General features: G+C 53.3%; 2 protein-coding genes across 3 annotated transcripts; one reads left to right on the top strand and one right to left on the bottom strand.

Annotated features, from left to right (window-relative positions):
• The first annotated feature begins 26714 nt into the window (after positions 1 to 26714).
• Positions 26715 to 49555, top strand: irf7 (interferon regulatory factor 7). 2 transcript variants are annotated; one of them, XM_052029562.1, is made up of 10 exons: positions 26715 to 27160; positions 29245 to 29410; positions 35454 to 35640; positions 36244 to 36359; positions 37448 to 37508; positions 39039 to 39176; positions 40300 to 40449; positions 43142 to 43510; positions 45650 to 45762; positions 49165 to 49555. In XM_052029562.1, the coding sequence occupies exons 1-10, from the start codon at positions 27147 to 27149 to the stop codon at positions 49324 to 49326; spliced, it is 1476 nt and encodes a 491-aa protein (XP_051885522.1). In that variant the 5' UTR covers positions 26715 to 27146; the 3' UTR covers positions 49327 to 49555. The 2 variants fall into 2 exon arrangements, with proteins under 2 accessions (XP_051885522.1, XP_051885521.1); XM_052029561.1 differs by having other exon boundaries at positions 36238 to 36359.
• A 2537-nt stretch (positions 49556 to 52092) lies between these two features.
• On the bottom strand, positions 52093 to 99836 carry LOC127577947 (cadherin-related family member 5-like). The gene is made up of 13 exons (XM_052029655.1): positions 99592 to 99836; positions 95355 to 95581; positions 89707 to 89879; positions 80511 to 80597; positions 80320 to 80430; positions 77908 to 78072; positions 77297 to 77387; positions 76758 to 76852; positions 75910 to 76116; positions 72251 to 72370; positions 71587 to 71659; positions 57314 to 57471; positions 52093 to 53037 (listed from the first exon to the last, which is right to left on the bottom strand). Exons 1-13 carry the CDS (start codon positions 99834 to 99836, stop codon positions 52636 to 52638), a joined length of 2154 nt encoding a protein of 717 aa, XP_051885615.1. The 3' UTR covers positions 52093 to 52635.
• Positions 99837 to 120169: the final 20333 nt, after the last annotated feature.

Raw genomic sequence — 120169 nt, 5'->3', positions numbered from 1 at the left:
AAGGGCATTGGGAGGCACACAAAAAAGCAGAGTGCTGTGGATACTTGAAATCGGAAATAAAACAGATCTGTCCAGGGTCAGGCAGGATCTGTGGAGAAACTGAATGAGATGACTGCTTATCAGAACAAGTTACAAATAGCCGTGGGTTAGCTGGGTTCTTCATGGTTATCCTCTGGAACCCCTGCTCTTTGTGATTTTTGTAAATGATTTGGATGAGGATGTGGAAGGGTGGGTTTGTAAGTTTGCTGATGATACAAAGGTTAGTGGTGTTGTGGATAGTGTAGAAGGTTGCTGTAGGTTACAACAGGACATTGATAGAATGCAGAGCTGGGCTGAGAAGTGGCAGATGGAGTTCAACCCGGCAAAGTGTGAAGTGGTACACTTCGGGAGATTGAATTTGAAGGCAGAATGCAAGGTTAATGGCAGGACAATTAGCAGTGTGGAGGAACAGAGGGATCTTGGGGTCCACGTCCATAGATCCCTCAAGGTTGCCATGCAGGTTGATAGGGTTGTTAAGAAGGCGTATGGTGTGTTGGCCTTCATAAGTCGGGGTATTGAGTTCAAGAGCCACAAGGTAATGTTGCAGCTCCATTGAACTCTGGTCAGACCACACGAAGTATTATGTTCAGTTCTGGTTGTCTCATTATAGGAAGGATGTGGAAGCTTCAGAGAGCGTGCAGAGGAGATTTACCAGGATGTTGCCTGGATTAGAGAGCATGTCTTATGAGGATAGGTTGAGTGAGCTCGGGCTTTTCTCTTTGGAGAGAAGGAGGATGAGAGGTGACTTGATAGAGGTGTACAAGATGATAAGAGGCATAGATCAAGTGGACAGTCAGAGACTTTTTCCCAGGGCGACAATGGCTAACACAAGGGGACATAATTTTAAGGTGATTGGAGGAAGGTATAAGGGGGATGTCAGAGGTAAGTTTTTTACACAGAGAGTGGTGGGTGCATGGAATGCACTGCCGGCAAAGGTTGTGGGGGCAGGTACATTAGGGACATTTAAGAGACTCTGGGTGTAACCACCTGCTCAAAAGTCCTGTCTATGATTCGCTCAGCCTCCCAGATGATCCTCAGTTCATCCAAATCCAGCTCCTTAATCCGGTCTTTCAGGAGCCACAGTGGAACGTTTCCTCCTATCGTGGCCATCGTACTTTACGGACCTTCACATCATTCTGAAACGATGGGGAAAGATTTACCAGAGGAGCTCCGTAGGTGAGGGATTTCAGCCAAAGGCTTAGACTGAAAGAGGTAGGATTTAGCCCACTGAGTCCATGCCTTGTCACCTTCAAGGATCTGTGGACGCTCAGCTCTCTCTGACCCTGCACTCCCTCTAAATCTATGTCATCAGGTCAGTCCCAATCCACCGCACTTTCCCCGCATCCCTGCAAATCATTCTCCCTCGAGTGCCAATCCATTCCCTCTTGGAAGCCCTGATGATTGTGTTTCCACTTACAGGCAGCAAGTTCCAGCTCGTGACTGCTCTCTCTGTTCCTCACATCCCTGTGGCCAGCTTTAAAGCTGTGCCACTGGCCCCTAACCATCAGCTACTGGTACAACCAGTACAGCATCAACTTGCCCTTCCTTGCTCCACGGAGAATGCTGCAGTCGTAGTTCCTCCTGAGTAATGAGGCAGGCAAGTGGGCAAGGTTCAGCATCAGTCATGATCTTACTGAGCAGTGGAGCAGGCTGGGCACGCAGTCCTTCCACCTCCTCCTATTTCATATCCTATGAAATCTTCACATTATAGAACAGAGAACACACAGCACAGTACAGGCCCTTCAGCCCACAATGTTGTGCTGACATTTTATCCTGCTCTGAGATCTATCTAACCCTTCCCTCCCACATAGACACATGAATGATAGAAAAATAGGGGGCTAGGGTCCTGGATGTCTCGGGGCGGTTGCAGAACATTCTTAAGGGGAAGGGTGAGCAGCCAGAGGTGGTCGTGGTGCATATTGGTACCAATGACATAGGCAGGAGAGGTGTAGAGGTCCTGCACAATGAGTATAGGGAGTTAGGAAGGAGGCTGAAGAGCAGGAGCTCCAGGGTAGTGATCTCCGGATTAGTCCTGGTGCCACGGGCTGGTAAAGGAAAGAACAGGAGGATAGCACAGACAATGAGTGGCTGGGGAGATGGCGTAGGGGGCAGGGTTTCAAGTTCTTGGGTCATTGGAACCTTTTCTGGGGAAGGGGTGACCTGTACAAGAGGGAGAGGTTGCACCTGAACTGGAGGGGAACCAATATCCTGGCATGGAGGTTTGCTAATGTTACTGGGGAAGGTTTAAACTAGCTTCGCGGGGGGATGGGAACCTGAACAACAGGTCAGTCAGTGAGGGAACGGGCAGGAGGGCTGATGTCAGGGAATGTAGTATTAGGCAGGTTCTTAACAACAGATGTGATGGGACGAATGGTTTGAAGTGTTTGTACTTCAATGCTCGGAGTATTATGGGCAAGAGTGATGAACTTTGAGCACGGATCAGTACATGAAACTATGATGTTGTGGCCATTACAGAGACTTGGTTGAGGGAGGGACAGGAATGGGTGATTGACGTACCAGGGTTTGGAAGTTTTAGGAAGAATGGGGATGGTGGGGGGGTAAAAGAGGGGGAGGAGTTGCAATGCTAATTAGAGATAATATATCAGCTGCACTCCGGGGAGACATAATGGAGGCTCGGATACAGAGTCTATATGGGTAGAACTCAGGAATAGGAAGGGTGCAATCACTCTCTTGGGGGTGTACTATAGACCTCCCAATAGCCACTGGGACATTGAGGAACAGATATGCAACATATTAGGGAAATGTGTAAAAATTATAGGGCTGTGGTCATGGGAAACTTCAACTTCCCTAATATAAATTGGGACCTTTTCAGTGCAAGGGGGTTAGGTGGGGCAGAATTTGTTAGGAGTATCCAGGAGGGGTTCCTAAATCAATATGTTGACAGTCCAACAAGGGGAGAGGCTATTCTGGACCTGGTGTTAGGTAATGAGCCTGGCCAGGTGACTCACCTATCAGTGGGTGAGCAATTGGGGAACAGTGACCACAGCTCATTCACTTCCTGGATAGCTATAGATAAGGATAGGTATGGGGCTAGCGGGAGGGTTTTAAATTGTTGCAGGGCTAATTATGAAGGCATAAGGTAGGAACTAGGTAGAATAAACTGGGAACACCTTTTTGCTGCCAAGTCCACATCGAACATGTGGGAAGTGTTTAAGGATCAAATACATCGGGTACAGGATAAGTATGTCCTGATTAGAAGGAAGGACACGAATGGCAAAATGTCCAGAGAAGTGATGAACTTAGTCAAGAAGAAAAAGGACAAGTATGTAGAGCTTCGGGAGTTAGGATCAGACAGAGCACGTGAGGAATTAAAAAAGCTAGAAATGAACTCAAAAAAGGAATTAGGAAAGCCAGGAGGAGCCATGAAAAGTTCTTAGCTAGTAGGGTTAAGGAGAATCCAAAGGCATTCTATACCTACGTCAGGAATAAGAGGATAATGAGGGAAAGAGTCAGACCAGTTAAGGATAAAGAAGGGAATCCATGTTTGGATGCAGAGGATGTGGGTGAGGTTCTGAACGAGTATTTCTCTTCGGTATATAGCCAGGAAAGGGACATGCAGGATGCAGAAATTGGAAATGAGGGCAGAGACATGTTAGGGTATTTAGAGGTCAAGGAGGAGGTAGTAGTAGGTCTCCTAATACTAAGGTGGATAAGTCCTCAGAGCCCGATGGGATATACCCCAGGTTACTGAGGGAGGCGAGAAAGGAAATTGCTGGGGCCTTGACCAGTATCTTTGTGTCCTCTTTGACCATGGGTGAGGTCCCGGAGGACTGGCGAGTGGCTAATGTTGTTCCTCTATTTAAGAAAGGAACAAGGGAAAATCTGGGGAACTATAGACCGGTGAGTCTCACGTCAGTGGCAGGGAAATTGCTGGAGAAAATTCTTAGAGATAGGATATACGAGCATCTGGAATCCAATAGCTTGATTAGGGAAAGCCAGCATGGCTTTGTGTGGGGCAAGTCATGTCTTACCAACCTGGTTGGGTTTTTTGACAGGGTGACGAGAGAGATTGATGAAGGTAGAGCTGTGGATGTCATCTCTCCAGACTTCAGTAAGGCATTTGACAATGTCCCACATAATAGGTTAATCAAGAAAGTTCGGATGCATGGGGTCAGTGGAGAATTGGCTGTGTGGATCCAGAAATAGCTTGCCTGTGGAAGACAGAGGGTGGTGGTTGAAGGGACTTATTCGGGCTGGAGGCCTGTGAGTAGTGGTGTTCCGCAGGGATCTGTACTGGGACCTCTGCTGTTTGTGATGTACATAAATGACCTGGATGAGTATGTTGATGGGTGGGTTAGTAAGTTTGCAGATGATACCAAGATTGGTGGAGTTGTGAATAGTGTAGAAGACTGGCGATGGATACAGCATGATAATAGATCAGCTGCAGATGTGGGCAGAGAAATGGCAGATGGAGTTTAACCCAGATAAATGTGAGGGGTTGCACCTTGGTAGGACTAATGTCAAGAGGCAGTACGCTCTTCAGGGCAAGACCCTTAACAGTGTTGAAGTGCAGAGAAACTTTGGGGTGCAAGTCCATGGCTCATTGAAAGTGGCTACACAGGTAAATAGAATGGTTAAGAAGGCTTATGGAATGCTTGCTTTCATTAATCCAGGTATTGAGTTTAGGAGTCAAGAAGTTATGATGCATCTCTATAGAGCTCTGGTTAGGCCACATTTAGAGTATTGCATGCAGTTCTGTTCACCTCACATTCAGAAGGATGTCGAGGCTTTAGAGAGGGTGCAGAAGAGGTTTACTTGGATGCTGCCTGGATTAGAGGGCATGTGCTATCAGGAGAGGCTGGACAAACTTGGGCTCTTTTCTCTGGAGCGGCTGAGGCTGAGGGGTGATCTGTTGGAAGTGTATAAAATTATGAGGGGCATAGATAGGGTGGACAAGCAATATCTTTGTGCCATTATTGAGCGATCCAATACCAGAGGGCATGAATTTAAGGTGACAGGGGGTAGGTTCAGAAGAGACGTGAGGGGTACGTTTTTTACTGAGAGAGTGGTGGATGCCTGAAATGCGTTGCCTGATAGGGTGGTGGAGGCAAATGGAGGGATATGGGATTTCTGCAGATAGAAGGGATTGGCTATGTCGGCACAACATTGTGGGCCGAAGGGCCTGTTCTATGCTGTACTGTTCTATGTTCTATTAAACGGTGATTCTGCAGGATAAACGTAATCTCCCTGCCTGTACGCTCTTGCCTCTGGGATTCCCTCTTCTTTACCAGCCACACTCTCAACACACCCCATGTTTTGGAGGATTTATGGACCAATACAGCCAGCTCCCTCTGTTCCTGCTCTCCCTTCGAAGTTGTGCTGTTTAATCTATGTGGTCTGTCAAATTTCTCTGCATCAAATTGTGTCAGAGATGTATTCAACAACTGAGCCACCACACCTCACTGGCTGGAGAATTACAAAGATTTGCCAGCCTTCAGCCTAAAGACCTCCTCGCTCTGTCCCAGCTGGTGGACCCCTGCTCCTGAGACTGCCCTCCCCAGAGCTAGAGGGAATAGCCTTGTGAAGTCTCACAATCTTGAACATCTCAATGAGGTTGCCTCCCATTCTTAACTGCAGTGACTAAATGTCAGTCGTGCTCAGTCACCATCAGAGTACAGCCTCCTCAGCCCAAACCTGAAATAGTCATTGTAAAGGCCCTTCCTTTGAAGACTATCCTGCTGGGGATCTTCCAATGCCTGTCCAACTGCGCGACACTTCCTTCCTTTTGTACTCCAGTCCTTTGCAGATAAAAATTACACACACTTTGTCTTCCTAAATACCTGCATCTCTCAAACCAGCTCACCCAGATCTCTCGGTAAACCATTGTGTACAGCTTCTCGCCATTTAAAAAATTGTTTCCCTTCTCTTCCTGCTCCAGTAACAACCTCATCTTTCTCCACATTATCCTCCACATGACACCCTCTTTCCCAACTCAGTGATCTGTCCAAACCTCTCCTCCTGTCTCCTCAGCTCAGTTTCCCACCCTGATCTGTCAGCAAAGTAACACTGTTGATCCAGTCAGACTGGAAATAGCCGTGGGTCCGGTGTTGATCTCACTCACAAGTCTGTCAACCTAAAATGCCCTGCTCATTATTATCTTCTGACCATTAACCCCTCTGCCACCTGAGCCCTTTTCTGTGTGAGTGTATCACATGGCCCACGTTCACTGCTTCCCCGGATCATTCCTGCAGTTGTGTCTTCAAAGTCAGGAGATTTTTTAGTCACCATTTTCCACTGATAAATCCAAAATCAAAATAATGCAGACACTGGAAAACTGAAATAAAACAGGAACCACTGGAAACACTCAGCAGTCAGGCAGCATCTGTGGAGAGAGACCAACTCTGCCTAGCCTGCAAAGTACTTTCAGCAGTCCCTGTTTTATTGGTATTGGTTTATTATTGTCACTTGTACCAAGGTACAGTGATAAACTTGTCTTGCATACCAATCGTACAGGTCAATTCATTACACAGTGCAGTTACATTGAGTCAGTACAGAGTGCATTGATGTAGTACAGGTAAAAACAATAACAGTACAGAGTAAAGTGTCACAGCTACAGAGAAAGTGCAGTGTAATAAGGTGCAAGGCCACAACAAGGTAGATTGTGAGGTCAGAGTCCATCTCATTGTATAAAGGAACCGTTCAATAGTCTTATCACAGTGGGGTAGAAGCTGTGGTATGTGTCCACAGGTTCCTGTATCTTCTGCCTGACGGAAGAGGAGAGAAGAGAGAATGACCTGGGTGGGTGGGGTCTTTGATTATGCTGGCTGCTTCGACAAGACAGCGAGAGGTAAAGACAGAGTCCAAGGAGGGGAGGCTGGTGTCTGTGATGCGCTGGGCTGTGCCTGCAACTCTCTGCAGTTTCTTGCAGTCCTGGGCAGAGCAGTTGCCATACCAAGCCATGATGCATCCAGACAGGATGCTTTCTATGGTGCATCGGTAAAAGTTGGTGAGTGTCAAAGGGGACAAACTGAATTTCTTTAGCCTCCTGAGGAAGTAGAGGCGCTGGTAAGCTTTCTTGGCTGTGGCTTCCAAGTGATTTGACCAGGACAGGCTGTTGGTGATGCTCACTCCCAGGAACTTGAAGCTCTCAACCCTCCCGTTTTCCTTTCACAAACCACATTGACTTCCTATTATATGATTTCCTTGGTGTATTTGACAGATCCCAACACATTCCGGACCGCTGTGCATTGGCTGAATGTGGTTCTCCTGGTTCTTCCTGTTTGTGGAACAGCGGTGTTACACTTACTGCTGACGCATGGTGTCATCCCAAAACATCGCCCACCCCCCACGGGTGCTGCCTGACCCACTGAGTTTCTCCAGCAGTTTGTTTTTGGCTGCAGATTCCAGCATCCACTGCCCTGTGTCTCCTGACATTTGCTGCCATCCAGTTTTCTGGGATTTTATCAGCGTTCTCTTCCTCTGCAGTCAGCTCACTTCAAACTCTGGTACAGAGCCCATCCCGTTCAAGCTATTTGTTGGCTGTAGCCCCAGTGTTTTCAGTACAACAGGTTCCTGATCTGTCAAACCTACTCCTCTCCCTTCACCACCACCTTTCATCAGCTCAATTCTGCAGTCTTGCTGGAGATTTCAGCCAGGTGTTCTGAGTTCCTCTCTCACTGCAGAGAGAGTGGTTAGTACCTCAAACTCGTACAGCGTAGAAACAGGCCATTCGGCCCAACTTGTCCATGCCAACTAAGCTGCCGTTCTGAGCTAGTCCCATTTGCCTGGGTTTGGCCCATTGTCCTCTAAACCTTCCTTATCCCTGTACCTGTCCAAATGTCTTTTAAATGTCTTTTAATTTTAGCTGCCTCAACCACTTCCTCTGGTAGCTCGTTCCATATACCCACCACCCTCTGTGTGAAACAGTTGCCCTTCAAATCTTTCCTCTCTCACCTTAAGCCTGTGCCCTCTAGTTTTAAAGTCCCCTACCCTGGGGAAAAGACAGTGACCATAGCGTGCCCACAACTTCCTAACCCGTACGTCTTTGGAATGCGGGAGGAAACCAGAGCACCCGGAGGAAACCCACGCAGACACGGGGAGAACGTACAAACTCCTTACAGACAGTGGCTGGATTTGAACCCAGGTCGCTGGTGCTGTAAAGCGTTACGCTAACCACTACACTACCGTGCCTGTCCTACTACACTTTGGAAGATTGAATTTGAAGGCAGAATACAAGGTTAATGGCAGGACTCTTAGCAGTGTGGAGGAACAGTGGGATCTTGGGGTCCACATCCATAGATCCCTCAAGGTTGCCGCGCAGGTCGATAGAGTTCTTAAGAAGGCGTGTGGTGTGGTGGCCTTCATTAATCGGGATATTGAGTTCAAGAGCCGTGAGGTAATGTTGCAGCTCTATAGAACTCTGGTCAGACCACACTTGGAGTATTGTGTTCAGTTCTGGTCGCCTCATCATAGGAAGGATGTGGGAGCTTTGGAGAGGGTGCAGAGGAGATTTACCAGAATGCTGCCTGGATTGGAGAGCATGTCTTATGAGGATAGGTTGTGAGCTGGGGCTTTTCTCTTTGGAGAGAAGGAGGATGAGAGGTGACTTGATAGAGGTGTACAAGATGATAAGAGGCATAGATCGAGTGGACAGTCAGAGACTTCTTCCCAGGGCGACAATGGCTAACACGAGGGGACATAATTTTAAGGTGATTGGAGGAAGGTATAAGGGGGATGTCAGGGGTAAGCTTTTTTACACGGAGAGTGGTGGGTACGTGGGACGCACTGCCGGCAGAGGTTGTGGGGGCAGATACATCAGGGACATTTAAGAGACTCTTAGATAGACACATGAATGATAGAGAAGTGGAGGGCTGTGTGGGAGGGGTTAGATATTAGAGCAGGATAAAATGTTGGCACAACATTGTGGGCTGAAGGGCCTGTACTGTGCTATAATATTCTATGTTCTAATATCATTGTGAATATTTTCTGCACCCTTCCCAACTTAATGACATCCCATAGTTGGGTGACCAGAACTGCACATAGTATTCCAAGTATGGTCTCACCAATGCCTTGTACAGTTGGATCATGACATCCCAACTCTCGATGCCCTGCCTGATGAACCCACTGCCAGAGGAGGTGCTGGAATCAGATACAATAACTGAAGAGGCATTTAAATGGGCAAAAATCAGAATGCTGGAGGAACTCAGTGGGTCAGGCAGCATCTGTGAAGGCAGAGGGATGGTCGATGTTTTGGGTTGAGACCCGGGGTTGACTTGCACCTTTTGCCTCCACCGTTGTTGCTTGACCAGCTGAGTTCCTCCAGTTCTACTTTTTGTTCTAGATTCCAGCAACTGTAGCCTCCGTTGTCTCCTTTCCTAAACAGGCATGGCAGAAAGGGACGTGGTCTTGTGTAGATGGGTCAACAAATCAGCATGGACGTGGTGGGCTGAAGGGCCTGCTTCTGACGATTGCCCAGCTTCGGAAGGGCTGACTCGCCCTTCCACACTCAAGGTTCTCTTCTGAAGCAAACATTTATCCACCCGCACTAAAGTCCGTCAAGCACCATCGACTTCCTAGTGCTTGGAAAAAGAGCCCTTTATTCTCCTTGAGAATTTAGGAACTGATTAACTGTTATGGCACACCTGTAAGTCTTTTTCGATTACTTGCTTCCTGACCTAAGAAGCAATCTACATTTTTAAACGATTGCTCAGTTATGGGTTGTTTATTTCAGAAGGTCCCATTTGGAGAGCTCGTGTGGAAATGGAGAAGAGGTGATCCTGCCTGAACTCAATCTGCGGTGTTCTGCTGGGCTTGCCCACTGAGAGACTTCCCACACCGTGTTACACTGGGCATTATCAGTGCAACATTAATCCCATTTTTGAGAATTTTTCAGCTTCCATTCCAAACAGTTTAAATTCTGGAGTAGTTGAAATGTTCTGATTTGTGAAGGAGAATTCGATGCTGTGAGACACACTGGCCATGTGTCTACTGGATGACCTGTGAGACAGCACCAGAGGTGTTACTTTCTGAGTAGTTGGCCCAGATCACTGGGAACTCAGCTGTTTACACATTTATCATCTCTCAGTGTTGAGATTTTACTACCTTGAGATTTTTGTAAGCACTCAGAAGCAAGTGGAAGGGCTTGGAACGGAGGACGGTAAGGGGAGGGGGTGCCCGATAGAGTTATACAAGTTATGAGGCACAGATAAGGTAGATAATAGGAAACTTTTCCTCTCAGCAGAGATGGCCGTCACCTTCGGGCAAAGGTTTATGCAAGGCACGGGATGGTGACGGCAAACACCCTCACAACATTTAAGTGTTAGTCACCTCTTGAAACTCCAAAGCTACAGGCTGAGAACTGGGGAATGGGATGAGTACAGATAGCTGATGGCCAGCACGGACAAGGGGGGTGGGGGGGCCGAAGGGCCTGTTTCCATACTGTATGATGCTGACTCTCAAACTATTCTTCATGAGTTTGTATAATTTTGCTTCAGCAGGAACACGCAGTGTCAGCTCGGGCCAAGGAACTTCAACCTGTGTTGGTAAATTGATTTATTGTTCTGCATGCCATCCACACAGGTCATTTCATCACATCAGTGCATTGAGGCAGTACAGGGTAAAACAGTAACAGAATGCAGGATAAAGTGTCACAGTTACAGAGAAAGTGCAGTGCAGGCAGACAATAAGGTGTAAGGTCATAACGAGGTAGATTGTGAGGTCAAGAGTCCATTTTATTGTACTCGGGATGCGTTCAATTGTTTTATCACAGTGGGATAGAAGCTGTCCTTGATCCTGGTGGTATGTGTTTTCAGGCTTTTGTATCTTCTGCCCAACAGGAGGGGGGAGAAGAGAGAATGTCCAACGTGGGAGGGGTCTCTAATTATGTCGGCTGCTTTACCGAGGCAGCGAGAAGTGTAGACTGAGTCCACAGAGGGGAGGCTGTTTTCCTTGATGTGCTGGGCTGTGTCCACAACTCTCTGCAGTTTCTTGCAGTCCTGGGCAGAGCAGTTGCCGTACCAAGCTGTGATGCGTCTGGATAGGATGCTTTCTATGGTGCATCAATAAAAGTTGGTGAGTGTCGAAGGGGACATGCTAAATTTCTTTAGCCTCCTGAGGAAGTCAAGGTGCTGGTGAGCTTTCTTGGCCGTGGTGTCTATGTGGTTGGACCAGGACAGGCTATTGGTGATGTTCAGTCCTAGGAACTTGAAGCTCTCAACTCTCTCGACCTCAGCACCATTGATGTAGACAGGTGCATGTACACCGCCCCCCTTCCTGAAACCAATGACCAGCTCATTTGTTTTGCTGACATTGAGGGAAAGGTTGTTGTCATGACTCTCTATCACTAGGCTCTCTATCTCCTTCCTGTACTTCAAATCATTATTTGCCCACTACAGTGGTATCATCTGCAAACTTGTAAATGGAGTTAGAGCAGAATCTGGCCACACAGTCATGAGTGTATAGGGAGTAGAGGACTGAGGACGCAGCCTTGTGGGGCACCAGTGTTGAGAATAATCGTGCCAGAGGTATTGCTGACTATCCTCACTAATTGCGGTCTGTTGGTAAGGAAGTCAAGGATCCAGTTACAGAGGGAGGTGTTGAGTCCCAGGTCTCGGAGTTTGGTGACGAGTTTGCTTGGAATTACAGTTTTGAAGGCGGAGCTCTAGTCAATAAACAACAGTCTAACGTAGGTGTCTTTACTCTCCAGGTGCTCCAGAGCTGAGTGTTCACTAAATAGTCCTGACAGAAGTTGTAATTCTATTGGTTGAGAGAACATCACATCATCGGTTTGGAATGACCTGTTCATGTTCTCAGTGTAGGCGTTTGAAGCAGCAGTTACACAAGAGCGCAGTGATCACCTGGGGCTCAATAAGTGAGGCTCATTGTGTGTGCGACCAGACGTTGGCAGAAGGTGAACATTGACTGATTCATTGTGTGGATCTGAGCTGCTGGTGTGGCAGGTGCTATGTGTGGTGACCAGTGAAGGAACGAGCTGTAGGGACAACGGCCACTGTGTGGGCCCACACACCATCCGCATTAACGCTGAGGACATCAGCGGTTACAGGGCGAGAGCAGAAATGTGGGATCGAGGGAGAAGATCAGCCATGATGGTACAGGATGGTGGAGCAGGCTCGAAGGGCCAAATGGCCTCCTATTTTTCTATGATTTTAAGACGTACACCTCAGCCATGATTTGGCACAGCTGCAGCACTGGTGAAATCCCCAGGTTAAGTCCATGAAAAGCAGAGTCTGAAAATCATAAGGTTCCTCTCAATCAGTAAACTGACAGAACATAGAACAGTACAACACAGGAACAGGCCCTTCAGCCCACAATGTCGTGCTGAATGAATTAAAGTAGTAATTAAATGCCCAACTAAACTAATCCCTTCTGCCTACACAATGTCCACATCCCTCCATTCTCTGCACATCCATGTGCCTGTCCAAGAGCCTTTTAAACACACCGATCGTATCTGCCTCCACCCCCACCCCTGGCAGCACATTCCAGGCACCCATCGCTCTGTGTAAAAATGTTGCCCGGTCATCTCCTTTGAACTTTCCCCCTCTCACCTTAAATGCATGCCCTCTGGTATTAGACATTTCAACCCTGGGAAAACTATAGCAGCTGTCTATCTATGCCTCTCATAATCATAAACCTCTATCAGGTCTCCCCTCAGCCTCCACTGCTCCAGAGAAAACAACCCAAGTTTGTCCACCCTCTCCTTATAGCTCATGCCCTCTAATCCAGACAGCATCCTGGTGAACCTCTTCTGCACCCTCTCCAAAGCCTCCACATCTTTCCTGTAATGGGGTGACCAGACCTGAATGTAATACTCCAGATGCGGCCGAACCAGAGTTTTATAAAGCTGCAATTTCCCTAAGCTGTGAGTTCCCCACATATTTGTTCCTCTAATTTCCATTGAATATTGGGGTCCTTTAGTACAAACCCATCAAAGTGATCACCCCTTTTTTTTATTTCTAAGTTCTTCCCAAATGGCCTCACAGGACATTCCCCCCAGAATATCCTCTCCAAGTATTGTCGTGTTCCCCTTAATGTCAGAATTCCCCCTCCTCTCTTACCTTCACCTCGGATACACCAGAAGCATTTAATTCTTGATCTACGCACACAACGGGTCACTGAAGGAGTGGGGGCCGACTAGTTTTTGTCTTAACTCAGCCTGGGTGTGTGGAATGGCTCAGTGGGAGACAGTTTGCACCACCCCAACCTCACGTAACTGCTGACCACTTTGACAGGATGTCTGGGGTAGACAGTGGTGAACAGCAGATGGTTTGTGCTTCTGTCACAGTCCCAACACAAGGAGCGGTGCTGTTGTTTGTCTATAATTAGTGCACACTTCTTTCCCACGAAAGCAGAACTGATCTTTTCCAGAGCCTGAAACTCAGGAAGACATTTGTAAGGTGAAGCTTACAACTGCAAGGGAACGAGGTGATAATCTTGGCAGTTTCGGTGGCAAGTGGTTTGGTTTCTCTTCCCTTCTGCACAATGTGAGTGAGTGTTGGGGAACAGAACAAGTCTGCTTGTGCCCAGCCCTCTCCCTCACACCTCTGGGCTGGTTAGGTGGTGGGAGCAGACAGGACAGGGGTGTTTATGAGGCACTTACACAGATACATGGACATCAGGGAAAGAGACCCTGTGCAGTTGTACAGCACAGAAACAGGCCCTGCCTTCCTGTGACCGGGGACCTGAGGGGTAGGGGGAGAATCACAGAATCATTCCTGCCCAGAGGGAGGACGTTCGGCCATCTTGTCTGCAGCAGAACAGTGCACTGATCCCACCACCCAGACCCTCTCGCCATACACGTCTCCAGCTGCCTCCTGGAGGTGACTGCGGAACTGCCTTCACCATATCCCCAGGCAGTCCACACGCAATGGGCAAATGTTGCTCCTCTCCTCCCTCTTCGTGTCTTCCCCTTTAACCTGTCACTCCTGGTCCCTGACCCCTCCATGGCAACAGCCTCTCACTGTCCACTGTCTAGACCCCTCAAGGTTTTACAGACATTTCTCACGTCTCCCCTCACCCTTCTCCACAGAAAACGGTGCCTGCCTCCCGTCTTTCCCCAGGACCGTGGTCCCTGATCCCAGGAACGGTCCCTGGACATTCCTGCACGGCCTCCCTCGTGTCCTCACCTTCTTCCGATAACGAGGTGACCAGAACTGGACATGGGGTTGCTCCAGCGGAGGCCGGCTAGCCTTCATAAAGGATCACACCCTCTGCCTGTCGGTAAAGCCCAGAGCTGTGTTCTCCTTTTGACTGTTTCCTCAACCTGCCCTGCTGCTTTCTGTCAGCTGAAGGGTCTCGACCCAAGACATTGACTCTCCATCTCCCTCCACAGACACTGCCTGACCCGCTGAGTACCTCCAGCTTGTGGTTTTGTGCACCCACACCCCCAGGTCCCAATGCTCTCCGGTCTTTGTCAGACAGGATCCTTTATATCGTCTCTTGTTCTTCCTGCCACACAGTGCCTCCTCCTGCACTAAACTTCACCTGCTACATACGGAGTCCTGGAGCAATACAGCACGGACACAGGTCCTTCGGCCCAACCAGTCCATGCTGACCACAGTGCCCACCCAGCGAATCCCAATTTCCTGCATTCGACCCATATCCCTCCAAGTCCCGCCCCTCCATGTACCTATCCAAGTGCTTCTTCAATGATCCTGTTGTACTTGCCTCACCCACTTCCTCTGGCAGCTCGTTCCACACACTCACCACCCTCTGCGTGAAAAAGTTGCCCCTCAGATCCCTTTTAAATCTTTCCCCTCTCACCCTAAACCTATGCCCCCTGGTTTTGGACTCCCCTACCCTGGGGAAAAGATTGTTACCGTCCACCTTGTCTATGCCTCTCATAATTTTAAACACTTCTATAAGGTCACCCCTCATTCTCCTACGTTCCAAGGAATAAAGACCCAGCCTGGCCAACCTCTCCCTGTGACTCAGGCCCTCAAGTCCTGGCAACATCCTCGTAAATCTTCTCTGCACTATTTCCAGTTTAACCACATCTTTCCTATAACAGGGTGGTGACCAAACCGTACACAGTGCTCCAAGTGCGACCTCACCAATGACTTGTACAACTGCAACATAACGTCCCAACTCCTGTACTCAGTGCCCTGACTGATGAAGGCCAGTGTGCCAAACACCTTCACCACCCTGTCTACCTGTGATGCCGCTTTCAACAAACTTATGCACTTGTGTTCCTGGGTCCCTCTGTTCCATTACTGCCCAGTGCCCCACCATTCACAGTAACTGCCTATTCCAGCAACTGGAATCTGCTGCACTATCTTCTCCATAGTTCACAACTATGCCAAGTTGTGCATCACCTGCAGATTTACAGGTGGTGGCTCGATCATTAATGGAGCTCAAAAGTAATGGCCCCGGGGAACAGTCCACTTCATGTACCTCCTCCGCTAAAGGCTCGTTCACCACAACCCTCTGTTGTGTATAACTCAGCCAGCTTCCTCTGTGTGCTGCCTTGGATATCACCTGCTTTAGTTCTGTTGATAGACCGGTTATGGGGCACCTTATCAATGGCCTTCTGGAAATCCCTGTGAAGTACATAAGCTGTATCAAAAGGTAGTCGCAGATTGGTTCACCAAGACCTACCCTTTATGGATCCATGCTGCCTTGTAATTAATCACAGTGGGACAGTACAGGAACAGGCCCTTTGGCCCATCATGTCCATGCCCATCTGTTCTCCCATCAACACTGACCCCACATTAGTCCTGTATCCGTCTAACCGTTGCTCATTTAGTGTCCGTCTAACTGCGTAAACACAGCGATTCCACCCCCTCCCTCGGCAGCGAGTTCCAGATCTCACCCTCTGTGTGGAAAAACTTACCCCTCAGGTCCCAGTAAACCCCATCCTCTCACCTTAAACCTCTGCCCTACATCACTGAGGGAGCAGCTGTAGATGGTTGGGCCGAGGAAACTGTCCTGGGAAACTCCTCCCGTGCACCCTCCCCCCGCGCACCCTCCCCCCGCACACCCTCCCCCAGTGCACCCTCCTGCGGTTGGATACCAGGAACCTATCTCCCTCTGTCTTAGATTGTCCCACGAGATGAAATATCCTCCCCACTTCCACCCTGTCACAAAGCCACGGGGACTTTCCTGTTTCAATCTCCCTCCTGAACCCGCGCAGCAACAAGCCCGGCTTCTAGTCTGTGAACCCTTCCTTGAACTGCTGCCAAGACTTTACCATCCTTCCCTGACAGTTCGGAACCAGTGCTCCAGCTGTGGGTTCCCCAGTGCCCCGGAGCTGGCGATAACTAACAACATTTCAGAGAGCTTGGCCAATGCACACCAACCTCCAGCACCAAGACCCCATCTCAGAGCAGAGGGATCTGGGGGTCATAGAGTCATACAGCACGGAAACAGGCCCTTCAGCCCAACCAGTCCATGCAGACCAAAGTACCCACTGAGCTAGTCCCATTTGCCCACATTTGGACCCATCCATATTTTTCTCCATTGCAGCACTCTGTCAAAAACCCTCTGGAAATCTAAGCACAGAACATCTCCCAGATCTTCCTGATCCACATCATCTGATGCTTCATCAAAAGACCCAATAAATCAGTCCAGCATGATTTCCTGTTCACAAGGCCATATTGACTTGGCCTCATTACCCTCAGTTTTTATAATTGTCCGGCTGCAACATCTTTAACATTTTACATGTGACAGATGCTTCTCACCCAGTTTCCCGCTCTCCCCACAGCCCTGTGTCAGTCCCCACACTGATCCCGCTGTCCCGCTCCCTCCCCACAGCCCTGTGTCAGTCCCCACACCGATCCCGCTGTCCCGCTCCCTCCCCACAGCCCTGTGTCAGTCCCCACACTGATCCCACTGCCCTGCTCTCCCTCTGGTTTCTGCGTTGACTGAACTGTTGTAACCAAGCTGTCATCTGCTGTTAAACCCAGTTTTTGATGTCCGGGGAGGAGCAGAGTTTAGATCCTGTGTAATGCCGAGCGAGGTGTTGTCCAGACAAGTCCCGACAGGTGTGTGTGCTCAGTCCTGGAGCAGCTCAGCCACCCTGCCAGGGTTTACTGGCATTAACCCACACTGCCTGCAGCCCAGGAAGTTCCTGACATCAGCGTCTGACTCACTTCAGTGGATCCGGTCGCTCTGACTGAGGTGGAGTGGGGAGTGTGCAGCAGGCAATCCGCTGGTGACATCGTCCCTCACCCAGGGCCCTCAGAACGTCCCCTCTCCCTCCAACAGTCCAACCCTTCAGGTGGGTGGCTCCTCGCAGAGGGACACAAGTGGAGCAGAGACTTCTCTGCCCAAGAATCCTGAGCCCCACAACGTTGGTGGTGAACGGTCAGAGACTGAAGGCAGACTCGGAACGTGTTTAAGTCAGTAAACACCTGATAAGCAAGGGGGTCAAAGGTTACCATTAAATCAGATCAGCCACTATCTCAGTGAAAGAGGGGCAGGTTCGAGGGGCCAAGTGGCCTCAGTGAGACATCGGCCCCTGGGACCTGCTGCTGACCTAGGGCTGCACGTCTCAGGTCCATTGACTCCATCCACGTTCAACTCTCGGTTCCAGGGACCCGGTGACTGTCGCCCAAAGGTTCACGCCCTCTGACTGAAGGACTTTCTCCCTGTCTCTGTCTCGGACCAACCACCCCTTATTCTGAGACTGGACCCCTGGTCCCAGAGTCCTCAGCTGTGGGAAACAACCCGGCAAATCCTCTTATTCCAATGAAGTTTCCTCTCCTGCTACTAAACTCAAATGAAGCCAACGCTTGTCAGCATCTCCTCTTCAACACCTTTACTCTTCTCTTTATATCCTCTTGCAATGGCGGCCAGCATACTACTTGCCTTCCTATTCACTCACAGGCTGTTGGCTCTCGGTGGCTGGTGCACAGGGACACCGGCTCCCTCTGATCACTAACACGTCCCAGTCTCACCATTTCAAACATTCTCAGCCCTCCTGCTTATCCCATGGAAGAGGATGACCTGATATTTGTCCACACTGTGCTTCACTTGCTGTCTTGTAGCCCACACACTCAGCTAGTCCACACCCCCTTGAGTTCTCCCCAAATCCTCACCACCAGCAGACTGGCGTGGGTGTGTCATCAGCACACATGGGGACACCACTGTTGGTCCCCAAACCTCGCTGGGCCCGGTAGGTTGGGAATAGTTGGGCCCAGGCGCCAACCCCTGGGTCTCCACAGCTGTCAACTCAAGAAGGACAGGCCTATTCTGACTCTTTGTTCTCATCTGTTCGCCAGCTCTCTCCAGAGTATTCCCACCATCATGGTCTCCAGATGTTCTTGTATGGGAAGATTCACTGGGTAGATTCCTGGAATGAAGGGCTTGACACACGAGGAGAGGTTGGGACAAAACTCATTCCAGTTTAGAAAAATGAGGTGTGTACTTTATTGAGGATCTTATGAGGTGAATTGGTGGAACTCCCCAGCGAGAGGGGAGATCCGTGAATGTCCGGGACAGGGTTTGGATTCTGCGGATATGGAGAGCATGGATCTACTGTGGTCAATGGGCCTCCAGGGATCAGGTCACCAACTTCTGCTTCAGTTCCGTAACCTCCAGCTGAAGAATAAACGTTGTCCAGAGGTCGGAGTAACTGACCCAGAGTAACTAACCCGGGGTAACTGACCTGGGGTAACTGACCCAGGTAATCAACCTGGGGTAACTGACCCAGGTAACCAACCCGAGGCAACTGACCTAGGGTAACTGACCTGGAGTAACTAAGCAGGGGCAACTAACATGGGGTAAGTAACCTGGGGCAACTAACCCAGAGCAACTAACCTGGACAACTAACACGGGACAACTAACCTGCTCCTCATGGATCCCTCAGTACTGCCCCTTTTTTTTAATAATAAACGTCTATTCACTAAAAGTACTACAAAAGACAACCAGTGTCAATACACGACATCTAATACAGAAAAGAAGAAACTACGCAACGACATACTACGGTAGAGAATGCAAACTAATACTAACAAACCACACACGTGACGCTACACCCGTCAACACGACACGCGACACTTCAAATAAGAATCGCGTTCGTACCGTCCACGACACACGCGACCCCCTGAGGGGCCCACCGAGCGCGGAACTCGGCTAGGGTGCCCGCGGAAACCGCGTGCTCCCTCTCTAAACACACCCGCGCGCGCACGTAAGCACGGAAGACGGGTCAATACTGCCCCTCCCACAGTGTGACCTCCCTCAGTACTGCCCCTCCCACAGTACTCCTTGGATTGTTATGCCAGAGTCTCTGACATGGACCCTTTGGCCTTGGATTCGGGAGCGAGACTCTCACAGTTAATCATTAATCTCTCTATAAATCCGTGGCCCCGTGTTCAATGTGATACTCCCTCTGTGAGCTCCCCCTTCAGATGTGGACCATTAGGAGATGCGACCCCACTGCGAGTTCACCTCGGAGACACATCCCTTCACTCCCTGTCCCATTGTTTTACCCGCACAGAAGCTGCAGCATGTTGTCCGAGGAGGGGGGTGTGGAGGGCGGTGGGGGGGAGTGAACCGGTCCCAAACGTGAATGTGGGAGTTGTGAAATGCAGAGCAGGAGGACAGGTCTGGCAGGGCACAGCCGGCTCTCCCAGAGAGAGGAAGGGAACAAGACCAGCGAGGGGTACCAACGTCACAGCTGGGTGTCCGGTACGGGTGGACATCGTTACTTTAAGTCCGGAAGGTGGAAACGTATCGAGACAGAAGAGGAGGTTTGTTCACAGAGACGGACAGCACAGAAACAGGCCCTTCAGCCCATCATGTCTGTGCCAACCTTTGTGCCCATCTCTACCAATCCCATTGCCCACATTAGGACTGTATCCTAAGCCTTGCGTCTTCAGCCCTCTGTCTGAGTGTGGTAAACGTATCTAATTCCGCCACCTCCTCTGGCAGCGAGTTCCAGATACCACCCACTCTCTGGGTGAGAAACTCTCCGCTCAGACCGCCTCTAAATCTCCTTCCTCCCAACTGAAAGCTATGCCCCAGCCTCCCCGATCTCTCTCCATAACTAAATCCTCCAATCCAGGTGCAACATCCGTCTGCACTCTCTCCAGTACAACCACATCCTTCCCACAGTGTGGTGACCAGAACTGCACACAGTGCTCCAAGCCAGGTCCAACCAGTGTTTTGTAAATGTCCCAACATTTATATTGTATGTGGCAACCCATGAAGACAAGCGTGTCAAACGCCTCCTTCACCACCCTATTGACCTGTGTTACTGCCGAGGAACGATGGACTTGGACCCCTGAGCCTGTATGTCAACATTCCGCAGTGCCCTACCCTCACCTGACTTCCTTAAATAGATTATCTTTCACTTGCTGGGACTAAACTCCACCTGCTGACTCTCTGCCAAACTTTCCATCTGATCCATATCCTGCTGTGGGCTTAGACGCCCTTCCTCAATGTCCACAACTCCTGCAACGTGTGTGTCATCTGCAAACTTACCAAACGTACCTCCTGCATTCACATCCTGGTCGTTAACAACAAGGGTCCCAGCGCCGATCCCTGAGTCACACCACTGGTCACAGGCTCCACCACTCGCCTCTGCACCCACTGCCGAGCCCATTTTGGATTCAATTAGCTAGTCATCTCGGATCCCGTGTTCCTCGAGCTTATGTTGGGTCTGGCTGTAACAGTGCAGGGGGTCACAAACCGACAGATCAGGGTGGGAGTGGGATGGGGAAGTAAACCGACAGGGAAGGGTAAGTTCCACAGAGTGGTCACGCGATCTGTGTTTGGTTTCTCTGGTATCGAGGAGGCCACGCTGCGAACACTGAATCACTGCTTCAGCAAGAGGGACCAGTAGGGTCCTGGGGTGGTGGGAAGGGAAGGGGTGAAGGGACTGATGCGGTAAAAAGAAGAGTATGGATTATGAGGAGAGACTGAGGGAGCTGGGGCTTTACTCATTGGAGAGAAGGAGGATGAGGGGAGACATGATAGAGGTGTACAAAATATTGAGAGGAATAGATATAGTGGACAGTCAGCGGCTCTTTCCCAGGGCACAAGAGGGCATGGCTTTAAAGTAATGGGTGGGAAGTTCAAGGGAGATATCAGAGGGAGGTTTTTTACCCAGAGAGTGGTTGGGGCATGGAATGCGCTGCCTGGGGTGGTGGTGGAGGCAGGTACATTGGTCAAGTTCAAGAGATTGCTAGATAAGCATATGGAGGAATTTATAATAGAGGGATATGTGGGAGGTAGGGGTTAGATAGTCTTAGGTGTAGTTTAAAGGTCGGCACAACATTGTGGGCTGAAGGGCCTGCATTGTGCTGTACCGTTCTATGATTCTATGATCTGCAGCTGAGCTATATCACACTCTATCTGTCGCCAGTCTTCTACACTATTCACAACTCCACCAATCTTGGTATCATCTGCAAACTTACTAACCCACCCATCAACATACTCATCCAGGTCATTTATGTACATCACAAACAGCAGAGGTCCCAGTACAGATCCCTGCGGAGCACCACTACTCACAGGCCTCCAGGCCGAATAAGTCCCTTCAACCACCACCCTCTGTCTTCCACAGGCAAGCCATTTCTGGATCCACACAGCCAATTCCCCACTGACCCCATGCATCCGAACTTTCTTGATTAACCTATTATGTGGGACCTTGTCAAATTCCTTACTGAAGTCCATATAGATGACATCCACAGCTCTACCTTCATCAATCTCTCTCATCACCCTGTCAAAAACTCAACCAGGTTGGTAAGACACGACTTGCCCCACACAAAGCCATGCTGGCTTTCCCTAATCAAGCCATTGGATTCCAGATGCTCATATATTCTATCTAAGATAAGACAAGACAAGATTTCTTCATTAGTCACATGTACATTGAAACACACAGTGAAATGCATCTTCTGCGCAGAGTGTTCTGGGGGAAGCCCACAAGTGTCGCCACGCTTCCGGCGCCAACATAGCACGCCCACAACTTCCTAACCCGTACGTTTTTGGAATGTGGGAGGGAACCGGAGCACCCGGAGGAAACCCACGCAGACACGGGGAGAACGTACAAACTCCCTACAGACAGCGGCCGGGATTGACCCGGGTCGCTGGCGCTGTGATAGCGTTATGATAACCACTACACTATCACGCCTGCTTCTAAGAATTTTCTCCAGCAATTTCCCTACAACTGACGTGAGACTCACCAGTCTATAGTTCCCTTTCCTAAATAGAGGAACAACGTTAGCCACTCGCCAGTCCTCAGGGACATCACCCGTGGTCAAGGAGGACACAAAGATACTGGTCAAGGCCCCAGCAATTTCCTTCCTTGCCCCCTCAGTAACCTGGGGTTAGGGTCTTGTGCCCCACGTGTGAAGCCTGGGGTCTCTGTTGCTTTGTTAACCACTTCCTCAACCTGCCTTACAACTTTCAACAAGTTATGCACATATATCCTCAGACCTCCCTGTTCTTACACTCCTTTTAGAATTGTTCCTGTTTATAACACCTCTTCTCATTCTATCTACCAGAATGTAACGCCTCTCATTTCTCGGTATTAAATTTCATCTGCCACCTGCTCACCCACTGCAGCAGCCTGACAGTATCTGCTCGGTCTACCTCCATCTGCCTCACAGTGCACTGCACTCAAGTTTTGTATCATCTGCGAATTTGGAAACTCTGCCCTACACATCTCAGTACAACTCATTAGTATAAATTATTGCCCCCGGCACCAACCCCCAGGAACCGCACGGTACACCTCCCTCCAGTTGGAAGACTTCACTTCCAGTTAAGTAAAAACAGAATAAGATCAGAAGCACTCAGCAGCTTAGTCGGTGTCTGTGGAGCGAGAAACAGTTAATGTTTTAAGTTGGATTAACTGTGAAGCAGCCGGCATAATCAAAGACCCCACCCACCCGGACATTCTCTCTTCTCCCCCCTCCCATCGGGTAGAAGATATAAAAGCCTGAAAGCACGTACCACCAGGCTCAAGGACAGCTTCTATCCCACTGTTATAAGACTATTGAACGGTCCCCTAGTACGATGAGATGGACTCTTGACCTCACAATGTACCTCATTATGACCTTGCACCCTATTGTCTGCCTGCACTGCACTTTCTCTGTAACTGTAGCACTTTATTCTGCATTCGGTTATTGTTTTACCCTGGAGCAGGCCCACTGGCACTGTGTTCATTCACTGGGATCGGTGCTTGGCTCTGGACCAGGGCTCAGGGCCTGGGGTCTGCTGAACCGGCCCAAGGAGTTAGGGATGGGCCTTGGAGCTGGGGATTGGGCCTAGGGACTGGGCCTAGAGGTTTACTGGGCCTTGGGAGCTGGGGACAGGGCCCTGGGGTTAGAGACAGGGCCTAGGAGTTAGGGACTGGTCCTAGGGGTTAGGGACAGGACCTAGGGGTTAGGGACAGAGCCTTAGGGTTAGGGACTGGGCCTAGTGACAGGGTCTTGGGGTTAGGGAATAGACCTCGGGGTCAGGGACAGGGCCTTGGAGCCAGGGATTGGATTGGGGCCTGCAGACCAGTGCAAGGTTCAGGCTCTCGGGGACTGAGTTGCAGGTGTGGTCTCAGCAGGGTCCTGTGTTGTTGCAGAAAACCATCCTCCCTCTTCTACTCAAATCCTCTTGCAATTCAGACCAACCCTTTGCCTTTCTCTTTGCTTGCAGTAGCTGCCTTTCAGCAGTACAGGTACATGTCCCACACCTTGATGGAGAGGGATTGGATAGGTTGAGTTTGGAGTGGAGGAGACCTGCTAGAGCTGTACAATATAGAGGTGTACAAATCATGTCACAGAGTCACACGGCACGGAAACAGGTCTTTGGCCAAACTCGTCCATGCCCACCAAGTTGCCTCTCTGAGCCAGTCCCATTTGCCAATGTTTGACCCACATCCCTCTGAATCTTTCCTGTCCATAAACCTGTGTGAATGCCTTTTAAATGACACTGTACCACCTCCAACACCTCTGGCAGCTCGTTCCACACACCCCCCACCCCATGTGTGAAAGATCTTTCCCCTCTCAGCTTAAACCTGTGCCCTCTAGTTTGGACTCCCCTACCCTGGGGAAAAGACTGTGGCCATTCACCTTATCTCTGCCCCTCATGATTTTTTACGCCTCTGAGGGGTAGGGATGGGGTAGACAGTGAGAGGGCACAGATAGACCACAGATCAAGTGCTGGCAAACGAGATGATTATAGGACCGGTACCTGATGGTCGGCATGGAATCAGTGAGCGGAAGGGCCTGTGCTTGATGCCGTGATGTTCATTCTCTGGCCCGTCAAAAGCACTGAGTTCGATATTTTCCCACTGAAGTGGGTGACCTCAGTATTTTCCATGTTACACACAGAGGTCAAGAGCAGACTGAAACTGCTGGGGTCATTGCAGAAACCATCAGACCTGCTTCCTCAACGTCAGCTAGCGGGAAGTGAAAGTAATTGTCAGTATTGCCTCTGTGGATGTGCAGACACCACTTCACCCAGGGGGTGGTGGGTGTTTGGAACGAGCTGCCGCAGGGAGTGGCAGGGGGTACAGTTACAATGCTTTAAAGGCATTTGAACAGGTACACAGACAGGAAAGGTGCAGAGGAATTTGGGCCAAACGTGGGCAATGGGACGTGTAGGTGGTCATCACACTCAGTGTGGACAAGGCGGGCCAATGCTGGACACAGAGCGGAGCACACAGCAGCCCCACGCCACAGGCGTTTAAACTGGTCCACAGGCTCCCAGACCACCTGGTATGTCTGGTGGTCTCTGATCCATGTCCACACGTGGTGTGCTGGGAACTGTCAGGGCTGCAGAGCATCCTGGACAAGGATGACAATTTTAAGATGATATAAATTTTGTAAATACTGAAATGAAAATGATGTAAATATTTTAAATGTGTAGGTTTGGACACTACACCGTCCCATCACACACTCCCGGGGTCAGACACAGGGTGAAGCTCCCTCCGCACCATCCTGTCACACACTCCCGGGGTCAGACACAGGGTGAAGCTCCCTCCGCACCGTCCCGTCACACACTCCCGGGGTAGAAACAGCTCCAATAGCCTCAATACCATCAGCTACCTTTGCTGTATGAATGGAATTTGTTTGCCTGCAATGTTCCTCATTTTTGAAGTGACAATTTGAGACTTAAAATAGATGGTGTCATAGAAAGTGAAGGTTATCGGAAATTACAGGGGAATCTTGATCAGCTGGGTAAGTGGGCTGTGGAATGGCAAATGGTGTCCAATCCAGGTAAGTGTGATGTGAAGAAGGTGCTTGGCACGCTGGCCATCAGTCGGTGTTAAATGCAGAAGTTGGGACGTTATGTTGCAGTTGTACAAGTCGTTGGTGAGGTAACATCAGGCACACTGTGTTCAGTTTTGGTCACCCTGTTATAGGAAAGACATCATCTGGATCTGGAAAGAGTGCAGAGGAGATTTATGACAATGTTGCCGGGACTCGAGGGCCCGTTATTGGGAGAGGTTGGGCAAGCTCGGACTTAATTCCTTGGAATGTAGGGGACTGAGGGGTGATCTTATGGAGGTGTATAAAATCACGAGGGGTGTAGATATTGTGAATACACACAGTCTTTTTCCCAGGGAAAGAAAGTCAAAAACTAGAGGGCAGAGGTTTAAGGTGAGAGGGGAAACATGATTGTATGGAACGAGCTGCCAGAGGAAGTGGTTGAGGCAGGTACATTAACAATGTTTAAAAGATATTTGGATAAGTGCATGGATAGGAAAAGTTTAGAGGGATATGGGTCAAACGTGGGCAAATGGGACCGGCTTAGATGGAAATCTTGGTTGGCATGGACCAGTTGGGCCGAAGGGCCTGTTTCCATGCTGTATGACTCTATGATTGTGAAAAATGTGTGCTGTGAGGGTGGTAGGAGAGGACAGACATCAACAGTCTGTTAGCCTGTCTCAATGACCTTACCCGAAGATTGAGTTATCTCTCAGTGCACATGGCTGTACCACCCTATCTGCGATCTCAGCACACTGCCTGTGACCTGCCAGTCTGCCTCCTTGTCCCTGTGACATGATGTCATCTCACACAATACCACATCTCTTCACAACCTCCTGGAAACAAATCCCTCCGAGCAGGCGAGAGAGCTTGTCTCCAGGACTCTGGCAGGACACATCAGTCCCGAGTTGTTCAGCCCGCAGCTGCAACAACGTTTACTGTTTCCCAACCAACTAAAGGCAGCTGACCAGCCAGAGGGGTGCACTGCTGGAGCACCGAGAGGTGGCTGCCAGTGTCTCCATCAGGGCTGGCACTTATCACATGCCCAGACACCTCCCACTGCCAACACCACTGCTGCCTTCTGAGGCCAGTGCATAGGTGCCTGTCAGTCTGGAATCCCATAGGACCGGCCGGGTAAAAGGCCTTCCCTGAAGAACATCAGTGAACCAGCCGCATTCTGACCACAGTCTGGTGACTTCAGCTGACTGTGCCATTTGTTGTGGAGGGATGGGTTGGGGGTCGCGTGTGATTGGAGGGATGGGTTGGGGGTCGCGTGTGATTGGAGGGATGGGTTGGGGGTCGCGTGTGATTGGAGGGATGGGTTGAGGGACGCGTGTGATTGGAGGGATGGGTTGAGGGACGCGTGTGATTGGAGGGATGGGTTGGGGGTCGCGTGTGATTGGAGGGATGGGTTGAGGGACGCGTGTGATTGGAGGGATGGGTTGAGGGACGCGTGTGATTGGAGGGATGGGTTGAGGGACGCGTGTGATTGGAGGGATGGGTTGAGGGACGCGTGTGATTGGAGGGATGGGTTGAGGGACGCGTGTGATTGGAGGGATGGGGAAATGGTTTGAAAACTTGCGATGTTATAAAGTGGGGGTCGTTCGACCGGTCGGTTCTGTTCCCCAGGAATCCGCGCTCCCTCTCCTGCGCTCCGCGCTCCCTCTGCTGAGCTCCCTCCCCTGCGCTCCGCGCTCCCTCTGCTGAGCTCCCTCCCCAGGAATCCGCGCTCCCTCTGCTGAGCTCCGCGCCGGCTCCAGGTTCCGGGGGAGGAGGCGCCGGCAGAGGAAACAGAAACTAACGCTTCATGTGATTTCGGGGAAAGGGGCGGGACTGCGGGCCGAGCGGCCGGCGGGAACGCTGCTGCCCTTGGACACCGCCCAACAGCCGGAGCGGTGACGGGGGAGGAATTCCCAGCGCCCGCTGCGGGAGCAATAAAACCCGCCGCCCGGAGCCGGGCTGTGGAGGGAGCTGCGCATAGTCGCTTGGATGGGGAAGCAGAGGTAGGAGGGAGACCGGGGAAGGGAGAGGGGAGAGGGGAGAAGGGGGAGAGGGGGGAGGGGGGAAGGGGGAGAGGGGGGGAGAAGGGGGAGAGGGGGGAGGGGGGAAGGGGGAGAGGGGGGAGGGGGGAGGGAAGGGGGAGAGGGGGGGAGGGGGGAGGGAAGGGGGAGAGGGGGGGAGGGGGGAGGGAAGGGGGAGAGGGGGGGAGGGAAGGGGGAGAGGGGAGGGGGGAGGAGGGAGGAGAGAGGGGGAGGGGGGAAGGGAGGGAAGGGGAGAGAGGGGGGAGGGGGGAGGGAAGGGGGAGGGGGAGGAGAGGGGGGGGGAAGGGGGAGGAGGGGGGAGGGAAGGGGGAGAGGGGGGAGGGAAGGGGGAGAGGGGGAGGGAAGGGGGAGAGGGGGGAGGGGGGGGGGAGAGGGGGGAGGGGGGAGGGAAGGGGGAGAGGGGGGAGGGGGGAGGGAAGGGGGAGAGGGGGGAGGGGGGAGGGAAGGGGGAGAGGGGGGAGGGAAGGGGGAGAGGGGGGAGGGAAGGGGGAGAGGGGGGAGGGGGGAGGGAAGGGGGAGAGGGGGGAGGGAAGGGGGAGAGGGGGGAGGGAAGGGGGAGAGGGGGGAGGGAAGGGGGAGAGGGGGGAGGGGGGGGGAAGGGGGAGGGGGGGGGAAGGGGAGAGGGGGGGAGAGGGGGGAAGGGGAGAGGGGGGGAGGGAAGGGGAGAGGGGGGAAGGGGGGGAGGGGGGAGGGAAGGGGGGAGGAGGGAAGGGGGGGAGGGAAGGGAAGGGAAGGGGGGGAGGAGGGAAGGGAAGGGAAGGGGGGGAGGAGGGAAGGGAAGGGAAGGGGGGGAGGAGGGAAGGGAAGGGGGGGAGGAGGGAAGGGGGGGAGGGGGGGGAGGAGGGAAGGGGGGAGGGGGGGGAGGAGGGAAGGGGGGGAGGAGGGAAGGGGGGGAGGGGGGGGAGGAGGGAGAGGGGGGAGAGGGGGGGAGGGAGGGGGGAGAGGGGGGGAGGGAAGGGGGAGAGGGGGGAGGGGGGGGAGGAGGGGAGGGGGGGAGGAGGGAAGGGGGGGAGGGGGGGAGGAGGGAAGGGGGGGAGGGGGGGAAGGGGGGAGGGGGGGGAGGGGGGGGAGGGAAGGGGGGGGAGGGAAGGGGGAGGAGGGAAGGGGGGGAGGGGGGGAGGAGGGAAGGGGGGGGGAGGAGGGAAGGGGGGGGAGGGGGGGGGGAGGGGGGAGGGAAGGGGGGGGGAGGGGGGAGGGAAGGGGGGGAGGGGGGGAGGAGGGAAGGGGGGAGGGGGGGGAGGGGGAGGGAAGGGGGGAGGGGGGGGAGGGGGAGGGAAGGGGGGAGGGGGGGGAGGGGGAGGGAAGGGGGGAGGGGGGGGAGGGGAGGGAAGGGGGGAGGGGGGGAGGGGGAGGGAAGGGGGGAGGGGGGGAGGGGGAGGGAAGGGGGGAGGGGGGGGAGGGGGGAAGGGGGGGAGGGGGGGAAGGGGGAGGGAAGGGGGAAGGGGGGGAGGGGGGAAGGGGGAGGGAAGGGGGGGAGGGGGGAAGGGGGAGGGAAGGGGGAGAAGGGGGAGGGAAGGGGGAGAGGGGGGAGGGAGGGGAGGTGAGGAAGGAGGAAGAGAGGGAGAGAGGATGTGGAGTGGGGGGGGGGAGAGATCAGATCTTTATGTCACATGTACATCGAAACACACAGTGAAATGCATCTTTTGCATAGAATGTTCTGGGGGCAGCCCGCAAGTGTCACCACACTTCCGGCGCCAACATAACATGCCCACAACTTCCTAACCCGTACGTCTTTGGAATGTGGGAGGAAACCGGAGCACCCGGAGGAAACCCACGCAGACACGGGGAGAACATACAAACTCCTTACAGACAGTGGCTGGGATTGAACCGGGGTCACTGGCGCTGTGATAGTGTCACGCTGACCGCTACACTAGAGAGAGGGGGAGAGGGGGTGTGGGGAGCAGAGACAGCGGGTGAGGAGTGTGTGGATGGAGGGAGGGGGTAGGGTGAGGGGAGGGACTGTGGTGCACATGTGCTGTGGACTCTGAACCTGCGGGTCCTCTTTCTGCTACCCCCCCCCCCCCCCCCCCCCCGACATCCCCCAGGATGAACCCGCACAAACCACAGCTGCGACCGTGGCTGATCGAGCAGATCAACAGCGGCCGCTACCAGGGGCTGCGCTGGATCAACGAGCAGAGGAACGCGTTCCGCATCCCCTGGAAACACGCGTCCCGCCACGACCTGTCCGAGGACGATTACCGCATCTTCAAGGTAGGGAGTGCCTGAGGCACGCAGATTAGGAGTGATCCCCATCCCTCTCCCCCTCTCCCTGCCATCCCTGTCCCCTGTCCCCCGTCCCCCTCTCCCCCCTGGCCCATCCCCCTTTCCCCCCCAGCCCCATCTCCCATCCCCGTCCATCCCCAGCCCCACTCCCCCCCTCCCTCCCAGCCCTGTCCTCCGTCAGGGAAACGGTCTCCTGCGTCCAGTCTGAGGTTACAGTGCTCCCCCCCTCCTGGTGAATGATCCCAGTCTACCCACCCCCTCCCCACTCCCTCTATCCCTGGGACCAGCCCGGTATATTCCCATCCTCTCATCCCAGCCCATCCTTTGGTGGGGAGACTGAAAGGTTTGGTCGGCTGGGGCCTTACTGTGATAACACCTGTAAACCACCCCTCGCAGGCCTGTGTTGTGAATTCCTCCCTCATCACTGCTGCACCTTCGGCCTTCGGTGACTGGGATACAAGCATGCCCAGGTCTGTTTGAACATCAACACAACCCAATCTCTGGCCATTTAACAAACACTTTTTTTCTCCTGTGTACTCAGCTTTTCCAAAACCACCTCCGGACTCTCGATCCCACCCAGATTTGTATCATTGTCAAATGTTGATGTATGACGTTAGTTCCTCAGCCAAATCGTTGATGTGAATTGTGATGGCTGGGGTCCCGCCACTGGCCCCTGTGGGCGCCACCGGTCACAGGCTGGGGTCCCGCCACTGGCCCCTGTGGGCGCCACCGGTCACAGGCTGACAACCGAAGGGTCTGTATAGAACAGTACAGGCCCCTCAGCCCACGATGTTGTGCCCAATTAATTAAGCTAATGGCACCTAATCCCTTCTGCCTACACGTGGCCCACATCCCTCCATTCCCTGCACATCCACGGGCCTAAGAGCCCCTTAAACGCCTCTATCGTATCTGCCTCCACCCCCACCCCAGACAGCACAATCCAGGCACCCACCACTCTGTGCGTAGTAAAAAAAAACTTGTCCTGTACATCTCCTTTGAACTTGCCCCCCTCGCCTTTAATGCATGCCCTCTAGTATTAGACTTTCTGACCCTGGGGAAAAGATACCAGCTGTCTACTCTACCTGTGCCTCTCATAATCTTATGCACCTGTCAGGTCTCCCCTCTGCAATACTCCAGATGTGGCCTAACCAAAGTTTTATAAAGCTGCAACATAACTTCCCGACTCTTGAACTCAATGCCTTGACTCATAAAGGTAAGCATGCCATCCGCCTTCTATACCACCATATCAACGTGTGGCCACTTTCAGGGAGCTGTGGACTTGGACCCCATGATCCCTCTGTACAGCAATGCTGTTAAGGGTCCTGCCATTAAGATAAGATCTCTTTATTAGTCACATGTACATTGAAACACACAGTGAAATGCATCTTTTGTGTAGAGTGTTCTGGGGGGCAGCCCACAAGTGTCACCACGCTTCTGGCGCCAATATAGCATGCCCACAACTTCCTAACCCGTACGTCTTTGGAACGTGGGAAGAAACTGGAGCACCCGAAGGAAACTCACGCAGACACAGGGAGAACATACAAACTCCTTACAGACAGCTGCTAGAATTGAACCCGGGTCGCTGGTGCTGTAATAGCGTCACGCTGACTGCTACACGACTGCGCCTGCGAGACTGTGTGCTGTCTCTTCACGTTTGACCTCACCAAGTGCAACACCTCACATTTGGCCGGGTTAAACTCCATCTGCCATTTCTCCGCCCATATCTGCAGCTGATCTGTATCCTGCTGTATCCTTTGCCAGTCTTCTACACTATCCACAGCACCACCAATCTTTGTATCATAGAACAACACAGAACAGGCCCTTCGGCCCACAATGTTGTGCCGACATAGCTAATCCCTCCTACCTACAGAGTGCCCATGTCCCTCCATTTTCCTCTCATTCATGTGCCCATCCAAGACCCTCTTAAAAGCCCCCAATGAATTTGCCTCCACCACCCTATCAGGCAATGTATTCCAGGCATCCACCACTCTCTCAGTAAAAAAACGTATCCCTCACGTCTGTTCTGAACCTACCCCCTCTCACCTTAAATGCATGCCCTCTGGCATTGGATTGCTCAATAATGGGAAAAAGATATTGCTTGTCCACCCTATCTATGCCCCTCATAATTTTATACACCTCCAACAGATCACCCCTCAGCCTCCGATGCTCCAGAGAAAAGAGCTCAAGTTTGTCCAGCCTCTCCTGATAGCACATGCCCTCTAATTCAGGCAGTATCCTAGTAAACCTCCTCTGCACCTCTCTCTAAAGCCTCGCCATCCTTCCTATAGTGAGGTGACCAGAATTGCACGCAATACTCTAGATGCGGCCTAACCAGAGTTCTATAGAGATTGATAAGCATATGGAGGAATTTAAAATAGAGGGATATGGGGGAGGTAGAGGTTAGATAGTCTTAAGGTTTAAAGGTCGGCACAACATTGTGGGCCGAAGGGCCTGTATTGTGCTGTATGGTTCTATGAGATGCATCATAACTTGACTCCTGTACTCAATACCCCCATTAATAAATGCAAGCATTCCATAAGCCTTCATAACCACCCTGTCTACCTGTGTAGCCCCTTCCAAAGAGCCATGGACTTGCACCCCAAGGTTTCTGCTTTTCAATACTGTTAAGGATCTTGCACACATCCAATTCTCCACTGACCCCATGCATCTGAACTTTCTTGATTAACCTATTATGTGGGACTTTGTCAAATGCCTTACTGAAGTCCGGAGAGATGACATCCACAGCTCTACCTTCATCAATCTCTCTCATCACCCTGTCAAAAAACTCAACCAGGTTAGTAAGTCACGACTTACCCCGCACAAAGCCATGCTGGCTTTCCGCTAGTCATGGATCTCCAGCCAAAATAAGTCCCATTGACCACTACCCTCTGTCTTCTGTGGGCAAGCCAGTTCTGAATGCAAACTACCAAGTCACCATGGATCCCATTGTAGCTTATTCCCTCTTTTTGCTTTCTGTCTAAGGACCAACTCCCAATCGGTGTTGGTCCATTGCCCTAGTTCCATGTGCTCTAACCGTGTTGACCAACCTCCTGTGTGGGGTTTGATTGAAAGTCTGAAGATCCAAATGCACCCCATCTGTTGGTTCCCCCAAATCTGCTGTACTGTCACATCCTCGAGGAACCTCAGTAGATTGGTCAAACATGATCTTATCTTCGTAAATCCATGTTGTGTCTGCTTGATCCTTGTTGTTTTTGCAAGGTGTTCTGTTATTACATCCTTTGTAGATGTCAACACAGAACAGTATAGGTCAGGAACAGGCCCTTCGGCCCACCATGTCTGTGCTGACCATGAAACCAACCAAAACTAATCCCATCTGCCTGCACGTGGTCCACATCCACCCATTTCCCTGCCTGTTCACGTCTCTCTAACTGCTTCCGTGTTGCTATACTTGCTTCCAGCACGTCCGCTGGCACTGCGTTCCAGCACGCATCACTGTATGTTTTTAAAAAACTTGCCCCGTAAATCTCCTTTAAACTTTCCCTCTCTCACCTTAAACCTATGCCCTCTCGTATTGAACATTTCCACCCTGGGAAAAAGATACTGGCTGTCCACTCTTTCTACGCCTCTCATTTCAAAAAACCTCAGTCAGGTCTCCCCTCAACCTCTGCTGCTCCAGAGGAAACAACCCAAGTCTGTCCAACCTCTCCTCATAGCTCATGCCCTCCAATCCAGGCAGTGTCCTAGTGAACCTCCTCTTGTTCCCTGCACCACCTCCATTGTGACTGAAACCTGTTTATTTCTGACTTTTCTCAGTTCTGATGAAGAGACATCAGCCTGAAACACAAACTCTTTCTCTCCCCAGAGACACTCTCTCATCTGTTCAGCATTTGCAGTGTTTTCTCCCTCCCTCTGCACAGATACCATTCATTTCTTGCCAGTGTCATGTGCTGCTCTTCCCCAGGGTGGTTAAGTCCCCAGGTGCCTGGCACTGAGAGCTTGTGTCGGTGCTTCAGGGATGACCAAATTTGTTTCCCAGTTCCCCCAGCACAGCACAACTGTGACATCACCCCTCACCACGACTGGGACTTCTGCACAGCTAGAGTTCGCTGACTGATGCGATATGTTTGCTGTGACACTAAACCGTATCCCGGGATGTGTTGTTCCCACACATTCCATACCCGATCTCTGTCCTATCTACGGCTACTGTAACAGCCCCGCTGTGTATAGAACGAGCTGCCAGAGGAAGTGGGAGAGGCAGGTACAATAGTGTCATTTAAGAAGCACTTGGATAGGTACATGGAGGGGTGGGGCTTGGAGGGATGTGGGCCAACTGCAGGAAGTTGGGACTAGCTGGGTGGGCACTGTGGTCGGCACAGACTGGTTGGGCCGAAGGGCCTGTACCCCTGCTGTGTTGCTCTGGTACCCACCCATCCTGTCATCTCCTCTCATTCTTCTAAACTTCAGCAGATACAAGTCCTGCCCCTCCAAACCTTTCCTCCTGAGGCGACCCACCCATCCCAAGTGTTAGTCCAGGAAACCCCCTCTGAACTGCTTCCAAAGTACTTGCATCCCTTTCTGAAATAAGGAGGCCAGTGTGGAGCAGCTATGGATATAATGAATGGTGGGGCACTGTCCCTCACACTAAACATTGACATACTGTTAACTTGCTGTACCTGCACACCGACCACCTGCAGATCGTGCACTGGGATCCCCAGATCCCTCTGCAGCCTCAGGGCTCTGCAGTCCCCCACCACTCGCACAAAACACTCCTTTTTATTTTGCCTGCCAAAATAGGCAACTTCTTGTGTCTTATGAGGATAGGTTGAGTGATAATTTTAAGGTGATTGGAGGAAGGTATAAGGGGGATGTCAGGGGTAAGTTTTTGTACACAGAGAGTGGTGGGTGTGTGGAACGCACTGCCGGCAGAGTTTGTGGGGGCAGATACATTAGGGACATTTAAGAGACTCTTAGATAGACACATGGATGATAGAGAAATGGGAGGCTGTGTGGGAGGGAAGGGTTAGATAGATCTTGGAGCAGGATAAAATGTCGGCACATCGTGGGCCGAAGGGCCTGTGCTGTACTGTTCTATGGTGCCCAATGGTCAGTGTGGATAATGTGGACTGAAGGGCCTGGTTCATCCTGTGCGACTCTCTCACTGGGAAAGCCTGTCCCAGTCACTGGTCCTTTTCCATGGGTCTGGCCGTGTCTCTGGTTTCAGGTGTGGCCCATGGGGTGCCCTCTGGCAGTGATGATGGCTGATAGCCCGGTTCCCCACCCCGGCCCAACCCCTCTCTACATCACCTCTTCCAACAACTGTCCCCTGTACACTTCAGAGCACCCCTCAGCCCTGCTCCTAGGCCCAGGGTTGACCAACCCATTCCAACCTCCTTCTGGTCAAACCTGCTGTGGCCCCCCCGCCCCCCCCCCCCCCCCCCCCCCCAACCCCACCCCTCAGGTGATGTCTGGGGACCGTCCAGCCCCCGCAGGATGATCCCGCAACCACCCCCTCTCTCTCTATCGGACCACCAGCATCTAACGCTGAGTGAGCAGAAATTCTGGCCCCCACCTCCGTGTTCTGACCAGCGATAGTGCTGGGGTGGGACCAGCTCCTCCTAACTGAACACTCCCCATCCCTGCCCTGTCCAACCTTCCCCCAACCCCCCTACACACCCCACCCCCACCCACCCACCCATGCATCACATCCCACACTGGCTGCTTCCCATGGTTTCCGGCCCACTCCTCGTCCCAAATGCTGCCCTGACCTTTGTCCCAAACTCTGCTCCCATGTCGACCCCGGGACTCACTGTCCCGGGTGGGCAGTAGCACACCACACACTGCCACTGCTTTCTGATCGCTTGTGGAGTGCCGAGGGAGGGGGCACGGAGGGAGCACCGAGGGAGGGACGGTGCTGAGGGAGGGGGTAGTGCTGAGGGAGGCACTGCACCGAGGGAGGGGGGTTGCGGCGGGAAGGGGCGGTGCCATGGGAGTGCCGAGGGAGGGGCAGTGCCGCGGGAGGGGGAGCACCATGCGGTCAGCAGTCCGGCTAAGGGTCTCCGTGTTCTCCCAGGACTGGGCCATCGCCAGCGGCAGGTTCAGTGGGGTGGATGCCAGCGACCCTCCCAGGTGGAAAACCAACTTCCGATGTGCGCTCAACAGCAACGAGTCCTTCCGCAAGCTGGCTGACCACTCAAAGGAGTCCTCGGACCCGCACAAAGTCTACTGCATCGTAGACCACCACCCCGGTGTGGCCCTGGGTACGACCCCCACCCACGGATAGCTCCCCCGCCCCCCCAGGGTACATCCCCCTGCCCCCAGCTGTGGGGGCAGTCCCACACCGGGGCTGCTGTGGCTCAGCTGTGCGGTGTGGAGCTGTGTTCCTGGGACCAGGGGGGTGGTTGGGACCCTGGGGTGGGGGGCCAGGGAGCATGGCTGGGGTGGGAGGGGCAGGGAGACTGGAGAGGCTGATCTGTTCTCCATGGCAACAGGACATGCAATGGAGGGGGTCAGGGTCACCAGGGTTTGGGACGGTTTCCCTGGGCGAGGCTGTCCCTGGGGGGGGGGGGGGGGGGGGGTGGAGGGGGTGGGCGGACGGGCAGGTCGGGGGGGGGGGGGGGGGCGGGTGCGTGAGGGGGTGTGCGGACGGACAGACCCTGGAGGGGAGGGGGTGGGTGGACGGGCAGACCCCGGGGGGGGGGGGGGTGGTCTCCGCAGTGGACTGGGAGCAGATCCAGTGGGAGGGGGGGTTCTCTGCCCTGAGGGGAGGGAGCAGGGAGGGTGACTGAAAGGAGGGCCCTAGGAAGGGCCAGCAGGGGCTGATGGGCTGAATGGTGAGGTGACGAGCGGTGTTGCAGTTTCAGATGGAGGGGCCAGAGCCGTCGACGGGGACGAGGAGCTGGAGTCCATCCTGTACTTCAGCCCTGAGACCGAGCTGTCCCAGCCCAGCTTCACCCCGCTGACTGCCCCCTACCCACAGGTAGGTGCACCCCCTCCCCCTTAACCCCCCTCCACCCCCTTCACCCCCCCCTCACCCTCTCCCCTCACCCAACCCCAACCCCTCACCCTCACCCTCACCCCTACAGGTAGGTGCACATCCACCCCTCCCCACTCAATCCCCACAGGTAGTGCACACTCCTCCCCACGTAGGTAGGTGTGCAGCCCCTCCCCAAATGGGAGCAGTGGTGAAGAGTTGAAGCTGACATGATGTACAGAGCTGCCAGTCCCAGACCACACTTCCTTCCCCACCCCGTTACCCCAGCCCCTCACCAGCCCTACCCTCCCGCCGCCGTATCTGGAGTGGGGACCCCATCTTCTACACCCCTCTCTGTAGGGCGCGGCCTCCCCCACCCCCAACACTCCACCTGTGCAAGGGAGGTTAACCTGACACTCCGCCCCCCCGGGTCTGCCGGGACCCCCTCTGTCTGCCGGCCCTCCCAGTCATGAGGCTTCACCGTGTCTGGGAGCTTGCTGTGCACATGCTGCTCCTCCATCATACTGATTGGCTGTGGAGGACTTGGGGTGTCCAGTTGTTGCCGTGGGCTCTCTAGGCGTTGCCCCTCTACAGGGGTTCTAATGTACAGCAGGACCGGGGTTCACTCTAAAGCTGCGTAACCCCACCCACCACCTACCACCCCCCCCCCCCCCCCCCCCCCCCCCCCCCACCACCAGCTCTCAGCACGAGGGGGGGAGCAGGTGCCCCCTCCCCCCAAAGAGAAATGGAGAGGCACTGGAACCCCCCAGAGGGGCCTTCCCCGTCTCATTAGAAGGTCAGTGGCCCCTCCATCCCTCAGTGCAGCCACTCCCTTGGTGAGGCGCCTCCCACAGTGTGGCTCTCCCTCTCGGTATCACAAACGAGCCCAGGTTTCGTGTCTAATCCGTGCAGTTGGGTCTTGACCCCAGGACCTCTGGATCAGAGTGTGAGTGGAGGTGACTGACAGCTAATGCCCCCTCCCAGCCCACTGTGTGAGGAGCGGGAGCAGGAGCTGGCTGTGTCCCAGTGCGCAGGGTGTTGGGGGAGTGTGCAGCATGGACCGTACGGTGAACATTCTCTGTTCTGTTGAGCAGGAGCCTGTGGAAGATGTGATGCCACACTTTGGGTTGATGAGCTTGTCTGACAGTCCTGGAGGTTGGTGTTGCTTCATCTTACCGAGTGTTTAATGTCTTGCAGTTCCTTCCCTGAAATGCTGAGCGAGAGAAGGCACTGAGCACAAAACTTGCTGGGTGTTTCTCTGTCTGCCTTAAGCCCAGGGGCTGCCCAGTCTCTCCGTGGTCCTTGGGATGGGCAGTGGCTTGGCAGGTAGTGTCTCCTGTATGGATTGAGTGACCGACTGAGTAACAGTAACTGGACCTGCTGATTGTTAGTCACACAGCATGGAAACGGGCCCTTCAGCCCAACTGGTCCATGCTGGCCAAGATGCCCATCTAAGCCAGTCCCACTTGCCTGCATTTGGCCCATATCCCTCTAAACCTTTGCTGTCCACGTACCTTTTAAATGTTATTGTACCTGCCTTTGGCAGCTCGTTCCATATACTGACCACGCTCTGGGTGAAGAAGTTGCCCCTCAGGTTCCTATTAAATCTCTCCCCTCTCATCTTAAACCTGTGCCCTCTAGTTCTTGATTCCCCAACCCTGGGGGGAAAGACTGAGTGCATTCACCCTATCTATGCCCCTCATGGTCTTATACACCTCTATAAGATCACCTCTCATTCTCCTACACTCCAAGGAATAAAGTCCCAACCTGCTCAACCTCTCTGCATAACTCAGTCCCTTGAGTCCTGGCAACATCCTTGTAAATCTCCTCTGCTCCCTTTCCAGTTTAATGGCATCTTCCCTACAGCAGGGCGACCAAAACTGTACACGATACTCCAAATGCAGCCTCACCGACGTCTTGTCCAACTGCAACAACTTCCCACCTCCTGTACTCGGTGCCCTGACTGATGAAGGCCAGCGTGCCAAGAGCCTTCTTCACCACCCCCTCTACCTGTGACTCTACTTTCAGAGAGCCGTGTACATGTAACTCCTAGGTCCCTCTGCTCTACAACACTCCCCAGGGCGCTACCGTTTGCTGTGAAAGTCCTACCCTCATTTGTCTTCCCAAAATGCAACACCTCGCACTTATCTGAATTAAACTCCATTTGCTATTCCTTGGCCCACTGACCCAGCTGATCAAGATCCCCCTGTACATCCTCATAACAATCCTGATGTTTTTGCTCTTCTCAGAAATTTGTGATATCCCATTCCTCTCCCTTGCCCCTCCCCTCCCCTCGCCCAGCTGGTAGTCCTCCCTCAGTCCCCTGTGGTTCAGCTTTACCTTCAGTTATTGAGAGGGTAACATGCAGTCCATGCGCGCACAGTGAAAGTCTCCTCGACAACCTCGGCCAGGTTTGCTCAGGGTGACCCACTCGAGCACAGACGTGGTTGTTGGAGGATTTACGGTGACAAGCGCTGGGGTCACCAAACCCTGTTCTGAAGCAGATGAGTGTACAGGTTCAAACCTGCAGTGTTCTTGAATGGAGCAACTTTAAGTGTTGTAGTTCAGGTAGCTGCAGTGTTGCCAGCAAATGCCCTCAACTGCTCCTCTTGTCTTCACCCTGGTGAGTCCTGGTCTGTGCTCTCCTACCAGATATGTAACCTTTCTACTTTGTTTCTGGTGAAGATCAACTGGCTCCGAGTCCTGGGCACCTGCCCAACCTCTACACCCAGCCGGGAAAGGTGCCTTCCAGCGGCTGCCTGCCCCTGGGAACTGCTCCACAGGAAACTCCGGGCCAGCTCCCTGCTCAGGCAGTGCCTGGAGGTGAGTTCACTTGGTGGGACTGACGGAGAAAAGGTCGGGGCTGAACAGGACAGTGAGACTGGTGGGCCCACTGGTGAAAATAGTGTCTCCCCCTCCGCTCTCTGCTCCTACCCACACCCCCTCTGCCCTCCCCTCACACCCCCTCTGCCCTCCCCTCACACCCCCTCTGCCCTCTGCCCAATACCCACCCCCCTCGCACCCTCTCCGCCTTCCCCTCACATTACCTCACCCACACATGTCCCAATATCGTGTCTCCCCCTCTGCCCTCTGCTCATACTCCCCTCGCACCCCCTCTGCCCCTTCGCCCACACACATCCCATATCGGGTCTCCCCTTCTCCCCACTCTGCTCATACCCCCCTCTGCCCTCCCCTCACACCCCCTCCATCCCTCCACCCACATGTCCCCGTATCGTGTCTCTCAAATTTGATTGAGTTTTTTTGGTGACCAAGAGGATCGATGAGGACAGGGTGGTAGATGTTGTCTACGTGGACTTCAGCAAGGTCCTGCATGAGAGACTGGTCCAGGGGGTTGAATCACCTGGGATCCAGGGTGAGCTGGCCAACTGGATACAAACTTGGCTTGGTGGAAGGAGGCGGAGGGAGGTAGTAGAGGGTTGTTATTCAGACTGGAGACCTGTGACCAGTGGTGTGCCGCAGGGATCGCTGCTGGGTCCGTTGTCACCTATATTAACAATCGGATGACAATATTGTCAACCTGGTCAGCAAGTTTGCGGATGACACCAACACTGGTGGTATAGTGGACAGTGGAGGGGGTTTACAACAGGATCTGGATCAACTGGAAGGTCGGCCAAGGAGCGGCAGAAGGAATTTAACTTGGACAAGTGCAAAGTGAATCATTTTAGGAGGTTAAACCGGGGCAGGACGTACACAGTGACTGACAGGGTGTTGGGAGTGTGGTGGAAATGAGGGACCTCGGGGCACAGGTTCACTGAAAGTGGTGACACAGGTAGACAGGGTGGTGAGAAGGTGTTTGGCACACTGGCCTTCATCAGGCAGGCAACAAGAGTGGGGTTGCCTGTTGCCATGGGAACCGGTGGCTGGAACGGGGAGGATGTTGTCAGCAGGGACACGGAGAACTGAGCCTTGTCTGTCTCACCCCCAGACCAACGATGGGAACCGATGCTGGCCCCTGTACGCGGTGGAGTGCCGAACCTTGGCCAGGAGGGACCTCTGCAGCTGCCTGCTCCGGTCCAGCTGCAGCCCCCAGGCCCAGGAGTGCTGCCTGGGCCAGGAGGGCAGCTGTCTGCTCTGGGTACGTAGAACGTGTTGCAGTGTGGCATGCATCACACGGTAGGGAGTGATACAGCACACAGGCCCTTCAGCCCAACGTCCATGTTGACCAGGGTCGTGCCTTCCTCGGCCAGTCCCACGCCTGCATTTGGCCCATGTCCCTCTCAACCTTTCCTGTCCATGTACCTGTCCAAGTGTCTTTTATATGTTGTAATTGTACCCGTCTCTGGCAGCTCGTTTCACATCCCCACCACCCTCTGTGTGGGAAAACTTGCCCCTCAGGTTCCCCCTTTAGTCTTTCCCCTCTCACAAACCTGTGCCCTCTAGTTTTAGACTCCCCTACCCTGGGGAAAACACTGTGACCATCCACCTTATCTGTGCCCCTCATGAGTTTATAAACCTCTATAAGGTCACCCCTCAGCCTCCTTCACTCCAGGTAAAACAGTCCCGGCCTGTCCCGTCTCTCCTTATAACTCCAGCCCTCCAGTCCCGGTAACATGTTGTGAATCCTTTCTGCCCCCTCTCCAGCTCAATGACATCCTTCCTACAGCTGGGCGACCAGAACTGCACATGATGCTCCAAGCATGGCCTCACTAATATTTTGCAGAATTGTAAAATGACGTCCCAACTCCTGCACTCAGTGCCCTGTCTGATGAAGGCCAGTGTGCCAAGCACCTTCACCACCCTGTCTACCTGTGTCGCCACTTTCAGGGAACCGTGTACCTGTACCCCGGGTCTCTCTGTTCTACCACACTCCCCAGGGCCCTGTCGTTTACTGTGCAAGTCCTGCCCTGGTTTAACTTCCCAACATGCATCACTGTGCACTTGTTTGAGTTGAATTCCATCCCTCTGTTCCTCCTCCCACTTTCCCACCTGATTCCTGTCCCATTTCTAACCTCATACAGCCACCTTCACTGTCCACTGCACCAGCACTTCTGGTGTCTCCTGCAAACTTGCCATGCCACCTACATGCTGAACCTAACTGTTAATATAGATGACGAAGAACAGTGGACCCAGCACCGATCCCTGCGGCACACCGCTAGTCACATACCTCCGATCTGAATAACAACCCTCTACTACCTCCCTCCGCCTCCTTCCACCAAGCCAAGTTTGTATCCAGTTGGCCAGCTCACCCTGGATCCCATGTGATACAACCTGGACCAGCCACCCATGCAGCACCTTGTCAGAGGCCTTACTAGTCCATGTAGACCCCTCATCAATCCTCTTGGTCACCCCTTTAACACGACTTGATCAAATTTATGAGACACGATTCCCACACACAAGGCCACGCTAACCATTTCTAATCCGTCTCTGCCTTTCCAAATGCAGGTAGATCCTGTCTCCGGACCCCCCTCCAGTAACGTTCCCACCACTGACGTCAGGTTGATTGGCCTGTAGTTCCCTGGCTTGTCCTTGCTGCCCTTCCTAAATGAAGGCACAACATTTGCCACCCTCCAGCCTTCTGGTACCTTGCCTATGGCTAAGGAAGATACAAAAATTCTTCCCTTGCTTCCCACAATGTCCTAGGATACATCTGATCTAGCCCTGGGGATTTATCCATCTCTATGCACTTCACAACTGCCAACACTTCCCCCTCCATAATGTCAACATATTTCAGGATATCACTGTTCTCTTCCTTGACCTTACTAGTTTCCGTGTCCTTCTCCATGGTAAATACAGATGAGAAATATTCACTGAAGACTGGCCATGGCTCCACATGTAGATTACCACACACCCCCAAGAGGTCATCCTCCCTCCCCGTTACCCTTTTGCTCACAAAATATAAGTATAAGGAGTCCTTTAGGATTCTCCATTTCTTCTCTGCCTGGGATATCTCATTCCCCCTTTTTACCCTCCTGATTCCCTGTCAAGTGAGCTCCTACATTCGTTGTACTCCTGAAGGGACTTGCTTGATCCCAGGTGCCTGTACCCAACACATGCCTCCTTCTTCCTGACCAGAGCCTCAATATCTCTTGCCAGCCAGGGATTCCCTAATCCTGCCAGCCTCTCCCTTCACTGTAACAGGACCATGCTGGCCCTGAGCTCTCACTGTCTCTCCCTTCACTGTAACAGGACCGTGCTGGCCCTGAACTCTCACTGTCTCTCAGTTAAAATCCTCCCACTCGCCAGATGTCCCTTTACCTGCAGACATCCTCTCCCAATCAGGTTTTGCAACTTCCTGTCCGATGGCCCCAAAATTAGCCTTGGCCCAATGTAGGACTTTAGCTTGTGGACCAGTCTGATGTCTATCCATGGAGACACAGGAGACGCCAGATGCTGGAACCTGCAGCAACACACAACCTGCTGGAGGAACTCTGGGCTCGAGCAGGATCTGTGGGGGAAGGAATTGTCACCGTTGTGGGTCAAAGCCCTGCATCAGGACTTGTCCCACAAAGGGACAGTGGGGTGGTGGTGAGGTTACTCGACAAGCAGCCGGGACATAGTGCAGCCTAAACCTATGCCCCCTAGTTCTGGACTCCCCTACCCTGGGGAAAACACTGTTACCGTCCACCTTATCTCTACCTCTCATAGTTTTAAACACTTCTATAAGGTCGCCCCTCATTTTCCTGGCCTGCCCAACCTCTCCCTGTAACTCAGGCCCTCGAGTCCTGGCAACATCCTCGTAAACATTGTCCACATTGGTCCTGGTTCCCAAACCGCTTGGCATCAGTGGCTGGTTGAGTCTGTCATCTCAACTCTTCCTCTCCCTGCAGTTTCCAGCGATCTGGACATCACCATCTACTACAGAGGCAAGCAGGTCCTCCAGACCACCGTCACCAACACCAATGGCTGCCGGCTCTACTTCCAGCAGGAGGATGAGAGGTTTGTTCATCTCCAGCACATCCAGTTCCCAGGCACGGATGGTATTTCCGATCACAAGCAGAAGGACTTCACGGACCGTCTGCTGGCCAACATGGAGGGCGGGCTGCTGCTGTGGCACACAGCTGGTGATCTGCTGGCACAGCGGCTGGGCAAGTGCCAGGTATTCTGGGCTCGCGCCGAGACCGGCCCTAACGAGGAGTCCCAGAAGCTGCACCGCAACGAGATGACCAAAATCTTCTGCCTGAAGGACTTTATACTGGGTGAGGACAGGTCGTGAAAGGACCTCTGATTCCTCGGGGCTTCCGATGGGGAGGGACGTGGTCATCCCTGGGAGAGAGGGGAATACCACAGTGCCAGGCTCTTGCCTTTCCCCTTTGTGTCAAGTGGTACAGCAGTTAGTGTCGCTGCCTCACAGCTCCAGAGACCCGGGTTCGACCTGGGTTCAATCCTGGCGCTGTCTGTGTGGAGTTTGCACGTTCTCCCTGTGACTGCGGGGTTCTCCCCAGTTTTCTCCCATGTCCCAAAGACGTGTGGGTTGGGTAAGTTGTCCCTTAGCGCAGGCAATGTTGATGGATGCGTGGGGGAAGGGGGGGAAGGGACTGATGGGAATGCACTAACCAGATGAGTTGAATGGCCTCTTATGTTGAAATAAGCAAGGAGGGCTTGCTGGGTAACCCACTGTGGTGGGGGGGACAGGAGGCACCAGTTGGGGCCAGGGCTCCCCAGCAGGTCCGGGATCCCCGCGCTCTCGCCCTGCCTGCAGCGGTGTGAACTGCGGCGGTCTGGAGCCCCCACCACCCTCCCAGCCGGTGGGCTGAGGGAGACCCTGGCCTCTCTCACTGAGAAATGCCCCTCACGAGGATGGTGTTGAAGTTAGATTGGGTGGGCACGGATCTGGAGAAGTTGGAATCTTTTGGAGAGGAGGAGGTTGAGAAGTGACTTGATAGAGGTGTACAAGATGATAAGAGGCATAGATCGAGTGGACAGTCAGACTTTTTCCCAGGGCGACAATGGCTAACATGAGGGGACATAATTTTAAGGTGATTGGAGGAAGGTATAAGGGGGGGTGTCAGGGGTAAGTATTTTACACAGAGTGGTGGGTGCGTGGAACACACTGCCGCCAGAGGTTGTGGGGGCAGATACATTAGGGAGCCTCTTAGCACATGAGTGATAGAGAAATGGAGGGCTATGTGGGAGGGAAGGGTTAGATAGATCTTAGAGCAGGATAAGATGTCGGCACAACATTGTGGGCCGAAGGGCCTGTACTGTGCTGTAGTGTTCTGTTCTATGAATCTCGTCAGCTGAGGAATTCATCAGTGGGTCTGGAATTGGTGGGGGTGGTGGTGGGGAGGGGAGTGGTGGGGGGGTTGGTTTGGGGGTGGTGGGGAGGTGTGTTTGGGGGGGGGGGGCGTGGTGGAAGCTCATTCCTCCAGCGAAGGCGGCGTACAGCAGATGTCTGTAAACATCTGGGTGACCAACATCCCACAGCGAGGGACATCTGCCACCCTGGGGGGGCCTGGCTGGACACAAACTGTGTGGGACCCCCAAGGTTGTAGGGCAGTACTGGTGACTGTTTCCACCCCCCCCCCCTGCAGGACGGGGTGGTGACCCAGCCACAGTCTGCCAAACCCCTCCCCCTGTCTCACTGTGTGGGCTCTGGGTCCAAACCCAGATCATCCAGTCACTCCCCCCCCCCCCCGCCCCCCTTCACCCACCCACTCTGTGTGCCCGGTGAGGGTGGGGCCCCACCCTGCATACCCAGTACACCAGAACACACAAAGGGAGCTGAAGTAGGCCACTCAGCCCCTCAAACATGGCCATGGCTGACCAGCACAGGCCTCCTGCCAGTTTGCTTCAGTTCCCTGATGTTGTCCTCTGTCCCCAGTGATCCAGCACCAACCCTTGCAGGTGGAGAACTCCAGAGGGTCACCCCTGTAAGGATTTCTGTGTTAAATGACTGCCCCTTTGTAACCACACCCTTTGTTTGAGACACTCCCACTGCTGGGCACCCACCCTGTCGGGTACTGCACCCTACCATCAGTGGGAGAGTCCAGGATCTGAGGACACAGCCTCAGAATAAAGGGATGTCCCTTTAAAACTGAGCAATTTCTCCAGCTGGAGGGTGGTGAATCTGTGGAATTCGTTGCCATGGAGGGCTTTGGAGGCTAAGTCATTGGGTGTGTCTAAGGCAGAGGTTGGTAGGTTCTTGATTGAAGGGTTACAGGGAGAAGGCAAGTGAATGGGGGTTGAGAAAATCAGCCGCGATTGAATGGCAAGAGCAGATTTGATGGGCCGAATGGCCTAATTCTGCTCCTGTACTTTGTGGTCTGTCGATGTCAGGGCATTGGGCGACACACTCTCCCTTCTCAGGCACTGAGTAAGGTTGCTTCTTCTTGTAGATATGATTCAGTTCACGGAGCAGAGAGGCAGGGCCCCGCCGTGTGCAACCTTCCTGTGCTTCGGACAACAATTCCTGGTGAGCGACCAGGCTAAGAAACTCATCCTGGTCAAGGTAAGGAAGATTCGACCCATTCCCTGGGAATTCAGGAGGCACAGAAAGACCTGCATTCCCTTAGTGCCTCCACCACCAGACATCCTGGTACACTTCACCAATGAGGGGCCTTGATATTATAAAACAGACACAGCAAGGTCCTAGGGAGCAAAACTAAGGGAGGAAATAGATGGGATGGGAGGAGGCTTATGGAGCTTGAACACAAAATGGAGGTAATGGGCTGAGTGGCCTGCTGGCGATAGCCCCATGTGCTTCAGTGACCCATGTGTTTGTGGTTCTATTGTCCCCAGCTCGGACACGTCAGGCCATCTATCCTGGGATGCTTTGCTAATGCTGGTTTGGTTTTCAGAAAAATAATTTTAAGAACCACTTTTGTCAAACTTTAAAGGTGGGGTAGAGCCAGCGACCTGTGGGCACTTTACCACGCTCCACGTCATCAGATCCGCACCCTCCCCCTCAGCCCAAATGTTGGCTGACTTCTCAGGTGGACAACAGTACCTCCCAAACCCACCACCTCCACCCAGGGTGGGGCAGCAGGTTGAAGGTGAAGGGACCAGAGGGGAAGGTTTTCTACACAGTGGGTGGTGTCTGGAACGTGCTGCCAGAGGAGGTGCCGGAATGGGATTCAGTGATCGTGTTTAGGGGACGTGTAAATAGGCAAGGCATAGAAGGATACCATCCTGTGGCAAATGGGATTACTGTAGATGGTCTACTATCCCATTGTAAAGGTCAGCATGTATGTGATGGGCCAAAGGGCCTGGTTCTGGGCTGTATGACTCTGTGACTCTATTTCCCCATCTAGTCACACATTCCCACTGGGAAATACATCGCAGTGGGCTTTGGGAAGTCCATCGAGTGGACAGTCAGAGACTTTTTCCCAGGGCAACAATGGCTAACACAAGGGGACATAATTTTAAGGTGATTGGAGGAAGGTATAAGGGGGATGTCAGAGGTAAGTTTTTTTACACAGAGAGTGGTGGGTGTGTGGAACACACTGCCGGCAGAAGTTGTGGGGGCAGATACATTCGGGACATTTGAGAGACTCTTAGATAGCCTCCACTTCTCTACCATTCATGTGTCTATGTGGGAGGGAAGGATTAGATAGATCTTAGAGCAGGATAAAACGTCAGCACAATGTTGTGGGCCGAAGGGCCTGTACTGTGCTGTTATGTTCTATGTTAGTCCTTCACTGCCACTGGGTCTAAATCCTGGAACTCCTTCCTCAATGACACTGAGGTATCCGTCACCAGAAGGTGCTGAGGAAGAATCTTTTCCCCCCAGGGCTGCCGGAGGGGAGGGGGAGGCACACAATGTTTGAGAAGCATCTGGAATCACCAAGGCAGAGGAGGTCACGGAAAAGCTGACCTGATAATTTATCTGATGGGTGGGGGTCTTTGAAATTGTTTTGTTTCTCTGCAAGTGTTGCTGCACTGTGGTCTGGAACAGTTCCTGTCGAACTGAAGGCAGCAAATGTGAGGCCATGGTTTGAGGGAGAGAGAATGGGGAGCCACTGACCTGTGGTAGGGAATTGTTGGGATAGTGGGAAATGTGACAACAGCACTGAATAGAGTGGACAGGGAGTCACGGAAGGGACATCACTTTTGACCGATCTGTTGGGATAGATACAGGGAACCAGCTGTGTTTACACCACTTCCTCTGGCAGCTCGTTAATACTTACCACCCTCTGTGAAGAAGTTGCCCCTTGGGTCCCTTTTAAATCTTTCTCCCCTCACCTTAAACCTACGCCTGCTAGTTTTTAATTCCCCTTTCCCTGGGAAGAAGACTGTGCATTCACCCTATCTATACCCTCATAATTTTTTTACACCTCTATAAGGTCATCCCTCAATCTCCTACGTTCCAAGGAATGAAGTCCTCGCCTGCCCAACCTCTCCTGATAACTCAGGCCCTTGAATCCCGACAACATCCTCAGAAATCTTCTCTGCACTCTTTCCAGTTTAATAACATCTTTCCTATGACGGGGTGACCAAAACTGTGCTCAGTACTCCAAGGGTGGTCTCACCAAAGTCAAGGTCAAGTTCATTGTCATATGCACAAGTACATGTCTGCAGAGGTGCAGTGAAAAACTTACTTGCAGCAGCATCACAGGCACACAGCACCTTGTACAGCTGCTACATAACATCCCGACTCCTGTACTCAGTGCCCTGACTGAAGAAGGCCAGCATTTTAAATGCTGTCTTCACCACCCTGTCTACCTGTGACACCACTTTCAGTGAACTATGCACCTGTACTCCTAGGTCCCTCTGTTCCACAACGCTCCCCAGGACCTGACCTTTCACTGTATAGGTCTTACCCTGGTTTGACTTCCCAAAGTGCAACACCTCACACTCATCTGGATTGAAAGCTGTTTGCCGTTCCTCAGCCCACTTACCCAGCTGATCAAGATCCCCCTGTAATCACTGTCAACACCTCCTCCTATTTTAGTGTCATCTACTGCCTTACTAACCGTGCCTCGTACATTCACATCCAAATCGTTTAAATAAATGACAAACAACAAAGGTCCCAGCACCATCCCCTGTGTCACACCACTAGACACAGGCCTCCTGTCTGAGGAACAACCCTCGACCATTGCCCTCTGCTTCCTACCGCTGGGCTAATTATGAATCCAATCCGCTATCTCCCCCGGATCCCATGCGATCTAACCTTCCAGACCATGCGCGACCTTGTCAAAGGCCTTGCTGAAGTCCACATAGACAACATCCACTGCCCCACCCTCATCTTCTCTCTTGATTACGTCTTGGAAAAACTCCAAGAGATTTGTCAGATGCGACTTCTCACACAAAGCCATGCTGACTGTCCCAAATTAGACCCTGTCTCTCCAAATGTTGGTAGATCCTGTCCCTCAGAATCCCCTCCAGTAACTTCCCCACCACTGATGTCAGGCTGACCGGCCTGTAGTTCCCTGGCTTGTCCTCGCTGTCCTTAAATAATGGTACAACATTAGCCACCCTCCAGTCTTCAGGAACTAAAGATGAAGCGAATCTCTCCACAAGCGCCTCTGCAGTTTCTTCCCCAGCTTTGCACAGGGTCCGCTGATGCACTTGGTCAGGCCCTGGGGATTTATCCACCTTACACTGCTTTAAGAGTGTCAATACCTCTCCCTGGCCACCCTTTTACTCTTAATATACCTATAGAACCTCTTGGGATTTCCCTGCCTGCCAGATCCTTCTCGGATGAATCTTTTTGTCCTCCTAATTTCCCTCAGGTGCATTCTTATAGTCATTGGGTTGGGCTGCCTCGAACCAGGGGTTGCTGTCCTGGGATAAGGGGTGGACATTCAGGGCTGAACTGAGAAGTCTTCAGGCAGTTGGAGTTCTCTGAGAACGGGTGCCGAGGGGGAATCAGCCGTGCCTAATGCCTCCCCTCTGCCTGTTGAATCGGCAGGTTGTTCCTAAAGCCTGTGAGGTCCTCACTGAGATCGCCCACCAAGGTGGCGCCTCGTCGCTGGACAGTGAGGACATCAGCCTGCAGATCTCCAGCTCGGCGTCACTGGACAGTCTGCTGGCCCTGCTGAGAGAGATGGAGGACATGGAGGTGGACCTGTAACAGGGCACGGAATGCCTTCAGCGCATGCCTGAAGCCAGCATCTCATTGTTCTGTCTGGCCCCCCGACTCCCGCGGCACCCAAGCTGTGGCGGGGCAGAGGGGCCGGCGTGTGCGGAGCTCCCCCCATCGATGGGGTTTGGGTCCCAACTGTGCCGCGCCCCCCCCCAACAGTTTGTACACTGTTCATCTTCTGGGGCTGGGCAGATCATGCTGGGACGGGGGCAGTGAATGGGAGGGGCCCTGGGGGGTGGGGTGACAAGAGGGGTGGGGAGAGGGAGATGGGGGAGAGGAAGAGAGAGACTTGGGGGGCAGGGGGGAGAGGAGGAAGCCTTGGGGGGGGGGGGGGAGAGGAGGGAGACCTGGGGGGTGGTGGTGGGAGAGAGTGGAGGGAGACAAGGGGGGAGGGAGAGGTGGGGGAGAGGGGAGGGAGATGGGGGGAGAGAGAGAGAGGCGGGGGGGGAGAGAGAGAGAGGCGGGGGAGGGAGACGGGGGGAGAGAGAGAGAGGCGGGGGAGGGAGACGGGGGGAGAGAGAGAGAGGCGGGGGAGGGAGACGGGGGGAGAGAGAGAGAGGCGGGGGAGGGAGACGGGGGGAGAGAGAGTGGCGGGGGAGGGAGACGGGGGGAGAGAGAGTGGCGGGGGAGGGAGACGGGGGGGAGAGAGAGTGGCGGGGGAGGGAGACGGGGGGGAGAGAGAGTGGCGGGGGAGGGAGACGGGGGAGGGAGACGGTGGGGCGGGGGGGGCGCGTGGTTGGAGACAGGTGGAAGGAGGAGACTGAGACGTGCCTCCAGCGGTTCTGGATGAGGTTTGGGCACCGGCCAGATGTTTGCTGCCACTTTGCCTCAGGACCATTGTAGGAAGCTGCTGCAGATATTTTGGGATTGTGGCTGGGCCACTGCAGAACTGAACATTCGGACCCTTCCTGGTGAATGGTTCCTCCTCACAACTGTGCTGCCCACCCCTGGCCAGCTGCAGCTCCAGATGGTGACAACACAAGGTGCATCTCTAAAACAGTGCGGGAGAGCGCGGATGTGCAGACTTTGCCTCTGGCCAGCGGTTACATGGATGTGGCTCTCCTCTGGCAGCTGCAGTGCATATGTTTTGGGGGCAGGTGCTGGGACCACCCCATCTGTTTTCTCCCCTGGTGGCCGCTCTGAGTGGGACCTGGGACCAGTTGATTCTCTGTACCGGGAACCACCGGGGACCAACATTCACCGGTCCCCTCCCTCCCTTTATTACTGTTAAACATTTATTAAAACCCAGGACAAGAATTTGCCCGTGCCCTTGTGATTTCATCACTAACAGCTTGTTTCATTAAACTGTAAGAACCACCGTGACTCCAGGTACCGGGAGACCAGGGCTTACAGGATGGACTCTGGCAGCAAGGAGGGAACCAGAACCTTCTCCCAGGGACCGACTCCCACCAGTGGTCAGTGGATGTGCCGAGGAGCTGCAGCCCACCTCCAAATCCCAAACTCTGCAAATAAACAAGATCCACCTCTGTCCCCACACCTCCTCCCTCACCACCAGCAGGTCCCTGAACAGTCCTTCTAGGTGAGCCTCCTCCGACCCCGTCTCTCACATCTGGTGCTCCTGATGTGGCCTCCTCTGTCGGTGAGACCAGACACAGACTGGGGCTGCTCCTCTGAGCACCTTCTCTCCGTCCGCCGCGGCTGTCTGGAGCTCTCGGTTTCCAGCCGTTTTAATCCCCCTCCCCATTCCCACACTGAACTGTGCGACCTCAGACCCCTCCCCCTCCACTGCCAGGGTGAGGCCAAACGTCAACTAAAACAGCACCTTGTACCATGGCAGGAACATTGAATTCTCCAGTTTCAGAGGAACTTTATCCTTTACACCCCCCTCCACCCTCTTTACCCCCTCCCCCACTCTCTCCCGTCACTCACTTTTACTCCCCTCCCCCCCCCCCCCTGGGGTTCCATCCACCTGCTACACACACTTCACTCTGGATTGTATAGACTGGAGTCTGTGCCAACCGTGACAAGTTACACATCCCGTGCACCCGGACAGGCCCCACATCCCTCCACTCCCCCCCGGTTCCTGCACCTGGCTGAATGCCTCTTAAACCCCACCCCGGCAGCCCGTTCCAGGCACCCACTGCGCTGTGGAAAAACTTGCTTCACACATCTGTAAACTTTCCCCTTTCATTTTAAACCTACCCCTACTCTGAGAAAAAGACTGACTGTCTACTCTATCTGTGCCTCTCATAATTTTATAAACCTCTATCAATCAGGTCTCCCCTCAGCCTCCGCCGCTCCAGAGAAAACAACCCAAGTCTGTCCAACCTCTCCTTGGAGAACATGCCCTCTAGTGCAGGCAGCGTCCTGGTGAACCATCTCTGCCCGTCCCCTCCCTCATCCGATCCCTCCCTCTCAGCTCACCCTGGCTCCCACGTGATCCAACCTTCCAGACCAGCCTGCAATGTGCGGCCTTGCTGAGGTCCATGTAGATAATGTCTACCCTCTGCCCGCGTCAATGCTCTTCCCATTATCACCTTCCTGGCTCACCTTCGATCCCTTGAACCTGATCGCCCCGTTACAGGAAGGGTGTGGAGGCTTTGGAGAGGGTGCAGATATCCGGCCCTCTATCTCTTGTCATCCAGGGTTCTCCGGACCTACTGTCACAACTCCCAGCGACTGCAAGGGACCTGACAAAGTTCCTCCCCCCACACACAAATTTAATCCAATTTCTGTTCCCACGCGGGATGTGAACTTTCACCAACGTCCAGTGTTGAGAGGGTCACTCGCTCATACGTAGGTGTGATGTATGTTTGTGTGTGTGTAGTGGTGTGCATACAGGTTGTGTGTAAAACCCATGTGTGGGGTCTGTGTGAACACAACCCATCCCAGAGGTCAGTTTAACTCAGCTCCAGTGACATGACCAACGATCCAAAAGGTGAACGCGTCTCAGCAGGAAGTTTATTGCAGAAGACAGATTCAGCAAGAGCATGAACGAGCAATGATGTAGCAGAGAGTGACGGACACGGCTGAACAGACTCCCCACGGGGAGAGGGCGGGGCAGTGGGATCAGTGTGGGGACCGACACTGGGCTAAGGTAAGTAAGATAATCTTGAAATATTGAAGCCACCCGAAATCTGTCGGGTCTTTGGGTTTGTAAATTTCAAACTGCCGCTGTTTCTTGCTGGCGGTCGCGGGAGCCGGACATCGGGGGCAGGAGCTGTGACAGGGCGCGGCGCCCAGCATTTCCGTCCTGGCCGAGGTGCAGCACACGGGTGTGTGGTCAGTGGCGGCCGTGTGTCTGGGCTGGACGCTCGCTGGACCACAGCTGCTCCGTTACAGGCTGGAGGAGAGACGGTCTCCACCCTCGGTCCCTCCCTCCTCCTCCTCCTCCTCCTCAGTCACTCGATCCTCGTCGGTCTCCGGCTCGATGTCCTCCTTGAACCAGACCGCCTTGTAGCTGTCCGCGCTCTTCCTCTCCTTGGTGAGTATGGACTTCACGCCGCCGTCAGACGTGGCCTCATCCACCGGGCTGCCCCTGTGGCTCGCTGTCGACTTCACGCTGCTGCCCACGGCCGGTTCCACCACCGAGGCCAACGCTGTGGCGGTGACAATGGGAACACTCTCCTGCACCGGCTCCAGGGACGTCAGGGGTGTTTTCGCCTTGCCGTCCGCCAGCAAACCTTGGTTGGTGAATTGCACGGGTTCATCCCCTGACGAGTGCGACCTTCGGGAAAACTGCGGGAAGTTGCTGGCAGTTAGCCTTGTCCGGGGACAGGTCGCTGCTACCTCCCGTCCCACAACCGGGTGAGCGCAGGCCACCAAAGCACCGGGGCACAGATAAGGTGGACGGACACAGTCTTACCCCAGGGGAGGGGAGGGGAGTTTGGAACCTGGGGGCACGGGGTTCGGGTGAGAGGGAGATTTAAAGGGAACCTGAGGAGCAACTTTTCCACCCAGAGGGTGGTGGGTGTGTGGAAGGAGCTGCCAGAGGAAGGGGTTGAGGCAGGTACATTGACAACGTTTAAACGGCACTTGGACAGGTCCAGGGCTGGGAAAGGTTTAAAGGGATATGGGCCACACGAGGGCCAGCATGGACCAGTTGGGCTGAAGGGCCTGTTTCCGTGCTGTATGACTCCATGACCAAAACTGAAAAGGTGTGGGGTCAGGACCATGGTTACCCACTCTGGAACCTTCCAGGCCAGGACTGTGGAGTGATACACTTTGGAGTGATACACTTTGGAAGATTGAATTTGGAGTAGGAGGTTATTACAGGAAGCGAGGGAAGGGATTGCTGCGCCTTTGGCGACGATCTTTGCATCCTCACTGGTCACAGGAGTAGTGCTGGATGATTGGCAAATGTTGTTCCTTTGTTTAAGAAAGGGAGTAGGGATAACCCTGGGAATTACAGACCAGTGAGTCTTACTTCAGTGGTGGGCAAAATCCTGGGGAAGATTCTTAGAGACAGGATTTATGGGCATTTAGAGAAGCATAGGCTGATTAGGGACAGTCAGCATGGCTTTGTGAGGGGCAGGTCATGCCTCACGAGCCTGATTGAATTCTTTGAGGATGTGACAAAGCACATTGATGAAGGTAGAGCAGTGGATATGGTTTACATGGATTTTAGTAAGGCATTTGATAAGGTTCCTCATGGAAGGCTCATTCAGAAAGTCAGGAGGCATGGGATCCAGGGAAACTTGGCTGTGTGGATTCAGAATTGGCTCACCCATAGAAGACAGAGGGTGGTGGTAGATGGAGCGTATTCTGCCTGGAGGTCGGTGACCAGTGGTGTTCCGCAGGGATCTGTTCTGGGACCCCTGCTCTTTGTGATTTTTATAAATGACTTGGATGAGGATGTGGAAGGGTGGGTTAGTAAGTTTGCCAATAACATGAAGGTTGGTGGTGTTGTAGATAGTGTAGAAGGTTGCTGTAGGTTACAACAGGACATTGATAGGATGCAGAGCTGGGCTGAGAAGTGGCAGATGGAGTTCAACCCGGATAAGTGTGAAGTGAGACACTTTGGAAGATTGAATTTGAAGGCAGAATACAAGGTTAATGGCAGGACTCTTAGCAGTGTGGAGGAAAAGAGGGATCTTGGGGTCCATGTCCACTGATTCCTCAAGGTTGCTGCACAGGTCGATAGGGTTGTTAAGAAGGTGTATGGAGTGTTGCCCTTCATTAGTCGGGGTATTGAGTTCAAGAGCCACGAGATAATATCACAGCTGTATAGAACTCTGGTCAGACCACACTTGGAGTATTGTGTTCAGTTCTGGTCACCTCATTATAGGAAGGATGTGGAAGCTTTAGAGAGGGTGCAGAGGAGATTTACCAGGATGCTGCCTGGATTGGAGAACATGTCTTATAAGGATAGGCTGAATAAATTTTTCTCTTTGGAGAGGAGGAGGATGAGAGGTGATTTGATAGAGGTGTACAAGATGATAAGAGGCATAGATTGAATGGACAGTCAGAGACTTTTTCCCAGGGTGAAAATGGCTAACACGAGGGGACATAATTTTAGGGTGATTGGATGAAGATATAAGGGGGATGTCAGGGTTTTCTTTTTACACAGAGAGTGGTGGGTGTGTGGAACGCACTGCTGGCAGAGGTTGTGGGGGCAGATACATCAGGGACATTTAAGAGACTCAGATAGATACATGAATGATAGAGAAATGGGGAGCTATATGGGAGGGAAGGGTTAAATAGATCTCAGAACAGGATAAAATGTCAGACGAAGGGCCTGTACTGTGCTGTAATGCTCTGTGTTCCATGTTAATTGCAGGATTCTTAGCAGTTTCCCTTCAAGCAGGGAAACAGAGATAATCCTGGTAACTATAGACTGGTGAGTCTCACGTCATTGGTGGGGAAGTTACTGGAGAGGATTCTTAGGGAAAGGATTTATGAGCATTTGGAAAACTATGGCCTAATTAGGGACAGTCAGCATGGCTTTGTGCAGGGCAAGTTGTGCCTTACCAACTTGAGTTTTTTGACGAGGTGACGAGAGTGATTGATGAAGGTAGAGCTGTGGATGTTGTCTACATGGATTTTAGTAAGGTGTTTGACAAGGTCCCTCATGGGAGGCTCATCCAGAAGATTAAGATGCATGGGATCCACTGTGAATTGATTGTTTGGATTCAGAATTGGCTTGCCCATAGAAGACAGAGGGTAGTGGTCGATGGGACTTATTCTGGCTGGAGGTCTGTGACTAGTGGTGTTCCTCAGGGATCCGTACTGGGACCTCTACTGTTTGTGATGTATATAAGTGACCTTGATGAAAATGTAGATGGGTGGGTTAGTAAGTTTGCAGATGATACGAAGATTGGTGGTGCTGTGGATAGTGTAGAAGACTGGCAAAGGATACAGCGGGATACAGATCAGTTGCAGATATGGGCAGAGAAGTGGCAGATGGAGTTTAACCCAGCCAAATGTGAAGTGTTGCACCCTGAGAGATCAAATGTAAAGGGACAGGACACTGTTAATGGCAGGACCCTTAACAGTGTTGATGAGCAGAGGGATCTTGGTCCAAGTTCATAGCTCCCTGAAAGTGGCTGCACAGGTTGATGGGGCGGTAAAGGCGGTGTACGGCAGGCTTGCCTTCATTAGATGAGGAATTGAGTTCAAGAGTCAGGAAGTTATGCTGCAGATTTATAAAACTTTAGTTAGGCTGCAGATACAGTATTGCATTCAGTTCTGGTCGTCCCATTACAGGAAGGATGTGGAGGCTTTGGTGAGCCTCTTCTGCACCCTCTCCATGATGCTGCCTGGATTAGAGGGCATGAGCTATAAGGAGAGGTTGGACAAACTTGGGTTGTTTTCTCTGGAGTGGTGGAGGCTGACGGGAGATCTGAGAAGTTTAAGATTATGAGAGGTATAGATAGAGTGGACAGCCAGAATATTTTCCCTAGGGTTCAAATGTCTAATACCAGAGGGCATGCATTTAAAGTGAGAGGGGCAAGTTCAAAGGAGATGTGCAGGGCAAGTATTTTTTTTAATGCACAGAGAGCGGTGGGTGCCTGGAACGCACTGCCAGGGGTGGTGGTCGAGGCTGATACAACAGGGACATTTGAAGGACTCTTAGATAGGCACATGGATGTAAGGAAAATGGGGGGTTATGGGCTGTGTTGGAAGGAAGGGTTAGATTGATCATGGAGTAGATCAGCACAACATTGTGGGCCAAAGGGCCTGTACTGTTCTATGTTCTACTGTGGACAGTGTTGATCACCCCGTTATAGGAAAGACGTGGTTAAACTGGAAAGAGCGCAGAGAAGATTTACGAGGACGTTGCCAGGACTCGAGGGCCTGAGTTACAGGGAGAGGTTGGCCAGGCTGGGTCTTTATTCCTTGGGACGTAGGAGAATGAGGGGCAACCTTACAGAAGTGTTTAACATTATGAGGGCATAGATAAGGTGGACGGTAACAGTCTTTTCCCCAGGGTAGGGGAGTCCAAAACTAGGGGGCATAGGTTTAGGGTGAGAGGGGAAAGATTTAAAAGGGACCTGAGGGGCAATTTTTTCACGCAGATGGTGGTGAGTGTATGGAACGAGCTGCCAGAGGAAGTGAGTGAGGCAGATACAACAGTGTCATTTAAGAAGCACTTGGATAGGTACATGGAGGGGCGGGGCTTGGAGGGATATGGGCCGAACGCAGGGAATTGGGACTAGCTGGGTGGGCACCGTGGTCGGCGTGGACCGGTTGGGCCGAAGGGCCTGTGTCCGTGTGGTGTTGCTCTGACTCTGTGACCAGTTGCCCATGTGGGACCTTCTTCCCAAACGTTTGGCTGACAGTCCCCTGGTTACCCCTCACCTCTCTGCCTCCAACCCCCCCCCACCAGTGGCCACTGTTCCCTGCCGCATCAGTCCCGACACTGATCCCTGACTCACCAGACCCGGCTCACGCCCCACCCCTTCCCTCTCGCAAAGGTCGCCGACTACCCCCCCCACCCCGACCCCACTGCCAGACCCGCCCCACCCGCTGCCTCCCCCCCCACCCCCAGTTAATGGCCACTTTTATGACTTACCATCTTTAGCTTTGCCACCGACCTCAGCTTCCCCCAGCCCCCCTGCTGCAGGAGGATGTAGATGATGCAGAGACAGACCAGCAGCAGCACAGAGAGAGGCACGCCAACCGCTGCCATGTGTTTGGCTTCGTACATCAACAGCCGGCTGCTCGGGCCACCTGCCGGACAGAGAACATGGAACAGTACAGCACGGGACAGGCCATTCGGCCCATCACATTGTGATCTTGATGCTGATTTATACAAAATGCCCTCCTCCTGTCTATCATCCACATTTCCCCCCCCCCCCCCCCCCCCCCCCCCCCCCCACCATTCCCTTCGTATTGACATCTCTATCTAAATGCCTCAAACTCCACCAGACTGCCTGCTTCCATCACTACCCCGGTGACATTCTGCGTAAACAACTTACCCCTCACCTCTCTAGAGTCAATATGGGGGGAAGTTAGGAACAAGAAAGGAGCAGTTACTCTACTGGGAGTATTCTATAGGCACCCCGGTAGCAGCAGGGATGATGAGGAGCAGATTGGGAGGCAGATTTTAGAAAGATGCAAAAATAACAGGGTTGTCACCATGGGAGACTTCAACTTCCCAAATATTGATTGGCACCTGCTTAGTGCCAAAGGTTTAGACGGGCCAGAGTTTGTTAAGTGTGTCCAGGACGGATTCCTGACACAGTATGTTGACAGGCCGACTAGAGGGAATGCCATATTTGATCTAGTTTTAGGTAATGAACCGGGTCAGGTGACAGATCTATCGGTGGGTGAGCATTTGGGGGACAGAGACCATTGCTCCATAACCTTTAGCATTGTCATGGACAGGGATAGGAGCAAAGAGGATGGGAAGATATTTAATTGGGGAAAGGCCAATTATGAGGCTATAAGGCAAGAACTTGAGAGTGTAAATTGGGGTGACATTTTTGAAGGGAAATGTACTGTGGAGATGTGGTCGATGTTCAGGGATCTCTTGCAGGGTGTTAGGGATAAATTTGTCCCGGTGAGGCGGAGAAGGAGTAGCAGGGTGAAAGAACCATGGGTGACGAGAGAGGTGGAACAACTAGTTAGGAAGGAGAAGGCAGCATACATAAGGTGTAAGCAGCAAGGATCGGACGGGGCTCATGAGGAATATAGAGTAGCAAGGAAGGAACTTAAGAAAGGGCTGAGGAGAGCGAGAAGGGGACATGAAAAGGCTTTGGCGAGTAGGGTTAGGGAGAATCCCAAGGCTTTTTTCTCGTACGTGAAGAGCAGAAGGATGGCTAGAGTAAAGATAGGACCGATTAGAGACAAAGGTGGGAAGATGTGCCTGGAAGCTGTGGAAGTGGGTGAGGTTCTCAATGAATACTTCTCTTCAGTATTCACCAAGGAGAGGGGTCTTGATGATGCTGAGGACAGTGTTGGTAAGGGTAATGTTCCAGAGTATGTATCTTTCAAGAGAGAGGATGTGTTGGAGCTGTTAGAAAATATTAGGACAGATAAGTCCCCGGGGCCTGACAGAATATTCCCCAGGCTGCTTCGTGAGGCAAGGAAGGAGATTGCTGAACCGTTGGTTAGGATCTTTGAGTCCTCGTTGTCCACGGGGATGGTACCGGAGGACTGGAGGGTGGCGAATGTTGTCCCCTTATTCAAAAAAGGTAGTAGGGATAGTCCAGGGAATTACAGACCAGTGAGCCTTACGTCTGTGGTGGGTAAACTACTAGAAAGGGTTTTAAGAGATAGGATCTATGAGCATTTAGAGAATCGTGGACTGATTAGGGACAGCCAGCACGGATTTGTGAAGGGAAGATCTTGCCTCACAAGCCTGATAGGGTTCTTTGAGGTGGTGACCAGGAAGATTGAGGAGGGTTGTGCAGTAGATGTGGCCTACGTGGATTTTAGTAAGGTGTTTGACAAGGTTCCACACGGTAGGCTTCTTCAGAAGGTCAGAGGCCAAGGGATCCAGGGAGGCTTGGCCGTGTGGATTCAGAATTGGCTTGCCTGTAGAAAGCAGAGGGTTGTGGTGGAGGGAGTGCATTCGGATTGGAGGGCTGTGACTAGTGGTGTCCCACAAGGATCAGTTCTGGGACCTCTACTTTTTGTGATATTTATTAATGACTTGGATGAGGGGGTGGAAGGGTGGGTTAGCAAGTTTGCAGACGACACAAAGGTCGATGGTGTTGTGGATAGTGTGGAGGGCTGTTGAAGTTTACAGAGGGATATTGATAGGATGCAGAGCTGGGCTGAGAAGTGGCAGATGGAGTTCAGTCCGGAGAAGTGTGAGGTGGTACACTTTGGAAGGACAATCTCCAAGGTGGAGTACAAGGTAAATGGCAGGATTCTGGGCAGTGTAGAGGAGCAGAGGGATCTGGGGGTTCATATCCACAGATCACTGAAAGTTGCCTCACAGGTGGATAGGGTAGTTAAGAAAGCTTATGGGAAGTTAGCTTTCATAAATCGTGGGATCGAGTTTCAGAGCCGCAAAGTAATGATGCAGCTTTACTAAACTCTGGTTAGGCCACACGGAGTCCAGTGTTGGTCACCTCATTATAGGAAGGATGTGGAGGCATTGGAAAGGGTGCAGAGGAGATTTACCAGGATGCTGCCTGGATTAGAGAGTATGGATTATGAGGAGAGACTAAAGGAGCTAGGGTTTACTCTTTGGAGAGAAGGAGGATGAGGGGAGACATGATAGAGGTATACAAAATATTGAGAGGAATAGAGTGGACAACCAGCACCTCTTTCCCAGGACACCCCAATGCTCAATACAAGAGGGTATGGCTTTAAAGTATTGGGGGGGGGGGATGGAAGGGGGTGGAGTTCAAGGGAGATGTCAGAGGGAGGTTTTTCACCCAGAGAATGGTTGGGGCATGGAATGCGCTGCCTGGGGTGGTGGTGGAGGCTGATACGTTGGTCAAGTTCAAGAGATTGTTAGATAAGCATATGGAGGAATTTAAGATAGAGGGATATGTGGGAGGAAGGGGTTAGATAGTCTTAGGAGTGGTTTGGTTGGCACAACATGGTGGGCCGAAGGGCCTGTATGTGCTGTGTTGTTCTATGGTTCTACGGTCACTTTTAAACTCCCCCCCACCCCCCTAACCTTAAAAGCATGTCCTCTGGTGTTTGACCCTGGGGAACAGCCTCTGACTGTCTACTCTATCTGTGCCTCTCATAATCTTATGTACCTCTATGAGATCTCCCCTCAGCATCCACCGCTCCAGAGAAACCAACCCAAGTTTGTCCAACCTCCTTATAGCTCATGCCCTCTAATCCAGGCAGCAGCCTGGTAAACCTCTCCTGCACCCTCTCCAAAGCCCCCACACCCTTCCTGTAACGGGGTGACCAGAACTGCACACAGTGCTCCAAGTGTGGTCTAACTAAAGTTTTATACAGCTGCAACACGACTTCCTTACTCTGTATAATGAAGGCAAGCGTGCCGTACGCCTTCTTTACCGCCTTATCCACGTGTAACCACTTTCAGTGAACTATGGACCCAGACCCCAAGTTCCCTTTGTACCTCAATGCTATTAAAGAGCCTACCATTAACTGTATACTTTCTCCTTTCATTTGACCTCCCAAAGTGCAACACCTCCCAGTTCCGCAGATTAAACTCCATCTGCCACGTCTCTGCCTCTGCACTGTCCTTTGACAGTCCTTTACACTGTCCACAACTCCACCAGTCTTGGTGGCATCCACAAACCTGAGACAAAGTGGTGTGTGTGAGCCATCGCAGAGACAGACACTGAGCACCCTGTGTGTCTACGAGATGTAACAACTCTCAGCCACCCCCACAGTAATCAACACACATTGGCAGAGCCTCACTGGCTCCCCGGCCTCTGGTTCAGTGAGGATTCCAGTCCCAAGCCCACCCCTCAGTGCACAGTGAGATGCCACCTGCTCCCTCAGGTGGGCGCAGAGGGTTCCCAGTGGGATGTGGAAGGAAGAGGAGGCAAGTTCCTGGGACCCCTGGTTATCCCACACACACTGGGTGATTCAGTCATTGTCACGGGGGGGGGGGGGGTCCACACTGTGGGATGGGCAGTACTGAGGGAGGGTCCCACTGTGGGACAGGCAGTACCGAGGGAGCAACACACCGAGGGAGGGGCGGTACTGAGCGAGTGCCTCACTGAGGGAAGGGCAGTACTGAGGGAGCACTGCATCAATGTTTATCTGGGTTACTTTGGTTCCGTGAGCTGATCTCAGTTCACTGAGCCCGGAGATGTGGGTGAGAGTCGGGATGGGAATTTGGGCTGAGCCAGTGGGAACTGGTGCTCAGGCAGCGCCAGGGAATTGGTGTGGACTTTAGCAGGGCCACGGCGGTGGGCAGTTGGCACAGTGCGATCCCAGCTAGCTTACTTGTTACTCCTGGTCCTGGGCTATTGGACGGCGAGGTCCCAGCTCCTGAGGAGCCCAGGCCTGGTGTGGTCGTGTCCTTGACTGGAGGGTTGGTTGGTGTGGGTCTGGGTCCAGGTCCAGGGGACTGTCCTGCTGTAGATCCGGGGAACCCGGGCGTCACCTGGGGCGGAGTCGATGTCCCATTGAGGGGCAGCACAGTCCCAGCAGAGTGAGTCACAGGTCCCGATGGTGCAGGTCCCCAAGTTGTTGTCGTTATCACTGATGTTGGCGCTGGATTGAAAATGAGCTCACTTTAATAAAGGGAAGGCAGTGGGGAGAGTGATGTGAGGGGGCAGTCATCAGGTATCAGGGAATGGTGGACGTGTGTGGCTGGCCACAGAATGGGCAACTCCTTCCACAGTGGGGCAGCCCGTAATGAGGAGGAGGGGCGGTACTGAGGGAGGGTCACACTGAGGGAGGGGTGGTATTGTGGGGCCCAGGGCCCAGCGTCTCTCGCAGGAGGCGGCTCGGCACAACCTGAACCGCCTGGACGACACGCCAAAGGTGCCGTTCCGCGAGGCGCCGAGGCGGTTCTTGTACGGGCTGCTCCTGCACACCTATCACTTCCTCGCCCTGGTCCGCCGGCCGGACATGCCGTGGCGGTCCGTCTTGCCGGTGGGCGGTGAGGGTGGTCCCCGGTGGAGGTCTCTCTACGCGGAAGTCCTCCCGCTGTACATTGGGGACCTGGGGTGGAGGGTGTTGCACCGGGCCGTGCCGTGCAACCGATTCTTGAGCCGGTTCACCGACACCCCGGCTGCCTGTCACTTCTGCGGCCAGGAGGAGACGGTGTACCATGCGTACGTGGAGTGCGAGAGGTGGCAGCCCCTCTTTGCGTATCTAAAGGGGCTGCTGCTGAAGTTCTGGCTGTACTTCAGCCCGACGCTGTTGGTCTACGTTCACCCGGTGCGGCGCGGGGAGGGGTGTGCGGTGGATCTCCTGGTGGGTCTCCTGCTGGGCCTGGCCAAGCTGGCCATCCACGTGACGTGGTGGCGGCGGGCGGCCGAGGGTACTGGCTGGTCTGCCTGCCTGCCCGTCTTCCGCGCTTACGTGCGCGCGCGGGTGTGTTTAGAGAGGGAGCACGTGGTTTCCGCGGGATCCCTGGCTGAGTTCCGTGCTCGGTGGGCCCCTTGGGATCGCATGTGTCGTGGATGGTACAAACGCGATTCTTATTTGAAGTGTTGTGTTAACAGGTGTAGTGTCGCGTGTGTTTCGTTAGTATTAGTTTGCATTCTCTACCATAGTATGTTGTTGCTTAGTTTCTTCTTTTCTGTATTAGATGTGGTGCTTTTAGTGAATAAATGTTTATATATAATAAAAAGGGGCAGTACTGAGGGAGCACTGCATCAATGTTTATCTGGGTTACTTTGGTTCCGTGATCTGATCTCAGTTCACTGAGCCCGGAGATGTGGGAGTGAGTCGGGATGGGAATTTGGGCTGAGCCAGTGGGAACTGGTGCTCAGGCAGCGCCAGGGAATTGGTGTGGACTTTAGCAGGGCCACGGCGGTGGGCAGTTGGCACAGTGCGATCCCAGCTAGCTTACTTGTTATTCCTGGTCCTGGGCTATTGGACGGCGAGGTCCCAGCTCCTGAGGAGCCCAGGCCTGATGTGGTCGTGTCCTTGACTGGAGGGTTGGTTGGTGTGGGTCTGGGTCCAGGTCCAGGGGACTGTCCTGCTGTAGATCCGGGGAACCCGGGCGTCACCTGGGGCGGAGTCGATGTCCCATTGAGGGGCAGCACAGTCCCGGCAGAGTGAGTCACAGGTCCTGATGGTGCGGGTCCCCAAGTTGTTGTTGTTATCACTGATGTTGGCGCTGGATTGAAAATGAGCTCACTTTAATAAAGGGAAGGCAGTGGGGAGAGTGATGTGAGGGGGTAGTCATCAGTTCACAGGGAATGGTGGACGTCTCCCACATAATCAGTTAATCAAGAAAGTTCGGAAGCATGGGGTCAGTGGGGAATTGGCTGTGTGGATCCAGAACTGGTTTGCCTATGGAGGGTGGTGTTTGAAGGGACTTATTCGGGCTGGAGGCCTGTGAGTAGTGGTGCTCCGCAGGGATCTGTACTGGGACCTCTGCTGTTTGTGATGTACATAAATGACCTGGATGAGTATGTTGATGGGTGGGCTAGTAAGCTTGCAGACGATACCAAGATTGGTGGAGTTGTGAATAGTGTAGAAGACTGGCGACGGATACAGCGTGATAATAGATCAGCTGCAGATGTGGGCAGAGAAATGGCAGATGGAGTTTAACCCGGATAAGTGTGAGGTGTTGCACCTTGGTGGGACTAATGTCAAGAGGCAGTACGCTCTTCAGGGCAAGACCCTTAACAGTGTTGAAGAGCAGAGAGACCTTGGGGTGCAAGTCCATGACTCATTGAAAGTGGCTACACAGGTAGACAAGGTGGTTAAGAAGGCTTATGGAATGCTTGCTTTCATTAATCGGGGTATTGAGTACAGGAGTCAAGAAGTGTTGATGCATCTCTATAGAACTCTGGTTAGACCGCATTTAGAGTATTGCGTGCAATTCTGTTCACCTCACTATAGGAAGGATGTCGAGGCTTTAGAGAGGGTGCAGAGGAGGTTTACTGGGATGCTGCCTGGATTAGAGGGCATGTGCTATCAGGAGAGGCTGGACAAACTTGGGCTCTTTTCTCTGGAGCGTCGGAGGCTGAGGGGTGATCTGTTGGAGGTGTATAAAATTATGAGGGGCAGAGATAGGGTAGACAAGCGATATCTTTTTCCCCCATTACTGAGCGATCCAATACCAGAGGGCATGCATTTAAGGTGAGAGGGGGTAGGTTCAGCACAGACGCGAGGGGTACGTTTTTTACTGAGAGAGTGATGGATGCCTGGAATACGTTGCCTGATAGGGTGGGTGGAGCACATGAATGAGAGGAAAATGGAGGGATATGGGTATTCCATAGGTAGGAGGGATTAGCTATGTCAGCACAACATTGTGGGCCGATGGGCCTGTTCTGTGCTGTACTGTTCTGTGTGTGTCTGGGCACAGAATGGGCACTCCTTCCACAATGGGATAGTCCATAGAACATTACAGCACAGTACAGGCCCTTCGGCCCACAATGTTGTGCTGACATTTTATCCTGCTCTAAAATCTATCTAACCCTTCCCTCCCACATAGCTCCCCATTTCTCCAAGTCTCTCAAATGTCCCTAATGTATCTGCCCCCACAACCTCTGCCGGCACCCACCACTCTGTGGGGAAAAAAAACTTACCCCTGACATCCCCCTTATACCTTCCTCCAATCACCTTAAAATTATGTCCCCTTGTGTTAGCCATTTTTGTCCTGGGAAAAAGTCTCTGTTCACTCGATCGATGCCTCTTATCTTGTACATCTCTGTCAAGTCACCTCATCCTCCTTCTCTCCAAAGAGAAAAGCCCTAGTTCACTCAACCTCTCCTCATGAGACATGCTCTCCAATCCAGGCAACATCCTGGTAAATCTCCTCTGCACCCTCTCTAAATCCTTCCTATAATGAGACAACCAGAACTGAACACAATCCTCCAAGCGTGGCCTGACCAGAGTTCTATAGAGCTGCAACATTACCTCGTGGCTCTTGAACTCAAAACTGCAAATAATGAAGGCCAACACACCATACACCTTCTTAACAACCCTATCGACCTGCATTGATCTATGGACGTGGACCCTGCTAAGAGTCCTGCCATTAACCTTGTATTCTGCCTTCAAATTCGATCATCCAAAGTGCATCAGTTCACACCTCTCTGGGTTCAACTCCATCTGCCACTTCTCAGCCCAGCTCTGCATCCTATCAATATCCTGTTGTAATCTACAGCAACCTTCTACACTATCCACAACACCACCAACCTTTGTATTATCAGTAAACTTACTAACCCACCCTTCCACATCCTCATCCAAGTCATTTATAAACATCACAAAGAGCAGGGGTCCCAGAACAGATCCCTGCAGAACACCACTGATCACTGACCTCCAGTCAGAATACACTCCATCTACCACCACCCTCTGTCTTCTACGGGCGAGCCAATTCTGAATCCCCACAGCCAAGTTTCCCTGGATCCCATGCCTCCTGACTTTCTGAATGAGTCTTCCATGAGGAACTTTATCAAATGCATTACTGAAATCCATGTACATCACATCCACTGCTCTACCTTCATCAATGTGCTTTGTCACATCCTCAAAGAATTCAATCAGGCTCGTGAGGCACGACCTGCCCCTCAAAGCCATGCTGACTATCTCTAATCAGCCTATGCTTCTCTAAATGCCCATAAATCCTGTCTCTAAGAATCTTCTCCAGTAATTTACCCACCACTGAATTAAGACTCACTGGTCTGTAATTCCCAGGGTTTCCCTACTCCCTTTCTTGAACAAAGGAACAACATTTGCCACCCTCCAATCATCTGCCACTACTCCTGTGGCCAGTGAGGATGCAATGATCTTCACCAAATGCACAGCAATCTCTTCCCTTGTTTCCCGTAATAACCTTGGATATATCCCGTCAGGCCCCGGTGACTTATCTATCCTAATGTTTTTCAAAAGTTCCAGCACATCCTCTATCCTCACGTTGACATGCCCCAGCATATCAGCCTGTGTACGCCATCCTCACAAATGTTAAGGTGTCTCTCTCTGGTGAAGCAAAGTGTTCATTATGGACCTCCCCTACCTCTCCAGCTCCAGGAACTGATCAGCCTCATTGTCTAGTACCGTGTTCAGTATGGTCTCTTCTCGTCAGCCTGTCCACATACTGTCCTGATACCCCATTAAAGCAGACACACTTCAGCCCATCCAACTGCCTACAATTTTGCCCTTTCAACTGCCTATCCTTCCTCAGTCTTTCTACACTCTGCATCTACTTGTACACTAAATGCACCAACCTCTGACCTGTCACTCTGGTTCTCATCCCGCTGCCAAACTAGTTCAAACCCTCTGCAACAGCTCTAGCAAACATGCCAGCAAGAATATCGGACCCCCTCCAGTTCAGGTGTAACCTGTCACTTTTGTACAGGTCGTACCTTCCCAGAAGAGATCCCAATGATCAACGTCTGAAACCCTGTCCCCTGCACCAACTCCTCAGCCACGCATTCATCTGCCAAATCATCCTATTCTTACCCTCACTGGCACGTGGCACAGGCAGTAATCCAGAGATTACTACCCTTGAGGTCCTGCTTTTCAGTTTCCTACCTATCTCCCTACATTCCCTCTTCAGGACCTCATCTCTTTTCCTACCTATGTCATTGGTACCAATATGTACCACAGCCTCTGGCTGTTCACCCTCCCCCTTTAGAATGCTGTGGACCCGATCCGAGACATCCCTGACCCTGGCACCCAGGAGGCAACATACCATCCGGGAGTCTCTTTCACGTCCACAGAATCTCCTGTCTGCCCCCCTTACTATCGAATCCCACTCTCCTCTTCTCCCCCCTTCCCTTCTGCACCACACAACCAGGCTCAGTGCCTGAGACCTGGTCACTGCAGCTTTCCTCTGGTAGGTCGTCTCCCCCAACAGTATCCAAAGTGGTATACCTGTTACTGAGGGGAACAGCCACAGGGGTACTCTGCACTACCTGCCTATTCTCCATCCTTCTCCTGACAGTCACCCAGCTACCTGCCTCCTGCAGCTTCAGAGTGACTACCTCCCTGTAGCTCCTGTCTATGTACTCCTCCGTATCCCGTGGGAGCCGAAGGTCATCCAGCTGCAGCTCCAGCTCCCTAACGCGGTTTGTAAGGAGCTGCAGCTGGATGCACCTCGTGCAGATGTAGTTATCAGGGAGAGTGGAGGTCTCCCAGAACTCCCACATCTCACAGCATGAGCACACCACTGACCCTAGAGCCATTGTAACTACTCTGGCCTGGCACTAAAGGAAACACCAAAGCAAGAAAGAAAGAAACTTACCAGAGACTTACCTTTGCCTCTTCTCACCGAAGCCTCTTGAACCAAAGCCTCAGTCCCCCACTCCAACACTGGCCACGCACACAATGGCTGCTCTGCTCATACCTCCTTTCCTTTTATTGGCTGCTGTTAATTAGCCAATCAGCTGTTAACAATTTGCCAATGTGCCTCTTTCAGGCTCCTGCAGGGTGAAGCTCACCAGCTCACGCACAGACTCACCTCTTTGCAATCTCCTGCTCCAACTCTTGATGCTGCAAGGTGAAAATCTCTCTCACACACACACACAGACTCACACACACACACACACAGAGTGGGACGGTCAGTGGAAGAACAGCTCACAGCTTCCTGTGACTGTATCCACACCCCCCTGTCCCCCCACCTCATCTTCCTGCCCCTGCTGGTGGTGCACCTCCCCCCACCCCACCCCCACACATCCCAGGTCCCCCCAGCCCTCAGATGAAGAGAGCTCCAACCCGGGAGTTTCACTTACCTCTGCCTTCAGTGGGTGACCCGTCATTGTTCAATGGTGGTCCGTGGTCAGGGTCGGAGTCATAGAGCAATGCAGCATGGATACAGGTCCTTCGGCCCAACCAGTCCATGCCGACCACGGTGCCCATCCAGCTAGTCCCAATTTCCTGCGTTCAGCCCATATCCCTCCGAGCCCCGCCCCTCCATGTACCTATCCAAGTGCTTCTTAAATGATCCTGTTGTACCTGCCTCACCCACTTCCTCTGGCAGCTCGTTCCATATACTCACCACCCTCTGCGTGAAAAAGTTGCCCCTCAGGTCCCTTTTAAATCTTTCCCCTCTCACCCTAACCCATGTCCCCTAGTCCTGGACTCCCCTACCCCGGGGAAAAGACTGTTACCGTCCGCTTTATCTATGCCTCTCATGATCTTTAAGGTCTTCTCTCATTCTCCTACGTTCCAAGGAGTAAAGACCCAGCCTGGCCAACCTCTCCCTGTAACTCAGGCCCTCGAGTCCTGGCAACATCCTCGTAAATCTTCTCTGCACTCTCTCCAGTTTAATCACGTCTTTCCTATAACAGGGCGACCAAAACTGTGCACAGTGCTCCAAGTGCAGCCTCACCAACAACTTGTACAACTGCGACATAATGTCCCAACTCCTGTGCTCAGTGCCCTGACTGATGAAGGGCAGCGTTTTAAATGTTTTCACCACACTGTCTACTAGTGACATCACTTTGAATGAGTACCACTTGTACTCCTGGGTCCCTCTGTTCTATTACACTCCCTAGTGCCCTACCATTCACAGTACAAGTCCTACACTGGATTGACTTTCAAAGCAGGTCCCCTAGAAGGGGGAACACCCTCTGCAGAGCACAGCGCAGTGATGGAGAGAATGGGGCAGGGGGACAGAACAGAGATTAGTGAAGGGAGGACATGCATTCACAGCGAGGACACTGCCTGCACCGGGAGGTCCCCAAGCTCTGGGGAGGGATGGTGCTGCCATTACCTGGAGGTGCCAATGTTGAAATCAATCCCCCAGTTCCCGGTCCAGTCCCTGGTCCAGTGCCCGGTGGGTTTGTTGGTGCCGATCCTTGGGTGGTTGTCACTGTGCTTTGTGCTGGGATAAAGAACAGTCAACTAAAACAGTCAGGGTCTGGAGAGTAGACAGCAGTTTGTAACAAAGGGCCCATGTAACGGGGAGAGGGGCCGTGTAACTGGGGTCACTGCGTTACGGAGGGCCAGTGTAACAGAGGGCTGCAGCCAATCAGCACTCAGCACGCTTGTACCTAACCAGGTGCTGATGTTGCTGGGACGTTGGTTGAGGAACCAACGTTGGGCTGTGGACAGAGTCCCCTCAACAATCGACCCAACCATATCCCGTCATCAGACGCAGCTGCAACAGGGGTTGGGGTTCAGGTCTCATCAGACAACACCAACAGCTGGGCATGGCTCCCTCACCACCCCTCCCACAGTGTGACCCTCCCTCAGTACCGCCCCTCCAGGACTGAGGCGGACAATGCCTTGCCTGACTGAGCTCCCCCACATCGGCGTGAGCCATTTCTGGGCACTGCTGGAACCCTGTCAGGGATGTGTACGGAAAGGGGAAGCTGCAGGCGGTGGTGTTCTGCTCCAGGTGTGGACGTGGGCAACAGATGGGCTGACAGGAAGTTGGAGCTGTGGGCAACCTTCCCACCCCAATCCCAACTGCCGTAGATTCCCACTGGGGAAAACTATACTGGAAACAGAAACTTCTGGAAACATGGCCATGAAAAGTCCTTGGCAATAGGATTAAAGAGAATCCCAGGGCATTCTGTACGTATGTCAAGAGCAAGAGGATAACTAGGGAGAAGGTAGGACCACTCAAGGATAAAGGAGGGAACAAGTGCTTGGAAGCGCAGGATGTGGGTGAGGTCCTTAATGAGTACTTTGCATCAGTATTTACCAAGCAGAAGGATGTGGAGGATCGGGAGATCAGTGTGGAGCGCGCTAATATGCTGGGGCATTTCGAGATAAATGAGGAGGTAGTGTTAGGTCTCTTAAAGAGTATTAAGGTGGATAAATCCCCAGGGCCTGATGGGATATACCCCAGGTTATTGAGATAGGCAAGAGGTAAGATTGCTGGGGCCTTGACGAATATCTTCATGTCCTCTCTCGCCACAGGCGAGGTCCCGGAGAACTGGCGAGTAGCTAATGTTGTTCCATTATTCAAGAAGGGAAACAGGGATAATCCTGGAAACTATAGACCGGTGAGTCTCATGTCAGTGGTGGGGAAGTTACTGGAGAGGATTCTTCGGGATAGGATTTATAAGCATTTGGAAAACCATGGCCTAATTAGGGACAGTCAGCATGGCTTTGTGCAGGGCAAGATGTGTCTTACTACCTTGATTGAGTTTTTTGACAAGGTGACGAGGGTGATTGATGAAGGTAGAGCTGTGGATGTTGTCTACATGGATTTTAGTAAGGTGTTTGACAAGGTCCCTCATGGGAGGCTCATCCAGAAGATTGAGATGCATGGGATCCACAGCGAATTGGCCATCTGGATTCAGAACTGGCTTGTCCATGGAAGACAGAGGGTAGTGGTCAATGGGACTTATTCTGGCTGGAGGTCTGTGACTAGTGGTCTTTCTCAGGGATCCGTACTGGGACCTTTGCTGTTTGTGATGTATATAAATGACCTGGATGAAAATATAAAGAGAGGTTGGACAAACTTGGTTTGTTCTCTCTGGAGTGGTGGAGCCTGAGGGGAGACATAGAGGTTTATAAAGTTATGAGAAGCACAGATAGAGTAGACAGTTTGAATCTTTTCCCTAGGGTTGAAATGTCTAATACCAGAAGGCATGTATTTAAGGTGACGGGGGGCTGGTTCAGAGGAGATGTGCGGGGCAAGATTTTTTACACAGAGAGCGGTGGGTGCCTGGAACGTGCTGCCAGGGGTGGGGGTGGAGGCAGATACAATAGAGGCATTTAAGAGGCTCTTAGACAGGCAATGGATGTGCAGAGAATGGAGGGGTACGGACATTGAATAAGCAGAAGGGATTCGTTTAGTTAGGCCTGTAATTACTAGTTTAATTAGCCCAGCACAACATTGTGGGCTGAAGGGCCTGTTCCTGTGCTGTACTGTTCCATGTTCATTCAGCCACCACCTGTGGAGACTGGAACAGAGTAACTGGGCAACTCTGGTCTCACCCGATCACAGATAGCTCCTTCCCCTTCTCCATCCCACCCCACCCCGCCCCACCCTCTGCAACTTAACACCAACGTCTGACCAATGGTCCTGCAGCTCAAACGTTGACCCTGTTTCTCCCAGATGCTGCCTGACCCGCTGAGTGTTTCCACCGCTTCCTGATTTTGTTTCGGGTTTCTGGCCTCCGCAGTGTCCCGAGATCTACCACTGCCCCTCCCTGTTGGTCAGTCCCACACTGGTGGGGGCCAGCACAGCCCGCATGCCGAAGCTTCACGGTGACCCTCCGGCCAAGGAGTCAATGAGAGAAAGGTGACTGAATGAGCCAGAGTCCTCCAGTGTGATGCCCCCTGCAGGCTGTGTGAAGACATGAACCCACTCACCGTCAGCGCCCGTCACCAGCACGTTCACCGATGTTAACGCAACCTCTCCGTTAACTTCATCTGTTGCTGTCACCTGTGCAGGTACAACACACGGGGGTCGCTCGGCACCAACGCAGGGTCGCTCGGCAACAGGGTGATGGAGGGGTGGGGGAGGTTTGGTAGTGTGGCGAGGGGGAAGAGGGGTGAGGATGGTGAGGGGGAGGGGTAGGGAGAGGGGAGATTGTGGAGGATGAGGGCGGGAGGAGGAGGGACAGGGGGAGGCGTAGGGAGATGGGGAGGCGGAGGGACGGGGAGGTGCAGCGAGGGGTGTGGAGGTGTAGGGAGGTGCAGTGAGGGGTGCGGAGCCGTAGGGAGGGGGTGGGGAGGCACCGGGACGGGTGGGGAGGTGCAGTGAGGGGTGCAGAGCCGTAGGGAGGGGGTGGGGAGGCACCGGGACGGGTGGGGAGGTGCAGTGAGGGGTGCAGAGCCATAGGGAGGGGGTGGAGAGGCACTGGGACGGGTGGGGAGGTGCAGCGAGGGGTGCAGAGCCGTAGGGAGGGGGTGGAGAGGCACTGGGACGGGTGGGGAGGTGCAGTGAGGGGTGCAGAGCCGTAGGGAGGGGGTGGAGAGGCACTGGGACGGGTGGGGAGGTGCAGCGAGGGGTGCAGAGGGCAGACTGTCTTACCGTTAGGCGATACTGGCTCTGTACAGGCAACAGGTGTGTCCTGGTGAAGATGAGTCCATCTCTGCTAATGGTGAAGTGGTCAGGCGGTGTGAGGGTGTAGCTCAGCACAGGACTGGTCAGCTGCAGAGACAGACACCGGTCAAACCACACAGTCTGGCCAACCGCACCCCGGGGGGTCCGGCCGGCAGCAACCGCACCCCAGGGGTCCAGACAGCAACAGCCCCACCCCTGGACCCACGCCAACAACAACCCCAAAGCTGGGTCACACCGCCCATGTGGTAACTGGAACAGATCCACAATGACAACAACACAGGATCTCCTGTTCCATTAAGAGCACAGCTGATCCAAGCCTGGCCTCAGGACCACCTTCCTGCTCCCTCCCCACACCACTGGACTCTGCGTCAGTCTCCAATGTGGAGATATTCCCCGACTCCCCTCAACTCTTTGGGGGAGGGGATTCCAAAGGGTCACCATCCCCCCTCAGCCGTATCTGACATGGGCAGCCCTGGATCTCCTGGGCATTCCCACTTGGCACCCTCAGTGCCCCTCCGAATCTGAAACCTCTCACCGAGGTCACCTCTCCGTCCTCTAATCTCCAATGAGTTCGGCACAACCTGCTCAACCTCTCTTCAAAGGACAACACCTCCACCGCTGGAATCAGCCCGACGCTTCTCCCCAAAGCAGGTGCATGATTGCAGAGACCACACCTGTACCCGGCACTGCAGGTGCAGTCCCGGACCGTACCTGTACCCGGTACTCCAGGTGTGGTCTCACCAGCGCCCAAGTCTCCACTTGTATATTCCATACCCCTTACAACAAAGGCCAGGTCTCTATTATCCTTCCGTTCCAGCTCTCCCATCCTTTGTGCTTAACAGACAAGGACTCCCGCGTCCCGCTGCACCACCACATCCTGTCTCGCTCCATTGAAACAATCATCCCTTTTCCATTCTTCCTTCGAGGGGAGAATCCCACACTTTCCCCACACGATTCTCCATCTGCCAACTTCCTGCCCACTCGTCCAACGTTATACCCAGGCTTTGTACATCAGCTCCACTTCCTCCGGCAGCGTGTTCCAGAGACCACGTGCAGGCTGACACACAGGTTAAATTGGCATCATTGTCAGCACAGACAAGGTGGGCCGAAGGGCCTGTTCCTGTGCTGTACGGTCCTGTGCCCTGTGTTCGCCCTCCCTCTGCAGGCTTCGCACCTTCTCTCCTCCCACCCTCCCTCAGCACCTCCTCCCCTCCACCCTCCCACCCTCTGCACCTCCTCCCCACCACCCCCTCCCCTCCCTCAGCACCTCCTCCTCTCCACCCTCCCTCCCTCTGCACCTCCTCCCCTCCACTCCCTCCCCTCCCTCAGCACCTCCTCCCCTCCACCCCTCCCCTCCCTCAGCACCTCCTCCCCACCACCCCCTCCCCTCCCTCAGCACCTCCTCCTCTCCACCCTCCCTCCCTCTGCACCTCCTCCCCTCCACCCTCTCACCCATTCTGTATCAGCAGCAAGTTTGGTCCCTTCACCCAGTCTCCAGTGCCGACTGTGAATGACTGAAGCCCCATCACTGATCCCGGTGACACTCCACCTGTACAGACCGCCGACCCCAAAATGGCCCCTTGACCCGCACTCTGTGGGTCAGCCACTCCCCTGTCCGCTCTGACACATTCCCCCAACCCTGGGCTCTGCTCATTTAATGGGCACCTTCTCCAGTGCTTTCTGACAGTCTTGGTACCTTACATCTACTGGTTCCCCTCCACCCACCCTCTTTATTACATCCTCGGACAACTCGAGCAAACTTGTCAAACACGGTTTCCCTTCTGCTGGATGTTGTGTCATTTTATAAATGTTCTCCACTTTACTCCCCAACGAGGGTTCCAGCATCTCCCCCCACCCCCCAGGACAGATGTTGGGTCAACTGGCCATTCGTTCCCCGCTTCTCTCCCTCCTTCCTCGAACAGCAGCATCACATCCACAGTTTTCCGGTTCCCAGGATCCCGGGAATTCTGGTTGATGACAGCCAACACGTGCACCATCTCTGCAGCCACTTCCTCGGAGACCCTCGGATTCAGGCTGGAGGGTCCTGGGAACGTTGGCCTTTAGTCCCATCACCCCGCCTGGTGCTGTGCCCCTGGTGATGGAGGTGTCGGAAACCCCTCCCTCACTCTGGCCCACGGCCATCTACAAGTGGGATGGGTTCGTGCCTCTACCGCCAAGACCAACCCCAAGTCATTATTTCAAATCGCTGCCATTTCTCGGTTTGCCGTCATTAGTTCCCCACTCATCCTCGGCGGGGCCAACGTTTACTTTCACCGCTCCCTTCCTTTATCGAGTCAGGGAGCCAGAGTCATACAGCAGCAAAATTGGGCCCTTTGCCCATCACCTCCATGCTGACCCTTCTGCCCATCGCCTCCATGCTGACCCTTCTGCCCATCTATACCACAGCAACTGTCACAGTGTGGTTTACGTTATTTGGTGGTTTATCCCCGTACTCCACGTTCTCCTGCTTTGTAATTCTTTGCTGGTCTCTGAAATGTTCCCAATCTCTCCCCGACTGACCTTCACATCACTGTTCGCCCTTTCCACCCCAAACTTCCTGACTTCCCCGAGATGGACCATTCTCCTCTCCAAGCCTTTCTTCCTCACTGGACCTCTGCTGAGATTTAGGAAATATCTCCATGAACGTCTGCCCCGGCACACCTCCCGTCTGATTAAATATTTCCCAGTCCACACCAGCCAACTCTGTCCGTGTACCATTGGAACAGACTTTGCTTCAGACCCTCAACCTGAATTTGAAATTCTTCCAAGCTGTGATTCTCTTTCTTCTGGGATCCTTTCTCCTGACATCATTAATTAATCCAGTCCCATCGCACAATTCCGGATGGAAAGCCTCCTGCTCCTCCTTGGTTTCCGAATGTGTTGCTCTGAGAAGCCACTCTGGATACACTCAGCATCCCTGCCAGGTTGATGTCCAGTCCATGTGGTGATTCAACCCACTGGTGACCATCACTGAACCTTCTCTGACACTGTCCTCTCCACTCTTGTTCTGTGTTGGCTGCTGGTCGGGCCCTTGACCCGGCCCCCACAGGGAACTCCCTCCCCCCCCCCCCACCCCACTGGGAATTCACCCTCGTGGGTTCACATCCCCACCCACACTGATTCTACACCTTGTTTCTGAGCCAGGATGGGTCCCCACCTCCGCAGTGACCTTGTCCCTCACTGTGCACCTTCTCCATCTCTATCTTTCTCAGGCTCCGGAATTTTCATGAGCAGGATAATGTGGAATGGAGAATGGGATCAGGGGTAAGATTTGAATTGGGATTAGGATTGGGATTAGGATCAGGACCGAGATCAGCACCAGGAGCAGGAGTGGGAGGACCAGGATGCGGATTGGGATTGGGAGGACCAGGAATGGGAGGACTGGAATTGGGAGAGGGATCGGGATGAGAATCAGGATCAGGAGAGGGCCTGGGACGAGGAGGGGAGGGCCAGGACGGGGATCGTGATGAGGATCAGGATTGGGATGGAAAAGGATTGGGCGAGGGGCCGGGATCCGGAGAGTGGAGGCACTGTTCCTGAAGGGATGGGTGACTGGTGGTCCCAGGACCCACTGGCCGCGCTGTGGACATTAAATAGGCGAGAGCCTGGTCTGTCTGTGGACTCACGTTGGGGTAGTCACCGTCCTGAGCCTGGACTGTGAGGGGCTTGGTGCTGGAATCTGGCTGCAGGATGATACTGCCCGGCGGGGAGTCAGCTCGTATGGACCCATCGTAGACACTCTTCACAAACTGGGGCGGGTACTGACTGACAGGCACCACGGAGAGAGTGACACTGGTAGTGGTGTACTTGTAGTGGTCGTTCTCCTGAGCGGCCTGGGGAACAGAACGGAATGCCCTGGTTAGACCGCAGCCTCCACTCTTCCTCAACCACCTGTGCCGAGTGGCGTTCAACAGCAGCTTCCAGAAGCTTCCCCTCACTGAAAGGGGGATCTTCTGTTTCTCCTCTTCTGGGAGATATGTCCGGGTGGACAGGGAGCGCTGGAAATGAAGTGACGCGAGGTGCTGGTGAGATTGATGCTGGAACCTGGGCCAACACACGATTTGCTGGAGGAACTCAGCATCTGTGGGGGGAGACGGGGAGTCGACGTTTTGGCTGCTTCACGAGTCTGGTGGCCACAGCTGGGGAGATCTGGCCTTCCCTGGAGCTTGGTGGGACGGAGAGGAGAGTTCCCGACTCTGGATGGCCAAAGTCCCTCACTAAACCTCCAGGGTAGTGGTCCCAATCCAAGCCCAACATCATGTCAGAGAGCTCCCCAGCGGCTGGAAATCCCAGGATCATGGCCAGGGTTCCCTGTGTGGGATGGTCTGGAACCTCTCTGGGGAGCCTCCTGAGGGCTCCACACCCATGGACCTTGGAGTGACAGTGAGTGCCCGTCCCAAGCAGGGAACCTTCCGTGGGAGCCGGCCAGATCACCTCCGACCTCCCAGGTTGGCAGAGTGCGGCGCTGACCTACCAGAACGGTGAGTGCGACGGAGTCACTGCAGTTAACGGCTCTGCTCATGGTTAAAGTCCCATCGCTTGTGTTAATCCTGAACGCCTTGTGGTAATCTGTAAAACAAGGTCAGCGGAGTGGGTGACCTCACCGACAGTGGTCCCGGCCACAGGACAGAGCTCTGTCTGCCCAGACATCTGAGCTGGGCACTGACCTGTGGAGACACCCCTGGTCACTCTGCGGTCACCCCTGGTCACCCTGCAGTTACTCCTGGTCATTCCCGCGGTCACCTGTGGTCACTCCTGGTCACCCCGCAGTCACCCGGTTATATGTGGACAGACATGGAAACCTGCGGACAACCTTGGACAGACGCGGGAACGTAGATAGGTGCTGCCACAACCGAGGGTGGGCGTCTCACCAGCTGTTGACGGAGAGACCAGTAAGAGGATCTAATGGTTTCATGGGGTGGCAGAGAGTTAATGGGCTGAAGGGTCTCTGTGTGTGCCATGGCACTGTTGCCCTGGTTATCGCAGCGTTTGTGATCCGTGAGCAGAACCCACCGTTGACAATCTGGTAAACGATGGTTGCGTTGATGCCCGTGTCCCCGTCCACTGCCAGGATGTCCCGAGGCTGCAGCCTCAGGGGTCGGCTCTGCAACGGGGAGGAAAAGCAGGTGAGTTGGGGGGAGTTGGTGGTGGGTGGGGGGGGGGGGGTAGAGTCGGTGGAGGGGAAGGCAGAGTCGGGGGTATTGGTTTATTATTGTCACCGAATGGGAGAGTCGGGTGGGGGGAAGAGAGTTGGGTGGGGTACGGGGGGAGTTGGGGTGGGGCGGCGGAGTTGGGGGGAGTGGGGGAGTCAGGGTCAGAGGAATCTGTCCCCTATACACCGCATTCAGGCAAGACACTGGATCCCGGGGGGGCGGGAGGGGGGAGGGGGGGAATGGGGGAGTGGGGGGGTGGGGACAATGGAGTTGGGGGAACAGAGGGCTGGTTCGCAGTGTCAGTATGACCTCAATCTGGTACTGGGCGATCTGTCCCCTGTACACCGCATTCAGGCAGATGCCAGATCCTGGGGGTGGGGGAGGGGGGGATGGTGATGGGGGAGTTGGGGGCTGGGGACAGCGGAGTCAGAATCGGGGGAACAGAGGGCCGGGAGGCAGCATCAGTACGACCTCGATCTGGTACTGGGTGATCTGTCCCTGGTACACCGCATTCAGGCAGAGGCCGGATCCCGGCAGCTCAGAGCAGGGCTGAAACACTGGGGGCAGGTTATCTTCATCCAGAATGTTGACGGTAATGGTCACAGTGTCACTGATGTTTCTGCTGTTGGCTGCTTCCTGTAATAACCAAAAGAAAGTTAGCTGCATTTATAAAGCGACCTTCAAATCTACATCATGAGCTACATCATGAACTGCTTTTGAACAGGCACTGTAGTGGTTAGTGTAACGCTATTACAGCACCAGCGACCCGGGTTCAATTCCGGCTGCTGTCTGTAAGGAGTTTGTCTGTTCTCCCTGTGTCTGCGTGGGTTTCCTCCGGGTGCTCCGGTCTCCTCCCACGTTCCAGAGACGTACGGGTTAGGAAGTTGTGGGCGTGCTATGTTGGCACCGGAAGCGTGGCGACACTTGTGGGCTGCCCCCAGAACACTCTACGCAAAAGATGTGTTTCACTGTGTTTCGATGTACATGTGACTAATAAAGATCTTATCTTATAAATGCAGCCGTGGATGGAATGTGGACAACCCAAGGTCCCACAGCAGCACTTGACCACCAGCGTCACTCACGTTGCACTGTTCCCCGGAGAGTGACACTGTGGCTCACCAGGAGAGCCACAACTCAGAGGCTCACTCCACAGTATGACACCCCCCTCCCCAGTACCGCCCCTCCCAGGGTGTGCCCCCCCCCCCCCCCGTACCGTGCTGAGACGGCAGCCCGTGGGTAGGACTGACCACCATGCCACCGTCTCTGGTAGACCCACACTCCACTGCCCTCTGGGGAGTCACAGGGTTACAGACCAGGGAAAAAGGCCCTTTGGCCCAAATCGACCATGCTGACCACAGTGACCAGTGGTGTGCTGCAGGGATTGGTGCTGGGTCCACTGTTGTTTGCCGTGTTTATTAATAACTTGGATGAGAATGTAGTTGGCCCGGTCAGCAAGTTTGCAGGGGACACGAAATTTGGTGGTGTTGGCAAATGCAGGCAAATAGGACTAGCTCAGACAGCATGGATGAGTTGGGCCGAATGGCCTGTTTCTATGTTGTATAAATCTATGACTCTAAGATGCCTTCCTGAGTGAGTCCTACTTGCCTGCACTTCGCCCATGTCCCTCGAAACCTTTCCTATCGGTGGACTGTCCAAATGCCCTTTAAAATGCTGTATTGTACCTGCCTCACCCACCTCTTCTGGCAGCTCTTTCCACACACCCACCACCCTCTGCGTGAAAAGGTTGCCCTGCAGGTCCCTTTTAAATATTCCCTCTCTCACCTTAAACCTGCGCCCTACCCTGGGGAAAAGATTCTCACCATCTACCTTATCAATGGCCCTCATAATGTTATACAATATTTTATGTTGTCTCTCAGCCTCCTTCGCTCCAGGGAAAACAGTCCCAGCCTGTCCGGCCTCTCCTTATAACCCAAGCCCTCTGGTCCCGGCAACATCCACGTGAATCATTACTGCCCCCTCTCCAGCTTATCGCATCCTTTGTATAACGAGGTGACCAGAACTGCACACAGTGCTCCGTGTGGTCTCACCAACGTCTTGTACATGACTTCCCAACTCGTGTACACAGTGCTCTGTCCGATGAAGGCCAGTGTGCCAAATGCCTTCTTCACCACCCTGTCTCCCTGTGTCACTGTGTACCTGTACCCCAGGTCTCTCTGTTCTTCCACACTCCCCAGGGCCCTGCCGTTCACGGTGTACGTCCTGCCCTGGTTTAAATTCCCAAAATGCATCACATTGCACTTGTCCGAGTTAAATTGCATCAGCCATTCCTTGACCCACTTTCCCCAGTTGATCACGATCCTGTTGTAATTGTAGGCACCTTTCTTCACTGTCCACCACACCACCAATGTTGGTGCCATCTGCAAATTTACGAACAATGTCAACTGCATTCTAATCCAAAGCATGAATATAGATGATGAACAGAGGACCCAGCACCAATCGCTGTGGTACACCACTGGTCACAGGCCTCCATTATAATAAACAACCCTCACACCCCTACCACCAAGCCAATTTTATATCCAGTTGGCCAGCTCACCCTGGATCCCACGTGATCTGACCTTCTGGACTAACCGCCCGTGAGGGACCTCGTCCTGTCCTTTCGGTCACTTCAAAAAACTCAGTCAAATTCGTGAGATGCAATTTCCCCACACACAAAGCCACACTGACTGTCCCTGATCAGTCCTTGCCTTTCCAAATGCTCACAGACCGTGTCCCTCAGAACCCCTCCAGTAACTCCCACCGCTGATATCAGACTCACCAGCCTGTAGTCCCCTTGTAGCCCTTCCTGAATTAGCCAACATTTGCCACCCTCTAGTCTGCTGGTCACTTGCACCCCAACCCTCAGGTGTAAGCCTCTGCTCTCACCTTGGCGTTCAATAGCAGCATTAAACTCCTCTCCTTCTCATAGTCCAAAGCTTTTGTGAGGTAGAGCTCAGGGGTATTTTCAGTCTTCAGGCTGAAGAAAGGTGCCCCGTCCTGAAGGAGAGAGGGCACCGTGTTAGGCGGACAGTGTGCAGGTCAGGGGTCACCCATGCCTCGGCTGGGACCCCACTCACCGTGTTCTGGTCCAGGCTGTAGTAGACCACGTCCTGGTCAAGGTCGACAGCCATCACAGTGATCCAGAGCTGACCCACAGGGTGCAGCTGCAAGAACAGAAATAGTCAGCATTAGTTCACCCCACTCAGCCTGAACAACCTGAAGCTGCTCCAACCAGGATCAGCCTGGTCCCTGGTCAACTCGCACCCACCCCCCGACCTGGTCAACCCACAGCCCTCCCCCCCAACCCCTCCCCCACGACCTGGTCAACCCACCCCACACCCCCTTGACCCAGTCAACCCACACCCGCTGGTCACCCCGGAAAACCCACATCGCCCTGACCTGGTCAACCCAAACCCCCACCCACCCCCCCTTGACCCGGTTGACCCACAACCCCCCTCGATCTGGTGAACCCACCCCCCCAGACAGCCCACAACCCCTGATCACCCTGGTGAACCCACACCCCCAAGACCCCCCACACCATCCCGCCTCATCTGATCCAGTGAGCTGAAAGTGAATCGTCAGTCTCATTTCATCGGAGACACGGTGAGATCACACGTGCTGGAGACCTGGAGCAACCGACAGGACTGAAAGGGTCAACTGTTCACCTCCCTCCATAGATGCTGCCCGACCTGCTGAGTTCCTCCTGCACTTTGTGTGGGTTCAAGTCTCATTCTCATTTCCACTCACTCACACACACTGACACACTCACTCACTCACACACTGACACACTCACTCACACACTCACTCACACACTGACACACTCACTCACACATTCACTCACACTGACATACACTGACACACACACACACTGACACCCTCACTCACACTGACATACACTGACACACACACACACACACAGACACACACACACTGACACCCTCACTCACACTGACATACACTGACACACACACACACACACACTGACATACACTGACACACACACACTGACACCCTCACTCACACTGACATACACTGACACACACACACACACACACAGACACACACACACTGACACCCTCACTCACACTGACATACACTGACACACACACACACACACTGACATACACTGACACACACACACTGACACCCTCACTCACACTGACATACACTCACACACACACACACACACACTGACATACACTGACACACACACACACACTGACACCCTCACTCACACTGACATACACTGACACACTCACTCACAGTAATTCAGTCAGTTCACTGAAGACTGTGGCCTTTTCCCTCCCCACCCCCTCTGGCTCCCTGTCCCGCGCCCACCCTCCCTCACCCCTCAGTGAGCAACTGAGCACATTACCTCACTGATCGTCAAGTTCATCTCCTTCTGCAGGAACGCCGGCTGGTTGTCGTTCACGTTGTGAACCTCGATAACCAATCGGAGCGAGTTCTGTCCGGGAGAGTTCATTCCAGAAACACGTTATCGGACGGCAGCTGCAGGGGTCAGACCTCAGGGAGCGGGGCGGGGGTCAGTGCCCAGGGGGAGGGGTTCAGTGCCCAGCGGGGGAGCCTGGTCAGTGCCCAGCTCCAGCACTGGACTGTGGCAGGTACAGGGGAAGGGGATCTGGCACAGACCAGGGGACCCAGACCCTGGTCCCGGGGTCCATGGGCTGGTGCCATGGAGGCAGTGAGGGACCTGGCACAGCAAGATCCCAGAAACAAGGGGGTACAGGGGAGGAGACCGTGGACCCAGATGTCAGCGATCTACCCCCTCCCCACCCCCCGGCCCAGGTCCCACCTTCCATCTGTACCTGAGGCTCAGGGAACTTCCCTTCACCTCCAATCACTACAACAGCACTCCCTCAGTACCACCCCTTTTTTATAAAATTTAATTATATAAACATTTATTCGCTAAAAGCTCTACAAAAGGACAACCAGTGTCAATGCACGACATCTAATACAGAAAAGGAGAAACTACGTAACGACATACTACAGTAGAGAATGCAAACTAATACTAATGAAACACACGCAATGCTACACACGTTAACGCAACACTTCAAATAAGAATCGCGTTTGTACCGTCCACGACACGCGCGATCCCGAAGGGCCCACCGAGCGCGGAACTCAGCCAGGGTTCCCGCGGAAACTGCGTGCTCCGTCTCTAAACACACTCGTACGCGCATGTAAGCACAGAAGACGGGCAGGCAGGCAGACCGGCCAGTACCCTCGGCCGCCCACCGCCACGTCCCATGGATGGACAGCTTGGCCAGGCCCAGCAGGATACCCACCAGGAGATCCTCCGCGCGCCCCACCCTGTGCCGCACCGGGTGCCCGTAAACCAACAACGCCGGGCTGAAGTGCAGCCAGAACCTCAGCAGCAGCCCCCGCAGATGCTCGAAGAGGGGCTGCAACCTCTCGCACTCCGCGTACGCGTGGTACACCGTCTCCTCCCGGCCGCAGAAGCGACAGGCGGCCGGGGTGTCAGTGAACCGGCTCAGGAAACGGTTGCATGGCACCGCCCGGTGCAACACCCTCCACCCCAGGTCCCTGACGTACAGCGGAAGGACTCCCGCGTTGAGAGACCTCCACTGGGAACCCTCCCTGCCACCCGCCAGCAAGACGGACCGCCACGGCGTGTCCGGCCGGCGGACCAGGGCGAGGAAGTGAAAGGTGTGCAGGAGCACCCCCTACAAGTACTGCCTCGGCGCCTCGCGGAACGGCACCTTCGGCGTGTCCTCCAGGCTGCTCAGGTTGTGCCGAGCCGCCTCCCGCAAGAGATGCAGGGCCCTGGGCCCGACCAACAACTCCGGCAGGGCATGGACCGGTGTGGCCGGGACCCCACCGGCATCCACCCCCCCCCCCACCTCCCTGGTGCCCTCTGCGACTGGAGGGGGAAGCGGCCACGTGCTCGTCTCATGACACTGCGCCCCACACCCGCATCAGATCCCAGTAGAACCTGGGCAGCCCCCACACGGCAGCGCGGCCGCCGCCGGGAGACGCGCCCCCTCCCGGAGGCAGCGTCCCCGGCGAAGGAAGTAGGTGGCCAGCGCGTGCCACCGCAGGGGCCGCTCCGTGTACAGGTATCTCTGCAGTGCCCAGAGGCGGAGGGCCGCCAGCTGGGTGCGCACGCACACCAGTGACTGACCCCCCTCTGCCGACGGCAGACTCAGGACCGCTGCAGAGACCCAGTGCCTCTGGCCGCCCCAGAAGAAGTCCATCAACCTCCTCTGGGTGGTGGCGATGAAGACGTTGGGTGGCACCAGCGTGGCCAGCCGGTACCACAGCATGGAGGCCACCAGCTGGTTGATGACCAGCGCCCTGCCCCGGTACGAGATGGCCCGGAGCAGCCCCGTCCAGCGCCCCGGCTGGGCGGAGACTTTCGTCCCCAACTCCTGCCAGTTCGCTGCCCAGGACCCTTCGGCCGGGGACAGGTAGACCCCCAGGTAGAGGAGGTGCGAGGTGCTCCACTCGAAGGGCCGCAGCTCCTCCGGCAGGGAGTCCGCCCGCCACCGACCCACGAGCAGACCCGCCCCTTATTTTTTACAAAACGTTTATTCGTTTAAAACAAAAACACTACAAAACAACCAACAGCAAACACGCTACATCGAATACAGAAAGAAACAACCCGGCCAAAACCAATACCCGTGCAACACTACGCCCGCAACTGCAAAACGCACGACACTTCACACCAGAATCACATCCGTCTCGTCCACCACACACGCGATCCCCTGAGGGGCCCACCGAGTGCGGAACTCGGCCAGGGCGCCCGAGGAGACCGCGTGCTCCCGCTCCAAAGACACCCGCGTGCGCACGTAAGCGCGGAAGACGGGCAGGGAGGCCGACCTGCCGGGACCCTCGGCCGCTCGCCACCGCGTCCCGTGGATGGCCAGCTTGGCCAGGTCCAGCAGGAGACCCACCAGGAGATCCGTCGCGCGCCCCTTCCCGCGCCGCACCGGGTGCCCGTAGACCAACAGCGCCGGGCTGAAGTGTAACCAGAACTTCAGCAGCAGGCCCCGCAGATACTCAAAGAGGGGCTGCAACCTCTCGCACTCCGCGTACGCGTGGTACACCGTCTCCTCCCGGCCGCAGAAGTGACAGGCGGCCGGGGTGTCAGTGAACTGGCTCAGGAACCGGTTGCACGGTACCGCCTGGTGCAACACCCTCCACCCCAGGTCCCCGATGTACAGCGGGAGGACTCCCGCGTAGGGAGACCTCCACCGGGGATCTCCCCTGCCGCCCGCCGGCAAGACTGCCCGCCACGGCGTGTCCGGCCGGCAGACCAGGGCGAGGAAGTGAAAGGTGTGCAGGAGCAGCCCGTACAAGTACCGCCTCGGCGCCTCGCGAAACGGCACCGTCGGCGTGGCCTCCAGGCGGCTCAGGTTGTGCCGAGCTGCCTCCCGCGAGAGACGCTGGGCCCTGGGCCCCACCAGCAACTCCGGTGGGGGGGGGGGGGCCGGCACGGCCGGGACCTGCCCGGCGCCTCCCTCAGCACCTGCCGCGACCAGAGGGGGAGCGGCCGCACGCTCGCCGCACGACACCACGCCCCACACTCGCATCAGATCCCGGTAGAAGCTGGGCAGCCCCCGCACGGCGGCATGGCCGCCGCCCGCCGCCGGGAGATGCTCCCCCTCCCGGAGGCAGCGTCCCCGGCGGAGGAAAAAGGTGGCCAGCGCGTGCCACCGTGGGGGCCGCTCCGTGTACAGGTGTCGCTGCAGCGCCCGGAGGCGGAGGGCCGCCAGCTGGGTGCGCACGCACACCAGCGACTGACCCCCCTCCGCCAACGGCAGACTCAGGACCGCCGCGGAGACCCAGTGCCTCCGGCCGCCCCAGAAGAAGTCCGTCAACCTCCTCTGGGTGGTGGCGATGAAGACGTTGGGCGGCACCAGCGTGGCCAGCCGGTACCACAGCATGGAGGCCACTAGCTGGTTGATGACCAGCGCCCTGCCCCGGTACGAGATGGCCCGGAGCAGCCCCGCCCAGCGCCCCGGCCGGGCGGAGACTTTTGTCCCCAACTCCTGCCAGTTCGCCGGCTAGGACCCCTCGGCCGGGGACAGGTAGATCCCCAGGTAGAGAAGGTGCGAGGTGCTCCACTCGAAGGGCCGCAGCTCCTCCGGCAGGGAGTCCGCCCGCCACGGACCCACCAGCAGACCCGCCCCTCCCACAGTGTGACCTCCCTCAGTCGTCGTCGTCGTGGCTATCCCTCGAGGTCGAGGATGATGGTCTTCGTTCTGTTGATCTATTTATGGGCTCTCAAGCCCACAGAGCAAAGACACCTGTGCGTGTGTTTGTTTAACGTGTACTTGACATTGCACTACAAAAAGCACACGATACTTCACAAATCAACCAACTGATTCCAATGGCATGGAAACCACGACAATTGGAGCTGATGGATTTGTCGCAGCCTTCATCCGCCTTCACAGCCATTGAGTTTGAAATAACTTCGTCCGCCTGTTCCACCGTTGAGGTCTTGGTTGGATTGTTCTTTGTCAGGGTCCTCACCATCGACCTTACCGCCATGGGTGACCCTACCAGGAGCACAGCTCCAGACGGCATCGCTCTCGGGATCTCAGGACCACACAAGCTTCTCCACCATGACAAGGTAACAAATCCACGGAGAAGCCTCCCTCAGTACCGCCCCTCCCACTGAGATTCCTGTCACATGCCTCCTGAAGGAAGTGAGCTGTTGGGGGAACCTGAGGAACTGCACCAATTTTTGGTTGATCTGCAGTTGGTTCGGCATTGGATTGGCTCACGGACAGGGCGGTGGAGAGCTGGGATTGGCTGCTGGGTGGGCTGGTGAATAGAGGGCTGGAAACATCAGAAGCTCTGACAATGCAATGATTCCGGGGAGTTGTCCTGTGGGGTTGGATGTCTTCACCCTCCTTTGCTCCGGGAGCCTGTCATGATCTCATCCCCTTCTGTCAAACCTCCTGTGGTCCAGGGAGACCAGCCCTTCTCCAGTCCAACGTCCTGCTGAAATCCCCATCCCCGGTAGCGTGCCAGTGAATGACTGAGCCTCCCTGTCCGGGACCTCACTAATATTGAGTTTTTTTGAAGTGCTAACTAAAATGTAAGATGAGGGCAGGGCGGTAAGTGTGGTTTATATGGACCAGTAAGGCCTTGGATAGAGTTCCATATGGTAAGAAAGGTGGGAGGCAGCATGAAGGAAGTTACAGACCTATTAGTCTGACATCGGTGGTGGGAAAGTTATTGGAATCGATCCTCAAGGATGAGGTTATGGAATACCTAGAGGTGTAAGACAAGATAGGTCCAAGCCAGCATGGTTTCATGAAGAGAAGATCCTGCCTGACCAACCTATTGGAGTTTTTTGAGGAAATCTCAGGTAGGGTGGATAAGGGAGAGGCGGCAGATGTTGTGTATTTAGACTTTCAAAAGGCCTTCGACAAGATGCCGCACAAGAGACTGATTAATAAAATGAGAGGTCATGGAATTACAGGATGTTAGAATGGGTGGAGCATTGGCTGACAGGCAGAAAGCAAAGGGTGGGAATAAAGGGATCCTGTTCTGGTTGGCTGCCGGTTACCAGTGGTATTCGCAGGGGTCGGTGTTGGGGCCACTTCTTTCTACATTGTACATCAATGATTTAGATTATGGAGCGAATGGCTTTGTGGCTAAGTTTGCAGACGACACCAAGACAGGTGGAGGAGTAGGGAGTTTTGAAGAAACAGGAAGGTTGCAAAGAGACCTAGATAGTTTAGGAGAATGGGCAAGGAAATGGCAGATGAGATTCAATGTTGAGAAATGTGCCGTTGTAAACTTTGGAAACAGAAATAAATGGGCAGATTATTATCTAGAAGGAGAGAAAATTCAAAGTACAGAAGTACAAAGGGACTTGGGGGTACTCGTGCAGGCTACCTTAAAGGTTAACCACCAGGTCGGATCGGCGGTAAAGAAAGCGAATGCTATGTTGGCATTCATTTCAAGAGGTATAGTGTATAAAAGTAAGGAAGTGTTGATGAGGCTCTACGGGGCACTGGTGAGACCTCATTTGGAATACTGTATGCAGTTTTGGGCCCCATATCTTAGGAAAGATGTGCTGATGTTGGAGAGAGTTCAGAGGAGATTTACGAGGATGATTCCCGGAATGAAAGGGCTTACATACGATGAGCATTTGTCGGCTCTTGGACTGTACTCACTGGAGTACAGAAGAATGAGAGGGGACCTTATAGAAACATTTAGAATGTTGAAAGGACTGGACAGAGTAGATGTGGCCAAGCTGTTTCCCTTGGTGGGTGAGTCGAGGACCAGAGGGCACAATCTTAGAATTAGAGGGTACCCGTTTAGAACAGAAATGAGGAGAAATTTCTTGAGCCAGAGGGTAGTGAATTTATGGAATTCTTTGCCACATACAGCTGTGGAGGCCCGATAACTAGGGGCGTTTAAGGAGGAGATAGGTAGATATCTAATTAGTCGAGGTATCAAGGGATATGGGGAAAAGGCCAGAAATTGGGGCTAGATAGGAATAGTTTAGTTTAGCTCATGGATTAGACTCGATGGGCCGAATGGCCTACTTCTGCTCCTTTGTCATGTGATCTTGTGATGGTGGGCTGCTCTTGGAGGTTAGATTGCATGGGATCCAGGGAGAGCTGGCTAACTGGATACACAACTGGCTTGATGGTAGGAAGCAGGGGGCGATGGTGGAAGGTTATTTCTCGGACCGGAGGCCCGTGACCAGTGGTGTTCCCCAGGGCCGGTGCTGAGCCCATTGTTGTTTGTCATCTATATCAATGATCTGGATGAGAATGTACAAGGCCTGGTTAGGAAGTTTGCAGATGACAATAAAATAGGTGGTACTATGGTCAGCAAAGAAGATGCTCAAAAATTACAGAGGGATCTTGATCAGCTGGGTAAGTGGGCTGAGCAACAGCAAATGGCTTTCAAGCCAGGTGAGTGCCAGGTGTTGCACTTTGGGAAGTCAAACCAGGGTGGGAGCGTTACAGTGAACGGTAGGTCCCCAGGGAGTGTTGTAGAACAGAGTTCAGGTACATGGTTCGTGAAAGTGGAGTCACAGGGCGGTGAAGAAGGCATTTGGCACGCTGGCCTTCATCAGTCAGGGCACTGAGTACAGGAGTTGGGAAGTTATGTTGCAGTTGAACAAGATGTTGGTGAGGCCACATTTGTAGTATTGTCTACAGTTTTGGTCACCCTGTTATAGGAAAGACATGGTTAAACTGGAAAGAGTGTAGAGAAGATTTACGAGGATGTTGCCAGGACTCGAGGGCCTGAGTTACAGGGAGAGGTTGGCCAAGCTGGGACTTTATTCCTTGGAACGTAGGAGACTGAGGGGTGACCTCATCAAGGTGTATGAAATCATCAGGGGCATAGACAGGTGAATGCACTCAGTCTTTTCCCCAGTGTTGGGGTGTCAAGAACTAGAGGCCATAGGTTTAAGATGAGAGGGGAAAGATTTAAAAGGGACCTGAGGGGCAAATTCTCTACGCAGAGGGTGGTGGGTGTATGGAACGAGCTGCCAGAGGAAGTGGTTGCCAGGATCTGAGTGTTCCCAAACCCTCCGACACATCCTGCCCACCCTTTCAATCCATGCCATTGAGAACCAAGTGAATTACATCCCACTGATCCTCTGTGGTGTTCATGTCTGTTGACCCATGGCCCGTGTCTGAGCTCTGGTCACCGTGCCGACCTGTGGTTTGCAATGAGATTGTCAGTAACCATGAGCAGAGTTCTCCGTACCTTGTCTGGGCCACAGAGCAGCGAGCAGATGATCACTGGGTCTTCCATAGTCTGACGGAGAAAATTGGACACAGGAGAGCAGATCAGAGGTGACATTACCTATCAGTCACAACCCCGCACCATGGCTAACCACAGGTAACCAGGGATAACCATGGCTGTTAACCAGGGATAACCATGGCTAACCACGGTTAAGCACATCTCTTGGTCTGTGCTTCACTGCACACATTGCCAACAACACCAGTCAGACCAGGGAGATGTGAGTGTGCAAATCTCTCCTGATGTATCACTCTCTCTCACACACACACACACACACACACACACACACACAGTGTGGAGCCTCCTCATCTCCGCAGACTGTCTGGAGACCTCACCCTCCTCGCTGTCTGGACCTGCCTGAATCTCCCTTTCAGAGCCGTTCTCCCCAGAAGTCCCGATCCCCTGGCACCACGGCAACCCGGACCTCCCATTTCCCTGCAACTGTCTCGACAGCAACTAACTCAGTCCTTGTCTGACGTGAGTCTACACCGGTCGCTCTTCCGTAAGTACCTCATAGTCAAGAGATTTGGATAACTGTAGGGTGTTTCCAACCACCCTGACCATTCCTACTGCGCCCTGTTCCTCCAGGGTGACGGGAGGGACTTTTACTGTGATGTTACTGATGATAAGCCCTGGTGTGTTGTTCTCCTTTACTCGGATCCGTGACTCTGGAACACAACATTCTGAAGGAAGAGAAAGAACCTTCAGTTCAAGTTCCAAACAGACAAAACGTTTCTACTGAAAAGGGGAAAACTGGAGCTGCTGGAAAGCTGAACTAAAAGCAGGAAACGCCAGAAACACTCAGCGGGTTGGGCAGCGTGTGAAGAGGGAGAAACAGCTTCTCACCTTCCACCCCACCAGCTCCACACTCAGGAGAACATCCTTGGTGATTCCTGCCAGAACCCAAGGCACACATCGCCCTCCTGTCCCATGTCAGCAGTTGGAAGGGGTCACTCCCTCCACAACTGCCGGACCCCCCACCCCACCACCACCCCCACCCCCACCCTCCCCAGGTGGTCCCACCAACCACTCCCCATCGTCTGGGGCCTTCCCATTGCAACCGCAGCAGATGCAATCCTAGTCCCTTCACCTCATCCCTTCCCACCGGACGGTGTCTCCAGAGGAACTCACTCAGCCCTCCTCCGATCTGGTGCTCACACTGAGGTCTCTACACTGGAGACCCCCAACACAGACCATCTGACCACTCTGTGGAGCAGTTGGTCGGAGTGACCCCGACCCTGTTGCTGCCATGTTAATCCCCCATCCCACTCCCACCTCCCGCACTGTCACAACACAAGTGGAGCAACAGTGCCTCATCTACTGCCTTTGTACCTCGCAGCCTCCGGGACTTAGTGCCGGACTTTCCAACTCCAGGGAACTTGCCCTTAGAACTTCGAACAGGACAGGCCCTTCGGCCCACAATGCTGTGCTGAATTTATTAAACCAATGACGCCTAATTAATCTAATCCCTCTTCCCCCCACATCGACCACATCCCTCCCTTCTCTGCACATTCCTGTGTCTATCTAGGAGCCTCTTCAACGTTCCTGTGCTAACTGCCTCTACCCCCACCCCAGGCAGCACATTCCAGGCACCCACTGCTCTGTGTAAAAAACTTGCCCCGCACATCTCCTTTGAACTTACGCCCTCTCACCTTAAATGCATGCTCTCGGGTATCAGACATTTCAATCCTGGGGAAAGATACCAGCTGTCTATTCTATCTGTGCCTCCCATGATTTTATAAACCTCTATCAGGTCTCCCCTCAGCCTTCGCCACTCTTGGTGAACCTCCTCTGCACCCTCTCTAAAGCCTCCACATCCTTCCTATAATGAGGCGACCAAATGAGGAGGAGGTTAAATGCATGGCTGAGGGATTGGAGTAAGGAGCAGGGATTCAGTTTTCTGGATCATTGGGGCCTCTTTTGGGGCAGGTATGACCTGTTCAAAGAGGATGGATTGCACTTGACTCCCAGGGGGACCAACATACTGGTGGGGAGGTTTGCTAAGGCTACTGGGGAGAGTTTAAACTAGAATTGTTGGGGGGTGGGATCCGTACTGGAGAGACTGGGGAGGAGGTGTTTGGCTCTCGAGTGGAGGAGGCTCGGAGTGGGTGCCGTGGGCAGGTGATAGAGAAGGGAAGTGTTCAGACAGGCTTGAGATGTGTCTATTTTAACGCAAGGAGTGTTGTGAACAAGGCGGATGAGCTTAGAGCTTGGATCGATACTTGGAGCTATGATGTGGTGGCCATTACGGAGACTTGGATGGCTCCGGGACTGGAATGGTTGATTCAAGTGCCGGGCTTTAGATGTTTCAGGAAGGACAGGGAGGGAGGCAAGAGAGGTGGGGGAGCGGCACTGTTGATCAGAGATAATGTCACGGCTGCGGAAAAGGTGGACGTTGTGGAGGGACTGTCTACAGAGTCTCTGTGGGTGGAGGTTAGGAACAGGAAGGGGTCGATAATGGTGCTGGGTGCTTTTTATAGGCAGCCCAATAGTGACAGGGTTATTGAGGAGCAGATAGGGAAGCAGATCCTAGAAAGGTGTGAGAATAACAGAGTTGTTGTGATGGGGGATTTTAATTTCCCAAACATCGACTGGCATCTCCAGACAGTGAGGGGTTTAGATGGGGTGGAGTTTGTTAGGTGTGTTCAGGAAGGGTTCTTGACACAGTATGTAGACAGACCTACAAGAGGAGAGGCTGTGCTTGATTTGATATTGGGAAATGAACCTGGTCAGGTGTCAGATCTCTCAGTGGGTGAACGTTTTGGTGATAGTGATCATAATTCTATCTCCTTTTACGTTAGCACTGGAGAGGGATAGGAACAGACAGACTAGAAAGGTGTTTACTTGGAGTAAAGGGAATTATGAGGCTCTCAGGCAGGAAATTGGAAGATTAAATTGGGAACAGATATTCTCTGGGAAAAGTACGGAAGAAATGTGGCAAATATTCAGGGGGTATTTGTGTGGAGCTCTGCACAGAGATGTTCCAATGAGACGGGAGTCACGAGAGGATACAGGAACCGTGGTGTACGAAGGCGATAATAAATCTAGTCAAAAGGAAAAGAAAAGCATACAAAAGGTACAGAGAGCTAGGTAATGTTAGAGATCTGGAAGAGTACAAGGCTAAAAGGAAGGAACTTAAGAAAGAGATTAGGAGAGCCAGAAGGGGACATGAGAAGGCCTTGGCGGGCAGGAGTAAGGAAAACCCCAAGGCATTCTACAGGTATGTGAAGAGTAAGAGGATGAAATGCGAAAGGATAGGGCCTATCAAGTGCAGCAGTGGGAAAGTGTGTATGGATCCGGAAGAAATAGCGCAGGTACTTAATGAATACTTTACGTCAGTATTCACTACGGGAAAAGATCTGGGAGATTGTAGTGGGGACTTGCAGTGGCCTGAAAAGCTTGAGCATGTAGATATTAAAGAGGTGGTGCTGAAACTTTTGGAAAGCATCAAGTTGGATAAGTCGCCGGGACCAGATGAGATGTACCCCAGGTTGCCGTGGGATGCAAGGGAGGAGATTGTGGAACCTCTGACGATGATCTTTGCATTGTTGATGGAGACGGGAGAGGTTCTGGAAGATTGGAGGGTTGTGGATGTTGTTCCCTTATTCAAGAAGAGGAGTAGGGGAGTAGGGATAGCCCAGGAAATTATAGACCAGTGAGTCTTACCTCAGTGGTTGGTAAACTGATGGAGAAGATACTGAGAAGCAGGATTTATGAACATTTGGAGAGGTATAATATGATTAGGAATAGTCAGCATGGCTTTGTCAAGGGCAGGTCCTGCCTTACGAGCCTGATTGAATTTTTTGAGGATGTGACTAAACACATCGATGAAGGGAGAGCAGTAGATGTAGTGTATATGGATTTCAGCAAGGCATTTGATAAGGTACCCCATGTGAGGCTTATGGAGAAGGTGAGGAGACGTGATTCAAGGGGACATTGCAGTGTGGATTCAGAACTGGCTGGCCCACAGAAGGCAAAGAGTGCTTCTTGAGGGGTCGTATTTTGAGTGGAGGTCAGTGACCAGTGGTGTACCTCAGGGATCTGTACTGGGACCCTTACTATTTGTGATTTTTATAAACGACCTGGATGAGGAAGTGGAGGGGTGGGTTAGTAAGTTTGTGGATGACACAAAGGTTGGGGGTGTTGTGGATAGTTTGGAGGGCTGTCAGAGGTTACAGAGGGATATAGATAGGATGCAAAGTTGGGCTGAGAAGTGGCAGATGCAGTTCAACCCAAATAAGCGTGAAGTGGTTCATTTTGGTAGGTCAAATATGTTGGCGGAATATAGTCTTCATGGGAGGACTCTTGGCAGTGTGGAGGATCAGAGGGATCTTGGGGTCCAAGTCCATAGGATGCTCAAAGTGGCTGCGCAGGTTGACTCTGTGGTTAAGAAGGCATATGGTGTATTGTCCTTCATCAATCGGGGAATTGAATTTAGGAGCCGAGAGGTATTGTTGCAGCTATATAGGTTCCTGGTCAGACCCCACTTGGAGTATTGTGCTCAGTTCTGGTCACCTCACTGCAGGAAAGATGTGGAAGCCATAGAGAGGGTGCAGACGAGATTTACAAGGATGCTGCCTGGAATGCAGAGCATGCCTTATGAAAGCAGGATGAGGGAACTCGGCCTTTTGTCCTCGGAGAGACGGAGGATGAGGGGGGACCTGATAGAGGTGTATAAGATGATGAGAGGTATTGATAGGGTAGATAGTCAGAGGCTTTTCCCCAGGGCTGAATTGGTGGCCACAAGAGGACATAGGTTTAAGGTGCTGGGGAGCAGATAAAGAGGAGATGTCAGGGGTAAGTTTTTTACTCAGAGTGTGGTGAGTGCATGGAATGGGCTGCCGGCAACGGTGGTGGAGGCTGATACGATAGGGTCTTTCAAGAGACTGTTAGATAGGTACATGGAGCTGAGTAAAATAGAGGGCTATGGGTAAGCCTAGTAATTTCTAGGGTAGGGACATGTTCGGCACAGCTTTCGAAGGGCCTGAATTGTGCTGTAATTGTTCTATGTTCTAAAACTGAACGCAATACATTGTACACAATGGAAACAGGCCCTTCGGCCCAACTCGTCCATATCGACTGTGTTGCCCAGCGAGCGAATCCCATCTGCCAGTGTTTGCCCATAGCCCTCTAAACCTCTCCTATCCAGGGACTTATCTAGATGGCTTTTAAACGTTGCTAATGTGCCCGCCTCAACCACTATTTCTGGCAGCTCATTCCAAATACGCAACACCCCTTGTGTGAAGAAACTGCCCCTGATGTCCCTTTTAAATCTCTCATCTCTGACCTTAACCTCTGCCCTCCTGTTTCTAGCACCCCCTCCCTGGGAAAAAGACTATGTGCTTTCACTCTGTCTATGCCCCTCATGATCTTATACCCCTCCATCAGGTCACCCCTCAATCTCCTACGTTCCAGTCTACACAACCTCTCCTTGTAACTCAGGCCCCCAAGTCCAGGCAACGTCCTGGTAAATCTCCTCTGCACTCTTTCTAGTTTAATGACATCATTCCCATAACAGGGTGACTGGAACTGTACCCTGTGCTCCAAACGCGGCCTCACCAACGTCTTATGTAACGTCCCAACTCCTGTACTCAGTGCCCTTACTGATGAAGACCAGCGTGTCAAATGCCTCCTTCACTACGCTGCCTACCTGTGACACTGCTTTCAGCAAGCTCTGCACTAACCAGAGTTTTATAAAGCTACAACAGAACTTCCTGGCTCTTGAATTCAGTTCCTCGACTAATATCGGCAAGCGTACCATATGCCTTCTTTACTTTTCTTCTGTTTACCTGAGAACTGTCCATTTCTGCCTCCCACTGATGTTCCCTTGTTTGTGTCCGGTCTGTGGGCCCTGTCAGGAAGCTTCCTGATACGACGTTCCACAGACTGGGCAATCTCAGCAACACAAAGCACGAACAAGGCAGCTTCATCTGATGTTAACTTTGCTTCACCCTATCACAAAACCCCTGCCTTCCATCTACTGCCCTCCCCCTCCCCTTCTGCTGAGACATGTCCCTCTTTCTCAGTCCCGATGGAAGTTCTTGGACCCGAACCGTTTCCCTCTCCACAGATACTGCCTGACCCACTGAGTGCTCCCGGCATTTTCTGTTCTTACGACATCTCTATTTCCGCCACGGCAGATGGGGAGTGGTGTTTACCGTTGAGGAGGGAGCACTGTGGTGAAGGAGCAGGCTTCAGCAGAGCGGCTGTGAGGAGGGGCAGCACCAAGACATGGAGCCCACGGAGAGGGACGACCGAGCCCATCAGCTGCTGGACGTTCTGGCACCCCGGACACCGAGGCACACCGAGACGGTGCCGAAAACCACCTTGCAAGGAACCGAGCTCTCCCTGTGTCTGAGGGAGCTGGGTGTGGGCTCCAATCACACTGTTATTGCAACCTTTGCTTCATGAGCTCAGAGTTTGCTCTGGGTCCTTCCAACAAGTCACAGCTCTACTTTCCACTACGGAAAGTCATAAAGGCTGATTACATATTCCACAGGACCTTCAACACCAGACTGATCACTTTCTGTCTCTCTGCAAAAGGCCGTAAATCTTCAGATAAATTCCCCTGATCAAAGCTCTGCTCCCTCCCTCTAGCACGTCCCTGTACTGTCCGTGGACTCGGAGACTGGATGCTGGACTCATTTTTTGCCCCCACCCAAGCCCACACTAACTCCCATTCACCCCTCCTCTTCCCGTCCACTGATGGCTGCTCAAGCAACACTTTAGTTTAACCCTTTGCACCCTTGGTTTTGAATCCTGCCCTTAAATAGGAAATCTCCTGGAGCCCTGCACTAACCTCAGGAGACACAAGAAACTGCAGATACTGGAATCTGGAGCAACAAACAAATCTGCTGGAGGAACTCAGTGGCTCGAGCAGCATCTGTGGGGAGAAACCTGAGTGGAGAGGGTAGGTGGCTGGTGGAGTGGTGGACTGAGGAGGGTGAAAGGTGATGGGAGGGGAGGGGAGGGAGCTCAAAGACAGTGGCAGGTGGATCATGGATGAATAAAAAGTGAGAGGCAGCGAGGGGCAGGGTGGGGGTGAAGGTGGGGACAGCTGCTGGAGGGAGATAGGCAGGAACACAAAGCGCTCCCAGTGCTGGACTCTGATAGGGAGCTGAGAATGGGAACCATTAGGGGAGAGGCGTATGGCAGATGGAACGGGAGCCAGATGGGGGAGGGTGGGGAACTGTGGGTGAACTGTGTGTGGGTTGGTGGATGGACCCAGGAGGGGAGGGGGATGAAGATGGGGGGGCTGGGAGTTAGTATGGGAAAAGGGCAAAATAGGGGGGAGGGGGGGAGAGGGGGGGGAGGGGGGGGAGAGGGGGGGGAGAGGGGGGGGAGAGGGGGGGGAGGGGGAGGGAGAGGGGGGGAGAGGGGGGGAGGGGGGAGGGAGAGGGAGGGGGATATCCCACAGGAGGAGAGGCCAAGGATGAGCAGGTCAGTGTGGGAATGGGAAAGGGAATTGAAATGACACGTAACTGGGAGCTTGGGATGTGAGTCCGTCACCTCGTCTACACGGTCGCGCTGATGTAGAGGAGGTCCCATCGGGAGCACTGAAGGCAGTGGGCAAGGTTGGAAGAGGTGCAGGAGAACCTTTGCCTCCCCTGGAAGGACTGTTTAGGTCCCTGGATGGTGGTGAGGGAGGACGTGCAAGGACAAGTGTTACATCTACTGCGAGGGCAGCGGAAAGTGCCAGGGGTGAGGGAGGGAGGGGTGGGTGGGCAGACCAGGGAGTGGTCCCTGCGGAAGGTGGAAAGGGTTAAGGAGAAGATGTAGCTGGTGGTGGGATCACGTTGTAGCTGGTGGAAATGATGATGTGCTGGATGTGGAGGCTCACAGCGTGAAAGGTGAGGACCAGGGGAACTCGATCTCTGTTCTATCTGGAGGGAGGCAGGGTGAGAGCAGAAGTACTAGGAACAGGCTCCACTGACCACTGCAGAAGGGAAGTCATGCTTCCTGAAAGAGGACATTTCAGATGTCCTGGAAGGGAAGACCAAATCTCGAGAGCAGATGTGGCAGGGACGAAGAAACTGGGAGAAAGGGATGGAGTCCTTATGGGAGACAATGTGGGAGGAGGTGTAGTTGTGGTAGTTGGTGGGTTCAGAGTAAATACCAGTGGATAGTCTGTCTCCTGAGATGGAGAAAGAGATCTAGAAAAAGGGAGAGAAGTGTCAGAAATGGTCCACGTGAATTCAAATTGTTTGTTGCTCCATCCCTCCCTGTCCCTGTGACCCCCTCCAGCCCCTAAATCTCTCCCTGTGACCCCCCAGCCCCTACACTCCTCCCTGTCCCTGTGACCCCCTCCAGCCCCTACACCGCTCCCTGTGACCCCCCTCCGGCCCCTACACCCGTCCCTGTCCCTGTGACCCCCTCCGGCCCCTACACCCCGTCCCTGTGACCCCCTCTGGCCCCAACACCCCTCCCTCTGTATGGCAGCTCGTTCCACATATCCACTACGCTCTGTCAAAACTTGCCCCTCAGGTCCCCTTTAAGCTTTCCCCTCTCACTGTGAACGTGTGCCCTCCAGTTTTAGACTCCCCTACCCTGGGGAAAAGACTCTGGTCATCCACCTTATCGATACCCCTCATGATTTTATAAACCTCTATAAGGTCACCCCTCAGCCTCCATCACTCCAGGGAAAACATTCCCGGCCTGTCCCGTCTCTCCTTATCCATTCGTTCCCCGTCTCTTCACGTGTCTGTCTAAATGGTCAATGTTGCTGTGGAACCTGCCTCCACCCCGCCCCCCACCCCGGCAATGATCCAGGGACCCACCACTCCATGTAAACAAACTCACCATGGAACTCTCCTTTAAACTTTCCTCCTCTCACCCTAAACCCCTGCCCTTTGCTATTTTGGCAGCACACATGCTGTTTACATCAATGACGAGGTCGAGGGTTGAGAGCTTCAAGGTCCTGGGAGTGAACATAACCATTCGCCTGTCCTGGTCCAACCACGTAGATGCCACGGCCAAGAAAGCTCACCAGCACCTCTACTTCCTCAGGAGGCTAAAGAAATGTGACATGTCCCCTTAGACCCTCACAAACTTTTATCGATGCACCATAGAAAGCATCCTATCTGGATGTATCACGGCTTGGTACGGCAACTGCTCTGCCTGGGACCACAAGAAACTGCAGAGAGTTGTGGACACAGCCCAGTGCATCATGGAAACCAGCCTCCCCTCCATGGACTCTGTCTACACTTCTCACTGCCTCGGTAAAGCAGCCGACATAATCAAAGACCCCACCACCCCGGACATTCTCTCTTCTCCCCCCTCCCATCAGGCAGAAGATACAAAAGCCTGAAAGCACAGACCACCAGGCTCAAGAACAGCTTCTATCCCACTGTTATGACTATTGAACGGTTCCCTAGTCCGATAAAATGGACTCTTAACCTCGCAATCTACCTCGTTATGACCTTGCACCTTATTGTCTCCCTGCACTGCACTTACTCTGTATCTGTGACACTTTATTCTGCATTCTGTTACTGTATTCCCCTGTACTGCCTCAATGCACTGATGTGATGAAATGACCTGTGTGGACGGCATGCAAAACAAAGTTTTTCCACTGTCCCTCAGTACATGTGACAATAATAAACCAATTTACAAAACTGACAGACCCGACACTGGGTGTAGGAAGGATGCCTCCCCTACCCATGATGCGCCGGAGCAGGGGTAATAGTTGGAGGATAAAGCTATGCCATTTAGGACTGAGATGAGAAATGTATTTGCTCAAGGGGGGGGGGGGCGAACAGTCCAGCCCCTGTCACCCAAACTGTTCTAACGTTTCAACCAAAAACTGTCTTTTTTAAGCCGATATTGACCAATTAAAATCTTTGGCGGCCTCGGATCCCTCATTTGCATTCCACTAATGTAGGCGTTGCTGACCAATAGAAACTGCACATTAATGGCCAATAAGACCTTTGAGAGCGAAGTGATTGTCCAATAGTCAGTGAGGGCCTCGCACCCTCAGCCGGTCCCGGTGCCTGATGACCTCGGACCCAGGCAGTACAACGAGCAGCTCTGCTCTCAGCGACCCTGCTCGGTACCGGTGACTGCAGACCGACCACAGTCTGCCAGCTCACTATCTAACCCTCGCCACAGCGTCCACACTTCCCCTTTGCCCTGTAAAGGACAAATCTTACCGAGTTTCAATAGCACGAAGTTTCCGGAGCTCCGAGACGACTTCATCGGGGCGGTTGGGTCATGGAGACGACTGTGGGCCATCACCCCAGGGTGATCTCAGGAAAGAGATTAAAAACCAATATCACAGCCGGCAGGAGTAAGGCCGAGTATCCACTGTATGATAGAGCTGTCCCCCAACAGGGAATGGAGCCAGCTGAAGGCCCCCCAAGGTGACGGGGTCCTATGTAACTCCTGCCCAATCTTTCTGACCTGTCAGCCTTCCTCTGGATGTGTGCAGCCAAACCAGTGACGTTTTCAGACGAATCAGGAGTGTATGTACAACATTCCCGGCCGATGGTGGCACCAGAGCCACCTTCCTCAGCCGGCAGGAAGCCCAACACTAACCGGCTCTGCAGGGCCACAGTGCGAATCGCTGCCGTCTCAGCTGGAATGTCCTCCGTGGCTTGGCCGGGGTCCTGCAATGCCCGGGCCGTCCCATTGGGGAATCTTTCCATGGCGGAAGCCACACTGATGTTTCTGGGATCAGCCCTGCAGGGCTCTGGAATAGGGCCGCTGTTATCCAGAGGTGTCCAGCCTTGGATGGCTCCACACAGCTGGATGCAGGGATGGCGGGCGGGACGTTACAGTGTCACAGAGGCCCGGTAACAGCAACCTCTCCAAGGCCTCGGCTCAGGCCAGGCATCCCATCCGGAGGGGCATCCCCAGCAGACAGGGCAGCCTCCTGGCCACAGAGCCGCTCCGTGCCGTTCACGGGGTGGGGCTTGGGGGGTCGGCAGCAGTGAAGGAGTCGATCCTACTGTTGCCGAAGTCTGGCCCCAGACCCTGGCTATTACAGTAACAAACCTCTCCCAACTCACGGAGCAATCTCACCGCCGGAGGCTGACACCACCCCGCAGAGCGGTGGCCCCTGTGAGACGTGCAGTCTCTCGTTCCCCCTCAGCTCTGGCGTCGGTATCAAAGGAGAAGCCGGAACAGAGCTCCCTCTGACCAAGGGCTACCGGCTGCATCGATGCTCCCTGCCCTGAAAGCTCGGGCCCGAACAACTCGACCGGTTAGAACGCAGAGCGTGTCGTAACCAAGGGCGGTTCGGCACTGAAGCAAAGGACAGGCACCCTGAATATCCACAACCTAAAACACACAGTGACTGCTTAAAACCGCAAACGGTATCAAATAATTCAGTCCGTTAGTTCTTGTCCGCGGGGTCACCTTTACCGCCGGTTCCCTGGTCCAACGGTGCCGCAGGTTTGGCCCAGTATGTGTGGTCAGCAACACTTGACACGGACCTTCCCACTGGGGTTCAAGGCAGTTCATCCATCGATAGGATTTCACGAGTACCCAAACTCCCGGCTGGTGGGGTCGGGAACTCTGTCGTCGTCACGGTTTTCTGGGCTTCAATTACCTGTTTGTGGAAGAGTTCTCGTTAGTGCCACACAGTGCTGCAACACGTCTAACAGAAAGGGGAGGTGTAACCGGTAAGCGCATGGGACGTCCCAGTAGCATCCCATGTGGAGATGGGCCCGTTACGCGTTTGAAGTGCGGTGCGCTATCACAGGGGCCGGTGGAAGCGCCTCTGGACATTTCGGGGCCGGTTCCTCGCATCGCCGGAGGGTTCTGTGCTTTAAAAAACTGATGTTCCCCTTGGTGTCCCTGAAGCTGATCAGTAACCTTCCGAGAAACAGGCAAAGAGACTGGCTGTCCCAAAGGTCCCACAACGCTTACTGATTCACTGCTCAATGGTGCCTGTGGCCAATCGGAAGCGGGAATTGTGGAATAAGTGGCTCCAGTATCAATGAAGAAATCAAGTTGTTGTCCATTTACAGAGGCAGGACACTCTTAAGGGCAAGACCGTTAACAGTGTTGAAGAGCAGAGAGACCTTGGGGTGCAAGTCCATGACTCACTGAAAGTGGCTACACAGGTAGACAGGGTGGTTAAGGCGGCTTATGGAATGATTGCATTTATTAATCGGGGTATTGAGTACAGGAGTCAGGAAGTTATGATGCATCTCTATAGAACTCTGGTTAGGCCGCATTTAGAGTGTTGCGTGCAGTTCTGGTCACCTCACTATAGGAAGGATGGCAAAGCTTTAGAGAGGGTGCAGAGGAGGTTTACCAGGATGTCGAGGCTTTAGAGAGGGTGCAGAGGAGGTTTACCAGGATGCTGCCTGGATTAGAGGGCATGTGCTGTCAGGAGAGGCTGGACAAACTCGGGCTCTTTTCTCTGGAGCGACGGAGGCTGAGGGGTGATCTGTTGGAAGTGTATAAAATGATGAGGGGCAGAGATAGGGTGGACAAGCAATATCTTTTTCCCATTATTGAGTGATCCAATACCAGAGGGCATGCATTTAAGGTGAGAGGGGGTAGGTTCAGAACAGCTGTGAGGGAAACGTTTTTTGCTGAGATAAGATCTTTATTAGTCACATGTACATCGAAACAAGTGGTGGATGCCTGGAATATGTTGCCTGATAGGGTGGTGGAGGCAAATTCATTGGGGTCTTTTAAGAGGGTCTTGGATGGGCACATGAATGAGAGGAAAATGGAGGGATGTGGGCATTCTGTAGGTAGGAGGGATTAGCTATGTCGGCACAACATTGTGGGCCGAAGGGCCTGTTCTGTGCTGTACTGTTCTATGTACAGTCTAGGGAAGAGCAGGCTCAAATCTCCCCAGCAGTGGCCTGGCTGTCCGCAAACACCCTCCTCGCTGCCCGACCCCAGGCCAGTTAACGTGGGGTAACACCTGGTGCTGACACAAGGAATGGCTCACCTCCGTCAGCAAGTTTACACCTGGTGGTGTAACTGCCTCAGTCTTAACGTTAAATCTTTGCCTTCCCATCCCACACAAGCAACAGTGAACATTTCCCTTAACCTGGGCTGTAACCCATTTACAGTTATTTACCAAGGTGGGCGTCCCCGCCCCTGGGGTTTTCCTGCATGCTTCAGAAATGTGGTATGTATGAGATCTGTACTGGGACCCTGACTATTTGTGATTTTTATAAACAACCTGGATGAGGAAGTGGAGGGGTGGGTTAGTAAGTTTGCGGATGACACTAAGGTTGGGGGTGTTGTGGATAGTTTGGAGGGCTGTCAGAGGTTACGGAGGGATATAGATAGGATGCAGAGTTGGGCTGAGAAGTGGCAGATGCAGTTCAACCCAGATAAGTGTGAAGTGGTTCATTTTGGTAGGTCAAATATATTGGCAGAATATAGTCTTAATGGTAGGACTCTTGGCAGTGTGGAGGATCAGAGGGATCTTGGGGTCCGAGTCCATGGGACACTCAAAGTGGTGGTGCAGGTCGACTCTGGTTAAGAAGGCGTATGGTGTATTGTCCTTCATCAATCTGGGAATTGAACTTAGGAGCCGAGAGGTAGTGTTGCAGCTATATAGGTCCCTGGTCAGACCCCACTTGGAGTATTGTGCTCAGTTCTGGTCACCTCACTACAGGAAAGATGTGGAAGCCATAGAGAGGGTGCAGAGGAGATTTACAAGGATGCTGCCTGGAATGCAGAGCATGCCTTATGAAAGCAGGTTGAGGGAACTCAGCCTTTTCTCCTTGGAGCGACGGAGGATGGGGGGGGGGGGACCTAATAGAGGTGTATAAGATGATGGGAGGTATTGATCAGGTAGATAGTCAGAGGCTTTTCCCCAGGGCTGAATTGGTGGCCACAAGAGGACACAGGTTTAAGGTGCTGGGGAGATATAAAGGAGATGTCGGGGTAAGTTTTTTTACTCAGAGTGGTGAGTGCGTGGAACGGGCTGCCGGCAACGGTGGTGGAGGCGGATACGATAGGGTCTTTCAAGAGACTGTTAGATAGGTACATGGAGCTGGGTAAAATAGAGGGCTATGGGTAAGCCTAGTAATTTCTAGGGTGGGGGCATGTTCAGCACAGCTTTGTGGGCCGAAGGGCCTGAACTGTGCTGTTCTTGTTCTATGCGTTCTACACATTCCTTAATATCCTCGCCTGCCCTTTGCACAGTGCTGTGTATTGGACCCAATCTACAGTGCGAGGGGAGACACTCTCACAAAGTGTGTGTCAAGTTATATAGAACATAAAACGATTACAGCACAATTCAGGCCCTTCGGCCCACAAAGCTGTGCCGAACATGTCCCTACCCTAGAAATTACTAGGCTTACCCATAGCCCTCTATTTTTCTCAGCTCCATGTACCTATCTAACAGACTCTTAAAAGACCCTATCGTATCAGCCTCCACCTCTGGCTGCGCTGGGCCAGTGGCCGAGGCCGGCGCCGCCGAGTTCTCGGGGCTGACACCCGGCGTGAGCCTTGTACCTGTGGCTGAGGGAGGCAGAGGGGACGGTCCTCCGATTCCGGTACCGGTTGTTTCTCAAACACCGAGGTTGACACCACTATCTCTCCCGGTCCTCCTCCACATTCCCCGTGAGATCCGTCCAACCGCTCTGTGTCTCAATGCAGACCCCCCCCCCCGTCACCCCCGCACCTCCCTCCGATGTCCCCCCCCACACCTCCCTCCGATGTCCCCCCCCCACACCTCCCTCCGATGCCCCCCTCACCCCCGCACCTCCCTCCGATGTCCCCCCCCCACACCTCCCGCCGATGCCCCCCTCACCCCCACACCTCCCGCCGATGCCCCCCTCACCCCCCACACCTCCCGCCGATGCCCCCCTCACCCCCCACACCTCCCGCCGATGCCTCCTGTGACCCTCCCGACGGTGCCGGGAGGGAGGCTCTTACCTGCTCCCCGAGTCCACAGCTCACCCACACACCTGACGCTCTCTGCCCGGTAAGGCGAACGTGTCCCCGCCGGTGTCCCCCGAGGGGGTCCGGTGCCGTCTTTGGACGGGGCTCCGCCCGTTTCACTCACACACGGGAAAGAAAATGTTTCCCTCTCGCCCACAACGGCCCTTCTCCCCGTTCCTCTTCTTCTCGTATGTTTTCCTTCGTGGGACCCGGTGCTCACCCGCGGGAGGAGCCCGGCCCGAGGCACCGCGGACGGGGGACCCGACCCCACACCCCCGGCCCTCCCCGTTCTCGGGCGGGGGGACCCGACCCCCCGTCGCGATTGCTCGGCCATTTGCCACCCCTTTCGGTGACGGCGGACGACCACTGCCCCACACTCGGTCCCACTGAGGAACCCGAGCCGCCGCCGACACTGATCGGTCCGGGGCTCAGCTCCCGCACGGCGGAGCCGAGGACCCGTTGTCCCCCGTTCACCGGCTTCCGACAACTGGCGCTCGTTTCTCGAGTGCGGCCGGAGACCGGCCCGGCCCCGCCCGGCTGGCTTTTTTGAAACCGATATTGACCTATTAAGATCTTTGGCCACCTCATCTGCAAACATAAAGCACCAGTCGGGTGTCCTGACCAATAGAAGCTGCACGTTAATGGCCAATAATTCATCCGAGTTAGTGAAGTAACTGGCCAACAGTCAGTGAGTGTCCCGCACCCTCACCCGGTCCCGGCGTCCGCTGACCTCGGACCCAGGCTGTACAACCAGCAGCTCCGATCTCAGCGACCCTGCTCCGCACCGGTGACTGCAGACCGTCGACAAGCCACCTCTGCCAGCCCACTGTCTCACCCTGGCCACAGCGTCCGTTCTGACTTTCTTCTGCAGAAAGCAGAGCTGTGACTGGTTGAAAGGACACAGAATAAACTCTGAGCTCATGAACTAAAGGTAGCGGTAAGAATTACTGGCCCTGACGTCTCCCTTCCCCTCAATCCCTCCACTTTCTGACCCGGTGCTCTGGTTCCCACCCCCTGACAAACTAGTGGAAACTCCCGAGTAGCGACGAGGCGAAGGGACCGGTGTTGGATCTGCTGCGGTTGCAATGGGAAGGTTCCAGACGTCGGGGAGTGGTTGGTGGGACTGCGGGGGTGGGGTGGGGTGGGGTCCGGTAGTTGTGGAGGGATCAACCTCTTCCAACTGCTGACACAGGACAGGAGGGCGATGTGTGTCTCAGGTGCCGGCAGCTCCCCTGAGTGTGGAGCTGGGGGTGGAAGGTGAGAAGCAGGGAAGCTGTTTCTCCCTCCTCACACGCTGCCCGACCAGCTGAGTGCGTGTGTGTGTGTGCGTGTGCCTGTGTGTGAATTTGTGTGTGTGAGAGTGATACATCAGGAGGGATTTGTACACTCACGTCTCACTGGTTTGAGAGGTTTGTCTGGTGTTGTGGGCACTGTGTGCAGTGAAGCACAGACCAACAGCTGTGGAGAGATGTGCTTAACCGTGGTTAGCCATGGTTGGCTCTGGCTAACTGAGGTTAGCCGTGGTTATCCCTGGCTAACTGAGGTTGGCCGTGGTTATCCCTGGTTACCTGTGGTTAGCCGTGGTGCGGGGTTGTGACTGATGGGTAATGTCACCTCTGATCTGCTCTCCTGTGTCCAATTTTCTCCGTCAGACTATGGAAGACCCAGTGATCATCTGCTCGCTGCCCTGTGGCCCAGACAAGGTACGGAGAACTCTGCTCATGGTTACTGACAATCTCATTGCAAACCACAGGTCGGCACGGTGACCAGAGCTCAGACACGGGCCATGGGTCAACAGACGTGAACACTACAGAGGATCAGTGGGATGTAATTCACTTGGTTCTCAATGGCATGGATTGAAAAGGTGGGCAGGATGTGTCGGAGGGTTTGGGAACACTCGGATCCTGGGCCAGGGGTCTCAGCTAGAGGTGGGACTGATCTCCTCGGAGCAGAGGAGGCAGCTGGGGTGGGCAGGATGTGTCGAAGGGTTTGGGAACACTCAGATCCTGGGCAGGGAGCACAGCTGGGACGTTACGTGGAACCTTGGGCCATAACCGGAGGTTAACGTCCAGTTCCGCTCGCAGTACTTCAGGAAGGAGGTGATGGAGTCGTACAGCATGGAAACAGGCCCTTCGGCCCAGCGTGTCCATGCCGACCAAGACACTCACCTGAGCTAGTCCCATTTACCCGTGCTTGGCCCATTTCCCTGATCATTCCCATCCATGGACCTGTCCAAATGTCTTTTAAATGTTGTCATTGTACCTGCCTCACCCACTTCCCCCGACAGCTTGTTCCATACACCCACCGCCCTCTGCCAGGAGAAGTTGCCCCTCAGGTCCTTTTTGAATCTTTCCCCTCTCACCCCAAACCTATGGCCTCCAGTTTTTGGCTCCCTTCCCTGGGAAAAACACTGAGTGCATTCACCCTACCCACGCCCCTCATGATCTCATACACTTCGATAAGGTCACCTCTCAGTCTCCTACGTTCCTGGCCCACCCAATCTCTCCTGATAAGTCAAGACCTTGGTCCCAGCAACACTCGTGTAAATCTTCCCTGCACTCTTTCCAGCTTAATGATGTGTTTCCTGTAACAGGGTGACCTAAACCGGACACGATACTCCAAGTGTGGCCTCACCAATGTCTTCTGCAACATAACGTCCCAACTCTTATACTCAATGCCCTGACGAATGAAGGCCAGTGAATGAATGTCATCTTCTCGCAGCTCCCATCGGGCAGGAGGTACAGAAGCCCGAAGTCCCCACACCACCAGGTTCAGGAATGGGTGTATGGAACAAGCTGTCAGTTCTTGAACCGACCGGCACAACCCTGATCACTGCAGTTGAACAACATAATGACCACTTTGATCACTCTGCACCAATCGACTTTTCTTTTATCCTGATTGTGTTCTTTCTTGTAAAAATTGTGTACAGTTTATGTTTTCCTTGTGAGTGCTGTTTATCTGATGCTGTGTGCCTGTGATGCTGCTGCAGGTAAGTTTTCCATTGCACCCGTGCATGTGACAATAAACTCGAATGTGTGCCTTTGATCTCTGTGACCCCCTCCAGCCCCTACCTCTCTCCCAGTCTCTGTGACCCCCCTCCAGCTCCCACACCTCCCTGTCTCTGTAACCCCCTCCAGCCCCTACCTTTCTCTGTAACCCCCTCCAGCCCCTACACCCCTCCCCCTTTCTGTAACCCCCCCACCCCGACCCCTACTTCTCTTCCTGTCTCTGTGAACCCTTCAGGTTCCATTTAAATATCTCCCCACTCACCTCAAACCTTTGCCCTTGAATCGAGGCTCCCCTGTCCTGGGGAAGACCCTCTAACTATGCCCCTCATACTCTCATAGACCTGGGCAGCTCACTGTTCAGCCCCATACATTCCAGTCACAACAAACCCAGCCTCGATCACTGACAGACACCAAGGGCCTTCCTCTGTGTCAGCTGGCAATAAAATAGCAGAAACCAGGTAAATGTTGCTCAGAAATGTATGTTTATTCTTTACATTCAATAATCAGGAATACGAACTGAATTACAGGAACATCCCCCTTGCTGCGATGGTGAAGTGTGAATGGAGGAGTGAGATTTCCCGGATGCTGTCTCAATGCAACTCCTTGTCACGGTCCTACACTATGGGGAGCCTGTGCAGAAGTGAAAATGTTTCAGAGCAACATCCGGTGCATGGGTGCAGACTGCATGTGTCACCATGGGCAGCATGGAACTCAGCACTCACTGGTTTAATGTGAACACACTGGATCTCCTACAGGGCAACTCAAGCAAGCAGGAGAACCTTCATCTGGCTCCTGGTCTCAACAACACTTCATTCACCCAGTTACAGCAGGACAGGCCCAACGGACATTGCCCATCCCTCACTGTGCTTGGGAGGTGGGGCTGAGAGATCTCCTTGATCCGCTGCAGTCTCTCTGGTGAAGGAGCTCTCAGTGTGCCGGTGGGGAGGGAGTTCCAGCGATTAGACCCAGTGACGGTGAGGGAACAGTGAGATATTCCCAAGTCAGGACAGTGTTTGACCCTCACCCAGTCTGTGCTGTTTGTCTCACGAGCAGAGAGGGAATACGATGGGAGACTGCCCGATCTTCAGGGAGCAGCTAGAGAGGGAGCCCCTTGCCCCGGGAATGAGACGTTTGTAGCAGGGACAGTGCCTGTTCCCGAACTCCAGGACTGGAACCACAGCGAGATCCTGAGCTCACTCACTGGCAGCCTCACAGCCCGTGAAGCAGTCCCAAAGTACAGCCACTCTTCCAACGGGAAGCCATTTATGCACAGCATCATCCCAACATGGTTTCGTGAAGGGAAGATCCTGCCTGACCAACCTATTGGAGTTTTTGAAGAACTCTCAGGTAGGGTGGATAAGGGAGAGGCGGTAGATGTTGTGTATTTAGACTTTCAAAAGGCCTTCGACAAGGTGCCGCAGAAGAGACTGATTACTAAGATGAGAGGTCATGGAATTACAAGTAGGATAACAGAATGGGTGGATCATTGGCTGGTTGGCAGAAAGCAAAGGGTGGGAATAAAAGGATCCTGTTCTGGTTGGCTACCGGTTACTAGTGGTGTTCTGCAGGGGTCAGTGTTGGGGCCACTTCTTTTCACTTTGTACATTAACGATTTGGATGATGGAGTAAGTGGTTTTGTGGCTAAGTTTGCGGATGACACCAAGATAGGCGGAGGAGTAGAGAGTATTGAGGAGACAGGAAGGTTGCAGAGAGACTTAGATAGTTTAGGAGAATGGGCAAGGAAATGGCAGATGAGATTCAATGTTGAGAAATGTGCCGTCGTACACTTTGGAAACAGAAATAAACGGGCAGATTATTATCTAGAAGGGGAGAAAATTCAAAGTACAGAAGTACAAAGGGACTTGGGGGTACTCGTGCAGGATACCCTAAAGCAAATGCTATGTTGGCATTCATTTCAAGAGGTATAGTGTATAAAAGTAAGGAAGTGTTGATGAGCTCTATGGGGCCACTAGTGAGGCCTCATTTGGAATACTGTGCACAGTTTTGGGCCCCATATCTTAGGAAGGATGTGCTGATGTTGGAGAGAGTTCAGAGGAGATTTACGAGGATGATTCCTGGAATGAAAGGGCTTACATACGATGAGCGTTTGTCGGCTCTTGGACTGTGCTCACTGGAGTACAGAAGAATGAGAGGGGACCTCATAGAAACATTTAGAATGTTGAAAGGACTGGACAGAGTAGATGTGGCTGCGCTGTGTCCCTTGGTGGGTGAGTCCAGGACCAGAGGGCACAATCTTAGAATTAGAGGGTACAGGTTTAAAACAGAGATGAGGAGGAATTTCTTGAGCCAGAGGGTAGTGAATTTATGGAATTCCTTGCCACGTACAGCAGTAGAGGCCCGATCATTAGAGGCATTTAAGGAGTAGATTGATAGGTATCTAATTAGTTGAGGTATCAAGGGATATGGGGATAAGGCTGGGGGTTAGAATAGTTTTTCCCTCATGGAGCAGACTCCCCCCCCCCCCCCACCCATTTCTCATTTCTTTTTTCTGTTTCCCCTTTTCTTTGGAGCAGACTCGATGGGCCGAATGGCCTACTTCTTCTCCCTTGTCTTGTGATCTTGTGAGACACCTTTATCCACAGAACCTGCATGCACACATCCAAGGTCCCAAATTGCCAGGTTTACAGATCGGGCCGGGTCTGTGTGCGGAGATGGGAATGTTGGACGCAATCTGCTTCCAGCGTCAGGGTCCTGCCACAACCTGGGTGGCCTGAGCAGGATCAACACCTCACTCCTCACCAACTCCTCACCCCTCACCAACCCTGCACCACTCACCCCTCGCCAACAACCCGCACCACTCACCCCTTGCCAACCCTCGCCCCTCACCAACCCCTCCCACTCCCCCATCCAGAACGTGGGTGGCATGAGCAGGATGTCCCAGGGTTGCCAGCAGCACTGGAGGGGAGGAACGAGCTCCAACCTGCTGCACTGATAAAGTTCTGATCCAGTATAACAGCTGCCCCCACCCGCAGGAGCTGGTCTGCTGGGGAACCATGTTACCTTGGTGACTGGGGGGACCTCCCTTCCAGTGAATGTTCGAGCGAGGCAGCGAGCTCATCGACATCAGGGTGCGCTGGCATTACTGGCTGAGCAATGCTATTGGAGAGAGAGTGTCAGAGTCAGGATGGCATTCCTCACCCCTCACCAACCCCTCGCCCCTCACCAACCCATAACCCCTCGCCCACCCCTCGCCAACCCCTCCCACTCCCCCACCTCCTTTAACAACAAATCAAACAACTGAATGAACAGAACCTCACTGGTGCGAGACAGAGAGCGAGAGAACAGTCTGATGTACTGTTGGGATTTCTCAGGTGGGTTCAAGAACCTGATGGCAGTGGGGAAGAAGATGTTGTTGAACCGTGAGGTGTGGGGTCTTCAGGCTCCTGCACCTCCTGCCTGATGGCAGCATCGAGAAGAGGGCACGGCCCAGATGGTGGGGGTTTCTGATGGTGGATGTCTCCTTCCTGAGGTATCATCTCCTGTAGATGTCCTCGGCGGTGGGGAGAGCTGTACCCGTGATGGAACTGGCTGAGTCCACCACTCCCTGTGTTGATGGTCAATGAGGAGGAGATGAGGTTTCTGATCCGCACTGACTGTGGCCTCCCAGTGAGGAGGTCGAGGATCCAATTGCAGACGGAGGTACAGAGGCCCAGGTCTTGGAGCCTGATGATAAGTTTGGAGGAGATGATGGTGTTGAAGAACGGGCTGTGGTCAATGAACAGCAGCCTGACATGTTCCGGTTGTTCAGGTGGCCCAGAACAGAGTGGAGAGCCAGTGAGCTCACATCTGCTGCACACCTATTGTGGTGAGAGGTGAGTTGAAGCAGTTTCCAGGTCAATGTGTGGCTAAGGTGCAGGAGGGAGGGTTTCAGCTTCAAGGGTTATTGGCCTCTCTCCCAGGGCATAGAACACAGGACAGTACAGCACAGCAACAGGCCCTTCAGCCCAACATGTCTGCCCCAAACACGATGCCAACAAACTAAATCTCTTCTGCCTGCACACGGTCCCTCTCCCTCCACTCTCTGCACATTCATGTGTCTGTCTAACAGCCTCTTAAACCCCACTATCGTATCTGCCTCCACCCCCACCCCTGGCAGCCTGTTCCAGGCACCCACCACTCTCTGTGTAAATACCTGCCCCGCACACCTTTCCCCACCTCACCTTAAATCCACGTCCTCCAGTAGTTGAACTTCTACCCTGTGAGAAGGATTCTGACTTTCTATCCCACCTATGCCTCTAACTTTTATAAACCCCTGTCAGGTCTCTCCTCAGCCTCTGATGTTCCAGAGAAAACAACCCAAGTCTGTACAACCTCTCCTCATAGCTCACACCCTCTAATCCAGGCAGCATCCTGGCGAACTTCTTCTGTACCCTCTCCAAAGCCTCCACATCCTTCCTGTAATGGGGCGACCAGAACTGCACACAGTGCTTGGCCTAACAAGAGTTATATACAGATGCAACACGAAAACAGAGGAGGGGCTGGTTGCACCTAATCTGGAGCGGAACCAATATCCTCGAAGTGAGGTTTGCTCGTGGGACGCGAAGGTTTCAACTAGCAGCTCAAGCAGGAAGAGAACCTTCACCTGGCTCGTGCGTTGAAAGCAGCGTCATCGGTGGACAGGGTGGTGATAAAGGTGTTTGGCATGCTGGCCTTCAGTCAGGGCACTGAATACAGGAGTTGGGACGTTATAGTTGTATTAGTTATTGGTGAGGCCTCACTTAGAGAGTTTTGGTCGCCCTGTTATAGGAAAGATGTGGTTAAACTGGAAAGACTGCAGAGAAGATTTACAAGGATGTTGCCAGGATTCGAGGGCCTGAGTTACAGGGAGAGGTTGGCCAGGCTGGGTCTTTATTCCTTGGAATGTAGGAGAATGAGGGGCTTAACATTGAGAGGCATGGATAAGGTGGACGGTAACAGTCTGTTCCCTAGGGTGGGGGAGTCCAGAACTAGGGGGCATAGGTTTAGGGTGAGAGGGGAAAGATTTAAAAGGGGAACCTGAGGGGCAACGTTTTCACACAGAGGGTGGTGAGTGTATGGACTGAGCTGCGTGAGTGGGTGAGGCAGGTACAACAGGGCAGGCGCGGTAGTGTAGCGGTTAGTGTAACACTTTACAGCGCCAGCGACCCGGGTTCAATTCCGGCCGCTGTCTGTAAGGAGTTTGTATGTTCTCCCCGTGTCTGCTTGGGTTTCCTCCGGGTGCTCCGGTTTCCTCCCACATTCCAAAGACGTACGGGTTAGGAAGTTGTGGGCATGCTATGTTGGCACCAGAAGCGTGGTGACACTTGTGGGCTGCCCCCAGAACACTACGCAAAAGGTGCATTTCACTGTGTGTTTCGATATACATGTGACTAATGAAGAAATCTTATCTTACAATGGCGTCATTAAGAAGCATGGATAGGAGCATGGAGGGGAGACCATCCCTCTCTACTAAACCCTGGCTCCCTAGCCCTACACTGCGCCCCACCCCTCAAACCTCAGCCGTCACCTGGGAGGAATCTGTTTTTCCAGAAAGTCCATTACGGCTTTGGATCTCAAGTTGTCCTTGTATTTCTTGGTGAAGATCCAGTTGACAAACGTTTGTGTCCCGGCAGGCAGAGGATCGAGAGCATCGAGCATGGAACATAGAACATTGAATTGAGAACATCAACACAGAATATGGAACTTAAAGCACTCAGTGCACAGCACTGCACACAGCACAGCACTGCACACAGCTCACTGCACAGCACTGCACACTCCACACTGCATGGCACTGCACACTGCAGAGCACTGCACGCAAGACACTGCACAGCACTGCACATTGCACACAGCTCACTGCACAGCACAGCTCACTGCACAGCACTGCACACTGCAGAGCACTGCACATTGCACACAGCTCACTGCACAGCACTGCACAACACAGCACACAGCACATCACTGTACGCTGCTCAGAGCAAACCTCACACAGCACATTGCACAGAGCACATAGCACGCTGCACACAGCACACAGAACAGAACACATGGCACAAAACACACAGCACACTGCACAGAGCACACAGCACACAACCCAGTGCACGCTGCACAGAGAACAGAACACACGACACACTGCACAGAGCACATTGCACACAGCACAGGGCTCACAACAGTGCATACTGCACACTGCACAGAGCACACAACACATTTAACACAGCACACCACACATTTAACACAGCACAGGGCACACAACAGTGCACACTGCACAGAACACACTACACAGAGCACACAACACATTACACACAGCACACAGCACAGAACACACTAGATGCAGCACACTGCACAAGCATGCTGCACAGAGCACACTGCACACAGCACAGAGCACACTGCACACAACCCAGTGCACACTGCACAGAGTGCAATTCACACAGAACAGAACACAGCATACTGCACAGAGCACACAACACATTGCACACATCACACAACATGAAGCACAGACCACACTGCACAGAGCACACTGCGCACAGCACACTGCACGCTGCACAGAGCACACACACCACACTAGAGCGCAAGAACAGACCCTTCACTGTTGGAACACACAAAGGAGATTCTGAAAGGGGAGGGAGAGCAGCCAGAGGTTGTAATCCATATTGGTACTCAGGACACAGTCAACAGCAACAGGAGGGGCAGCAGGGGCAGTGGGGGGAGGGGCCACGATGGGAACGTCAGTCATATCCCCCCCGTGCCGCCGAGGTGGAACCAGCAGCCTGGCGGCTGGGACAATGGCGACGGACATGCCCAAACGCCTTGCACGCATGGCACCGCGGACGGCCGGTGGCCCAGAAAACCTGGTAGTGCTGCCCCTCGTACGTGATCTGGAAATGCCCCTCGGCATCCCCTCCCCGCTCCAGCTGCATCAACAGCGAGCGCTTGAAGGAGTACACGTTCTCAAAGCCAGGTACAGCCGGCTTGAGTAGCATCGGAGTGATGCTTGACCGCACCTCGCCCAGAGACCGCAAGTGAGGAAGGAGGACCTCATCAGGGATATGGGGAAAAACATCGGACAGGAAGACCCGCTGCATGGGGGCCCCCACCGGCATAAAGACCTCCCCTGATGTCAGCCCCCCTGCCCAAGGGCCAAGGACACCTCCTTCTCCGAGCGCAATGCAAACACCAGTCCACCAAACATTCGGGTGACCACGACAACACCTGCCCTGCCCCCCACCGCCTCAGACATGGCCCTTGGGCCACCCCCCCAGTCCGATCGATGGAGGCACAGAGCAGCGCACCACATTGTTCAAAGTCAACAGTCTGAAGGGCGACGTCGTCCCAGTAGCCACGCCTCCAGGAGCAGTGACGGCCGCGTAGGACCGAGGCTGCGTCACGCCCGAGGCACAGGCAGCCGTGATAAGTCCCTACGCAGTCAGAAATCAAAGACACACTGCCTGCCCGATAAGTCCACAAAAAGCAGTTCAGTGAAAAAGAAGGTGGGAGACGTCTCCAGATAAGCAGTCTGTGAGTCGAACTCCAGCGCCGTCCCTCCCGCACGCAGCGAAGCGTCCACCGGCAGCCCGGCCTGACGTTTCCCTGGCCGCACGAAAGTCCAGGAGTCACCGAGAAACTCTTCACCCAGGCGCCCTGGGCCAAGTTCTCCAGTGGGAGGAAGCCGGCCGATAACACAGGCCAGATGAACTCCAGGTCCGGCTCCCTCAAAGTTCGAATGAACCCCTGGCAACTCGCCAGCCACTTCTGCTCCCACAGCGCTTGGAGATCAGCTCCAACAGCAGGGGAAAAAAACACCTCTCTCGAAGAGAAGCCGCCTCAGCCCCCGCTCCAGACGAAGGACACACACTCCCGCAACTTCCAAAAACACTCCGAACTCACTCTTGTAGATTCTCACCATAAATCAGCAGTCCAACGGAGAGCACACTCAGTACTGCCCCCTCCCACAGCATGACCCTCCCTCATTATCACCCCTCTGACTCCTCATCTTGACATCAGTACCTGAGCGTCGGACTCCCTGAGGACAGTGAGTATGAGGAGACAGACTCCGGCCAAAATGACCGTCCGGTTCATCGTTCCCTGAAATAAAGCAAGAAATGAATGCAGGAGCACAGCTGGTGCTCTCCTCTCCTTGGTCTCTCCCTCCTGCAGCAGTCACCCCCGTCCCCGCCCCACCCCGTCCCTGCACCCACCCTGTCCCGCTCCCACCCCCACCCCCACCCCCCTTCCCACACCCACCCCCGTTCCACCCCCACCCTCACACCCCCGACAGCTCCATGTCCCACCTCTCGTTCACCCCCAGCACAGGCATCAGACCAGTTTACCCTGCCTCGAAGTCTCTGCTTCCCTCCTCTCCTCAGGCCCTCCCTCAGGATCCAGGACACTTCTGTCTGATAATTCTCCCAACACCTGAGCATTGCACAGCAAATCCCACACCTGGTGCACAGAGCACAGAGGGGTCCAATGGAAAGGAGGGTCCTGGCCTCTGTGTACAGGCACAGCATACGAGTGTACACACACACACACACACACACACACACACACACACACACACACACACACACACACACACACACACACATGTCAACACATGCACGCACACGCACACACATGGAGAGCATACGAGCTTGCACACCATAAGACCATGAGACATAGGAGCAGAATTAGGCCATTCGGCCCATCGAGTCTGCTCTGTCATTCGATCATGGCTGATTTATTTTTCCCTCTCAACCCCATTCTCCTGCCTTCTCCCTGTAACCTTCAACGCCCTTACTAATCAAGAACCTATCAATCTCCGCTTTAAATATACCCAATGCCTTGGTCTCCACAACCGTCTGTGGCAGTGAATTCCACAGATTCACCACCCTCTGGATAAAGAAATTCCTCCTCATCTCTGTTCTAAAGGGAGTCCAATTCTGAGGCTGTGCCCTCTGGTCCTAGACTCTCCCACTACTGGAAACATCCTCTCCACATCCACTCTATCCAGGCCTTTCAATATTCGGTAGGTTTCAGTGAGATCCCCCCTCATCCTTCTGAACTCCAGTGAGTACAGGCCCAGAGCCATCAAATACTCCTCATACATTAACCCTTTCATTCCCAGGATAATTCTCGTGAACCTCCTCTGGACCCTCTCCAATGCCAGCACATTAGATATGGGGCCCAAAACTGCTCACAATTCTTCAAATGTTGCCTGACCAATGCCTTATAAAGCCTCAGCAGTACATCCTTGCTTTTATATTCTAGTCTTCTTGAAATGAATGCTGACATTGCATTTGCCTTCCTTACTACTGACTCAACCTGCAAGTTAACCTTTAGGGAATCCTCAACCAGGACTCCCAAGTCTCTCTGCATTTCCAATTTCTGTAATACCACGGGTTCTCATCTTGTTCAGCAGCCTCATGTGTGGTACCTTGTCAAAGGCTTTCCGAAAATCCAAGTAAACATCCACTGACTCTCCTTTGTCTATCCTGCCTGTTACTTCCTCAAAGAACTCCAACGGATTTGTCAGGCCAGATTTCCACTTAAGGACACAGTGCTGACTTCAGCCTATTTTATCACATGCTTCCAAGTACCCTGAAACATCATCCTTAATAATAAATCTTACCAACCACTGAAGTCAGGCTAACCGGCCTATAATTTCCTGTCCTTTGCCTCCCTCCCTTCTTAAAGAGTGGAGTGACATTTGCGATTTTCCAGTCCTCCGGAACCATTCCTGACTCTAGTGATTCTTGAAAGATCAGTGCTAACGCCACCACAATCTCTTTAGCTACCTCAGGACCCTGGGGTGTATTCCATTCAGTCCAGGTGACTTATCCAACTTCAGACCTTTCAGCTTCCCAAGCACCTTCTCCTTAGTAATAGTGAATACACTTACTTCTGCCCCCAGACTCTCTCGAATTTCTGGCACGTTGCTGGTGTCTTCCACAGTGAAGACAGATGCAAAATACTTATTCAGTTCGTCCACCATGTCTTTGTTCCCCATTACGCTTCTCCAGTGTCATTTTCCAGTGGTCCCATGTCCACTCTTGCCTCTTTTACTCTTTATAAATCTTGAAAAAACATATTATTGGCGAGCTTACCTTCATATTTCATCTTTCCCTTGTCAGCCACGGTTGCCTCATCCTCCCTTTAGAATGCTTCTTCTTCTTTGGGATGAACTGATCCTGCATCTTCCGAATTACTCCCAGAAATTTGGTATTGGTATTGGTTTATTATTGTCACTTGTACTGAGGTACAGTGAAAAACTTGTCTTGCAAACCGATCATACAGATCAATTCATTACACAGTGCAGTTACATTGAGTCAGTACAGAGTGCATTGATGTAGTACAGGTAAAAACAGTAACAGTACAGAGTAAAGTGTCACAGCTACAGAGAAAGTGCAGTGCAATAAGGTGCAAGGTCACAACAAGGTAGATTGTGAAGTCATAGTCCATCTCATCGTATAAGGGAACCATTCAATAATCTTATCACAGTGGGGTAGAAGCTGTCCTTGAGCCTGGTGGTACGTGCCCTCAGGCTCCTGTATCTTCTACCCAATGGAAGAGGAGAGAAGAGAGAATGACCTGGGTGGGTGGGGTCTTTGATTATGCTGGCTGCTTCACCAAGACAGCAAGAGTCCAAGGAGGGGAGGCTGCTGTCCGTGATGCACTGGGCTGCGTCCATAACTTTCTGCAGTTACTTGCAGTCCTGGGCAGAGCAGTTGCCGTACCAAGCCGTGATACATCCAGATAGGATGCTTTCTATGGTGCATCGGTAAAAGTTGGTGAGAGTCAAAGGGGACAAACCAAATTTCTTTAGCCTCCTGAGGAAATAGAGACGCTGGTGAGCTTTCTTGGCCGTGGCATCAATGTGATTTGACCAGGACAGGCTGTTGGTGATACTCAGTCCCAGGAACTTGAAGCTCTCAACCCTCTTGACCTCAGGACCATTGATGTAGACAGGTGCATGTACACCACCCTCTTTCCTGAAGTCAATGACCAACTCTTTTGTTGCCTGCCATTCCTGCCATTGCTGCTCTACCGTCATCCCTGCCGGGGTCCCCTTCCAATCAACTCTGGCCAGCTCCTCTCTCATGCCTCTGTAGTTACCTTTACTCAACTGTAATACTGATACATCCGATTTCAGCTTCTCCTCTCAAACGGCAGGGTGAATTCTATCATATTATGATCACTGCCTCCGAAGGGTTCCTTTACCTGAAGCTCCCTAATCAAATCTGGTTCATTGCACAAAACCAAATCCAGAATTGCCTTTTCCCTGGTGGGCTCAACCACAAGCTGCTCTAAAAAGTCATCTTGTAGGCACTGTACAAATTCCTTCTCTTGGGATCCAGTGCCAACCTGATTTTCCCAGTCTACCTGCATATTGAAATCCCCCATGACCAACATAACATTGCCCTTTTTACATGCCTTTTCTGTCTCCAGTTGGTATTGGTTTATTATTTTCACTTGTACTGAGGAACAGTGAAAAGCTTGTCATACAAACCGATCGTACAGGTCAATTCATTAGACCGTGCTGTTACGTAGAGTTAGTACAGAGTGCATTGATGTAGTATGGGTAAAAACAATAACAGTACAGAGTAAAGTGTCACAGCTACAGAGAAAGTGCAGTGCAATAAGGTGGGAGGTCACAACAAGGTCACAACAAATTTGTCCCCTACATCCTGGCTGCTATTCAGAGGCCTGTACATAATTCCCATCAGGGTCTTGTTACCTTCGCAGTTTCATAACTTTACCCACAAGGATGCTACACCTTCTGACCCTATGTCACTTCTTGCTGAGGATTTAATTTCATTTTTTTACCAACAGAGCCACCCCACCCCCTCTGCCCACCTGCCTGTCTTTTCAATAGGATGTGTATCCTTGGATGTTTAGTTCCCAGCTGTGACCTTCCTTCAACCATGACTGTGATGTCCACGACATACCTGCCAATTTCTAACTGCGCTATGAGCTCAGTTACCTTGTTTCGTACACTGCGTGCATTCAAATACAACAGTCCTGTGTTCACCACCCCTCTTCTCCAATTTGTCTCCATGTTGCCTGAAGTTAAATTCCTATCCCTTTCTAAACTTTCTGTCTTGTGTTTTATTCTGGAGACTTCAGGAACCTGCACTCTCCTTCCCTTTTACTTTATCTATATTTTTCCAACCTGTTGAACCCACCCACTACTATTTAGTTTAAAGCCCTATCCTCATCCCTAGTTATGTGATTGGCCAGGACCCTGGTCCCACCGTGGTTCAGGTGGAGCCCGTCCCATTGGAACAGCTGCCTCCTTCTCCAATACTGGTGCCAATGTCCCATGAATTCAAACCCACTTCTCTCACACCAATCTTTGAGCCACGCATTTAACTCTCTGATGCCAACTTCAATTTGCACATGGCTCAGGTGGCAATCCAGAGATTATTACCTTTTTGGTTTTGATTTTTAATTTAGTCCCCAGCTACCTATGTTGTTGGTACCCACATGGAACATGACAACTGGATCTTTCCCCTCCCACACACACACAAACACACAGCATGTGAGCTCACACACACACACACACACACACACACACACACACAGGCACACACACTGGCACACACACTGGCCCTGACCTCTGGGGAGATGCACCAGCAGAGGACACGCTCTGAAGCTCTGGAATGTCAGCTTTAAACCTCACTTGCTCTTTAATTCCCTTCATTCCAATATCTCTCACTCTCTCCCTCCCTCCAGTCTTGATCCCTCACTCTCCCTCCTTCCAGCCTCAATCCCTCACTCTCTGTCTCCCTCTGGCCCTGATATCTCTCTCTCTCTCTCTCTCTCTCTCTCTCTCTCTCTCTCTACATACCTGCCTCAGTACTCTCACACACTTGTCAGTCCAGTCTCTCTATAACATACTCACCTTGCCTGCCGTGACAACTGGGCTTCGGTAACAGTTTTCAAACAGATTCAGTCTCCTGGTTAGTTGGGTCTCTTAAATATTACCATTTCTTTTGATCTGGTTAATGTTTGGCCGGCCCCTGTTAACCTGACCGCATAAATCAGCTCAAATCAGAGGTGTTCTAGTGCGTGAATCACTCATAGTTCGCAGGCAGCTCCAACACGTCATTAAGAAGGCAAACGCCATGTTGGCCTTTTTTTACGAAAGGTTTGGAGTT

The sequence above is a fragment of the Pristis pectinata genome, chromosome 14 (genome assembly GCF_009764475.1).
Source record: "Pristis pectinata isolate sPriPec2 chromosome 14, sPriPec2.1.pri, whole genome shotgun sequence".
Taxonomy (NCBI): domain Eukaryota; kingdom Metazoa; phylum Chordata; class Chondrichthyes; order Rhinopristiformes; family Pristidae; genus Pristis; species Pristis pectinata.
The sequence above is the reverse complement of the archived record's forward strand: the minus strand, read 5'-3'. Positions and strand labels throughout refer to the sequence as shown.

Bases quoted from the DNA above. Each gene is read 5' to 3' on its own strand.
- irf7 (XM_052029561.1), top strand. The intron at 36,360-37,447 runs GTAGGTGCACCC...TCTGTTGAGCAG, and splicing joins TGACTGCCCCCTACCCACAG to GAGCCTGTGGAAGATGTGAT. The intron at 37,509-39,038 runs GTTGGTGTTGCT...TTTCTGGTGAAG, and splicing joins CTTGTCTGACAGTCCTGGAG to ATCAACTGGCTCCGAGTCCT.
- LOC127577947 (XM_052029655.1), bottom strand. From the start codon at position 99,836: ATGGAAAGATTCCCCAATGGGACGGCCCGGGCATTGCAGGACCCCGGC. The intron at 80,598-89,706 runs GTACTTACGGAA...CTGTTCTTGCAG, and splicing joins CCAAATCTCTTGACTATGAG to CTGCACCCTGTGGGTCAGCT. The intron at 76,117-76,757 runs GTAGGTCAGCGC...TCTGTTCCCCAG, and splicing joins CCGTCGCACTCACCGTTCTG to GCCGCTCAGGAGAACGACCA.